Consider the following 124334-nt stretch of genomic DNA (forward strand, 5'->3'; position numbering starts at 1 on the left):
CGTATGTTAAAACTCATATCGAAACTCGAACTTCTGAAATTATGGACCAGAACTTTACTCGACTTTCCTCGAACTTGTTTTTTACACTTATGTCACCTCGTTCTCACTAACATTGCTTAGGCCTCATATTGACTTTAATGTACACCCTTCTTGGTGTATCGATGATGTACCATTTTTTTGGATCGCATCATAATACTTATCTATCTGAGTCCTTAGGTGACCCCTTAGGTATCACACCTCGAAATGGTAGGTTCATTCTAAAAATAGAAAGACCGTTTATAAGAGCGCGCGCCTAGAGCTTCCAATTCCATAGCAGCCCAGCCGCAGCTCCACGAGCACATCACTCTAGGAAACTTCGCCCATGGCACCAAATTCTCTGCCCGGAGGTTTAAATCTCCAATTTACTCGCGCACTTCCTTCAATCCTGATTCACGCCGCTGTATCATTCCCCATTCGTGCTTTCTTCGCTCGGGTAATTTTTTATTTTATTTTTTAATTCTGTTTTTGCTTGTTAAACCCTATTCATCAATTGGTTGTTCACTTCTACGGCGCTACTTTAATCCTGGTCTCCTCCTGGTTTTGCTGCATTACTGCCTAATTGATTGTTCATTTTTCCCCCATGTGGATTGCTTGATTGCTGTTTGTTTCCACGGGTTTTCCTTCTTGGCACTTCTGGGCGCGCATTAGGAAATATTTGTATAATTGGTAGCGAAACTGTTTCATATTGGAGCAGGGAAGAGGTTTCGGAATTTTTGGGGTATCTGATTCTATATTGTAACAACCAAGGGTGCCTTGGCGGTGGTATGTACTCGTAGGCATGTCTCTTGGACGATACCTTCCAAGGGCTTGGGTTCTTCTCTTATCGAAATCGTGATACCCTTAAATCATGTATTCATGGATGCTTGAAAGGTCTTTGTGAGAGGTTTAGTCTCTTGCTAGATTCAATGCCTCTATGTGGACTTCACTCTCCAGGGTGTTGTGCAATTATCCATTACGTTTTGTTCTTTTGGATTGGATCATTTTTTGATTGGTTAGCGCACAATATCTGCTAGCGGTAGGCTTTGGCTGTTACAAATAGTATCAGAGTCAGACATAGGGTGGTGTGCCAACATGAACGTTGGGTCCCCAAGGAGTGGATTGTGAGATCCCATAACGAGTTTTAAAACAGTGATGCGGATGGGAAAATGTAATGGGCCAAAGAGGACAATATCTACTAGTAGTGGGCTTGGATTGTTAGACTTGCCTTCTCCGCATTTTCAGCCTCTTGGCCAAGGTGTTCCCTGGACAAGACTCGATGGTTTCTGCAATTGTAAGTAGTGTCGAGATGACGGCGTTAACTTTTTTGCTCTAGTTTTACGTTTGCCATGATTCATTTCTTCTCTATTCTAGAGTTGGAAGAAATACTTTGTGCCTGCAGATCACCATTCGATTCTTTTGTCTCAGTTAGTATTAATAAGAGGGATCTTTGCCTTGACAAACTGTCCTGTCCCTTTCTTTTACTCGAATTGTGTTTGAATTCACCTTTTGAATTTAATTTTGTAGGGAAATATTTGAGGAGTACATTGCACAACTGAAAGAACGCACAAAAGAAACCGAAACTAAGCGAAAGGAGGAAAAGGTAGTCAGGTACTTTGTATTAGAATCTTTTAGTTTATGCACAATGCCATTGAGTTTATCGTATATATTGTGTATTAGTTTCTGAAAACTAAGGGGGAGGGGGTGGTCAAACACTTACAAGGTGTTACTTGAAATAGCAACCCCAAAAACCTCTCCTTTTGGGCCCCAATTGTTGGGATTTGGAAGGGGAAAAAAAACAGAATGACTGGACAATTCTCATATATCTAGAGGTGGAAGATTATCTCATCTCCAAGCAACACTATCCAACCTTCCTATCCTACTTACTCCTTCAAATGCCAACAAAGGGTGCTGACATGATTGAAAGACATTTCCAGAACTTCCATTGCGAGGTCCTACGTTGGTTGGAAAGGGAAACGAAACATTGTTTATAAGGGTGTGGAAACTTCTCCCTAGTATATGTGTTTTAAAACCTTGAGGGGAAGCTTAAAAGGGAAAGTCTGAAGAGGACAATATTTGCTAGCGGTGGACTTGAACTGTTACAAATTGTATCAGAGCCAGACACCGGGCGGTGTGCCAGCGAGGACGCTGGGTCCCCAAGGGGGGTTAGCTGTGAGGTCTCACATCGGTTGGAGAGGAGAACGAAGCATTCCTTATAAGGGTGTTGAAATCTATCCCTAGTAGACGAATTTTAAAACCTTGAGAGGAAGCCCAAAAAGAACAACACATGTTAGCGGTGAGCTTGGACTTGGGCTTGAGCTTGGGCTGTTACATCCATTGAGTAGGTAATACCTATGATATCTGTAAGCATCTTGTCAAACGGGATAAAGTTCTCCTTGCCATTGAAAAGAGTGGATTGGGCCTCTATAGCATTAAAGACGAAAACCATGCTCTCTTAACCAAGTGGATGTGACGCTACCAAAAAGGAGAAAAGGGCTCTTTGGCGATTAGCTATTGATGCAAAATGGCTCAAAGCCCCTTAATAACCTCCCTGGAAGTAATCTCTCTACACACTTCTCACGGCCTATGAAAGAATACATTGAATCACCGAGCCTTAATTCATGGTTCTGTTTCTAACATAGTGGGAAATGGAGCCACAACCGATTCTTGAAAGACGATGAAGTATCTAAATTAGCTGAATTAAGACTCCCATTATCAAATATTCCTTTAGACTTCCGACTAGCCATTCGGGTTTGGCCTCATGAGGCCAACGAGCTTTTTACTTTCCTCTGCCAAATCCTTTCTCAAAAGCCTTAATCATTCAGCCGTGACCAAACCCCTTCTCTTTACTAGGGCCATTAACTCTCGTGATAGTGCTCCTCTACCCTACATGGCTGTTTTAGATCCCACGATCCTACATTGGTTGGGAGGAGAACGAAACACCCTTTATAAGGGTGTCGAAACCTTTCTCTAGCAGATGAGTTTTAAACCCTTGAGGCGAAGCTCAAAAGGGAAAGTCCAAAGAGGACAATATATGCTAGCGGTGGGCCGGAGCCATTAGACTCTCTCTCCAAGTTGGTGTATCCTTTCCCAAAACAGTATGGAGGCGTGTACCCGTATGTGCTTTTTCCAAAAACAGAACAAATTTGAGCTTTACTCATTACGAGAAATGCAAACTTTTAGATCTTTTAGAAATATCAGCCACAAAATCTCATGTGGTATAAACACTGTAGAGATCTAACTGTATTTGCAACTGTGGGAAATGAGTAGAGAAGCCCGTGAAGATTTAATATGAATGGCTGACTTTTGCACATTGGCAAAGAGGCAGATATCATAGAGAGTTGACCACATATGATCCTTTCATATCTCCCTCTTAAGTGCCTCTTATTGCTTCTACTTTTTCTCTCTCTCCTCCTTTCCCACAAGATTTTATTATGTCATTCAAACAAAGTAATGGTCCATAGCTCTCTCCCACACACATTTATTATGAAAACTTCAATTCTTGAAATTTTTGACCTGGCTATTGAATAGAATAGTTTACAAAGTTGGTTTACAAAGGCCAAATGCACGCCTTGGTTTCTATTGTGCAAGTCATCATAGTTGTGCGAGAAATATCTACAAGAACTAGTCTAAAATTGAGTTATTTTTAATTAAGATATGGAAGAACACTGAGTCAACTAGATTTGGTGGTTTGAATTAAACTGTTTCTGGGTGATTTAGATTGTAAGGTTTTGTTGATGTCATAGAACTTACCGAATCAAGACATTACTTATCTTCTTAAAGACGGGATATTTGGATTTCTTTATCTGTAATGAATTCGCGAGTGGTGGCTATGTTCTTGACCTCCTCCACTACATCCTCAAGAAGAGAAATGATTATTAGGGAAATCCAAATCATTTTTAGAGGACCTACCCACATAAGAATCATTGAAACACCACTATGGTTTGCAACTTTTGGATGCCTATAAGAGAGGCATGCTTATTTGTAATCATTATCATTGTGCTTTCTTTGTTTTGTTTCCTACATTTGATGCAACTTGTTAATTCCCTTTCCAACCCAACTCCCCACCACAAAAGGAAACACATCGCTTAGTTTTAAAGAGACGAGAGGTAGAGATTTGAATCTTCAACCGTTTGAGGAGTATGAATAATTGATTCAGTTAACTTATGGTTCGTTCGTCATAAAAGGTCCAAAAACATTTGAGCTAATAGATTAGAACTATTAATTCTTCAATATATTTCGAGCACACGTTACTTTGATAACATGGGATCCAAGTAATGTACTTATGAATCATTTCATTATATTCTTTACACTCTTAAGCTTTGAGGTCCCGCTCTAACTCTAATCAAGTAGATACTTTTTATAATGCCTCAGGTTTAGGATTTAGATAATTTCTATATGTTCCTGACAAATCTAAATCGTTCCAATGGATTAGTACAGCCAAGCGTGGTCCGACACATAGTCACGAGAATAGTCATAAATGCATTCTTTTATACTTCTCCTAATTATTTCTTTCGACAGGTTTATATTTAACTTTAAGCATAGATATTCAATGATAATAACTTTTTTTATGAGGGGAAAAAACTCATGAGTATAAAATCCATGCTGGTTACTTTTGGCTTGAAGTTCCAATTTTGCCCTTCCACAATCCCTTTATATTCATTTCCACAGTCCTTCCTCTTCCCCATCTCTCTCATATGGCTTCCAAACTCTTAACCTCCATCTTCACATTTCTCTTCCTTTTCTTCTCCTTTGTCTCCTCGGCAACCACCATCGGCGCTCGGCCTGTGCCTGTTCCAGGCTTTTCAAATGCTTTTCCCGGGACTTCTCGAGACGGGGTACGTAAATTTATCAGCAATTGCTCTTGTTAATATGTAGTTCTATAAAGAACGAAAATTGTAGTAAATAATGTGTGCTTTTTTTCCTTCTTTTTGGGAAGTTGAAGGTTGTGGATGATGCTTTGGAAGAGGAGAGTTGTGAAGAAATTGGAGAAGAATATTGCTTGATGAGGAAAACTCTTGCAGCCCATGCTGATTATATCTACACAGATAGCCAGAGGAAGCCATGAGATTATTTACATAAAAGGAAGAGATTCTTCTGTAAGTTTGGGAAATTATATTAGTGTAATTATGTTTAATTAGTGACTAACTGTTAACTTCGATATAATCCAGGTTAAAGAAACTAGATTTACTAAGTTTCTTCGGGCCACGATATCATAATTATGTATTATGATTTGATTAGCCTAAGGTAATCATTTCTAAATATTCACATTACGTATCATGGATCGAAAATCTTTCGGTATGTTGAGAGGACATTAATATTCGATCATATAATCAGATTTATATCGCTCGTGAACGAGAGGGTAACTCTCTTTGTTCTTCTGTTTACCTCCTTTTGGTGTAAGAAATAAATAGGTAGTTTGGAAGTTGTTGCATTTAAAAGCTATTCTCTTTTTTTTCTTTTTTCAAAAAATTGTTTTCTTTTTAGTTAGAATATAAAAAAATCTCAAAAAAATTACAAGTTTTTTTAATTTTTGTTCGCTTTTAAGACATACTTGAAGAATATATCATTAGTTTTAATTTTGACGATTCGAACATAATTTAATAGATATCATTAAACTAGAAGCAAGTTCATAAGCATCTCACATCTACGAGAACTCGGCGACCTCTATTTCTTTTGATACTTTGGCGGAACAGCCCGCTGTCTCGACAGTCGACTACAGCGATGCTGCGTCGACATTGAGGTGGTCGGAGAGATGAGGGAAACGGTTGCTTGAATTTGAATGCACACAAGGTGTTTGTAATTATGCCTAAGAAAATTTTGGTAATATAATTTAGAGAAATTTATAATTAATTCTCATGGAATGTTCTCAATAAATAGCGTTTATGAAATGAAATTTAAAAAACATTAAATTAAATTGGAGATCAGTTTGAGTGTGAAATGTGAACAAAGGGCTTAGGGTTTTATCGATTTGTTTAAATAGTCAAGCACATTTAATTTGAAGTTAAAGTCTTCTTGCCTTAAATATTTGATTTCATTTTGTAACGTACTTTGTCCATTAGGTCGGAATTATTTTTATTATTTATTATTATTATTTTATTTTTTTTTAAGTTGAACAACTTTTGTTCTTTTATTTATTTATTTATTCCACCATGAACACATATGCATATACAATAAATAAATAAATAAATATATATATATATATATATATATATATATATATATATATATATATATATATTTTATTTTATTTTCCTATTGTTAGTTTAAAATTTTGATTTTTTAATCGATATATATTATGATTAGAGTTACCCACCTAGCAGGACGGTGATAGGGAAACTTTTTGGTCTCTATCCCGCCACCTATTTCATTTTCTATCCCTACAAAATTTTCTATTTATTATTCATTAAAGAATATTTTTTTGGTTTAATTTTCAATATTTAAAAAATTATAATAAATATATATTTCATAAACAAACATGTTACAAACCATCATATAATACGTCGTGAAAATAGTGAAATTTTAATTAACATCTCCTATAACCTTATTTTCATTTCACACTACTAATTCACATGTTTAATTTAATAAATTATATTGATATATTAAATTAACGATAATTTACATGAATTCTTTTATTCGAGGACGATGGTTCAAAATCTCCATTTTTGCATTTATTATATTAAAATAAACAATAATAATAATTTAATATTTCTATGTCACTTAAAAGTTTGCATAATAAAAAAAATATATATATATATATATATTAAATTAAACTATAGTGTAATCTTTTAAATTTGTGTCTATTTGATATTTTAATTAAGCGTCTGAATTTTTATTTTATATTTAATATTTAATGGATTAATAATTTTTTTTTTTTTTTTCTTTTAAGACAGAATTAAAGTTTAGGATTTAGATGAAATGAATTAGTAATTGACTTTCCAAATTGTCCGAAGGTTTGTTATAATTTGATAAGGATTAACATGATCCACGTTGGCTCCAAATTCAACGTTTCCAATAAATTAGGAAACCAAGAGCGAGGTTAAAAAGAGTGGCAAAATTGTAATTCGGAAGTAAAATGAGGGCACTTAGTTACGTTCATAATATGCCACACGGCATGCGTGCTTCTTCTATATATGGAACTTCTTCGCCACTGAAATGAGAGTTGGAAACCTCTGAATCTCACATCTCCCTCAACTGAATTCCATCTCCTTCTCTTTCTCTCTCCCGAACCCTAATTCTATCAAATTTCTGCTTCGAGTCCTCCATTTTGAGTGGCTTCAATGGCGAATCAGTTCGGCAGTTTAGTGGAATCCATAAAATCCAAGGTGAAGGCGCTGAAGAAGTCGAAGAAGCCGTATATAAAGATGGACAAAAGCTCCAGCGTCAAGGTTGAGATCCGTAGCCGAAAAGCTCGATTGTTGATCGATAAAACTATGAAGGTTGCCGATCGTCCTGGCAAGCGCACTGTTTCTTAGTCTTGATTATCATCTCTGTTTCTTACCGACACTCAGGTTTTTTTATGCTCTCTCGCTATTTTTCTCTGTGATCTTCGCGTAGTTGCAATCGCGGATTGTTCTTGTTTGTGATGATTTAGTTTTGGTTTGATCGTGTAGCTACCGATTCTGTGTTTCTCTCATAGATTCAGATATGGAACCGTTTCGGATTAATAGCTCCGAAACTAAACTTGTAACTAATTACGAATCGATGAAATTACGAATTTCCGAGTTTCTGAGTTTCTTTCTTCGATTTTTCTCGATCTTCCTTTTCGAATTCCTAATCACGCAACAGACGTCTTCTCTGTTTGCGATTAGTTTCATCTCTTTGAAATAGATTGATTTGATTGAAAACTACATGAAAACGGAATCAAATCAGTTTTGAGTCGCTGGGGAAAAACAAATCTCGACGGGAAACGGACCACATAATTGAAGAAGCGCAATAAAGACTGATATGGAAATGCGTGCCTACGCTTAGGACGGCAAGAGATTGTGATCATTGATTGAACGGCCCACCCTACTCCGCCATTGTCAATTCTTCCTCATCTGAAATTGATACAGATTATTGTATTGTGCATTATTCATGGATGATAAAAGTCAATTGAATCCTATTCATTTTTCAATTACTATTTTAATTGATTAACTTACAAAAAGTATGTGATTCTGTCGGTTATTGAAATTGAAATTTAGTGATGCTTCTATCATGTGCATCAAGAACAGACCTGTATTTTAAAATAGGCTATGTCCCTCCCAACTTTGTTCTATGTTTAAAATATATTTCAACTTACTTTTGAATTCCTTGATAGTGTTCGATTCATGGGATAGTAATTTATATTTGTGATTTTAATCATTTAACTATATTTGAAAATTTATTTTTAAATAATAGTTTACAATTTTACAAAACCAACGAAATTCAAGTCAAAACTCTAAAATAAAATATTTGAAAATAATGAAAAGCTGTGTTCTTTTTTGAAAAAAGACGTGGACCTTATTTATTGATCTGAAATAAATAAAATGAATAAAAATAAAGCGCAGATTTTAGTTTGAACCGCAACTAAGATCATTTAAAAGGGGAAGAAAAAAATTAAATTTAAATTGCGACGGTTGAAAGCTAAGTTTTGATTATTCATATTTCTTTTGTCAATAGTCTCAATATTGCATATCAAATATTTCAATTTTTTTTTTTTTTTTTTTTTATTAGAAAATAAAATATGAAGAATTTGATTAGGTTATATTTGACTTGGAATTTGGACCCTTATTATATGGGTTGAAGATGAGAAATTGCGAAATAATATATATATATACATATACACACATATATATATACACACATATACATATATATATATATCATTAAGTTGACATAAAAAAAACAAAACTCATAAAAATTAGATTGACTTAGAGAAGCAATATTAAGAAAAAATAAATTTATTTGTCTTAATAAATTCTTAAAATGTGAATTTAATGAACTTTTAATTTTAGGGTAAATGGGTTGGTAAATTTTATAAAAAAAGAAAATAATTCAAAGATTTATTGGACAAAAAAAATGTTGAAAGTTAATATTTGATTACACTTTTAAAATTAATTAGAAGTGTATTAAAAGACAAAATCCTAAAACTAAAAACTTCTCATTCAAGCTTTAAGAAGAATGTAAGGTCAAAGTTGACCAAAATCGAATGGGCCCGACATGAAAAGCCCAATGGAAATGAAAGAGTAGCCCATTGGGCCTAAGGGCTCTGAGTTGCCTGGTTTTCCCATACACTCTTAAAATCACTTCTATCCAAATAATAATAATAATAATAATAATGGATTTTATTAAAAAAAAATTAATTCTCTCTCTCTTTCTACTTGGAAGAAATGAATCTCAATAAAATATACATAATATTTATAATAAAAAATAAAAATAAATAAATAAATAAAAAGAAAAAAGAGGAGACATGTGGTCAGCATTAGAATTTGACATCCTAAATTCCCAAATTGCTATTTTTTTTTCTATTAATTTATTGATTTATTGAGCACTTTTTTTATAGAACAAATCAGACCAACTTCCATTTTTTTGTCTGCTGAATCACTTAAACAAATCACATCACAAACTCAATATAAGCAAATCATGGCAAGACAGTTTTGGGTGAACCAAAATTTTCAATTAAATTATAAATTTTTTTTTTTAAAAAAAAAAAAATCTAAAGTTTTAGGCATTATTTGGATGAAAGTTAGTGGCTCTCGTGATCTTGTTCTAAAAATTACTCAGATTTGTTTCCAATTCACAAATGGTTCCCATTGCATTGATCGTTACAAAAAGGGAAAGAAATGAAGATGGAAAAGAACAAAAAAAAAACAGGGAAACAAAGCCCATCTCTTCAGCAGATCCATTTCCCACGCATTTTTTCAGAAAGTGATGCAAAAATAAACCCACTTATCTCATCTCATCTCATCCCTATCCCTCCTCCTTCGCCTTCAAACCACCTGTTAAAGAACCAGAATAAGAACAATCCAGTTCAAAAATGCTAAAAAACAAGCCCAGTGATTACCCAAAAACAGTGACAGTAGCTTAACTGGTTCTTCTGCAATCTATTTCCTGATAGAGAAGCTTGAAGGAACCCAAAATGGTCTGTACAGGCCGATCTTTCCTGCATCAACAGCAACAAACAATGTCAATACTTGTGCATTTGTCTTGGTGATGGCTGATGGATTTATAAATAAGGAATACATCACTTCTAGAGACAGGAGAGCTTATGCTCAAAGTGGACAATATCGTACCATCTTGAATAAAGACAGTGTAAAAGAGTCAAGTACCTCGAAGTGGCTAGTTTGAGAGAAGCCCAAGAAGCTTTCCATTGAGGCTTGATGGGTGAACTTATTCTGAAGATTTGAAAGAAGCTAACTTTGATGAGTACCCAATTGGTCAAAATGTATAATCGTTGTAGAACAAAGCTAAAAATGGGCTAAAAGAGATTGTTTTGGAGACTTACAGCAGTGTAGTTGAGAGCAGGAGAGCTAGCAGTGTCGTCTAGGAACGAAGAAGAAGGCTCCCCCTGGCATTGATGTTCTTGAATTCTCTGTTTTTTGCCCTTTCTCTTCCCCAATGTAGCTGATTTTGATGCTTCTTGGGAGCAAGCTTCGTCTTCTATGAAATGTGGAGGCCCAGAAGATGCATCAGAAACCATGGAAAGATCCTCTTCCTCTTCCTCTTCTTCAGAACCTTTAACTTTCCAATATTCCTCTCCGCCAACAATGTGATCTAAGCAGCCTTGTGAACGAAAAGACTGCTCCAAATACAAAGTCCAACCAGACTCACACCCACTACTGCACTCAGAACCCAACAAATTCATATTCCCCAACCCTTTTCTCTCAGACAAATTATCAAACAGGTTGTGTGCAATGCAAATTCAAGAAGAAAACAGAGCCCAGATCAGAATGGGAACCCAAAAAAAAAACAGAGAACATGAACTTTCCGCAAACGATTTCAACAAGCAACCAATGATCTATTTACATCTCTCAAGATTTTCGCCAAAGTTGTGTAAAATTGAACTCAAATCCCAAAACAAAAAACTGGGTTATGTCCAGACCCTCCAAGTTGAATGTGTGTGGGGAAGTGAAATGAATGAATCAAAATGAAAAGTGGCAGATGGGTGTGGTGGGTTTATAGCGTTAGATGATCGCATGTAGCAGAGAGAGAGCCAGAAGGCCTTGTTCACATGCAAGACAGCGAGGCATTGGTACCCTATTAAACCAAAACCAAGAACACGTCCATATCTCCTTCCACAGTACAATGGTGATACTGTTTGGTGTAATGAAGTTGGTTGAGTTAAGAAGATACCTGGAAACATGTGCTCCTCGCCTCAAAATTGTATGAGAGAAGGGATTATTTTGGTTTCAGTGTACAGAAATAGAAAGGGTTTGGGATTTTGTTTTCTTTTTTGCACTTCTTTTGTTTGTTCTCGTCGTAGAATCGAACGGAATGCCCAATTTTTTCAACATCATTTGAAGATGTTGGAGATCTCATTGTAATAGGGAAAATTTCAAGTCCCTTCGTCATCTTCCGACTAAAACGTCCCGATTCAATTAAGGAAGATGGTAGGTCAACGTGAAGTTTATGGTGCAAATAGGATATCCCGACCCCATATGCTCAGTATCATGGTTGTGCTGTGATCTTGACACGCTCACGACCAGCTTTGTAAGAAACCCTGACTCATATATTTTTTGTCTAGCATTGTGGTTTCGTTGAACTTCATGCGAGGTTTGTCTTCACCAACGGAACATAACTGATACAAAATTCAAGTTTGTTTGATCGTATACGCCTGCACGGGCATGTTCCATCTTCTGCGACCAACCCGAGTTGGCTCTACACTAGGCCAAGCCATCCAGCTCGACATTTCCTCTATTTGGGACCAATGTCTCTCAATACAATGTCATATCTCAAATCATCTACATTACAATTAATGTGTTTCACATGTCTTGACGTCGTCTCAAGTTGCAAGGTGTCATCGACTATCATAGCTCACTCGGTCATGCCATTGAGAACGAGTCCAATTGTCATTCATAATATCGGGACATCTCAAACATCTATCCATTCGAGTTCTATAAAGGCATTGGACCCTCCCATGTCCATTATGTATCATTTATGGACTCCGTACCGAATAGCGAGTATATGATTCAACCTCCCGACACATGAGCTAGGCTCAATGTTGCATGACACTATTCTTGAAATATCAATTCTAAAGAAAGTCACTTGAAACACTCGTCTCGCAACAACGAGAGTCACTGTGACACAAATATGTGACACAGAGTAGCTCGCTTATGTCATAGGGGTGGTGGAGAGCTAACACAAAACTAACGAGGCTAAAGAACTCGATTAGGGTTAAGTATTAAAAGAGTATCACATGCACTCACATTCTCTCAATCTCTATTTAAAACATGAAAGAACACACACACACTCATCTCTACCCTTTTCAAGAAATACGCTCACACATACATGTGGGCACGTGTGCATTTCTTTTCCATTTCCGAATTCCCCAAATATTCACACACATGCTCCCACGTGCACACGGTTTTCAACCTTATTTTCCCTTTTTTTTTTTTTTTTTTTTTTTAATTTTCTCCCAAATCCTCTTATTACATTTTCCTTTTTTTAAAATAATATATATTAATCGACACTTGTAGAACATGGGTCCTATTTCCAATGTTTCCCTCGTCGAACAGGGAAATAAAACATCATTGGTATAAAAACTTCTCTCTAGTAGACGCGTTTTAAACCTTTGAGAGAAACTCAAAGAGTAGTATGTGCTAGCAGTAGGCTTGAGCTGTTACATAAAATCTTCGTCCTGTCTCGTACTAAGTTTATGAAAAATGGGTTAAACGTTATATTATATTATTCTTTTTTTTGCTCGAGATATTAAAAAAGTGGCCTAACTACTCTCACCAAAACTTATCCATAGACCAATGCATTACATTAATAATATTAAAAACAAAGCCTATTTAGGGTTAAAACAACTCAAGAGGGCTTAGCCATAGATTAAGACCATATTGCTATAAATAATTACTTAGCATAAGATCATTAAATAGAGGTCACGTGCAATCTCTCTCTCTTGGATCCCTCATTATTGATAGACCCACGAACAAGCTCATGCAACCCGCTTGAATTTAAAGTTCGATTTCAAAATATACACCTTTTATTGTAGGGACGGATAATTGATCTGAATTATTATAAAGTTTTATGTCATTTAATGCACGTAATTTTTCTAAATTTTTTCATAAAAAGAAATTAATTATAACCTAAGTTTAGATAATATTGATAACTTAGGTTTAATTTGAATAATTTTTATAAATTTATTAATAAAGTGGAAATTGAAATTTTGAGTAATAATTGAAATTTCCATATATACCTTAAAGTTTAAATCTTTGAACGAGGGATACAGGGAACCTAATGCCAGCAGGATAGCGGTGGACACCTGTCACGAAATTAAATGGTCGACCTGCGGGGACCACAGAAATTTGCATAAAATAAAATATTAAGAAATAATCCTAGTCATCTTTGTCGTGTAGTGTAACTGGCTGTAACCGGTACGTTGTACGGACGATAGTACAAAGGCGTCATGCACCGACGGTTCATCAAGTGATCGCCTCCGCTTACGTGTTTTTTTTTTCTTTTAATTATTTATTATAAATTAAAAAAATTATCAATTTTTATTTTGTTTGCGAATTGGGAAATTCTTGGCCCATTTGGAATGTGGATCTGAGCCCATTTGGAATTGGACCTTGTAATTTACGGCCCATGTCCAATTAAACGCAAATATTGGGCTTAAATTCTAGAAGTTGGACCATACATTTAAGGCTACGGGCCCAAATTCGAAGAGTTTGCTCATGGGCCAGGCCCAAATACAATTATATATTAAATTAAATCTTTAGACCTTTTGATGTGAACTTCTAATTATTATTATTGTGTTGGCCGTTTCAAAATAAATAAAGGGCATAATAGATTTGCTTGATAGGTCATGGTATCATAAAATTAATTAATTTAAAAATTCTTATAATATATATATTATTTTTTTTATTTTTTTATTATTTTTTTTAATGAGTGCTCTCGTTCAGATATGTTTTCAATTTATTTACGTGCTTCTCATTTACTCGGACAAATAATTAAATTTTGTCTGTTTTTTATTTTTTATGTTTTTAAAATCTTAGCCCAACTTTTACTTTTTTTATTTCATTAAACAAAATTGACTTAATTTGACTTGGAAGTCAATTTTTTTTAATTTAAAAAATTATACAAAAAAGACCATTAATGAACAAGGTTTCATTTTAAAATTACCAAAAGTTACCTAACATTGCACCCATTTTTTTACTATAATTAAATAATTCAATAGATTATTGTAAACTTACCAATCACATTAATAATTACAATACACGAAATATCTTTTTCCTATTAAATAAGTAAATAATGTTTCCTTAAAATATTTATGCATCTTTTTTAAATCTACTTTTTTAAAATTAAAAAATAATTATTATTTTGGACAATCACATCAATAATTACAAATAAATAAATAAATAAATAAATATATATATATATATATATATATTTATGCGGGCAGGTTGGAAAGTACAATCTCGTCCCTATCCTATTTATCTAATTACAAAAAAATGTTCTCCACTTCCTCTCCATTCTACGTATAAACAATGAATATTTTTTGGGTTCGATCTCCACAATATAAATAGATATTTCTAATTGAATCTTGACCTATTATCTAAATTAAATAAATAAATAAAGTTAATATTGTATATAATATCTTTGTATATTGAGCTTCAACTTAGGTTTCCTTTTAGTGGGTGTCAATGTCAATTCATATAATAAAAAATATATTGACATATTATATAAAGATTACAAATGACTCGACACCAAAGAGAAGAAAATCTTCTTTTTTATTATAGACCCTTTTTGTCCTTTTCAATTATCTTTCAAAATAAAATTCATATTATTTCAATCACATTCAAATTAATTCAAATAATATTTTTAATTTTTAATTTAGACCGACGATTTAGCATACCATATTTAAAATTAGACGATATGTTAACTTACATAGTTCAAAGGTTAAATTAGTAATTCAACAATTTATGAATATAAGATCGTTAATAACCCTTGACCAATAGAAACAGGGTGTGGTGGTGATATGGCAAAATAGAGAAAAATTAACGTACGGTGCCACATCAGCGCCACATAATTTCTTTGTTAATCAACCAACGATTAATTATGTTAGTAAAAAAGTAACTAAATTAATTGGACATACGTTAAAAAAAAAAAAAAAGAATTTGGATAATAAATTCAAATCTTGGGGTAAAATGAAAGGAAGAAACATAGAATAAGGTTCTAATTGTTGTCGTTCCCTTGGAGCTACGAATTGATATGACTCGTCTTGCTCCTCCTTACTTTTTTACCCCATCAAATCAAATCAAATCTTTGCCTCAAAAGCCACCTCACTTCCTTTTTCCTTTTTTTTATTTCTTTATTTGTCTATTGTTCTTTACAGTACCGTACACGTGTACATTTCTCATTGGGCCAGTCTATCTGTCTCCCACACCCCCTCCACTCCGTTTCTTTCCCTCCAAAAATAATTTCAACTTACTGCTTACGTGGCATCCCACCTCATGCCTACGCCACTCCCTCCTCCTATTTAGTTAATTAATTTCAAATAATTATAAACTGAATTTTTTAAATTAATTTTATGAAATTATTTTATAGAATCAAAATTGATTTTTTTTTTTTTTGGACGCTTTCATCCAACACCTCCCCTCGAACAATGTATGTCTCCTCTTAATTGAGGCTCGACTCCTTTGGAGTCTTTTCTAGTCATTTTTTTACTATGCCTTCGAGGCTCACAATACTTTGTTCGTCATTTGAGGATTTTGTCAATCTATTGACATGGTTAAGTTTAGAGCATGACTCTAATACCATGTTAGACGAACACGACTCTCCACAATGATATGATATTGTCTACTTTAAGCATAAGCTCTCATAACATTGATGGGCTAACTCAAAAGGCCTCATCCCAATGGAGACAGAATTTGTTAATTATAAATCCATGATCATTTCCTATATTAGCCGATGTAAGACTTTTATCATTCAACAAATGAGTTTTCTTTCTATCGACTAATTTTTAATTATTATAGTTTAATCACTTATAGAACGAGACTCAATCACTAAAAAAAAAATATTTTTATTATTATTATTATATTTTGAAAAAACTCGGGAACAAATATAAATAAAATGGGATAACTAATACAGATTCCACGTGGACCAATAAAGAAAGAGGAGGGTAAAACTGTAATACAAAAAGTAATGATAGCTCCCAAAGGCCAATGGGTCTCTCATGAGAATCTAATCCAAAGGTTGTTCTTGCATGGGGATCATGAAATTGGAGTAGCGAATAATTGATAAATTATTGACTTTTTAGCCTTCACTGATAATATTCCCATTTTACCCCCCGAATACAAAAAAATCAGAAATATGGTATTTTTTTTTTATAATAAATAAGTAACAAAAAGAAAACAACAACAAAAAATTTCCTTTCCCTTGTTGAGATCATCGTCTGTGCAATCTCAACCGTTCAATTTCAATGGTCAACGACAAGGGAATGAGAGAGGGAAATAAAAAGGATCTTTCTCCCTCTTACAAGATTATACGAAATAGGGTTTATCTACTGCTCCTGTACATCCGGTGCAGAGGAACGAAGCCTCTTTGTCGGCGGCTCCACTGCTGCTTCTGTATCACAGCTACCGCATGCAGCCGCTTCTAGCACGCCGACTGGACTAGTTGGCGCCGGTTGCTCGACTCCTCGACTCCGCTGTTTTGGGAGGTCTGCTGGACACGTGTCGATTATGTACTCCTCCATCAGTTGGTAACAGCTTCTCACCATTTCCTTTCCCAATAAATTTGTTTTAAAATTAAAATGACAGCAAAATATTTTGACTCCAAACCCTACGTTCCTTCCTTTTTATTTCTCACGCTTTCCAATTTCCCACCAAAGTAAATAAATAAATAGTAATTTCTTATAAAATAAGTTACTATAATTCGAGCTAAAATAAATAAATAATGGTATAAAAATTTAAATGTGCTGAACTATGTTAATTAAATTATTATCCTTCTAAATTATGCTTTTAAAAATTACGAACCTCAATAATTATAAAAAAAATGCATGTTCTTAAAAGATAAATTATAAAAATACCTTTAAAAATTTTCATTAAAAAAAAATATCAAAATTAATATTTCAGCTTTAAAATGAATATTAATATTTTTTAAATAACTTTATTCTATTAATCTAAATAAGGATGAAATTTAATTTGAAATTAAGTCGTGGAGTTTAGCCTAATTAATTTAAATAAAACAAACTCAAAATCCAAAATGTTGGTGAATAAAAAAAGAAAAAGAAAATGATAAAGAATATCTTGAGAAAAAATCCGTAATTTAATTAAAATAAATTTCCAAAAAAGGGTTTTTCTGTATTTATACATTAACCCCTACAGAATTATGAAATCCCTTTTCCAACCCACAGATATTGAATTAATACTTACGACTCTGTTTGCCGCAAGGAAATGGGTACAAACCGCCGGAGAATCAACCCGCTCACCAGCGGCGGTGAGAACGGCGGCGGCGGCTATGGTACACGGCGGAAACCCCAAGAAATCGATCACTGAAAATCAATCCAAATTCATTTTTTAAGAACACAAAATCAAAGAAGACGACAAAAGTAATCGAATATGATAACAGAATCGGTTTCAGATTTTTATCGAATGTACCGCGTGTAGTGCTGAGAATGAGATCGGAAGAAGTAGAGAAGAGGAGGCAACGAGAGACGTCACCGTCGCCTTCGCCGCCGTCTGCGGCGGAAGAAGGAGGAAGATCGGAAATGAAGTGGTGGAGAAAATCGAAAGGCGTGACGGCGCGTAATCTCCAGTTGAGAATAGACAGGACACGAAGCTCCATTCTCTGAACCGTTTTGGGATCGAAGACGTACTTAGGCTCAAAGATTTGGAGGTCCAAAAGCAGTGGGACCAGAGGCTCCTCCATTTTCGCCGCTAAAGACAAACACGCCACCGCGAGAAGCTGAAACGGCCATCCATTCCGCCGCTGCAAATAACAAGAAAAATAAAATCCCTAAACTATCCGCCTCAAAATTCCGATCAGATTCTTGAACAATCGACGACATTAACAAGGGGAAAATCGAAAAAGATTCTTAACTGGAAGGAAATTAGCGGAGAGGAAGCGATCGAAGTAATTAACGGAGAGAATCGCAGTGACTGGTTTGAAATTGTAGTGCGCGTGGACCTACAAAACCCTAGACGATCGATAAAAACAAGAAAATCAATGCGAAGAACAGCGATGTAAAAGAGGAGTGACCTGTACCTTCAAGATCCAGTTAATGGAGTCTTGGCGAGCAATAACGTCGATCGACCGGTCACGGCACCGTCGAACGTAGTCGCGGCGGGGCATATGGTCGAGCTCCGATTGAAGAAGGCTGAAAATGGCGGAGTCATCGGAGATCAGGGAGTCCGCGGCGGTGGAACAGAGCAAGTCGGCAGAGACATGGCGTGCAGGGCCAGAGGAGGAGGAAGAAGCGGGGGATTGGTCAGGAGAGAGAGACATTGTGGACTGGAGAGATCAGCGGAGAGGAAAGGCCGGCGGTGGCGACGGCATTGAGGAGGAGGAGGAAGGAGACGGCGGTGGGATTTTTGTGAGGGATGACCATGGCTTTATGGGTTTGGATGGAACTTAGTCAATAGTCTGCACTCAGTGAGTGTGTCGCTTCTCTCTCTTAGTTTAATTTAATTTAATTTAATTTAATTTGTGTTATTATTATTAAATATTATTAAATTTTAATGAAATAGTGAGTGAGAAAATGAGAGTATTTGTGGGGGTATTTTTGCAAAGAGTGAAAGTAGATTGTGTAGCTGAGTTGTCACTTGCTCATTGGAGCGATTTTAAATTTCTTTATTATTATTTAATTTTACCTTTCCATAAATTTTAAATTTAAATTTTAAATTTCTCTATTTTCAGTTTAAAGGTTTAATAAATCAATTTATATATTTTATTAGTGATTTTATAGCCATTATCAACTAAAAAATACTTAAATAATATGATTAAATTCATTCACTAATAAAAGTTCAAGATTTAAAAAAAAAATGCTATTGGGGGATAATATTAAAATAATATAGGGAATTAAAAAATTAATGAAAAAAGTATTTAAAGGTGAAATTTAATGCAAAAGAGAATGAAAATGGTTTGAAATGGGAAAAACATTGGAAATGATTTGTGGGCATTATAGGTAAATAGGAAATATCCATGTTTGGTTGATGACTTTAAATGTTTTTGGAGACATTATGTTTTGAGGCCAAATTGGTAAATAGCCCTTCATTTTTTTTTTTTTTTTAAGATTTTTGTTGGTTTTGTATATTTGGATTTCAATTTTTGTTTTTGTTTATAAACCCGTTTTAGGTTGCTGTTCATGTAAATGAATTGTATACGAAAGCTTGAAATAATTGATAGTTACTATATATATATATACCAACAAAATGTACGTTCATTTATGTGAGTCAATTGTAGAACAAAACTTTCTTAGTAAGTAAAATGTTTGCACTTGTGAAGTCATGTATCGGTCGGAGAAGTTAACGAAACATTACTTATAAACGTGTGGAAACCTCTCCCTTGTAACGAAGTATTTTGAAAGATTCCTTATAAGGGTATGAAAGTCATTGGTTGGAAAGGGGACAAATACGTTTTAAAATTGTGAGGCTGATGACGGTATGTAATGGGCAAAAACAAACAATATCTATTGACGGTGGGTTAACGATGGTTAGAATGTCGGGACATGTCAAATGAGATTATATGACATACTAAGGAAGGGAGTAGAATTCTTTGCTTCTCGTATCGAGATTGAACGACGAAAACTTCTCTCACGAATGCCGCCCACTGACTCGACCAGTCGAGCTAGGGTTGTTCATCAATCACAGCAGCCACAATGTCGTTGAGCTGAGCTGCAATGAGAAATAAAAGACTTTTGATGTAAGAAATTGAGACAACATGGTCATCTGCTAATCAGGCGTTAACAACAGGTTTAGTGTGGATTGGAGCATGAGCAGAAATGATAAAGATACTCATTGAAGAAGTGGGGGCACAAACAGGGCCCAGCAGCAGAGAAAATCCGTGTACGATCTTTGACCGAAAGCTGTTGAGGTTGCAGAACTGAAGCAACCCGAGACCAGCAGAAGCCTAGAGTTTAATTCTCTGTAGGATGAGATGAATAGGGCCTGACAATTTTTACGTTAAAATGTTTCTGCTAAGGAGAGTTTTACATATCTTTATAAACAATCGATCTTCTTCCCAATTGATGTGGAATCTCACAATCGACCCCCTTTTCGGGCCCCAGCGTTCTCGCTGACATTCATTCTCTTCTCCAATCGATGTGGGACCGAGCGTCCTCGCTGACACACTGCCTCGATGGGGTTCAGCCTTCTCGTTGACACATCACCCAGTGTCTGGTTCTGATACCATTTGTAACGACCCAAGCCCACCGCTAACAAATATTGTCCTCTTTAGACTTTTTCGTTCAGGATTTCCCTCAATGTTTTTATAATGCTTGGGGAGAGGTTTCCATACACTCTTATAAAGAATGCTTTGTTCTCCTCCCTAGCCACCCCCTTCGGGGCCAGAGTCATCGTTGGCACTCGTGACACTCGTTCTCTTCTCCAATCGATGTGGGACCTCCAATCCACCCCCTTTCGGGACACAGTGTCCTTGATGGCACACTGCCTTGTATCCAACCCATTCGGGGCTCAAAAAGCTTTCAAGTCCTCCTTGGCAAGTTTGTTTTGGAACTGTCATTTAGGACAGACATGTCATTAGAAATTGGTTCATATTCTTAATGTTTGACCTTGTCGTGTTTGGTTTTCTTGCAAATATTTCACTCAAAGTGAATCCATTTATAAAGTAATGATGCATAACATAAAAGATGGTCCCATGCAATTATTTGCACTTTGATGGTAGCTCACATTCTACGGTTGTTGGAGTAGCTCAGAATTTATAGTCAACTGCTATACATAATTTGCAATAAGCATCAACAGCTGTAGTAGATAATGGCAGTGTGTGCAGTATGAAGTTATTCACTGTTCTATTTCAGCACCCTAAGTAAAGGGCAGTTTTAATGGTCTATACCAGCTCGTCTTGGCTTTGACTGACACATCGCCCGATGCCCGGCTCTGATACCATTTGTAACAGCCCAAGCCCACCACTAGCAGTTATTGTTCTATTTGGACTTTCCGTTTCAGGCTTCTTCTCAAGATTTCTAAAACACGTCTGTTAGGGAGAGGCTTTCACACCCTTATAGAGAATGTTTCGTTCTTCTCTCCAATCCACACCCTTCGAGACCCAGCATTCTCGCTACCACTGTTCCCTTATCCAATCGATGTGGGACCCCCAATCCACTCCCTTTGTTGCCCAGTGTCCTTCCTGCACATTGCCTCGTGTCCACCACCTTCACGACTTAGTCTTCTTCTTGACACATCGCCTAGTGTTTAGCTTTGATACCGTTTGTAACAACCCAAGCCCACCGCTAGTAGATTTTTTTCTCTTTGTGTTTTCCCTCTCAAGCTTTCCCTCAAAGTTTGTAAAACACGTATGCTAAGAAGAGGTTTCCACACTCTTATAGAGAATGTTTCGTTCTTCTCCCCAATCCACCCCCTTCGAGACCCAACATTCTCGCTACCACTGTTCTCTTATCCAATCGATGTGGGACCCCCAATCCACTCCCTTTGTTGCCCAGTGTCCTTCCTGCACATTGCCTCGTGTCCACCACCTTCAGGACTCTGTGTTCTTCCTGACACATTGCCCGGTGTCTAGCTCCGATACCATTTGTAACAGCCGAAGCCCACCGCTAATCGATATTATTCTTTATGTGTTTTCCCTTTCAAACTTTCCCTCCCACCCTTATAAAAAATGTTTCGTTCTTCTCTCCAATTGATGTGGGATCTCACGCTTGACCATCAGCCAACCAACGCCCCTGCCAAGTGCAGATGTGGGTATCACTCCCATATCTTGAAGCTGCAATGAATGTTCCTGTAGACTACGAACAGCGGAAAGAAATAGCATCAATATGGTAGCTTGTTCTAAGCCAGTGAAGTATTGAATTTAAAACGTCTCTTTGGGTCGTGAGGAAGATAGATCCATCATCGAGATATAGCTGGTCTCCTTCAACTAAGGAACAAAGAAATGTGTTGGAAATACATTGACCCCAATGACAGCTTCTCGAGCAAAGCAAGGACACGTGAAAACTCCTTCCTAGTAAATGCGTTTTAAAATCGAGAGACTGTCATATACGTAACGGTTCAAAGTGAACAACATATGCTAATGGTGGGCGTGGGCCATTACAATGGTTTCAGAGCATACACTGGGTAGTGTGCAGTTATCAGCTCCCAAGGGTGTGGATTGTGAGATCCCATGTTACTTGGAGAGGGGAACGAAATATTCGAGTATAGAAAACTCTCCACAGTAAACGTGTTTTAAAATCGTGATGCTAAATTACCGATTCAATCCCTTACCCAAGTGGATGTGCAATGTGTTGGATGATGGAAGTCCCACATCGACTAATTTAGGGAATGATCATGAGTTTATAAGTGAGGAATGATAACTCCATTGGTGTGAGGCCTTTTGGGGAAGCCCAAAGCTATTGTTGATAGTGTGTTCAATCTAACACAATGAATGGTTGGTTTTCCAATACCAAATTTGTTATGGATAATTATTTAGATAAAATAGACAAAAAGAAAAAGCGTACGCACGTGCGGCCTGCCTTCCCGGAAGCTTCTTGGCCTTTTTCCTGCTACCTTTCTCTGAATGTTTTTTAAGGATTTTATCTACAAGCCAGTAAAGCAGCCCACGTGGCACAACACTTAATTTCTTTTTAATTATTATTTTTATTTGATATTTTTCGTATTAACATTATATACAAAGTACCGACCAAATAATTGTAATTAAAAGGTACGCATCCAAATCTTAAATTTTTAGAGGTATTAACGTGTCAAAGTAAAGGTATTAACTGAGTCACCGAGGACGAGGAGTGCGATTGTGCAATGGGTCGTTTGCTAGCCTATGAGAAGGAGTGCGAGTCTACGACTACGTGTCTGCCGTATGCAAACCTACAACGAGGAGCATTGTGGAAGGAAGGAAGGAAGGAAGAACGAAGAAGATGAAGAATTGAGCACGAGCGGTGAGGCGAGTATACTCGAGTAAAAACTGGAATAACGAATAAGTACTGGTGTGGACTGCGAGCGGCGAATAAGTATTGACCTGCCCATCATCATGTCAGATAGCTAGGATATTGGAGTAATCATGTTGGCCCATGAAGATTGTGTTGTACTGTTCGGTAATGGGTTAAGGGGGCCTGACAACTCGTTCTTTCTTTTTTTACTCAACCCGAATTGGATCGGGTCCTAAAAAATCAACCCAACTCAACCCGAAAATTCAATCTAGTCCTACCCAATTCTTGTAATTCGGGTTGAGTTGATTTGGGTTCTCGGGTTCAATGTACACCTCTACTAAATCATTATACAATAAAGTACATTAATTAGAGAACGCTCTATGGATAATTTATGAAATATTTATTTAGAATAATATTTTTAGGAAAAAATAATAATTGGTCAAAACGACTGAGTGCAAGATCCTATATCCTCGTAAGCGTTCCCCACGCGGCTCTTAGTTTATGACTTTCTTTGAATAAAATAAAATAAAATAAAATACATTTACTTAATATTAATAGAAAAAATCTTGACCGTCGATCGTCATCATCGTCAACAACTGATGTTATTACGTGTCAAAATCGTGGGCCCCTGGTAAACTCCTTAATTAAAACTAATCGAGAAACGAAAAACGGATTAGATAATAAGCCTTCCCGGATTAGCGGCAAACAAACATAACCTTCTCTGTTTGTCGGTAATCTCAAACTCTGTCTTCGGATTATATATTACAAATCCTTCAGATCCCAATCTTCTTCTCTGTACTTCGCAGACCTTCGCTGTCGTCTCCATTGACTCCTCCATCTATCTTCAGTTTTTCCTTCATTTTTTTGTTTTTGTTTTTGTGAATTCCGGCCGGATTCGTCGACGTTGTTCGGCGATCGGGATTGATTGTGTTGAGAGGGAGATATCTTGTTGATTTGAAGAGGAAGTAGAAGAGATGAGTTATTATAATCAAGGCCAGGCTCCGATTGGAGTGCCTCCGCCTCAAGGTATTTTGCTGTTTTTTGTTATGATTTTGGTGTTTTTAGTGTTGGATCGAAGGGATTGTGGTGTGCGATTGTAGATCTGTGTATGTTTTGTGTTGATTAAGAGTATTGATGGTTGTTTTAGGTTATCCGCCGGAAGGTTATCCGAAGGATGCTTATCCGCCGCCCGGATATCCACCGCAGGGATATCCGCCCCCAGGATATCCGCCGCAGGGCTATCCTCCTCCCGGTGCTTATCCGCCGCAGGGATATCCTCCGCCTTACGCTCCTCAGTACGGTCAACCTCCTCCTCCTCAACAACAAAGTAGCAACTCTGGTTGCTTGCAAGGCTGGTAAGTCGCTCTCTCTTGATTTCTCCATTTTTACCTGTTCAAGGCGGTTGAAATCGGATCTCAATCATTCCGATGATATGGTATCGGAAACTGAATTCAGAACGAGCCAATTGCATCGTCTGGTAATGCGTTCAGCCTCGGTTTCATCGCCCTAATGAAATCCCCAAATTGACCCCCAGTTAGCCTCTATATTACAGTCTTTTTTAATATCTATTTTATTTTAATCTGGGAAGCTTAAGAAATTATAATGTTTATCATTTTAATTATTGCAAACGGCACAAATCATACTGTATAAGATCATTGCAATTAATCCAATTTTTTAGCATACAATGATATTAGCCCTTTTCTAATGGTTTCCAGATCAATGTTGAAATGTCTGTCCTCTCAATTTTGGAAAACAAATAGATTATCCTAAAGAATTTAGTATTAATTGTAAAATTCTTTGATTTTCGGGGTGGATCTTAGTGGATGGATCAAATTGTGAACGATCAACCTTCTGGGAGAATAATTTGTTCTTATGTGTATTAAACATCATCATTAGTCTAAATCTAATCTTTTGTCATTTATTTTAAAATACTCAAAATGCTTCCAAAATTTATTTAGAAATTTGTTAGATGAAGACCTCAAACAGTGTAGCTATTTATGATGGTGTTTAAGTCCTAATTTTCGTTACAAGTAGCTATCACACTATTCCAAAACTCAATTTTATTAGGGGTAAGTCATCGGTTAGGACTAAGGGTCGTTAAATTTGTATGGAATTAGTATCAATTTGGGATGAGTTTGATACTAAAATTGAGTATGATATGAACTGTGTGTGCAGTTTGGCTGCGCTGTGCTGTTGCTGCCTGCTCGACGCCTGCTTCTGAAGAGACCCCATGTGCAGTGTGTGGCGGGCGGGCTTCAAATTCAAGAACTATCTCTCTCTCTCTCTCTCTCTCTCAGTAAAGCTTTTCCCTAAGAGAAAAAAAGATTGAAACTGGGCGTTCAATTTGTGAAGTTTTTAATTTGTTGCGTTTATTGATTGTAATAGTCTAGTGCTTGTTCCTCCCTCGTTCCCCCCATTTTTCTTACATAAATAACACCCTTATCTCTCTCTAGTTTTTTTTTTTTTTTTTTTTTTTTTCTCTCTTGTAAAACTAAAAAGTAACCCTTAATTGGAAATAAAAAAAATTGATTAATAGTATTTGCTTTTTTTTTTTTTTTTTTTTTTTTTTTTTTTTTTGTTTTTTTTTTTGTTTTAATTGCTAAAGGGTCGGTTTGTTTGATAGATTTTGTTGGATTTTCAAGCACATATATTAATATTCTTATTTGTTTCGCAATATTTCATTTTAAAAAAATAATATTATTATCTATGAATCATTAAACGGGTGATTTATGGCAGTAAAAATATAACATTATTAAATAATAATATATTATTTAGATTTCCTAAATTTTAATTAGTATATTTATTACTAATCATGTTTAATATAATTTATTATTAATAATTATTAATATTCTAATTAATTATACTTGTTTATTATTTTTGGTAATTTATCAAAATTTTATTATTAAGAAAATCAGGTTTTATACAAATCTTTTAATTCCTCCAATTGTATTATAATTTTTTTTGTTTGTAAATTCAAGAATTTATTAACCGAAATAAATACAAAATTTAAAGTTTAGGAATTAAATTTATAATTTAATAAATTATAATTTTGATCTATTAAATTTTAGAATATTGTCCATAGCCTAATCCTGCTTCAAAAAAGTTTATAATAGTCTCTGAAATTTCTAATTTGTATTATTCTATTTTTCGTACTTTGTAGAAAAGCTTTAATAATATTAAATTTATATCTAATATACACGTGATTATTAGCTCATCGATGTTATTTTTAAACAACACAGTTATAATATTATTTAAAATTAAAGATAATTTAATTTTCGATTAAGGTGGGTGAGTGGTTGTAATATTTTTTAAAAGACTCAAATAGACACAAAATTTTAATAATATATATATAATTAATTAATTTAATTTAATTTAATTCTATTATTTAAATTAATAAATATAAACTTATTATTATTAATTTTTTAAAAAGCCATTTAATTACATAGATAAAGAATTTAAATAATTTTTTTTCAGAATCCATCAGATCTGATCTGTTATTATTATTTTTTATTTTTAGAATTTGTCAATAATTTGTTAAATTACAAAGATTAAAAAAAAAAAAAAAAAAAAAAAAAAACGAATAGGGTTTGAAGAATAAAATTACCATTTCGGGCGGCAGCTGAATCCGTGTCTAATAACATTGATTTTCCTGGAAGAATATTAAGGAGGCTCTCAGGAAAATATATAAATTTGTATGAATCTCGACGAGCGATAGAAGAAGAGACGGCGGATTTTTTTCTACCTATGCGCCAAATTTGAACGGAATTTTGAATGTTCGAGGCTTGGAAAACCTAACTCATGCTATTGTTCCCTTTGCGTTACTGAGGTATCTCATCTTTCTCCTTGGAATTTCAATTTTGTTGTTGCAATTTTATCGTTTCCAATTTCCGTAACTGTTACAAGCATGTTGAAGTGGAAACAATAGGGTTCGGTAAATTTAACATTACCCGCTCATCCGATCGAATGGCTTTGCTTTGAAGAATAGGGTTTGCCCTTACTTCCTTGTTCGAATTCAATTTTATCGTTTTTGATTTGGATATTGTAATGCTTGGAGACGGAGGTTAGAACTTGACATTGGGAATTATCTAATAGATTGAATTGGGGAGTTTGGGTTCCGGCAGATTGGATTATCCGGGCTGCGAAGGAAGTGGTGGTCTTTGTTCGCTATGAATTAGGTTATTTGACCATTCAATGGCTTAAACTAGTTCTTTTTCCATTGTAGTTTCTACTCTGGCGGGGATTTCAACTCCTAACAATCTTTTAGTTTTTTTGTGTTTATAATTGAGACTTTTGTCATATTTTGGGTGGTTTCTTGTTTCAGTTCGTGTTATATTCAACTTTGATGTGAAGTACTTAGTTTAGCTTTCTCCCTGTTTGTCTTTGAGTACGAAAATAAATCTGTTCCTTTCTGATGTGAAAGAACCTAGCTGGCCTTGGGGGTGATCCTTCTTTCTGCAACTTTTGATGGGTGCTCCGAAGCAGAAATGGACTAACGAAGAAGAAGCAGCCCTGAAGGCTGGAGTTGTTAAGCATGGAGCAGGAAAGTGGCGAACGATACTTAAGGATCCTGAATTCAGCAGTGTACTGTATCTTCGTTCAAATGTTGATCTCAAGGTAAATAATGATGTTTTAGTAGTCTTTAGCTCACTATTTCACAACTCTTTTATGTGAACTTTTGGTAGTTCTTCATATTCGTTGGAAGAGGAATTGTTTTGCCAAGCAATTTATCTTGAAAGATAGATTGATTCATGTCGTTAATATTTTATAAAGGACAAGTGGAGGAATATGAGTGTGATGGCTAATGGTTGGGGATCCCGAGAGAAGGCCAGGTTGGCTCTTAAGAGATTACATGCTCCTAAAAAAGATGAGAACATTTTGGCTAGAAGTGTTGCTGTCCAAAGTGAAGACGAATTGCCAGAAGCTAAATCTGTTTCTCTTTCCTCGGATATCAAGCTGATAGCTGGTCCAAAGCGATCTAATGTAAGGTTGGTCAAATCTTTCATCACTCTTCTTTCCTTTTTTTTTTTTTTTTTTTTCTTATTTGTCGTTTCTGTGAACAGATTCTTCGTATTTTTCGTATTTGATCTTTCTCGAATTTTTTTTGTTTTCCGTTGCTTTTTTGAGTTCTTCAACATTGTCATTGTGGGATTCAAACATTTGATCTTTAGGACAATGCAATAATCAATTCAGCTATGCAAAGGATAGTAGATATTACTATAGAGTCCTGATTTTGGTAAAGTCGTAGAGCATGGGATTTGGTTATTGAACATTTTGTTGAATGATCCAATCTTAAGTGATGGATCTGTCATGGACATAGCCCGATCCGGCAGACCATTGGTTCAAGCTGGGTCTATCCTGATTTAGATATTTTTAGCAGTCAGATTGGTAACCGAAATTCTAATTATATACATTAGGTTCCGAGATAAAGCTCCTTCGGCATATATTGTGATGAGTGTTAAGTATCATGTGCTTAAACATCACAATCATGAATCCTGATCCTTTTCAATCTTCTATAGAAGGATCAGAACTAATCGTGCACGGTCAGTATGTTACAAGTTAAGCGAGGCTTGAAATCTGTTGTAGTTGGAACTTAGAAGCTTACATATGAATTGGGGTTAAATTATTAGCTGATTTGAAGAAGAAATCTAGAAATATTTTGATAGAAAATGAAAATCATATTTATAGAGATGTAACACTAGAGGAATGGGATAAAATACCACCCAATCAATAGCCTCAAGGCCAAGGGTTGCAAAATGGATTTCAAATTGGCATGAACTGTAGCAAGATAGTAATTAGGGAGAGCTCATTTTGAAGGGATGAATGTCAATAAATGTAGATCTACAAGTTTCACTTTCAACATTGTGAAACTGCCTCCTATTCCTCTCATTTCACAATGAAAGGCCTGTGGAACATATCACGAGAGACCAAAACTTCTAAACAGAAAATTGTAGATTGTTTAAGTTAAGCTGCACTCAAAAAGGTTGATCAATGTTATTGCTTTTACACTTTATTTGGCAATCGCTTGTTTCTTTTAAATGGTAAAATAACAAAATTCGAGAGATTTATCTTCTCCCTTGTTTTCCAGGAAAAAACGTTGAGCATGCTTTTTAGCCGTTCAATTAGATTTTCTAATCACATTTTTAACATTTTCAAATTACTGGGTTATTTAAGCTTTAGGGACTTCATCACGTTTTTACCTCTAGAATAATATGGGGTTTTTCAAATTGGCTCTAGTTTTGAATCATTATCACGAAACTGTCCCCGGTCTCTGTCATGGTTTTTTTAAGTGTGAAATGGAATTTAAAAAAAAAAACAAAAGATCTATGGCTGCTAGCTGCAAGAAGCAATCTAATTTTCCTGGCGCATTTATTTCTTTTGTATTCTGAATAAATGTATCTTATGCCCACTTTTGAACAGAAAAGAAGAAGAGGAGGAAGAAGAAGAAGATGATGATGAAGAAGAAGAAACGGAAGCAGAAAGAACAGAAAGAGATGCAAGATATGATTGTCATAGGTGGGAAAAAAGGTCAAATTCCATAACATTTTAGTTCAAAGTAGCCAAAACCTAGAACATAGACAAGAAAACCAATGATTTCCTGGTAGGAAATGCAACTATTCATTTTGATAAAGGTGGAATATATATATTTAAGCATCTGAAACATGCATTGTTGTGATATACATTTGGTAGCCAACAGAGGTTTAATTTGTTTGTTTTTTTTTAAAATTTATTTTACAGGTTAGACAATCTCATAATTGAGGCAATTACTACCTTGAGGGAACCTGGTGGCTCTAATAAGACAAAGATTACCTCATATATAGAGGTAGTCTTCCTTTCACCAAATTAAGACATTTAACTTAAGTCGAATCTCTTCCTTCATTTTCTCATCAATGCGAGGAGAAAATGAAAGGAGATGGTTGTTGGTGAAATCAATTGATTTCGATCTCTTACATATTTAGACTTCGTTTCTTTATTAAATAAATCGGTATAAGCTATATGGATTTATATTCATGATGCTAGTGCTCATCTTCTGAAAACAAGGGGCAAAAACGGTTTCTGATTGGTAACTATTAATTTTTGGATTGATAGGAGAGTTTTATTGATTATTCTGAATCCTTGGTGACTGATTCAAGTGCTCATCAATGAGTAGTTAGTTCTCAATAATCGACTGATTCAAGTGACATTCAACATTTGTCAGAAACTTTGGTACAATTTGTAGTTATGTTTTGAATCACCTGTGGCTTTTGATGTTATAATATTTATATCCTTCTTTTCAAGATCTTCACCCTTCTCTTTTTCTGATTACACTTTTTCTATGTCCATTCGAAAAGTTAGTTGCAACTCCTTACTTTGTGCAGGGGCTTCCCCTTTGGATGTGAAATCATATTTTCATAATTATTCTTCCTGAAATTGAACTGTATTTGTCTTTGCTATTGTTGAGTTCTTTTTTTTTTTCCTTCCATCAATAGGATCAATACTGGGCACCACCAGACTTCAAGAGGTTGTTATCATCAAAATTGAAGTTCTTAACAGCTAGTGGTAAACTGGTCAAGGTAAGCAAATCTGATTTTCATTGTTGATTTCGTAAAAGAACAAAAAAAATGAGAAAACTCTTTTAAGTTGGATTCCCTCGAGCTATTTATTCTTTTCTATTGTTGTTTACTTAAAATAATAATCATAGTGTATTGTTCCTAGTGGAATGGTTTGGTTGCTGCATTATGCTCCTATATTAGCGATATCTGTGATGATATATTTCAACTTTTGAGACAAGTGAAATATAATAATATTGTGAAATAATTTGCTGAGAAATCCACTATTGTTCTCTGGAGAAGGACAATCATATTTAATTCTGGGAAGATGATTGGATTGCCGGCTTTCCTTTCTTTCCTCTTTTTCCTTGGTTGTATGACGTTATCTATGTCAAGCTTGCTGCCATCACGTCCCTCCCAGCCCTCTTCAAGATCCTCCTAGGTATTAGCTTAGCACAAATGTTAATCTCAATTGCCTGCTTGACTACTTCTGATGGGCTGAGCCTTAAGGAGTCAATTCTTTCTTATGTTGTACTATTGATAGACTAAAAAATATCACCTCTCCTCAACGTTTTGAGCGTTAAATTTAGTTTCGTTTTGTCCAGGTTAAACGAAAATATAGGCTTCCTCCAGTGATGCCTTCGTCAGAGACAAGGAGCTCTATGTTATTCTTGGATGACCAGCAAAGAGCTTCTTTAAGAGCGGACAAGGACGAAATGTGTATTCTTGCTAAAGCTCAAATTGATCTTGAATTAGCCAAGATGAGAACCATGACTTCCCAAGAGGCAGCGGCAGCTGCTGCGCATGCAGTTGCAGAAGCAGAAGCAGCTATAGCAGAAGCTGAAGAGGCAGCAAGGGAAGCCGAGGCGGCCGAGGCTGATGCAGAAGCAGCACAATCATTTGCTGAAGCCGCAATGAAGACACTGAAAGGAAGAAATCTTCCAAAGATGGTAAACTGTATTATTATTTATTTATACTGCTGAAATTACTCGAGTATCTATTTCTTTGTTTCTTAATTCCATTGGGTTTATGAGTCAATAAGTTTGATCCGTTTATCAGTATTATACAGAGGGATGTGGCAATTACTAGAATCCACATTACCTTTACTAATTGAGGCAATCTTAGAAACAAATTAGGTTCTTTATTAGCGAATAATTTCCTTGCTACAACTACAAATACCATATATGGGAATATTAGAGGTTAAGGATTCTGATTCAATCGAAGTGGTATTATCTCGAGAGTTCGGAAATTTAATTGAATTGAGGCAAATATAGTAAAATGTTGAGAAGTAATTCAAGGAACCTGAAGACTTTTTTGTTTTGAATACGCAGTTGTGGAGTATGGAGACGTGAATCTCCAACCTTAAGGGAAGAAGTACATGTCAATTACTACTACTGAACTATGCTTTATATATGTGCATTTCATCTCCTTGTATGCTCATCCCTGCTAACAAACTCCTTGGCTAATGATCTTATTATACCCTTAGTTTCCTAATGGTATTTCCTGACAATTTTCGTCTGGGATTCTTTCAACCAGCATTGTTGTCATTCAAGCCTTACTTTTGCTTTAACATTCTGATGTGGTTAACGAATATCTGAAAAACTTATATGTGCATTTCTTTTGATACACGTCAGCAGATGATTCGGGTTTGATGGAAAGCAAAAACTGACTTGGAGAAGTTGTGGAGCTGTACTTAAAGGGATTGACATGTTTCACGCTCGCTATCGATTAAGCATTATAGCAACCTTTCCCCCACCATTTTCAATCGGGTTTTGGGCAACTCGAGCAACAGGGTCATGTCTGACTAGAAGACTGGATATCAAAACAAGGAGGAACGTTCTGTGGGTTTAGATAGTTGCATGTAAAAATGTGTATTGCTTTTAGTGTAGGATACCTGTGGTCTTTTATCTATGCTCTCTGATGTTAATGAATTACTGCCATTGTTCATTTCAATTGGTCTGATACTTCTGGAGTTGTATTAATGTAAACAATTAAAAAGGACAGGAAAATAAATGGGATTTAAACAAAAAAAGACCAAAATTTTATCCACACCTTATAGTTTAGGATACCTCCCGACAAGAACTAACGTTTATTCTCTTGATATGCCCGTAATAGTTCAAACAAAATGATGTTCGTCGAATACCGTTTTACCTGATCTATAAGTCTAGTCAACATTTTGAAATTTTGACGTGATAAGATGAATAATTATATGGATTAATCTTTGATTTATGTTTGCATATGTGAAATGTTAGAATACTTTGAAATCTTAAATGCGTCACACAATTTCAACTTAAGCGTCCAAAGTCTCCATTTATATTCCTTAATGAATTTTATGAATTTTTTTTAGGCTTTTTATCCCTAAACTCGAAGGTATCATAGCGTAGAAATGTGAATTTTAAAAAAATATTGATTAGATCAAAGATTTAAACTTATTACATTTTTTTAAATGCAAAAATTTAAGAAACCTATTTTAGTGGTTAAAATAGCAATAAAGTGCCATAATTAGAAGAAGAATTGGTATAAAATAAGTAACTGCCAGCTAGCATCTTGACCTTAAGCTCATAATAGCATGTGCCGGTCAGTCTAGTTACAAGAAAGATTTGTCAGTGGAGTTGCAACAAGACAGGCTGTAAGTACTATAATAAAATGATTTATACTTTACTAACAAATATATTAATTTATCTAGGTTAACATCAGGGGCATTTGGTCTAGTGGTATGATTCTCGCTTTGGGTGCGAGAGGTCCCGAGTTCGATTCTCGGAATGCCCCATTATTTTTCTTTAATTTCTTAATTTTAATAATACTTGAGGTTATGAAGTCAATTGAATCATACATTATCTACCTCTTTTCTAGTACAATTCAATCATACACCATCATTTCAGCTTTTTGAAGGAAAAGGATGGGAAAAGATAATGGAACTTTTTCTTTTTACAGTTACAGTATAAACGATGGCAGTTGCAATTGATGGTGAACAAGATAGAAAGAGAGGAAGAGATTGAAAAAGAAAAATAAAGCAAATAAAAATTTATTACTTTTAAGTTAAAATTAGAAAATTAGAAATAAACGCAACAGGCCAACTATTATTTTACCTTTAAGCTTACCAACCTCCATTGAAAAAAACAGCTCCTCCACCAACCACGCATCGGTCAATTGTACTACAAATCCAACATCATCAAGGCATTACTATAATTACAATTAAACAAACTTGATGAAACTAAAATAAACTATAGGGCATTTGGTCTAGTGGTATGATTCTCGCTTAGGGTGCGAGAGGTCCCGAGTTCAATTCTCGGAATGCCCCTATTGTATTCTTTTTTCATTACCTTATTCATAAGGTATATATATATATAGATCATGAGGACAGTATATATAGATCATGAGGAAAATATAAACCTAAATTTCCTAAATAAAATTCTAGAAACCTTTAGATATAGTTCAAGAGAAATAGAGCATATGATTCTTGCTTAGGGTGCAAGAGGTCCCGAGTTCAATTATCAGAATGCCCCTATTGTTTTTTTTCATTACCTTATTCATAAGGTATATATAGATCATGAGGAAAACATAAACAACCTAAATAAAATTCTAGAAACCTTTAAATATAATTCTCGAGAAATAGGGCATTTGGTCTAGTGGTATGATTCTTGCTTAGGGTGCAAGAGGTCCTGAGTTCAATTCTCGAAATGCTCCTATTATGTTTTTCCTAGATCAAGATATAAACTACCTAAATAAAATTCTAGAAACCTTTAGAATCTAATTCAAGAAGAAATAGGGCAGTCTAGGGGTATAATTCTTGCTAACGATGTGAGAGGGTCCTTTGTTCAATTCTCTTAAGAGCTCCCTATTTTCAATTCTCATTATATTATTAACAAGGAGTATATATATATATATATATTATAGATCATCTAAAACATATAAGCAACCTAAATAAAATTCAGATGACCTTCAAATATAAATCATACCAAATAATGGAGGATGAATGCTTGAATGTGTAGCAAGCCATGCCCAACATCAAGAGGATATCATCTGAATTAAAATAAAGAACAATAAATAAATTGTGTATAATCAAATAGAAATGATTCTATGCAGAATGCCCCTTCACTTTTTACCATTAACAAATTTGGTAGATCTTCAATTCCTAAGTTAGCATAAGAAAAAAAACAATCAATTTGATATGGGAGATTTTGAGTTCAATTGTTTTAGATGCCTTATGTGGCATGAGATTGTTGACTTTCTATTCATAATTTTCATTTAACCCAAAAACTTAGTGTGTTATACCAACAAGCTTACCAATCACCATTAAAAAAACTCCAACATCAGGGCATTTGGTCTAGTGGTATGATTCTCGCTTAGGGTGCGAGAGGTCCCGAGTTCAATTCTCGGAATGCCCCTGTTACATTTCTTAATTCAAATTCCATTGTATTATTCATAAGGTATATATATTTTATAGATAGATCATGAGAAACATAGAAGCAACTAAATAAAATGTCAGTAATCTTCAGATATAAATCATACCAAATAATGGAGGATGAATGCTTGAATACTAGCCAGCCATGCCATGTTCCCACTTGGAAGCACATCTATAATATATATTTATATATTTTTGACAAAAATATTTAACATTTCATAGCGACAAGGGCATGTGCCCGGCCATGAAATCCTGCATTTGATATTGGAAAATATAAGACAGCTGATCTAAGGTAGATTTTCAATTTTGTAAGAAAACAACAATCAATTTGGTAAGGGAGGTCCTGAGTTCCATTGTTTTGGATGCCGTATGGCCTTTCTATTCATAATTTTAATTTAACCCACAAATTTATTGTATTTTACCAATAAGCTTACCAACCACCATTAAAAAATAACTTCATCAACAACACATTAATAAACTAAACTGTAGCATGATTCCAACATTAAGAAGACTTAATATTAATTACGATAATTGAAATTTAAAAAACTAAGATCCTTGATTTGGGAAGCCAGAGGTCCTGAGTTCAATTTCCAGAACGACCCATTTTCTTTTACCATTTTCAAAATTTAAGCTTCCAAATGCCATTTAATTATTTGTTACATCTTTATATTTTATTGCTCAAATATTGCTAAAAGAAGAATGTAACAAAGCAACCTAAATAAAAGAGTAGGAGTGTATATGCATACCAGACATGAAGAGTGCATGCTTGAATGCCAGCCAATCAGCATCCCACCAGCTATAAACAAGGATCCTAACCTAGTTCATCAAACATTCAAGAGCAACTTAGATAAAAGTACGACCAGGTCTACATCTTCATATGTCTTACTAAAATTGAACTCCTGTATTTGATATAGGAAAAGATAGGGCAGCTGATCTAGGGGTAGATTCTCGATTTTGAAGGCAGCGTAAGAAAAAAGAATCAATTTTGTATGGGAGGTTATGAGTTCAATTGTTTAGGATATTTCGACTTTCTATTCATAATTTTCATTTCAACTAAAAACTTCTTGTGATCAAACAATTAGCTTACAAACAAGCAACTTCACCAACTACACATTAATAAACTGTACCAACTTACAATAAATTCGATTTAATGAATGCAATGTATTCAACCAGGGCATTTGGTCTAGTGGTATGATTCTCGCTTTGGGTGCGAGAGGTCCCGAGTTCGATTCTCGGAATGCCCCCTTTTTTCATTTAACATTTTCAAAATTTAAGCTTCCAAATGCCATTTAATTATTCGTTACCCCATTATATTTTATTGTTCAAGAGAAGAAGGAAAGCAAACAACCTAATTAAACTACTAAGAGTGTATATGCATACCAGAGAAGAATGATGCATGCTTTAGTGCAACCAACCAGAATCCCACCTTGAAGTTCATTTATAATCTATCATGCATATTTATAATTATGATAAGAAACTTTGATCGTTAGTTTCAAAGAGACAGGCACAAGATAATTCATAAATCAAGGCAGTTAATCCAGGATCCTAACTTAGTTCATCAATCATTCAAAAGCAACTTTGTTAAGTGCAATGAAGTCTACATCTTCATGTCCTAATTAAAAATTGAAACCTTGTTTTTGATATGGGAAAAGAAAAGCTGGTAAATTCTCAATTTCGTAAAAGTAACCCACTTGGTATGGGAGGTTTTGAGTTCAATTTTTTCCTATGCTTTATGTGGCATGACATTGTTGACTTTCTATTCATAATTTTCATTCCAACCTGATAAGCTTACCAACAGCAATTGAAAAAGAAACTTCACAAACTACACATCAATCAATTGTACCGTGGATCAACCATCAAGAAGATGCAATCTAATTTACAAATAAATTTAATTTAATGAATGTATTATACTCAACCAGGGCATTTGGTCTAGTGGTATGATTCTCGCTTAGGGTGCGAGAGGTCCCGAGTTCAATTCTCGGAATGCCCCTATTGTTTTTTTCCAATACCTTATTCATAAGGTATATATAGATCATGAGGAAACCTTTAGGTATAGTTCAAGAGAAATAGGGCATTTGGTCTAGTGGTATGATTCTTGCTTAGGGTGTGAGAGGTCTTGAGTTCAATTCTTTGTGTTTCTCCCCTATTTATTTTTTCGATTATACTTCGATGCATCGTGAGGAAGATATAAAAATAAAATTCTAGAAACCTTTAGATATGTCAAGAGAAATAGGGTCTTTGGTCTAGTGGTATGATTCTTGCTAAGATGCGAGAGGGTCCTTTGTTCAATTCTATGAAGGGGGTCCTATTGCTCTATAACTATTTTCAATTTTCATTATATTATTAACAAGGTATATATATATTTTATAGATCATGAGAAACATATAAGCAACCTAAATAAAATTCAGGTGACCTTCAAATATAAATCATACCAAATAATGGAGGATGAATGCTTGAATATGTAGCAAGCCATGCCCAACATCAAGAGGATATCATCTGAATTAAAATAAAGAACAATAAATAAATTATGTATAATCAAATAGAAATAATTCTGTGCAGAATGCCCCTTCACTTTTACCACTAACAAATTTGGTAGATTTTCAATTCCTAAGTTAGCATAAGAAAAAAACAATCAATTTGATATGGGAGATTTTGAGTTTAATTGTTTTAGATGCCTAATGTGGCATGAGATTGTTGACTTTCTATTCATAATTTTCATTTAACCAAAAACTTAGTGTGTTCTACCAACAAGCTTACCAATCACCATTAAAAAAACTCCAACATCAGGGCATTTGGTCTAGTGGTATGATTCTCGCTTAGGGTGCGAGAGGCCCCGAGTTCAATTCTCGGAATGCCCCCATTACAATTTTCTATTTCCAATTCCGTTATAATATTCATAAGGTATATATATTTTATAGATCATGAGAAACACAGAAGCAACTAAATAAAATGTCAGTAATCTTTAGATATAAATCATACCAAATAATGGAGGATGAATGCTTGAATACTAGCCAGCCATGCCATGTTCCCACTTGGAAGCACATCTATAATATATATTTATATATTTCTGACAAAAATATTTAACATTTCATAGCGACAAGGGCATGTGCCCAGCCATGAAATCCTGCATTTGATATTGGAAAATATAAGACAGCTGATCTAAGGTAGATTTTCAATTTCGTAAGAAAACAACAATCAATTTGGTAAGGGAGGTCCTGAGTTCCATTGTTTTGGATGCCGTATGGACTTTCTATTCATAATTTTCATTTAACTCAAAAATTTATTGTATTTTACCAATAAGCTTACCAACCACCATTAAAAAATAACTTCACCAACAACACATTAATAAACTGTACCATGATTCCAACATTAAGAAGACGTAATATTAATTACAATAATTGAAATTTAAAAAACATTTGGTCTAGAGGTAAGATTCTTGCTTTGGGAAGCGAGAGGTTCCTGAGTCCAATTCTCGGAACAATCCCATTTTCTTTTACCATTTTCAAAATGTAAGCTTGCAAATGTAATTTAATTATTCTTGAGCTCTTTCTATTTTATTGCTCAAAATAAGAATGTAAGAAAACAACCTAAATAAAAGACTAGGAGTGTATGTGCATACCAAACATGAAGGGTGGGTGCATGCTTGAATGCAGCCAATCAGAATCCCACCAGCTATCAAGGATCCTAACCTAGTTCATCAAACATTCAAGAGCAACTTTGCTAAAAATACGACCAGGCGTACATGATATAGGAAAAGATAGGTCAGCTGATCTAGGGGTAGATTCTCGATTTTGAAGGCAGTATAAGAAAAAAGAATCAATTTTGTATGGGAGGCTATGAGTTCAATTGTGTAGGATATTTTGACTTTCTATTCATAATTTTCATTTCAACTTAAAACTTCTTGTAATCGAACAATTAGCGTACAAACAACCAACTTCACCAACTACACATTAATAAATTGTACCATGGTTCCAACATCAAGAAGATGCAATATAACATGCGATAAATTCGATTTAATGAATGAAATATATTCAATTAGGGCATTTGGTCTAGTGGTATGATTCTCGCTTTGGGTGCGAGAGGTCCCGAGTTCGATTCTCGGAATGCCCCCTCTTTTCTTTTACCAGACATGAATGATGCATGCTTGAATGTAGCCAATCAATCCCACCTGGAACATCTATATTCATTCTATCATATGCATATTTCATAATTATGATAACAAACTTTGATCATTAGTTTCAAAAAGACAAGCACAAGACAATTCATAAACCAAGGCAGCTAATCAAGGATCCTAACTTAGTTCATCAATCATTCAAAAGCTACTTTGCTAAGTGCAATCAGGTCTACATCTTCATGTCCTAATTAAAAATTGAAACATGGTTTTTGATATCTGAAAAGAAAAGCAGTTGATTTGGTGGTAAGTTCTCAATTTCGTAGTTAGCATAAGGAAAAAAGTAACCCATTTGAATTTTTTTCTTATGCTTTTTTATGTGGCATGAGATTGTTGACTTTCTATTCATAATTTCCATTCCAACTAAAAACTTCTGGTTATCTACCAATAAGCTTACCAACCACAATTGAAAAAGAAACTTCACCAATTACACATTAATCAATTGTACCGTGGCTCAACAATCAGGAAGATGCAATATAACTTCCAATAAATTTGATTTAATGAATGTAACATAATCAACCAGGGCATTTGGTCTAGTGGTACGATTCTCGCTTTGGGTGCGAGAGGTCCCGAGTTTGATTCTCGGAATGCCCCCTTTTTGCTTTTACCATTTTCAACATTTAAGCTTCCAAATGCCATTAAATTATTCTTTACCCCTTTATATTTTATTGTTCAAGACAAGAAAGTAAGCAAACAACCTAAATAAAAGGAGTGTATATGCATACGAGACATGAATGATGCATGCTTGAATGTAGCCAATCAATCCCAATCCCACCTGGAAATTCATCTATATTCATTCTACCATAAGCAAATTTCAGAATTATGATAAGAAACTTTGATCATTAGTTTCAAAAAGACAAGCACAAGACAATTCATAAATCAAGGCAGCTAAACAAGGATCCTAACTTAGTTCATCAATCATTTAGAAGCAACTTTGCTAGGTGCAATCAGGTTCACATGTTCATGTCTTAATTAAAAATTGAAATCCTGTATTTTGATATAGGAAAAGATAAGGCTGTTGATGTGGTGGTAGATTATCAATTTCGTAGTTAGCATAAGAAAAAAAGTAATCAATTTTGTATGGGAGGTTCTGAGTTCAATTTTCTTTGGATGCCTCATGTGACATGAGATTGTTGACTTTCTATTCATAATTTTCATTTCAACGAAAAACTTCTTGTAAACTACCAATAAGCTTGCCAACCACCATTGAAAAATCAAATTCACCAACTACAGATTAATCAATTATACCGTGGTTCCAACATCAAGAAGATGCAATGTTAGTTACAATAAAAATTATTTAACGAAGTTATTATAGTCATCTAGGGCATTTGGTCTAGTGGTATGATTCTCGCTTCGGGTGTGAGAGGTCCCGAGTTCAATTCTCGGAATGCCCCTTTTTGCTCTTATCATTTTCAAATTTAAGCGTCCAGTTGTCGTTTAGTTATTCATTGACTCTCTATATTTTATTGTTTAAGAGAAGAACAGAAGCAAACAACCAAATTAAGAGACTAAGAGTGCATATGCATACCAGATATGAAGGGTGCATGCTTGAACGGAGCCAACTAGAATCCCACCTGGAAGTTCATCTATATTCAATCATGCATACCTTATAATTACGAGAAGAAACCTTGGTCATTAATTTCAAAGAGACAAGCACAAGATGATTCATAAATATCATAAATTATTTCAGGGATCCTAACTTATTTCATCAACCATTCAAAAGAAACTTTGCAAAGTACACCAAATCACTGACAACCATACAACACGAGGATCACTTCTACATCTTCATACGTCTTACTTAAAAATTGAAATCCTGTATTTGATACAGGAAACGATGAGGCAGTTGATCTGGTGGTAAATTCTCGAGTTCATATTTAGCAAAAGAGAAAAAAAATCAATTTGGTATAGGAGGTTCTGAGTTCAATTTTTTTTTTATGCCTTATGTGGCATGAGCTGTTGACTATCTATTCTTAATTACCATTTCAACCAAAAACTTCTTGTTATCTACCCATAAGTTTAGCAACCACCAACTACACATTAGTCAATTGTACCAAGGTTCCAGCATCAAGAAGTTATAATCTATTACAATGAAAAATATCAGATGATTTTCTTGCATTCAAACTATTTGATTTAGTGGCATGACTTTAGGTGCGAGATGTTCCGAATTCTATTCTCAAAATCCCCCCTCCCCCCACCATTTTCAAGGTTAAACTTCCAAATTCCGTTCCATTATTCATTAGATCTATTAGATCGTCATATTTTATACTTCAAAATATGAATGTAGTTAAACCTAAACAAAAAGACAAGGAGTCTATATATAGAGAGAGAACAAATGATGGAGGATGAATGCTTGAATAAGCAATCAGCTTGGAATCTCACCTGGAAGCACATCTATCGTGTGTAATTACATATTTCTGATAAAGATCTTTAGACATGCACAAGATAATTTGGAATGGTTGATGAAATAAATCATTGATGTGCAATCCTCAAAAAAAAAAAAAAAAAAAAGGTCAATGAGGTGTATACAACAGCACAAGACCAGATCTAAATCTCAATAAGTCTCAATTAAAAATTGATATATGATAAAGGAAAAAGGCATTTGATCTAGTGGCAGTCTCACAATTTGGGAATGGAGGTTCTGTGTTCATTTCTTAGAATGCCTCATGTGCTTGTTGACTTTCTATACACAATTTTCATTTTAAAACAAGTTCGACAATGGTGCAATGGATACATTATTCGAACTACAATAAAAAAGAATTAATTTGGTATACTCATATAGGGCATTTGGTCTAGTGGTATGATTCTTGCTTCGGGTGCGAGAGGTCCCGAGTTCGATTCTCGGAATGCCCCAAACTTTTTTTCACTGCCATTTCTAAATCTTAACTTCCAAGTTCCAGTCAACTTACATAAGATCTTTTAAACTAAGTCCAAGAGAAGAATCTTAAGTGCGCAACCTAGAAAATAAAAGACCAGGAGTCTATATGCAAAGATGCCAAATAATGGAAATGTAAGATCTTTATACTAAGTCCAAGAGAAGAATGTTAAGTAGATATAACATAAATAAAAAAATAAAAAAACAGGAGTGTAAATAGATACCAATAGTGGAGGATGAGTGCAAGAATAAGCAGCTGGCCAGCGTTCCACCTGGAAGCTCATCTATAGATCATGTTTAATGCATATTTCTGATAAGGTATTTGATGGTAAGTTTCAAATGACAAGCACAAGAAAATAAAAAATTAAGGGAGGTAGCTTGCAACCTACCTCATTTCATCAACCACTCAAAAGCAAATTTACTATGTACACAGTCATTGATGTGTTTACTGCCAAAGATAGGCCAACCACTGCAGAAAAAAAAGAACCATCAACTACACATTAGCTAAGTGCATCACAGATCCAACGTCAAGATGATATAACTTCAATTACAAAATAGAATATGGTCTAGTTATATGATTCTCAGTTTGGGTGTGAGAGTCTAAAATTCAATTCTCAAAATGCCCCAATTTCTTGAGAAATTATTGAATTGTATTTAGTGGTTATTAGGGGCATGCATATTTTTGAATTTATCCGATGATTATTAAAACCGTCATTTTTTCTTTTTTTCCAATTTCTCAGTGTTCGGTTACTTGGGTTCTAAAAAAAAAAAGAAAGTGAGTAGACAACCTCAATACTACCAATATTTATGATAAGCAGCATTCCACATGCAAGGTCTCCAAGATTGTTCATGATTTGGTCATGGGAAAACAGAGTTATCATAATGAACTTCAGCATATTACTGCAGATATTGAACTTTAGCTTTAGTCAGTCTAAAAACCACGGCAGAACCAATGATTCCCATCTATCTTTATTCCAGGTTATGCTTATGCCTTTTTCTTCTCCTTTCTTTTTCGGTAAACTTTTTCATTAGGGGAAGATCCTCTTGCGCTCTGAAAGTTATCATTCGTACACTAAATTCCTATTACAAAAACACTCCTTGGTGTGGATTTATGTAAGGGTTGGTTTAGCACGTATTCTTCCAGGGGAAATGAGAAAAAGATTCTGTTCCTCTTCATCACTATTTTTAGAACTAAATCAGTGCTTTTTTTTAGTACAACTAGAGTATGTGAATTTGAACCTCCTACCTTAAATGAAGGAGTACATGCCAATTACCATTGAGTTATGCTCCCTTTGACGAACTTCATGAAAAACACTCATATGGAGCAAAAATCCCAGGTTTTAAATTATACACACTATTTCTGGATTATAACTCAAACCACCTTTTTAAGATGTATCTCGCATCTATAATTCTACCACTACCACACATAGGGCAAGCACTAGATAATAATAAATCAAAGTAGGTAGCTTGAATCTTACTTATTCCATCTATCATGCAAAAGCAACTCATCTGAGCAAACTTTCCATTTGGTCTATTAGTTTAATTCTTCCTTTGGGTGCAAGAGATTCTGAATTGAGAAGCCTTCAAGTTGAAGTGTTTTTGACTTCTCTAAGATAAACATTCAACCATGAAAGATGGAGATACCAGCTAGAATCCAACCTAGCTCACCCAACATGCATAACTTTAGGTTTTACTTATCTTCAATAAAATGTTGCAACAAAGCAAGTAATGGTAGTAAAATCAAAGGTTTAGTTGATACGTTCCCCTATTATGGAAAATCAACATGTTTGGGTACCCTGCCCCTTAGATGCATCACTTGTATCAGTTTGCTAGAACCTTTGATTTTACTATCATTACTAGCTTCTTGTACAGAATATTCCTTTTGTAAAAATCTGATTATGATTCTAAAATAAATGTATTTCTAGAAGTCAGGCTGGACATTTGATCTACAGGTATCAGTTTGCTATGGGTGCAAGAGATCCCCAAGTTCAATTCTTGAAATGTCCCTTCTTTAGCTTCAGTTTCAACCAACCATTAGTACTACATTTTACAGTTAAAGAGAATGATTTTAACTTTCCAAACTAAAAACAAGATGGGTACATTCTTGCGTTTATATCAAATCCTCAAAAGCGGGTGCATAAAAAAACCACTAGTATCCTACCAGAAAGGTTAAAGATAACATACAGAGTTCATGTCTGACAAGATTATTAAAAAATCCAAGCAAAACGCCCCAACAGAGTTCATGTCTGACATGATGAGTTAAAAAGCAAGCCCCTTACTGCTTAGTAATATACATCAAAAGAAATAGTCAACTGCAATTTACTTACAAGAATAGGCATCAAAGAAGCAGCTGCACCTTGTATCCTGGTTGAAAGCTTGTCCACCATGTACACATTTTACTTCAAATTGGACACAACTTGTCCGCCATGTTAGAGCTCAGCAAACTAGAATTAGTAACATTCCTTGAAATTTCTTTCACCAAGCTGTATGAACATGCATCACATCAGCCAGATTTTTACAGTTAATTCAACGTCAGCAATTCAGCTTTGACATTCCCCTCTTACAAGCAAAGATCAACACAGGAAGAAAACTGAAACAACAAGATTCTTGAAAGAGGAAGAGAAAACTGGAAATCACAACCACTAAAATGCTGAACAATCTTGATAAGAGATTCAAAATATAAATGTTTTTAAAAAAATGAAAACTCACTATTTCATTGAAGAAACAGACAGCTTAAACAAAAAGAAAAGTACAAAAAAGAGGAGCACGTACAAAAGACATAAAAAATTAGATATTACAAAAGAGCAAAGAGGCTCTGATTTACAATAATGGTTTGAAACAGACGGCTGGTCCCTAATGATATAACTCTTGCTCAAGGGTTAGAGGATCTGAGTTCAATGTTTGGAACACCTACTATAACAATTTTGTAGCGATTATTCCTTCTTGAGTTACATTTTAAAGGCTTTCAATCATGTGATATGACTCTTTCTCAAGGGTTTAATTGACAATATGTATTCAATACTGTAATTTTGTCCATATGGAAAGAAGTTTCTCGTGGTACAAAATCCATATAAACTTGCGCTTCAAAATCAAATACCACAACCAGCATAGACCTAGTCGTCAACAGGCAAGCTACAAAACTAAAGACCTTTGTAGTCTAATGACTCAAAACATAGATACTTATCAAAAGACATTAGCTATCTCACAAGATTCCACTCCAGGACTGTACTGTAATGCTAAAGAATATGTTGAAAGCATACACCATCACGTGATCTTAAAGTTAAAAGAAAATATGCCATACATGACTATGTTCAAGAATCAACAAACGTGAAAATACAGTATTAATCACTTCGTAAAATCACATAACAGAGGTTCAGTAAGCGATCACTTGTTTATTTAGTGTATCATCATTCTTAATCCCCACAAACACATACAAAACATCATTTAAACGTTCGTTATTCGACATCTCATTCATCCTACAGCCGCAAAAACGAAACTACGAGATACAGCAATTAGCACACAAACTACAACTTCTTCAGAAACAAAGTAACCTAATCAACAACCAGTCTGTATACAAGAATCACACAAACACACAGCCATATAAACCACTACCTGCCACACTCTACCTGACGCTGAATTAATAAATACGGCAACGAAGCTCATGCGAAGTAAAAAAACAAAAAACAAAAAAAGCAACCACACATATCGACATGAACACGGATAGCTTAAGCAACTTCACCTGGTTTTTCTAGCAACCTTCAGAAATCACTGGTGGTACTGCCTGCGTGCTGGCCGGAAGCTTGCATGCGCCTATCTGAAAGAAACTACACGCGCCTCGCTTTCTTTGAGCTTATAATGGGAAATGCCTTCCCGCATTTTCTCGGCAAACCAAACGACCAGGAGAAAACTGTGGTGTGCGGACAAAGCTTGTCTTGATTCCAGTGCTACGTTCGTGGGCTTGTTATATCTCAGGCCCATCTCAATATCATATTCGGCCCATTTTTTGGGCCCAACCTCGGCCCAATTTATTGTAATCACAATAAAACATACCTTAGATTCTATTATTGTTTCTTTGCGTGTAATTAGCGTATTTATCTACCAAACTATGCTCAAATTTATAGATGTTATTCTTTAATTCATTAGGATAAAATATTTTTAAACGTACGTATTTCGCACTATTAGGAGTAAACTCATACTTGGACGGTCAACGTACACGTGAGATAAATTACAGCTCACCTTCTACTGAGCCCTTATAAACATACACGTTTTTTTTTTTCAATTCAAAATACTCGTACCCTAATCTTTCTTGAATGACGAATAGGCATATGCTAGATTTAATTTGTAAATCTTCTCATATACTCAATGTGGAGAATCGTTAGTCATATTATTCCGAACATTTAATAATTTGGCTCACAAATCGATAAGGGGACAAATATGTTCGATAAAAAGAAACATAGTAAAGGGTAAGACGGTGTTAGTCGCAACATGAGAATGACACGTGTTGGAGAAGATATAGGTGACATCTAGCACGTTTCATTATACCAATCACGGGTAGAAATGGTGTTTAAAAGCTTAATTTTTAAAAACAATAAAAAACAAAAACTCAAATCGTTATCCAACATGACGTGATGATCGTCTTTTTTTTATGGTATTAGTCAACGCAGAATCCCATACCATTCTTTATAATTTTACGGTAGAATCATTTATTGTCCATTTAATAAAACAAAATAAAAAAAAAACATATAATTTAAGATTTTAATTCATATTTGTTCAAATGTTTCATGTCATTAAAAAAAAAAGATACGTTTAAATTTAAACGAACACGACTCTCCACAATTGACTCCTTTGGAGTCTTAGTCATTTTTTACTGCATTCGAGGAGACATGATCATTCCCTAAATTAGCCGATGTGGGACTTTCATCATCCAACACCTCCCCTCGAACAAAGTGAGCCTCCCCTTAATTGAGGCTCGACTCGACTCCTTTGGAGTCTTAGTCATTTTTTACTGCATTCGAGGAGACATGATCATTCCCTAAATTAGCCGATGTGGGACTTTCATCATCCAACACCTCCCCTCGAACAAAGTGAGCCTCCCCTTAATTGAGGCTCGACTCGACTCCTTTGGAGTCTTAGTCATTTTTTACTGCCTTCCTCCCCTTAATTGAGGCTCGACTCGACTCCTTTGGAGTCTTAGTCATTTTTTACTGCCTTCGAGGAGGCTTGGAGGCTTGACTCCTTTTTCTTTTGGAGTTCTTTGTTCGATATTTGAGAATTTACCAATCTATTGGTACGAGGCTTGACTCCTTTTTCTTTTGGAGTTCTTTGTTCGATATTTGAGAATTTACCAATCTATTGGTACGAGGCTTGACTCCTTTTTCTTTTGGAGTACTCCTTTTTCTTTTGGAGTTCTTTGTTCGATATTTGAGAATTTACCAATCTATTGGTACGAGGCTTGACTCCTTTTTCTTTTGGAGTTCTTTGTTCGATATTTGAGAATTTACCAATCTATTGGTACGAGGCTTGACTCCTTTTTCTTTTGGAGTTCTTTGTTCGATATTTGAGAATTTACCAATCTATTGGTACGACTAAGTTTAGAGCATGACTCTGATACCATGTTAAACGAACACGACTCTCCACAATGGTATGATATTGTTCACTTTGAGCATAAGCTCTCCGCTTTGCTTTGGGCTTCCCCAAAATGCCTCATCCCAATGGAGTTAGTATTCTTCACTTATAAACCCATGACCATTCACTAAATTAGCCGATGTGGGACTTTCATCATCCAACATAAATGACTAAAAATAAAATATATTAAAATTATAGGGACTAAATTCGAATAACGAAAAGTACGAGGACTAAATCAGAAAGAACCAAATATTTTAATACCATATATATACATACCCTGTTTGAAAGAAGTCTACATTACATATATGGCAAGGTGAATTGCCTTCGTTCCTATCTGTATTGCAGAAAAGAATTGGATAAAGAAGAACCAAATCAGACGCAACCAAACAAAGCTGTGGTCGGTCAAGTAGGGTTAAAGCCCCCTTTCTAGTAGGGTTTGAGTTTTAAGCCTGCAGGAAGCCCTTCTGCTCAAGGTAACTCATTACTTTCTCTGCCATCTCACATGGGGAGCCTCCATTGTTCTTCAGTACTATCTGAAACCCAACAAGTTCAAAAGGGGCTCCCAATCAGCTTCCTAAACAATGAATCATTTATAACACAAGCCGTTATATTCATTAGTCTTCTTCTAAGCCCACCACGAGTAGATATTATCCGTTTTGGCCCGTTACGCGTCACTATTAGCTTTACAGTTTTAAAACGCGTCTACTAGGGAGAGGTTTACACACCCTTGTAAGAAATGTATCGTTCCCCTCTCCAACCGATGTAGGATCTCGCAATCCACCCCCTTGGAGCCCAGCGTCCTCGCTGGCACACCCCAAATGTTTAGCTATGATATCATTTGTAACAATCTAAGCCCACTGCAAGTAGATATTGTTCACTTCTTACAATTTTAAAATGCATCTACTAGGGAGTGGTTTCCACACCCTTATAAGGAATGTTTCGTTCCCCTCTCCAATTGATGTGCGATCTCATAATCCACCTCTCTTGGGGCCCAGCAAGGACGCTGACACACCGCCCAGTGTCTAGCTCTAATATCATTTGTAACAGTCCAAGCCCACCGTACTATCTGCTTTGATCCGTTACGTATCACTATTAGCCTTACGGTTTTAAAACGCGTCTACTAGGGAGAGGTTTCCACACTCTTGTAAGAAATGTATCGTTCCCCTCTCCAATCGATGTAGTATCTCACAATCCACTCCCCCTTGGAGCCCAGCGTCCTCGGTGGCACACCCCCCAGTGTTTAGCAATGATATCATTTGTAACAACTCAAGCCCACCGCAAGTAGATATTGTTCACTTCTTACAATTTTAAAACACGTCTACTAGGGAGTGGTTTCCACACCCATATAAGGAATGTTTCGTTCCCCTCTCCAACCGATGTGGGATCTCACAATCTACCCCCTTGGAGTCCAGCGTTCTCGCTGACACACTGTCCGGTGTCTGACTCTAATATCATTTGTAACAGCCCAAGCCCACCGTTAGTAGATATTGTCCGCTTTGACGCGTTACATATCACTATTAGCCTTACGGTTTTAAAACACATCTACTAGGGAGAGGTTTCCACATCCTTGTAAGAAATGTATCATTCCCCTCTCCAACTGATGTAGGATCTCACAATCCACCCCCCCTTGGAGCCCAGCGTCCTCGGTGGCACACCCCCCAGTGTTTAGCAATGATATCATTTGTAACAACCCAAGCCCACCGCAAGTAGATATTGTTCACTTCTTACAATTTTAAAACACGTCTACTAGGGAGTGGTTTCCACACCCATATAAGGAATGTTTCGTTCCCCTCTCCAACCGATGTGGGATCTCACAATCTACCCCCTTGGAGTCCAGCGTTCTCGCTGACACACTGTCCGGTGTCTGACTCTAATATCATTTGTAACAGCCCAAGCCCACCGTTAGTAGATATTGTCCGCTTTGACGCGTTACATATCACTATTAGCCTTACGGTTTTAAAACACATCTACTAGGGAGAGGTTTCCACATCCTTGTAAGAAATGTATCATTCCCCTCTCCAACTGATGTAGGATCTCACAATCCACCCCCCCTTGGAGCCCAGCGTCCTCGGTGGCACACCCCCCAGTGTTTAGCAATGATATCATTTGTAACAACCCAAGCCCACCGCAAGTAGATATTGTTCACTTCTTACAATTTTAAAACACGTCTACTAGGGAGTGGTTTCCACACCCATATAAGGAATGTTTCGTTCCCCTCTCCAACCGATGTGGGATCTCACAATCTACCCCTTTGGAGTCCAGCATTCTCGCTGACACACTGTCCGGTGTCTGACTCTAATATCATTTGTAACAGCCCAAGCCCACCGTTAGTAGATATTGTCCGCTTTGACCCGTTACATATCACTATTAGCCTTACGATTTTAAAACACGTCTACTAGGGAGAGGTTTCCACATCCTTGTAAGAAATGTATCATTCCCCTCTCCAACTGATGTAGGATCTCACAATCCACCCCCCCTTAGAGCCCAGCGTCCTCGGTGGCACACCCCCTAGTGTTTAGCTATGATATCATTTGTAACAACCCAAGCTCAACGCAAGTAGATATTGTTCACTTCTTACAATTTTAAAACACGTATACTAGGGAGTGGTTTCCACACCCTTATAAGGAATGTTTCGTTCCCCTCTCCAACCGATATGGAATCTCCTCAATGCAGTAGAAGCATTAATCTTTTGCAAGAATGTTTAAAAGATATGATCCATTTTCCTCTATAATTTGGAATTACCTCACAGTTCAATGGTACTTCATACGGATCATCAATACCGGTAAAGCCTGCAAAATATGAGATTTCGTTCAGTCGATCGACAAGTTATGAACTTCGAGCCAATATTTAAGATCATCAGTTAAATCTAAGGAAGATGATAACAAGTTTCAGTGACCTTTGATCTTCCCCGCCCGTGCAAGCTTATACAGTCCTTTTGCATCTCTTGCTTCACAAACTTCAAGAGAAACATCCATGAACACCTATATATTTTTGGCACATTTTTGTCATGCAAGGTAAAATAGAAGCCTGCTCAAAATCCATGGTATGCATAAATGAAGAACAACCTCAATAAAATATCCATCAGGCAAAATGGCACGACAAGCATCTCGATCCCTTCGATATGGAGATATCAAACTAGCAATGCAAATAACTCCGGCATTGGCAAACAGTTTCGCAACCTCACCTAATTTACAGAAGAGATATACTTAGCAATCATGAACAGCCCAATCCAAACCGTTATAAATAAACCGAACTTCCCAAGCAAGACTCACCGATCCTCCTTATGTTCTCGGCACGATCTTCCGCTTTAAAACCAAGGTCGCGGTTCAAGCCATGCCTGACATTATCCCCATCAAGGATATAAGCCAACTTCCCCATTTTGTATAAGATTTGATTCAAGGCACAGGCCACACAGCTCTTCCCTGCAAGTTAGCTAAGCATATTTAGACAAATTGGGTCAGCTCCAAAGAGTTCCAAACCCAACTTAGCCAACATTTTTGCTATCCTTTTCACATAAATCTTTTAAAAGATGACCAGAAAAATCAAACTCAAACATCTCATGGTTAGGTTTGATCAATTATCCAAGTTTACAACAAAAGAATCGTGTCGGTTAACCGATGCATACACGAACTCGACCAATTTCATTTGAAGATTATCTAAACAACAGGTTAATTGATCATAGCTAAGGCTAAATTGGCAAACCTGAGCCACTAAGACCAGTGATCCATATGACACATCCTTTCTGTTCTAGTAGGCTCTGTCTTTCAATCTTTCCAACAGAACATTCATGCCATTTGATGTTAGTAGAATTTCCAACGGTGGACAACACGCCAAGATTTTTGCCTGATTGATAAGCATTTTGTTAATCTGGACAGCTTAAACTCAGACCATGAAGAACAACATTCGACACCACTAATATCAAAATAAATCAAAATAGAAGCAATACCAGAGTTCCTAGCATGTCCATTGCCCAAGGTAGCATCGAAATCAGTCTCACAATCACTCTTAACCAAACCATCGACCTTCCGATTGACAATCGCCGCCCTCGAACCCGTCTTCTCAACCTCATCCAGCAAAGCCACTGTCGATCTAAGCCTAATCCTATTGGGAAACCTCGCAAACCCAATCGCCGGCGGCGAAAAGGACTGGCGGTGAAGCGACGGCGCTACGAAACGCGGCAACGAAATTCCCCCAATCGCAACCATATCTCACGCACATCTCAATAGGAAAACACTATCGAATCAATAATAAATAGAGAAACGAAAAAATAAGAACCAAGTGAGGAAATCGAGGGAAATGGGAAGCCATTATTGGTCGAATGGCGGAGACTCTATCCTGTTCTTTTCCGCCATAACAATTAATGACCGGTGAAGAAAAAAAATAGAATCACGAGCCCTTTTGGCAACGACCCCTCGTTTTGAACCTTTGATTTTGATTATCCTTCTTCCCGGAAATTTATGAACTGTAGAAGAAGAATGCGGAGCCGGAGCGTGCGGAACAGCGAGCCGTCCGGCGAAGAAGAAGCGAACGACGCCGTTTAAGACCCGACGGTGTAATAACGCAATAAGTTGTCGTTGGAAGGACCCGACACGACGACGAAAATTTAAAAATTATTTAATTACAATATATATATATATATATATATATATATATAATCTGAGTCTTGACACTCTGGCTGCCCTAAAAAGTATTTATTTAATTTTTTTTAAATATTTATAGGAATATTACGAATTGCTATTTAATTTGGTTCGCACGTATTTTTTAGGAATAATAAACATTATGATAAAATTCCATTTTCAAAAATTTAAAATATTTATTTTAGTTTTTAATTATTTTAATTAATTTTATTTTGGGCTACGTTACTCGGTATAGGTCGTGGTTCGAGTATCTTGATTTAAATAATTTTAGATAACAAAAAAATAAGGAAGTAAAAAATAAATATGAACTTATCCACTAAATATTATATAAAATAAAATAAAATAAAAAAAATTCATCGGTTAGACTAAAGTGGAACCACTTTATTGACCATTTAAAGAATAATTTTAATATGGCAAGTATTTAAAATAAAATTATTGTTTTTATTATTATTAAAAATGCTTTTTAGAATAAAGAAAAAAAGTTTAAATTTGATTCTCTTTGATTTTGTGTCATTAATATTTTTACTTTAATTGAGTCACGTCACATGAATAATTATATTTAAATTATTTAAATTATCTAATTTATTGTATAAAAAATATCATTATTCTTGTGACATCGAGTAAAAGAGAGATACATGAATGAACTAAGATCATATTCAAATGAGAACAATCTATGTGATATGACTAATAAAATACTAAAAGTTAGTACCTATACCAACAAGATGCATAGTTTGTTCGTAATTTAATTAAAGGAACTTCAAAATTAAACGTGAGTTGCTTGAAACAATTTTATATTGGATGATCAGTGTTAGACGAACACAACTCTCCACATGGTAAGTATGATATTGTCCACTTTAAGCATAAAAGTCTCATGGCTTTGCTTTGGGCTTCCCCAAAAGGAAGCAGACTAATGGATAGAGTATTCTTTGATTATAAACCCATGATCATTCCATAAATTAGTCGATGTGGGACTTTCATCATCCAACACCTCTCCTCGAACAAAGTACGTCTCCCCTTAATCGAGGCTCGACTCTTTTTTCTTTTTGGAGTCGTAGTCATTTTTTACTATGCCTTCGTGGAGGCTCGACTCCTTTTCTTTTGGAGTGCTTTGTTCGACATTTGAGGATTTACCAATCTATCGACACAACTAAGTTTAGGGTATGACTCTAATACCATGTTAGACGAATACGACTCTCCACAATGGTATGATATTGTCCACTTTGAGCATAAGCTCTCATGGCTTTACTTTTGGGCTTCTACAAAGAGTAAAGCCATGATCATTCCCTAAATTAGTCGAGGTCTCTATATTAGCCGAGGTGGGACTTCCATCATCCAACAACCAGAACCTACCTGAGAAAACAAAACATGTATAGAAATAAGTAACCTGACTATATAAAATTAAAAATTAAAAATAAATAAATAAATAAAATAAAATTATTGCACCGACTCCATGTCGACATGTCAATCACAGCCTTCAAACGCCCGCCATCAATGGAGCTCACAGTCCCAATTCCCCGAATCCCCCAAAATTTCTCCCCAATTCACAGAGCCCTAACTAAATTCCACGTCACTTCCTCATCCTCATCCAAAAGCCCTAATTTCCAATTACCGCTTCCATCAAAATCGCTCAAACCTCCGAAAGCCCTAATCGCTCCAAGAGGCGAAGAATTTCCGACGATGGCGGAGATCCTGGCGGCCGGCGAGGCCCAGAATATAAGCCTCCGGCTGCAAACGTTAGGGCCGTTTTTCCGAATAACGGCGAAAAGTTTGGAATCGCAGCGAGAGATTGGGAAGGCCGAGGGGTTGATACGAGTGTGGTTGCGAGGGAGGATTCTTCACCTGGATTCAATTCGATTGAAGCGAGAGAGCTTGGGAATGGAGAAATCGATCTTTGGACTCGGATTGTTCATCGGCGCTGTTGCGATTCGGTATGGGTATGATTGTGGTTGCAGGACGGCGGAGTTATTGGCCATCAATGACTCCGATCTTTACCATTCTAAGGTTGTTTTCTTCTCTATCATTTTTCACCTCTTTTTTTCTGGATAGAATTTGTAAAACATAATTAAAATTGATATTACAGTTTGTTATATAAAATTGATATTTTGAGACGAAACTAATATTAAAGTTCAAAAATATATTTTTTTAAATAAAATTCTAAAGGATTGGGGCAGATTATAATATTTTTTAAATCTATTTCTAATTTTTTTTCAAAAATAAGTTACTCATTATCTAATTATTTATTTAAATTTTTTTAGTAATAAATTTTTATTTTCAATTTATTTTTAAATTATTTAATTAAAATTTGTAGGATGAAAATTTACATTTTTAATAATAAAAAATTATTTCTAATCTAGTTAGAGAAATTAATCTACCGCAACTTAATTCATAAAATTTTCATTAATTTGAACCCAATTCTTTGTATGATGTTTTCGGATCATCCAGTCTTTTAAATGTTATATTTTATATATTTTGAATGAAAAGAAATATATTGAGGTTTAACATTGGTCACGTGTTTGGCAGCTCGTTAGATTCTACACAAGGATCGGGTTCAAGAGTGTGTATGAAGTGAGTGGTTCGAAGGTAGGAGACATTGGGGACATGTTGGTGTGGGGAGGGGTTGGGACTAGAATGGATGCTCCCATTGAAGCCCTTCTACTTAAATGGTGTTCACGGTTCAAATCCCGGTCATCTTAACCCACAAAACGTCCACCAACGATGTACAACGTATCGTATACTTAGTTCGAGCTTATATAGAGAAAAATGTATTTATATGTTAATTTAATATATTTATTTAATGTAAATGATGCAAGTTAATTAAAATATTTTTTTCAGATTAAATATTTATATGACTTGCCTTTACCTATATTAGTTAATTTTTATATAATTTTAACAAAAAGAAATTAGTATTTAAAATATTTAAAGAATTATTATTAAAATTTTATTAATCTAACATTTATATTGAAAAAAGGGTTGAATTAAATAATAATTATATAATTTGAATATAACTTATGAGAGTCAAATTTCCATATAATTATTAATTACATCCTTGATTAATAAATAATAAGTTTTATTTTATTTATTTATTTTTTTCTGGAAGTTTGACACGTCACTTCACTTCCCCGCGAGATGAAGCCCTAACTTCCCACCCCCTGTTTTAGTGTTTTTCACTTCCATTTTTTTTTTCTTTGACACAGAGAACAAGACGGCGCGAAGCAAATGTCGCGTCGTGAAATTCGGGAATCCGACTCCAATCGCCATCGTTCCAGATTCGATGGAGAATCCAGGTACCTTACTTCTCTTTGTCTGATTGTATTTCCATTTCTCTAAGTTCATTGACTTTTGTTCGGTTTCAATGGATTGTCTTTGTGTTAGCTTCCATTAAGGTTCCGGAATTTCCATAATTTTGCCCCAGTATGCTAGAGTGTCGGCGTGCGTGAAATTTGTTGATGATGTTTGCTTTGATGTTGTCGTATTTCAAGCTTCAAGTTACGTAGAACATGTGTTTTGATTGTTACGAAAGAAATGACTCGACAGTTGCTTTTGCAATGCGCAGTCTAGTAGTGCTTATGTCTATTAGTTCTAGTTTCAAATTACTTCATGGTTATTGATGGCTACTCAGTACCGCGCCATTGCTATCAGCCCTGCATTATGCCAATTCAATTTCCTCTAGTTCCAAAACGCTCTAAACAAATATTAATTTTCACTTTTTTGCTTAGTCAAAAGTGAGGGATGTGAAGAGAAATGCATTACCATATTTGGATATTGCAGCAATAAGATGGATTCATTCTTTTCCTTCCAATTGAATCAAAACAATACTTAAGATAGAACAAGTGATTAATGTGTTTCAAGTATCGTGTTATACTTAATCATGGAACTCTGGCATGACATGAATATGTGGCTTATTGTTACTAGTCCCAAGAGGTCAAGGAGGGACAGGAAAACATTAGAGGAGAAGTTATCTAGAAACTCTAGTTCTCATGTTGAAGATAATAAAGATCGGGATCTGAAACATGGGCTTCAACATGAGGGGCAAGATATGATACCCCATGAGTGTTCATCAGCACTTGATTCTAAGCCAGAATATGGGGTTAGCAAAGGAGCAAACAGGAACAGTGATAGGAGGGATAGAAGGACTAAACATTCAATGAATCCCACTGAAGTACCACGATCAAGATCTTATTTTCAGGTTTGTACTAAATTAAAGATTGTTTTTCAATTAATTTTGATAATTTCTTCCTTAGTTTTTGAAAAATTAACATTAGTCTAGTTTGTTTGTCCTAAATTTCATGGTTTTATTGGCAGCATCTTAAGGCTCAGCATTGAACCATTTTTTAGTCTGTCATCTCAATAGCTGTAATTGCTATTATTCATTGCTTCTTTTCATATGAGCTGCTGAAGGGGGACTGCTGCAAAATATGGGCATAAAAATTACCTGACTTGGTCTTCTTCGAGATATCGTTGTACCTTCCTGGATATAAATGAACTATTGTGGGGATTTCCTTTGAATTTCATGAAATTCATGATCTACATTATATTTCATTCAAACATGTTGGATGCAATACAAGTGGTCATAGACCGCAGCCAATGTCTTCTTGAAGTGAAATGAGGTAATTTTTTTGAGAGATTGTTTAAAGTAGGCATCTCAGCCAGAGCATTCCCTTCCTTGATAAAATAAAGCCGTAGGATATGTTGTAACATGCTTTTTGTTGGGTCAACAAATGGATACATATATTTTTTGAGATCTTTTATTTTGATAGCTATGGAATTTCATCATCCACATTACTAAAACTAAATAGCTTATCTCAGTAATAATTCTCTTTTCTCTGTATTTCTCTCTCCTTCTGCTTTTCCCATTCTTTGCTGCAATTTAGATTCCCCAACATTTTGCTGGGCTGATGTTATTGGAATCTTGTTCAGCCCTGTGCTTTCAAGTGCATCCATGTATATTACTTAGGCTTGCCTGTGCATGTCTTGTAACAGCATGTCAAACGTGGTAATGATGGGCAAGTTGGTCAAAGCTTTGGTCGGAGTGCAACTAGGGGTTGAGTTTCTTACTTCCTTTTAAGCCCCAATTCCAACTCTTTTTCAAGTTCTCTTCCTTATTTTTTCTCTTCTTACACGCCATGAGTACAGGTACACAAAGGACACGATGTTTAGTCTACTCTTTGTAACATTACTGATCAAAGCTATTGCACATGTATTATTATTGTTGTTGTTGTTGTTATTGTTATTTCGACTCTCATAAATGTTATTCTAAATATTTGGAGCAACTAAAAGATACTATTGTTTTTGTAGTTTATGTAGTCGTGCATGGGAAACTTTAGAATATCTCTTCAACCTTTCCATTCTTGTTTCTCTTCTCATGATTTAGTATCTGGGTTTGCCTTCTTTTTAGAGCGTGGTTGGTGGAAGGACTCAAGGGAGAAGGAGAAGGATAACGATAGGGCATCTGGGAAGGGAACAGCTTATAATTCACAGCAAAGAAATGAGATGCCACAAGCCGTGAGAGACGATAGCCACCGTGATGAGTCTTCAAAACTGGAGGATTCAAGTGTACTTGCTAGATACTAGGTGGTGTGCCAACGAGGACGCTGTCCGGGGTGGATTGTGAGATCCCACATCGATTAGAGAATTGAATGAAACATTCCTTAAGAACGTGGAAACCTCTCCTAATAGACGCGTTTTAAAACCTTGAGGAAAAGTCTGAAACGAAAATTTCAAAGAAGACAATATATGTAATGAATATTATATTTATTTATTTAAAGAAAATATTTTATAGCAATTTCGTTTTCAAGCACCCTTACAAATGGCCTCGTAGTGTCCTCGTTGGACCATTTTCCCATTCATTGTCACCATTTTCCCAAGAATTTTTTTTACTTTCCAATAATATAATCTCAGCCATACAAATAGTGTAGATTTCAAAAATTCTATCAGAAAGATCCCACAAGAAAAACTAAATATTTTTTATAAGAGCATAGAAACCTATCTCTATGGTAGACGGTTTTAAAAACTTTGAGGGAAAGTGGTGAAGGGAAAGCAAAAAATGGACAATATCTACTGACTTCACACACGTTTAAAAATTAATAGATATATTTAAAATAGACGAAAAACAAGATTTTCTATTTAAAGAAGTACAATAATTGTTGGCTAGTTTATATATTTTTTTTTATGTGGAAATTTATATAGAATTTATTGGTGTGTTGGCACGAAAAGTCGATGATCATCGATCTATAAATTAGAAACAGATAGGAAAAAGTTGTGAGGAAAGCATGCAAAAGGAGTGTGATAAAGTGAGTGAAAGCAAGAGCCCGTAAGAAATATTGTGAGCGGAAGAATTGAGAGTAGAGATGTTTATGAGGCGGGGCTGGAACGGAGAAGTCTTTCCCATTTCCATTTTTGTCCCTTATTTCATTTTCGATTGTGTCAGAGTTGCTTTGTATTTTTTAAATTATTATTTCTTAAAGTATTTAAGAATATTATTGAAATATTTAAAAGTCCACCAGGTGATGCTGGTGGTCCATGGTAATTATTGGAGTTGTTGGTTAGTCTTGTTTTTTTCTATGGAAATTTACCAAAGTTATAGGAGCAATTTATCAAAGGAACACTATCTCCATTGGTACGAGATTTGTTTGGAAAACCAAAATCAAAGATATGAGAGGTTATATTAAAAGTGAAAAATATCATACCATTGTGGAGCATCGTGGCTTCTAACATGACTTAAAAAAAACACCCAAACATAAAAAAAACGGTGAAATTGTAATTTTTACTACAAACGATGAGAGGGGTGAATTGTCTCCTGCTTGCAAATGCATGCCCTACTTCTTCTGTGAATGAAGCTCCGCCGTGTGGGATCGGAGCTTCTACAATAATAATCTCCCTGTCTTTTTTATTTCTGCAAAAAAAAATGTCTCTTTGATCACTCCCTCATCTTTACGAGTCTACGTGATCAATCTTGTTGTATTCTTTTCTATGTCACAATGAACGATCTTTGTCGTTGCAAGAACAGTGAAAAATTGGATTAATTTTACTGTAACTCGTCAACCTAGCATACGTTTTGGGGGCTCGTGATTATGACTCTAGGACTTATTAGAAGGTAATTTTCGTAACGACCCTTGTCAAGGATTTGACGTCTTATCGTCCCGACATTCCTACACATCCCACGTAACATGATCAGGTTACTTACTTCTCACTTTTAAGAGCGAAGAGTGAAGACTATCCTCGTAGATTAACATAAGTCTTAGGAAAATTTTCAAGAGGTCACTCAGCTATTCTCACAGACCAACACGAGTCATTTCAACATGTTTTGTCTTCACTCACATGCATCTTATGAAATTTTTCAAGAGGTCACTCAATATAGAATTACTCAAAGCAAAATACGCTTAATTATGAAGTTCTTATAATTGAACCACTGGACAAAAAAAGATGTACCTTGTTGGTATGTGCAGTGACTTTCAATTCTTTTAACTCACACGATTGCTCTCATTCGGATGTGGTCTCGGTTTAATTTTTTTCTAGCGTTAAAAAATGACAATGAAAATTTACAATTTAAAAGAAAATATTTTGATAGATATTTCATTTTCAAACGCCCTTCCAAACGGCCACGTATTTTCCTTGCTGGACCATTTCGCCCTTTCATTGTCATCACGGTTGTCGGACGTGTATAGTTGAACGAACTGGTTAAACCCCATGAAAACTTTTACTTTCCAATGAAATAATCTTAGCCACACAAATAGTATAGATTTCAAAAGACGTGCTTGCTCGTTTAAATAAATACCTTTTGGAAGTTAACGGGAGGTATGAGAATTAAAATTTTTATTTATAAAAAAGAAGTATATATTTAAAAAAAAAAATTAAAATTATAGGTCGATCGCAATGTATAAGTAAAATAAATACCTAAAAAAAGCACAAATATTTAAATTTAAGTCTTTCTACCAATCATACTTTATATAATTTAAAATAAAACATAAATAACAATTGGCCTATTAGCTCAGTTGGTTAGAGCGTCGTGCTAATAACGCGAAGGTCGCAGGTTCGAAACCTGCATGGGCCATTTTTCTCTTTCTCTCACTAGAATACTTCACCTACCACGTGATATTACCGACCGTGGGCCATTTTTCTCTCTCTCTCTAGAATACTTCACCTACCACGTGATATTACCGACCGTGGTATTTATTGGCGTTGGTGGCTTCTCTATATTTTAATCGATTAAAATACAATTTTATAAAAAGATGTGCTTATTAAAAAAAATAAAAATAATGTTATTAATGGCGATAAATTGATGAGATATTAAGGAGATTCTCTATAAATAAAGAGATGCTTTTGTTGCAACGGTGGGCGATCTTGCTGGTGGCTGCTTTTGCAGAGTCCGCCGCCGTCGACGCCGCCGTCGATGAAGTGAGTCAACTAGTTTCCGTTGGAGGGAATGATTTTCATTCCCCAAGAAAGATGATGAACGTTGTCCAACGCCGCTCGGATTATTTTATAATTGGTCTATTAATTTGACATCCGAGTAAAGAATATGATGACTAAGAAAAGCTTAAAAGAGTTAGAAAATCAATGCCTATACTAACAAGGTGCACCTCTTTTTTCGGTTGCTCAATCATATGAATTCCGTGGCTAAACATATTTGTATGGATAGATTTCACTCTTAGAAGTGAGAAGTAAGTAATGTGACCATGTCGCAAGAAAATGTCGGGAGTACATAGGTGTCGTGTCTTACTTGAAAGTTTATTTTGTTAATCAAATTTGTAAATACTCACCCCAAAATTAGATATGTAACCACCCAAACCGATCACGGACAAATATTATCCTATTTGGGTTTTCATTTTTTGTGTCCTCTTTGGACTTTTCCTCTCAGACTATCCCTCAAGATTTTAAAACCCGTCTTATGGGGAGAAATTTTCACACCTTTATAAAGACGTTGACGGGCTTTGATACCATTTGTAATAACACAAACCCACCGCTAACATATATTGTCATTTTCGAACTTCTCCTCAAAATTTTAAAACGCGTATGTTAGAGAGAGGTTTTCAATATTCGTTCATAAAAAACAATAATATATATTTTAAAAGATAGGCATTAATAATTTAAAATATAGGCATTACATTTATTGGTTGTGATGGCTTCTCTATATTTTTCTGAAATTAATGGCGATAAATTGACGAGATATTAAGGATATTTTGAAGTTATATCTTTCCGTTTGCTTTTTTCATCGCAATTTAATTAATTAAATATGAAATAAAAGTAGCCGTTGATCTCTATAAATAGAAAGAGTTCAAGGGATAATGGGCAACAAAGAGAGAGAAAATGGAGTGGAAAAGAGGTGCTTTAATTGCCATGGTGGGGCTGTTGCTGATGCCGGCTTTTGCAGACTCCGCCGCCGTCCATGGCGGCGAAGTGATTCAGCTAGTTTCCGACGGAGTGAATGATTTCCCAAGGAAGATGATGAACGCTGCCCTTGGTTGCCCTAGAATCCTTATGGAGTGCGAAGTGGATTCCGACTGCCTTCCTGGTTGCGTATGCCGGCCCAACGGCTTCTGTGGTTAAACCACCGCCGTGTCGGAAGAACCTCCGCCGTGTCGGATCATCTTCCTCCATGTCTATGTGTGTGTGTCTTTTCTATTTATGTGAACAATAAAAGTCTATTTGTCACTTTGATCACTCTCTTGTTTATGAGTGTTATGTGATCAATTTGTGCATGACAACCACATGTAATCTTTTCCATTTCACAATAAACCTATCTCGTTTCATTACCGTAATTCATCCGTTAAACTCTACAATTTAATATCTCTTACGTTCATACGAGGAATGTTGAATAATTGATATGTGAGATCCCACATCGAGAGAGGGACGAGTGTCAGTGAAGACACTGGACTCAAAGGTGGATGAATTGTGAGATCCCACATCGATTGGAGAGAGAAATGAGTGTCAACGAGGACACTGGGCCTCAAAAGAGATGGATTGTGAGATCCCACATCGGTTGGGGAGGAGAACGAAACATTTTTTATAAGGGTGTGGAAACTTCTCCCTAGCAGACATGTTTTAAAGCTGTGAGGCTGAGGGTGATATGTAACGAGTCAAAGCGAACAATATCTACTAGTGGTGTGCTTGAACTATTACATGATATAACTAAACAATGAAATCTCGTGTCGGTTGAAGAGAGGAATGAAACATTTAAGGGTCTGAAAACCTCTCCCACGAGACGCGTTTTAAAATTGTGAGACTGACAGCGATACATAACGAGTAAAAAAGAACAATATCTGTAAATGATATCACAGCCAACCACTAAACAGTGTCTCGTACTAATCTCAAAATTAGGTGTTGATGATAAGGCTATACATTATCTAAATGAATTTTTAATGAAAAAATAACCGTGACTAAATTTATATCTATTTAATTTTCAAACGCTCTTCCAAAAGGTCACGTGTTATTCAATGAATTCATTAAATTTGAAGAAAGTTTCTAATGATATAATCTCAGCCACACGAATAGACGCGCTGATTCAATTAAAATATTAAAATAAAAGAATTAGAATTATATATATATATATATATAATTAAAAAATGTTTTGTTCTAGCAAGGTGTTATTTTATAAAAATAAATAAATAAAACACCTCATTCATATATTAAACAATTGAAGATATAATAATGGAAAGAAACAAAATGATTTCTATAATAAAATTTTTAAATAAACAAAAAAATAAATAATTAAAAGCTCAAAAATCGAAATCAAATTGATCTTATTTGATTTTTTTTTTCTTTTAAAATATTTGCAAGTTGATCTCATCCTATCGATCTAATAAATAAATATATATAATATTGGTTAAAATACACATGATATATTCTATATTTTATATATAAATGTATATTTTAAATTATATTAGTCGAGTGTATACCAAATAAAAAAATCATCGAAAAATTCACAAAAAAAAAGAAAAAAAAAAATTTTAAAACACGTCTGTTACAGAGAAGTTTTCACACCAAATCAGAAATTGTGTTTGTTTTTTTTAGGACTACGGCCATCGACTTTAGTGTTTGTTTTTTTAGGACTACAGCCATCGACTTTATCTCCATTTTTTAATCTTATCTTCTTGGAGTAAGAACAAGTTTGAACGTGGAATATTTTTCTATACAATTATCTTAATTGAATTTTAGTAAATTTATATTTGTGGTCCAAAAATTTCGACAATACGACAATTTATAATTTAGATTTAAAAATAATACAATCATGTTTACGATATTTATGAAATAATTTGATTTCAAATCTTCGTTAATCAATCTTAAATTATTTAAGGATGACGTTGACATGAAAAACTTCAAAATAAAAACAACCATAATGAAAATATTAATAGTGATTAAAAAAAAAAAAAAAAAGAGTTTGCAACCTAACCGATCAGGTCATTTTTTTAATTATTAAAAAAAATCTACTTATCAATAATACATATGGCATTAATATTAAAATTTGTAATAATCTACAAATCTCGGAAGTATCGAAAATTTGTAATCCACGTTCCACCATGTTCCTTCTATATATATATATATATATATTCAAGTAGTAATTTAGTTTGAAAATTCCATTCAGTATTGTTACTCGTTCAAATTTATACGTGTATCATATATAATATACATCATAAGTCTTGTGATAAGAAATTAAATTTCCGTTTAAATACGTTTATGAAAGAATCGAATGAAAAAGAAATATAACGAATTGTGAATTGTTAATGAAATGATAAATAATTAAAGAGGTCAACGAGCATTTTTAGGGTTTTGGGGATAGAGGGACATGAACCCTCACGGTTTTTAAACTGGATTTTCCTCTCATTATAAATTTCATTTTTGTCGGTATTGACATGTAGAATGAAACCAACTACTTTCCGACACTCGATGGTCTTTTTATCAGCTTTTTGTTTGTTTGGCAAACGAAGCATGAAGAGGCTTGATTTGCTTTCTTAAGTGGATCAGCTGACCCGAGTGCATGCCTAAGCCCTTTGCATATGTTTTCAGCTTGATATGAACTCGAGCCTGAGATTATCATGGATGTTTTTTTTTTACACGACTCTTTGCCTTAGAATAATTCAAACCCTACCCCACATAAAACCAAACAAAGTAGTTGAAAAACATAAAACCAAACAAGCAACTAGGATCACATGTTACTCATGCCCATTACAATAAAAGCTTAATTAATTTCCTATTTTAAAAATTATCGAATAATAAATTTAGTCAAATATTTTGAAATTTAGAGACGAAAAATGGTGTATAAATACCTAACGAACTAACATAGAATTAGAGAACGAGCTCATAAAAAATGGAGATCAAGATCAAGAACACGGGTTTCGTGGTGGTGGTGATGATGGTGACGATGATTATGATGGCTACTCTGGCCGACTCCGCGGTGGCGGAGGGCGGCGGCTTCCGGAGTAAGATTTTACTGAAAAGTGAAGGAAGTAGTGAATGTCCAACTTATCTGAGTTGTGAAACTCATGAGGACTGTCCGTTCAACTGTGCTTGTTACACCGCCGGCCACTGTGGAGATTTCGTTGCCTGAAATTACTATGTTTCTTTGTCTTTTCGGTTATGTGTTCTGTTTTTTTTTGGCAAAATAAATCTCTGTCTCTATATCATTTGTCTCTCATGAGACTCATGATTATAATCTGTTTATGTAACAAAGCTTGTGTTGGTGCATAAATGGAAGGAGGGTCGTGTTTATTTGTGTTTCTTAACTCAACCCCACCGCTCGTAAAAAAATTCAAGCTCACGTAGATGTTTTTTTTTTATTTGGGTTTTTACTGTCGGGCTTCCCCACAAAATCTAGATCTCAGATCGATTGAAGAGAGGACGCTGGTCCCAGAAAGGGTGAATTGTGAGATCCCATATCGGTTAGAGAGGGAAACGAAACATCGTTTTATATCTGTGGAAACATCTCCGTAGCATACACATGTTATAAACTAAGCTGAAGTAGAACAATATGTGCTAGCTGTAGGCTCGAGTGTAGCTGTTACAAGAATGTTATAAATTTAATTTTCACGAATTAAAAATAAAAAATCAAATGATGACGAACACTCATTCGTTTAAGTCAATCTCACCCATTATTTTCTTTATTTGTTAGGAACATATCGTTTTCATTTAATTATTGTACCCAATTGTTATTATAATCGTCTGATAACGATTTCATTTTTTTAGAAAAATGACTCGTTGAAATTATTAAACATGTTAGTCTTCGACCACGAGGAATATTGATTTTGAAACTTAGAATTTAAGATTCATAACTTTGAGAGATCGGACATTAAATCCTTTCCTCCAATACTACAACTCAAAATTTGTGGAATTACGTATAAAAAATTTAATTAGATTTTGATAAGCAAGTCACAATCGGGACGGTAGATACTGCTCTTCCATCAACATTTTGGCAAAACGCTTTGGCTTCTTTTCCTGGAGCCGACGTCTGTATGCTTACGTCTTCCATTACAATATTACTACAACGAGTCTGAGAACAATTCAAAATGACTGTCGTTTCATTTGTTGATATTCCATGAATTTCACGATACGTCACGTCCATCACTTTTATACCCATTTCCTGAAAACAAACCAACACACAAATTATAGATTCTATTTAACATCATACGTAAAAAAAAATAGACAAAATTTCATTTGATATATACCTTAATTTTTCTCGTGTTGGCAAGAGTTGAATACTGTTGATCAATAACGATCGGCAATTGGGTATCAATTAGCGTTATTTTTTCGTATATGACGTTTCTTACATATCCATGTCCACCCTGTAGTTACGTTAAGAAAACCCGTCATTTTTTGGTAATATATATTTAAAAAAATTGCATATGAATAAATTAAAAACTACTTATAATTAACCTTTGTAGTCTTGATTCTCAATCCATTTTGAGTGCCCTTTAAGGTGCAATTGCTTACATTGATGTTTTCAATTACGTTATATCCTCCATCTTCTCCTAAGCTTCTAATGCTATAGAAATTAAGATGATAATTATAAATTAATACAAAAACAATGAAATTATAATACGGAAAATGTCGTTTTCGTACCTTATACCGTAACCAGGTCCACATGTAACACCGACGATATTGATATTAGAAGAACCGTTGAATAGAGAAATACATTCGTCGCCTACAATAAAATTAGAAAGCCATTATGAAATCCTAAGTCAGTTTGAAAATGAAGTAATACAAATTTGATACCTGTTTCGATTAAGGAGTTTTGAATAAAAACATTGTTTGATCTAGAAATGTTGAATCCATATGTGTTAGGGATGTTTTCGGGAGCAATGATGTGAACGTTTGAGATAATGACATCATTGCAAGCATTTATGGAGATATGATTTTTGACACTATTGATGTGCTTAGTTTCTTGTAGTCGGAGTCCGGTGCAATTTTGGAAAAATAATGCCTGTAAAACCATATAATATAATTAATATTCACGTTATCAGTTTAACGATCAAACCCTAGAATTAGATCGTTAAAAACTTACCGTTGGAGGTGTGCAGTTTGAATGGCAATCTTTCCACCAAGAAGAACTCTGGCCATCGAATTGACCTGCTCCATTGATATTGAGACCCGCTATGTCCAAGAATTGAATCCAGTTTTCTTCGGTATGGCTACGCCATGCAGCCACGCTCGGAGCCATTATAGTTCCTCTAACCTATGAAACAACAACAGTGTATCAGTTCAAGCTCACTACTAGTAACTATCGTCTGTTTTGACTCGTTATGTATCGTTGTCAACTTTGCAGTTTTAAAACACGTCTACTAAAGAGAGGTTTCTACACTCTTGTAAGGAATGCTTCGTTCCTCTCTCCAACCGATGTGGAATCTTACAATTAAGAAGGCAATTTTAGTAGCAATAGTTACCTCAAAATGTACTCGTTTAGGGTTACAAGGACCCTCGAATTTGAGAGGCTTCAACAGGTAAGTTTTTCCAATTGGTACACGCAATGTTGGGATGCCTGTCGTTGCCCGACACACGTCTTTCCATGCTTTCAAAAAAGCCTTATCACCACAAAAAGAGATCGAGAAAGACTAATAAGAAAAGACGGAACTATACGTACATAAACAAAACTTGAATCAAAGCAATTACTTGTGAATCATCGATTTTTCCATTTCCAACCGCTCCATAATCAAGAACATTGAAATCAGATGAAGCTAATACAATCCACGAACTTAAAATGACAGTGGAAAACATAAAAACTAAAGCAGAAAGTAGCTTCATCATTTCTAATCTGACGATACGAAAGCAAGAACGAGAGAAGATTTGAGGACCCCAAAATGTCTGGTATGAATGGAGATATCGAGTCGAGTTTATAAACAAAGCATTAGGGGTAAAATGGGAAATTAATTAATTATTTTATAAAGGGAAAAAACCCATATTTTGGAAGTATGGAAATTATAGGCTTAAAGAAAGCAAATGTTGGGGACATTTTATTTTAGGTGACAAATTAATGGGTCTTATAATTTTAGTATGTTCATAAATCTTTTGATGGAAACACTTAATTTTTTTAGAAATTAATAGTTTTGGTGTATTAAATATGAATCAATTTGCTCCAAATTTGGATTTGATTATCTTTTTTGGTAAGTTAATCAAGAATAATAATCCTCTAGTTGATTATTTATATGAAAAAAAATATCGTTCGTAACAGCTAATTTTTTCGCCCATTGTAATTTCTTTGAGATTATTGGTGATCGATTTTCGAGGAGATAAAAGTGATTGCTCGTAACATGTTGTTCTATATGTTCTTCGTTCTTAAAAATTGTTCTAGACAAATAATAAATATGGTTATTTATACCCGAGGAAATGAGGTAACAATAGCCTGTAAAATCTAGATTTTGGATCCGAAAAAAATAGTAATTTTCATTTCTCGAGTCAAACAATGTAAGACAGATAATTTTTTTTCACTGTTACAAATTGTATTAGAGTCAAATTTTCTCCTTAGATGGTTACAAATGGTATATATATTGAGCATTGTGTCAGTGAGCACGTTGGCCCCTAGCGTGTAGATTGTGAGATCCCACGTTGGTTGAAGAGGGGAATGAAACATTTCTCACAAGGGTGTGGAAACCTCTCTCTAAAAAACACGTTTTAAAACTGTGAGACTGACAACGATACGTAACAAACCAAAACAGATAATATCTGCTAGTGATGGGCATAGACCGTTACAAATGATATCACACAACCAATCATTTTGGAATGCACGTGAGTGAGAATAAAACATACTGTAACAAAACAACTTTATTGATTTATAGATCGTAAGATTTTTACTACATAAACTGATCAGTTAAACAGAGAGCAACCGACCGATGAGAGATTTATTGTAATTATAGAGAACTTAAGAAAAGGAAAGCCAAAACACACAGCTAGTAGTAGGAGTCGGGATCGGGGTCGGGGTCGGGGTCGGAGGCATATGAAATGGATGGATATTTTCAGGTGCAGGTTCCTTGCATGCAAACGCAGTATGAAGGGCAGTCGCAGTCAGAATCGCATCGTCTTAGTACAAGACCACACCTATGGATTGGGATTGGAAACTCATTTTTCATCATCTTGCTTCCAAACTCACTTTCCATTTCATTTCCACCGTCGCTCACGAGCTCGATCGCGTTCGTGCAGGCCGCCGAGGCTAAACCTGCCATAACCACTATCATCAGTATCGCCACAAAAGCAACTCTCTTGCTCTCCATGTTTCCAATGATGGCTTTCATTGATCTTGGTTCTTCTATTTATAGCGGGGGAGAGGGAGGGTGCATGTTTCAACAATTATGGGTGAGAACTTTAAAAGAATTTATTAACTCGAACGTGTTACTCTTTGAGTTGTGTTTAGTCTATGAAGGAGAACCTCATTTAAGATCGGACGTAAAAGTGTAATGGTACGTGAGTTCATTTAAGATAGTTGTGATTATGTCAAAATCATGACGAAATTGCGTTGGGGCCTTTAATATACAACGTTGTAGAAATAAATTACATTAATACGTAAGTTTTAGTGGCTCAATAACGTACCCTACCATATACGTAATCTAAGAATTAATAAGCCATTAACCCTTTATTTAGTAAATGAACCCTAGCGGGCCGGCCTATGGCATATAAATGAAGCCTTTGTGTGCCATAAGTTAGAGAATAAATAAGTCTCGAGTCATTTAAGAGCCGCGGGCCTATACTTGAAAAGAGAACTTAGATTAGTATAGGTAGCGGTTGTGGATGGGGAACAAAACATTTCATTACTGATAAAGGTGTGGAAACCTCTTCCTAACAGACACGTTTTAAAATCATGAGACTGACAGCAATATATAACGAGTCAAAGCGGACAATATCTACTAACAGTGGGCTTGAACTATTACCGATATGGGGTGAAGAAGTAAGGAGAAATTTACTACATACAAACTTTAAACAACCATGATTTATCTTGAATGTGTGAAACGAGAAGTGCATTATTAGATCCAATATGAAAGTGTCAAATTTGAGCAAAAATACTTTTAATGTTGGCTCGTTACAATATTATCTTAGATCTTTAGTAACTATTTCGATGTATGAGTTGTTTGCTCGTCCTTCAGATTTATACAAAAATTGAGACCTGAGATGTGACAGTGTTCATGTGAGATACCACGTTGATTGAAGAGAGGAACGAGTACTAACAGGGATGCTGGCCTCGAAGTGGTGGATTGTGAGATGTCATATCAATTGGACGGTTACCGTTTCAGGTCTTATTTGCATTCCGAATCACAAAACACGAAACAAATTTTATTTATGCACATTGTTCAAGCTAATGAACACAAAGAGAGTGATGTTGATGATGACATAGATTCATTTATATGTACAGAAGCAGCAAAGCTTAGAGAGCTTTACCATTAGCCACAATATCCATGCTCGAGACAGATACACTCAGCTAAGCAATCAGAGTCCTTTTTGCATTCCATGAGGATTTTGGGACATACCCTTTCTTCATGATTAAGCACTCCCCATTTCATGATCTTTCTTGGGACTCCATGATTGATGTCTCGACCATCGAAGACGAGGTCCATCGAGTCGTCGTCGATGGCATAGGCAGCCGACAATGTCGCTACCAGCATCATTGCGATTAGAGCCACCGCGACAATCTTCATGCTACCCATTTCAGGTCTTTTTGTTAGTACCTCTTGGCTGTTTAGGTGCCATTTATAGAAGAGAAAGAGGAGATTTTGCTCCCAATTTGACGTTGAAACTTGAATGATAAGAATGTGTATTGCATCTGGCTGGCAATGCCCATTTGTGTCATCTCGTTTTGCCACATGAGTATTGTGTGCATGGAAGCATTGTTCCAAGTGGTTGGTTGGCTTCAACTCTTGAACAAGACTATAATATATATTTTAGGGTTCAAAATTATATCGTCTTAAAATTTTAAATTTTTTACTTTCCTACATGAAGGAGAGGTACTATCGGGTCGGATGAATTCAATAATAGACGTCTGTTGGCATTCTAGCCTTCCTTCTCCTTTCAGGGCCTACCCAAAAGAGAATCCAGTGTTTCTTGGTCGTGAATATCTAAATAGGACGAACTGCCCCGTGGTTTGCTTCAGAACAAAACAATTAGAATTAGGCTCGTTGAATTGAAATGTGTATTATCCATATAAGGGATCTTTCAATGGAGAAGATCTGTCGACCTCGTTATTGTAACATACCAACACAAACGAGATCACCCAACATAAAAACAGACCAATATAAGTTCTTCCAATATGTTTTGTTCTCACTCACGCATCTTAGAAAATTCCAAAGAGGTCGCCCAACATAAAATTGCTCAAAGCAAAACACGCTGAACCATAGAATTCTTATGATTGAGTCACTAAGAAGGGAATGTGCACATTGTTGGTATAGACAGTGACTTTCAATTCTTTTATTAGGTTTCAGACCTTATTCGCTCGCCTTATCTTCTTCAACTTGGCCTCCTCGGTGATACCTCGTCTCATCTCGGTATCCTGTAAGAAAAATGGTGCAACACCCAATAGAAGATTTCGTAACTACCACCGTTGGAACCAATGAAGCGAATGATTGACCCATCATATCATCCGAAGAAACGGAAAATACCAAAAAGTTCGAATTCACAACTAATAACATTGATTCAATTGACATTGACATAATAAGAATATTTCGTCTATTAAGGAGGATTCCCCAAATACCTAAAATAGAGATGATCATAGAAAATGTGAAACATTTGATAAGATCAGTTTCGGAAACTCCAGAACGTCAAGAACCCTACGTCGAACCGTTCAATGTACCATTGTCAAATTCAAACAAGATGGCTGCCACTAATTTTCATGTTTGAGCTGAACTCACCTTTGACGACTTTTTTTAAAAAAAAAAAAAAAAAAAAAAAACATCTTATTGGCATTGAAAATGGCTGTTCACATCATTTCATGGAGACCCACCACTTTAATTTACACATTGTTCTTCACCAAACCAATACAATCAAACAAATTAAAACAAAAAAATAACATAAAAATAATAACGTTTTACAAATCATTAATTTTCTGAATAATCCTTCCCACTTAGCCATTTTTCTAGCGAGGAGGGTTACCATTATTTGAAACCTGGCCAGCATACGATGATCCAAACGCACCCTTACTAACGCTACGGGAATGCATTAACTCGTGCCCCGACCGTTGGTCCAAGTACTCGAACCTCGGTGGCTGAAAATCCGATCGTGTTCGTCGGTGAGACGACTCGTCGTTGGTCAAGAGATGGTAGCTTCGGCTCGAACCTACGGATTGGCTTCTATAGTCGTGGCGTGGCTTTTGCTTCTTCATTGCATGGAATAGATAAGGAATTAAGCCCTCCATATCTTTCTTTCTTTCTTTCTAATTCTTTGAGCAAGAGCTTGTTTGGTTTATACACAAAAGTCATAACAAAAGGTGATTTTATACTAGAATTATGGAAGTGGGTTGGAAGATGATGATGTGAAATTTCGTTTCTACCCTTATCTTTTGTGGAGGAAGCTTCTTTGCAATGAGTTTGGTTGAGGGGTTTTGAGGGAATTCAAATGCTATTGGAGTGGCTAATTGGATAATGTTCTAGCTATGGCCTCTCATGGTGGAGGTATCAACTATGGGAGGCGCCTTCCATTTCAACGCAAAGACTAAGTAATGGCCAACTTCGTCTACAAGTGATCGCCTTTAGCCATATCCACAATAGTTCTTCATCCTATCTAGAATGATTTCGGGTCCACGATTGTAATGATCCAACAACACTACTAATGGATATTGTCTGTTTTAGTCAATTACGCCATCAACTTCACGATTTTAAAATGATCTGCTTTAGAAAAAGGTTTCCACACCCTTTTAAGGAATGTCTTCGTTCTTCTCTCCAACCGATATGGGATCTCACAGTCTATCCCTTAAGGGTCCAACGCCCTCGCTGGCACACCGCTTGGTGTCTGGCTCTGATATAACTGTAACAGTTCACGCCCACTGCTAATAGATATTGTCCATTTTAGTTCGTTACGTACCGTCATCAGCCTCACAGTTTTAAAACACATCTACTCGAGAGAAGTTTCCACACCCTTATAAGAAATGTTTTGTTCTCCTCTCCAACCGACATGAGATCTCACAGTCTATCCCTTAGGGGCCTAGTTCCTTCGTTGGTGTCGCTTGGTGTCTGGCTTTGATATAATTGTAACAGTTCACGCCCATTGCTAATAAATATTGTCCACTTTAGTCCGTTACGTATCGTCATCAGGCTCACAATTTTAAAACACGTCTACTAAAGAGATGTTCTTATATGAATTTTAAAAGCGTAGACATAAAAATGGACATGGAAGGAGGCAAAAGGATAATTGTCTACTCAACCTTAATTTTCTCGAAAGGGAGACAGCAAATTTGATTATGTTGTCTGTCCCATCATCTACCATTAGCATAAAAATCTAATCTTTCCTTTTTTGACCTTGTCACACCCTTAATTTTAGTCATTTTATATTTAAATCTAGATTAATGAATTAAGTGTTTTGGTCTTTTGAATTGGTCATGAGAATCTTTTCATTAAATAAAAGTCAATTATGTCGCGGTGCCTCGTGAGATTCGACTTCTTCATCAATAATCGACACGATGGTGATCTCAAATGACGTGACGATGACTATAATACTTATTTCAACTAAGTCAAAAAAGATATTTTTTATAATTTAAATTGAACGACAAAAAGAACCAAAAAATTCATATATGCAAGCTGGAGTAGCTCAGTTGGTTAGAGCATGTGGCTGTTAACCACAAGGTCGAAGGTTCAACCCCTTCCTCTAGCGTGAATTGCAAATTTTTAATTTCTTGATCATATCGTCATAATCCTATATATATATATATATATATATATATATATATTTTGTCGTGTAGGTTAAGTATAATTAAATAAAGAAGACAATATCGCCGCCATTGACGGCAAAGTTAAATTAACCTTATCTTCTCACATGGAGGACATTTTCAGCTATAAATAAATACAGGGCTTTACTGGTTGTGGGAAGAAGAGAGAGATGGAGATGAACAAGAAGGTTGCTTTGGTGGTTATGGTGGTTCTGGCGGCGGTTATGGCTCAATCCGCCGCAGTGGATGAGGCGATTCAGCTGCCGTCGGAGGGCGGAGCAGGTTGTTACGACACACCGCCGCCTCCGAGAGTATGTCCGGTTATGATATTGCCGTGTAAAACTGACTCTGAGTGCTCTCCATGTTACTGTGTTAATGGCTCCTGCGTTTGATGAGCAAAAACAAAAGGAAGAAGGAAAAGATTGTCATTAAGCACTGGTTGTGTTGTTTGTTCTTTTCCTTTTTTTTCTATGTTCTATGCACAATAAAAAAAAACTTCCCTTTTCATCCCTTTTTGTCTTGCAAAATTAATCTCGGTGTTCTTGTGATTACGTGAGATTCTACGTCAGTTAGAGAAGAGAGCGAAGTATTTTTTTTATAAGGGTATGGAAATATCTCATTGGTATGCGCGTTTTGTAATTGTGGAGCTGACTATTAGCTAAAATAGATAATAACAGCTAGCTACAGATTTAATGACCCATCTCACTAGTATACGCGTTTTGTAATTGTGGAGTTGACTACAAGCTAAAACAAACAATAACAGCTAGCTAAAGATTCAATGACCCATCTCACTAGTATACGCGTTTTGTAATTGTGGAGCTGACTACAAGCTAAAACAGACAATAACAGCTAGCTACAGATTCAACGACCCATCTCACTGGTATACGCGTTTTGTAACTGTGGAGCTGACTACAAGCTAAAACAGACAATAACAGCTAGCTACCGATTCAATGACCCATCTCACTAGTATCCGCGTTTTGTAACTGTGGAGCTCACTACAAGCTAAAACAGACAATAACAGCTAGCTACAGATTCAATGACCCATCTCACTAGTATACGCGTTTTGTAACTGTGGAGCTCACTACAAGCTAAAACAGACAATAACAGCTAGCTACAGATTCAATGACTCGAATAATATGAATTACCTAATCCAAACAATAAGTGTTGTGTTGTGTTGGGTTGGGTTTTTTTCGGTTTGAATTTGGATGACTTTTTTGAAAATCGAAAAATTTGGTACCGTTTGGTTCACCGGGTTGAACCTATTTGATCTAGTCAACTTGACCATCTAGAAAATAGGATTTACAACTCAATCAAACTCAACCCTACAGTATTTTTTAAATTGATATGAATATATTTGACATTTGTAATAGAGGTTAGTGATGTACTGTGACTTGAAAATATATGATATTAGAGTCTTCTGAGATTTTAGTTATTAACGTGACATGTATTATGAATAATATGGGTTTTTAAAATAATTAAAAAATTGAACAATGGAACGATACAACCCAACTAAAAAATAAAAGGTTAGGTTAGGTTAGATTATAAACCCTACTCGAGTCATTTGTGTTACCGACCTACAATTCTACGTAGGTTTGTGATGAATAAGTTAAGTGGCCAATAAAGTCGTGAACTTGATAAGGGTGAGGACGGGATTAGAGACTTTTTGTTATGTTGAAAGCATGAATATTCATTAATGGCTGCTGGTCTGTGCTATAAATACAAGGCTTGGGAGAGGGAAATAGAGATAGAGATCATATGGAGATGAAAAACAAGGTTGGTTTGGTGGCTATGGTGGTTGTGATGGTGGTTATGGCTCAATCCGCCGCCACCATCGCCGCCGTGGATGAGCCCATTCAGGTCCCAACCAACGGCGGAGGAAGTGATTCCAATACACCCAGGGTGTGCCCTGCTACGATTCTGCCATGCAAAACTGACTCTGAGTGCTCTCCATGCAACTGTGTCAATGGCTCCTGCGTTTGATAAAGAATATGAACAACATGTTGCTTTCTTTGTTTTATGCAAAATAAATTGAAGCTTCCATTTATTTCCTTCCTTTCTCTCCGGCACAAGCTCAACGCTAGCACATATTATCCTCTTTCAGCATTTCCTTTAAATTTTTAAAACGCGTCAGACTAAAAACAATGTTTTGTTCTCCTCTCCGATCGACGTGGGATCTCACAGGTTCTTGAATGCTTTTAATTTGCACTTCTACGAGTTGGGTCAAGCTGTTTCGTTGAGTTTGGTTGAATCCCGACCATTTTTAAACGCAATCTAACGGTTCAAGGAATAGAACTTTTAATTCAAACAATTTTTATCAAATAATAAACTCAACCCAATTATAAATTTATTTAAATTTTTGTATTTATAAAACTTTAACTCAATTTGAATAAGTTCATAATCAAATTAGGTTGATCTGATGTTTTATGTTACTGGTCCGATTCTTACCTATATTTCTCATTTTACGTTTTTTTTTTTTAATGTTTCCATAATTTTATATTTCTAATTTCCCAAAAACATAAATGAAATAATTTGATTAATTTCAATATAAATATAAAAATATATAGAAGCCAAGTCAATATTGGTTGGTAGACAAACACCGACAATTTTGAACCATTAGCAGACATTATTGACTTTAGGAATTTTTAAAGGCGTTTTTTTCAACTATTCAAAACTGGAATAAAGCAAACAGACGTTCACTTGAAGTCGGGTGCAAGATGCCCACGTAGCAATATTCACTAAAGAAAGTATTTATGAAACCACGCTTTTGTGCATCCTCACGAATGAAACTAATTCTCGAGAAGGGGAGTAATAAAATGAATCCTTGAGAAAAAATTTCACTAAAATGGAGATGAACTGAAATAACGTCCGATCTTATTTCTATTGAGTGGAAAAAGAATATAAGAAGTTCGTTTTGTTCATCTGTGCATCTATGTGATGGGTAAATCCTCGTGAAAAAGAGTTATATTTCTCTGTGCATCTCTACAATTATATATATATATATATATATATATATATATATATATATATATATATATTTTGTCTGTTTTGGTATGTTATGTATTGTCATCAACCTCATAGTTTTAAAACGGCTCTCTTAAAAAGATGTTTTCACATTCTTATAACGAATGTTTCGTTCTCTGTAACAAATGTGGGAACACACAGTATATATACAGTGGTTCACTCGTTGACTTTATGTATAATTTGTTAGTCGATTATAATATATATATAATCAAAATATTGTTTGACATTTAATTCCATCTAAATTGATAGTGAAAAAAAAAAGGTCAAACTCAAAATATAAAATATAAAATATAAAATATAAAGATAAAATTTATATTTGAGAATTAAGTTTTTTATTTTCCCCTCTTATTACCCATAGGTTGACATACTCAAATAATTTATATTTAAAGTTGACTTTGTTATAATTTTAATATTTGAATACAAGAATAAGATTATTATTTATTATAATTATTTGTTTGACATTTATAATGGAAATTAAATGCATTTTTTTATGAATTGACTTTTCTTTTTCAAAAAAATATTTTTAAAAATGAAAATTTCAAATTACAAGTGAAATTATTGAATTTAATTAAAACCATGAATTTATTTTTTATCTTGAGCCATAAAATTGAAAAACGGATATTCCATAATATATTTCTGTCTATCTGACATTAATTTAATTCAATAAAAATTCTCGAATATTTTATTTAGAAATATGAATCTGAGTTTTTCAATTTATTTATTGATCGATCATATTGACTTTCTTATTATTTTATGTGACGAACAAAAAAAAAACTATAGGTCAAAATTTTAAATATAAAAATTAAATTCATTAATCAACGTGAAAAAGCTAGTCCTTTGATTAATGTATGATTAATTTGGAATTCGATTCATTTTATAAAAAATTATCATTCGAGTTTCATCGGGCAGCTGTGGGTAACAATATTCTTATAGCGTTTATCTTTGCAATTGGGGCAAATGTTTCCTCGTAATCTATATCGTAAGTTTGAACATGTCCCTTAGCTACCAACCCTGATATCTACTTACGAAGTGAAGGAGAGAAGCTACCAACCCTGATATCTACTTACGAAGTGAAGGAGAGAAGCTGTGAAACCAATAAGCAGAGCGACGGATTTGCTTTTACAGCAAGAATATCTCTGTGATACGTCCGAAAAGTCTCAAGATCCCTTTCTACTTTTGACATTGATCGAAACTTAATATTTTAACAATCAGTTGTCTACGGGTATCTTTACAGTGATATGATATATTGTCCACTTTTGATATAAGTTCTCGTAACTAAAAGATCTCGTATCAATGAAAATCATAGTACTCATATGTATACAGTTTGGTTGCAGTCCGAATATAATACCGTTCGTAACAGCCCAAAGTTACCACTAACAGATATTGTCCGTTTTAGCCCGTTACATATAATCATCAGCCTCACGAGTTTAAAATGCATCTCTTAGGGAGAGACTTCCACACCCTTATAAGAAATACTTCGTTCCTCTCTCCAGTCGACGTGGGATCTCTCACAATTTTTTGAACGTTCTTTTAAAAAAAAATCAGACATCAAAAACATATTTTTTTTCAAACTCGATTAAAGTCGAAGAAGAGCATGAAATAGTTATCAATCGACTATGAACACAACATTTTATCCGAGCTCAAGATCGAACTAAATAAGTCGAGCTTGAAACATAGCTTCGATTTCTTTCACAAAAAGGTTACATTTCAAAAGCTGTTTCTCCTACGACAAGAAATAACAACGTTAAACTATGTCTATTGTGATGCATTATTGTCTTGTTTCATGAGCTTCAAGTTAAGTCCAATGTCCATTCCATTGTAAGCAATTGGTGCATACATCCATAGATCATCAGAGCTCAACAGCTGCAAACATTGGATTCAACACAAAATCAAGCCTTGAAAATTATGGAATTAATAATGGTTTGTTCATTCAAAAATTACCTTGATTTGAAGCTGCAAGAACTTCACATACTCAACTGCGTCTTCAAGCATTGTACTGATATCAACCTGCACAAACCGAGATATTGATGATCGTGTGATAAACACCGAGATCGTATATGTTCGCGTGAGATCGGCCTACCTTCGTGCCGTTCGGGACGAGGCTTTGTAACATTCTCAACCTTTCATTGATTCTTTCTCTCCTTTTCTGAAGGAAAATTGAAAGGAGTTGCATATTAGATCCGAGTTCGAGAGTTCAAGTATGGCAACGGGAGTTCGGGAGTTCAACAATGGTTAGAGGGTTACCCTTGCATAGAGGCTTTGAGGGTCTGTGGCTGAGCCTCTACTGGCTCTTGGCTTTCCACTTGAGCTCAGGGTTGAGCTGGAAGTGATCCCACCATTACAGTCATCCTCTGAGCTGAAGCTGCTTGTGCACAGCCCATTTGGACTAACAATGTGATCCTCCTCTTCATTGCAGCTACCCGAAGTAATCTTCGAGCTCTTCCGTGCCCTCGTGTTCCTCGTACTCGTCTTCGTCTTTTCCACCTTCATTATCAAATCACAAAGCGCAATGTCATTAGTGTTGAGGATCGTTGTGAGGGAGTCCCACATTGACTAATTTAAGAAATACATCTTGATTGGTACGAGAGCTTATGCTCAAAGTGGACAATATCATATCATTGTCGAGAGTCGTGATTCCTAACCATTAGAACCAAAGAAATAAATGAACTCGAATTATCAATCTTACATTATACGAACTCAGGGATCGTTTCCTCGAGTTGGTGTCAACTAGTGTCGGTGTCGGTGCAACTTTATCGTCCTTTGTAGCTTGTTCCACCGTGATCTCAGCTCTCTTTTCGGGCTGTGAGCTTCCAGCAGGGAATTGTTGCAGCCTGCATTGCCTTGTTTTTCGACTCGAACCGCTATCGTCCAATCGATCGCCATTCCGAACATCCTCCATCGAGAAATCCAAGGACAAAGAGGCACCATTATTAGGCAACCAAAGAGGGTGAGAATCATTCTCATTCAAGGTGTAATAAGGATTACTATAGTAAGAAGGTTCATCCATGGGTGCCATGGCCAAACAAGCAGACGGGACGGCCGAGCTCGAACCGGGATTGAGCTCGTTTGGAAGACAATAGTTGTTGAGCAAATTAGCCATGAAATCAGACTCCTCAGCTGTGTAAGCTCCAGTGAGAGATATCCATTCCCTTTCTGAAATGGGTCCTATAGGTTCCATTGGGGTTACCAAAAACAAGAAAAAGGAGACCTTTTTATGGTTCTTTGATGCTTGAGAAGATGGGATTACAAATTGTTGAAGCTCATTTATAAACAAAAATGAAGTTGACTTATGTTCTTAGTTTAATACCCTAAAGAGGGACAAAGGGCCCAAAGACAACTCAAAAGCTTAACCAACTGTCATGGATGGATTAAAAAATGCAGCCTTTTTCAGTTTCCATTAACCGTCCAAGTCCACTGGTAATAGATATTGTATGTGTTGGCTCGTTATGTATCGTTGTCACACCAGAGGTAACTATACCCTTATAAGAAATGTTTTGTTCATCTCTCCAACTGACGTGAGATCGCATAATCCACCCCCTTGGAGATCTAGCGTTCTTGAGTCTGGCTCTGATACCATTTTTAACCGCTCAAACCCACCGGTAGTAAATATTGTCTGCTTTGATATGTTACGTATCGCAGTTAGCCTCACGATTTTTAAAACGCGTCTATTAGGGAGAGGTAACCACACTCTTATAAGGAATGTTTCGTTTCTCTCTCCAACTAATGTGGGATCTCATAATCCACCTCCTTGGGGCTCAGCGTCTTTGCTGATACACCACCCAGTGTCTGACTCTGATATCATTTGTAACAACCAAAACCCACTATTAGTAGATATTGTCCGCTTTGACATGTTACGTATCGCAGTCAGCCTCACGGTTTTTAAAATGCGTCTATTAAGGAGAGGTAACCACACCCTTATAAGAAATATTTCGTTCCCCTCTCAAAGTCCAACTGGTGTGAGATCTTACAATCCACCTCCTTGGGGCTCAGAGTCCTTGCTGACACATTACCCAATGTCTGGCTTTGATACCATTCGTAACAACCAAAACCGACTGTTAGAAGATATTGTCTACTTTGACGTATTACGTATCGCAATCAGCCTCACGGTTTTTAAAACGCGTCTACTAGGGAGAGATAACCACACATTTATAAAGAATGTTTCGTTCCTCCTCCCCAACCGACGTAAGATCTCACAATGTATCTCTTTCTTTCTTTTTCCTTACTGTGTCACGAGTTTTCGTCCCAAACTGGGTTTGGGTTCTTCGGGAATGCGAGAAAATTGAAGTATGTGCTAATAATCGACGGGTTCGGGTTTTTACGGTTGTCGATTTCATGTTGATTAGCTTCATTTAGTCATAGACTTTGGGAAGACTAAAAAACTACAATAATTTTGTGGGATGTAGTGATAATGACACTCATAAATATATTCTCAAAGAGTGGAATGGTTGATTTGAAAATGAAAGATGCCCTTTGGAAATGCTTTTTGGCCTCATGGGTCGAAAACGACACAATTAAGCGTTTAATTCACTTATTAATTTATTAGATCTCGTGTTAATTTAAATAATACTTTAAAATAAATTTTACTGGTTTGTTTTCATAATCCATTCATTTAAGAGCCAGCGTTCTTGCTGGCATGTCATCTAATGTTTGGCTACAATGTCCTTACTGGCACACTGCTCGATGTCTAACTCTGATAATATTGTAACAGTTCAAGCTTACCGTTAACTGATATTATCTGTTTTTTTAGATTTTGTAAATATAGCTAATAATTGGATTTCTTTTTATAAAATAAATAGTTGAAATTTTATTATTATTATTAATAATTGATGAAATAATCGTGTTTAATTTTGAAAAAAGAAAAAGAAAATTGTAAGAATTATGTGCATGCCATCACGATGGTTGGAGATAGAATTTCAACTGCCTTGTTGGAAAGAGCTGGCAGCTCAAAACGCGTTAATTTACTTCCTATATTATTATATTATATTATATTATATATATTTTTTTAATTAAAAAAATTATGCCTTTTCATTAATTTTCATAATATAAATAATACTTTCTTTGTTAAATAAATAATTTTTTAAATTCTTTTTTTAGTTGTTTATATTTTAATTCATAAATTATGTACTAAAAAAAATTGTGTGGAGGACACAATCCCCCAGGATAATTAGGATAATTAAGAATTATTATTTTATTAGTTAAAATTATGCTATATATTTAAGACCAATCTATTTTTATGAAGTTATTTTATTTTCTTTCATAAATAAATAATATAGTAATTAATCATGGTTGGAACTTAATGGAATAAAAATTCAAAAGTGAAAAATTAAAAATAAAAAAAAACCTAAAATTTTTATGACGCAATAATTAATTTTATATAAAATGGGAATAGAAAAAAAAAAAGGATATGCTGAATTTTTTATAGGGGAATGAGGAGAGGAAGGAATTAAATAACATTTTTTAATTATTAGAAAAAAAAGAAAAAAAAAAAACTATAGCTAGAGCATGAGGCAATGGATCTCTTTTAATAATATTAAAGTTTGATTATTTTATTTTATTTTATTTTATTTTATTTATTAATGTACGTGTGAACAAAATATGCTAATATTGGCTCGAGTATTTTTGTAATAAAGGTTGTTATATGTGACGTATATGTAAAACACAAAGCTTTGATTGAGTTGTTATAAATGGTGTCGTCTATTTCCAGTGGGTTTGAGTCGTTACAAATGGTATTAGAGTTAGACTATGGGCGGTTTGCCAACGAAGACGTTGGCCCCCAAGGGGGTGGATTATGAGATTCCACGTCGGTTGGAGAAGGAAATGGAGATAAGTTATGGGCCAAAACAATTAAAGAGGTGGATTGTTAGATCTCATATCGGTTTGAGAGAGGAATGAGATAGGTTACGGGTTAAAACGGACAATAATGATTAAAAAAAACTTATAATTTAAATATCGCTAACGATAAAGTGAAGCTTATTCTTAATACACTTATCATAGTTCTGTATTGATATTATTCATAACGACCATATTATAAGCCAACTCAACACACACAACATTATAATGCATTGTACACTACTCAACATTATGATTTATTCTCAGAAGAGCTACGATATTTAAGTGTTTTTTTTTTTTTTGTTTAGTCTTTATTATTTTAAATTTGTGTGTTCATATAACTCGAGAACTCTAATCAAACCATAAGGGTTGGGTTGAGTTAGTTTCTTTTTTCGATTTGGGTTAGGTCGAATTTTTGGAAAACCGAAAATTCATGTTGGTTTGTCCGTTGACAATTTTTTGGTCGGGTCAACTGGACCAACCCAAGAATAGAGTTATAACTCAATCCTACCATACTTCTAAATTTTGTATGAAAATTAAAAATATTTGACGTTTGTAATCGATATTAATGTAATATATATTGTGGATAAGTAAAATTTTAAAAATAATTAAGAAAAAACCGAACCACGGAACCCAATAAAATTTGAAAATAGAGAGTTGTGTTGAGATATGAACTCGGCTCGAGGGTCGGTCGGGTTATGAACCCAATCAATGGGGTTAGTCCAAAAGATTTTCTCATATAAATATCTATCATCCTCAAATTCAAAAAATCAAATTTTGGAAACTGCTTCCCTCTTCGTTTCTCTTTCTCTCTCACTCAACAAATCTCCAAGTATTCAGAGAAAAACCCTAATTCTCCATCTCATCGGTCCTCCGCCAAGGAGTTTGCGCCATGACAGCCATCCCTCCTCCTCCTCCTGCTGGTCGGGAGCTTTCAAATCCTCCGTCTGATGGCGTTTCCAATCTCCGGTTCTCCAACCACAGTGACCACCTACTTGTTTCCTCTTGGGACAAGGTAAAGTACTTGTAACTCCCTACATCACTTCTCCTCATTTCTCACCTCATTTTACTCTTCTGTATTCTTAGACTGTGCGCTTGTACGACGCCAGCGCCAACGTGCTCCGCGGTGAGTTCGTACACGGTGGTCCTGTGCTCGACTGTTGTTTCCACGACGATTCTTCGGGATTCAGTGTGAGTGTTGACAACACTGTCAGGAGGTGAGTGGTTCTGTATTCTTTTTTCTTTTTTTGTCTTCTTACTTAGGAAATCTTGCTGATTCGACTGTGCAGAATTTTTATGCTAGGAGCTTGGGAATTTTGGAAACAAGTTTAACTTTTTTCTGAAATGTTTCAGGCTTGTTTTCAATCATAATAAGGAGGATATATTAGGGAAGCATGATGCACCTGTGCGGTGCGTTGAGTATTCTTACGCGGCAGGTATATTTTTTTGTTGATGGCTTGGTTTTTAATTGAGTGTTCTGAGTGTTTTATCTCTGAAGAAGATAGGAGCCCTGCTTAATTAGCCATTTAGAAATTTTACACGAGAGTTGTGCTTGTAGATTTGGTATAGTACCAAAATAGTAGGAGAGGGCCAAATTAAAACTTGTAATGAATAGGAACAAAACTTAACTCGCTCTACGCTTATTTATTGTCAATTCACAGTAAAATTTGAGTTGGAAGATCGAATTAGATTTTGAAGGGCAGGTTGCATATCTTTGAACTGTTAAAATGTTGTCAGTGTAGTTCTCAAACTTTTAATGTGATCAATTATTCCTCGAGCATGTTGTGTTTACTTAGTAACTTGTTAGTAGTTGAAATTGATGAAATTAAGCTCAGGTACTATATTGTAACTTACTAATAGTTGGGGTAATCTTTTTTGGAAAAAAAAAAAAAAAATCTAAAATAGGAGGGGATAACACATTACCCCATGATTTTTAATTAGTTGAGATATTCCAAGACATGGTTGCTACAAGAAACCCAGGGAGAATCACATTACGACCTCTACTTTTATACCTGCTAGAATTTTATTGAGATGAGAGCATATGGATTGGTTAGTAATTTAATAAGTTTCAATGTACTAAACATTTCTTGTACGTAAGCCCACAGAAGATTTAAAAAATCATCAGTTTATGCTAGTTGATGAATCCTTTTCTATCTTATTCATAAGGGAGTGAATGGAAAGGGAAAATTGTTTTATCAATGGAAAACCAAATGATATTTTCTTTTACCTTACTACATTGGTTCTAATTCACTTTATTCGGATGAACTTTTTGGAGGAACCCTTAGTGTCTTTTTTTCTTCCCTTGTGAAACATGGTTACTATAAAATTATTGCAGGTACTAGCATCTTAAAGGGATTTGTGATGTCCATTGTTGTTTCTGGATGATAGAATTATGTACTCATAGAATATAGAGTTAGAATATGAGGTGACCTATTACATATGTTTTTTTTTTTTTTTTTTTTTTCTTCTTTTCTGTTTGAACTCAATGAATTAAAAATGAAATGGTGAAATAGTTATCTCTCATGCACTGGAATCTCTGTGGTGCCAAACTTCTTTTCAAGGAAATATGTGCTATGTCACTGCATTTTAGATATGAGCTCTATTATTTTTATCTTAATATGGGAAATTTGACAACGTAGGTCAATGGTTTTCCAGGGCAATTAATTACTGGCAGTTGGGATAAAACACTGAAGTGTTGGGATCCCAGAGGTGCAAGTGGTCAGGAACATACGCTGGTTGGAACATATCCTCAGCCTGAGCGTGTTTATTCACTCTCTCTTGTGGGGAACCGTTTAGTTGTAGCAACTGCTGGAAGGCATGTTAATGTCTATGACTTGAGAAATATGTCTCAACCCGAGCAAAGAAGAGAATCCTCATTGAAATATCAGACTCGATGTGTGCGGTGTTATCCAAATGGAACAGGTGTTAATCTGACCTTTAAATTGAAATCATTGATTCATGAACCATCTTTCTTCTTGTTAAATGACAATGTAATTCTCTGTGCTGTTCATATGTATGGAATATATATATATTCTTTTTATAGGATATGTATGGAATTTTGGTTGAACCCTGCCAGTACACACTTTGTTCCTTTACTCTTCCTAGTGAAACAGGTTTTGAAGTTCGTTTATTTGAATTCCGAGGGTAGCAACTAGGACCTATTCTTAGTATGGAAATGCTTCATTCATGTGGCTTCTTTCTACTGTGATTTCTATGAATAAAATTAACTAAAAATACGCTGCAAGTAAGCACCATCATGGCTTTGGTACTGCAATTACTTATAGATTGATAATTTTTCTTCTAAATGCAGGTTATGCTCTTAGTTCTGTTGAAGGACGAGTAGCTATGGAATTTTTTGATCCCTCAGAGGCTAGTCAAGCCAAAAAGTAGGTGTTGTTGGTAATTAAACAATAACAAGAAATACGTAAATACCTTTTATTCTTTTGTATTCATTCCTTTCACTGCAATAGGTTAAATTCTTTATATCCTCTAACAAACATTCGTTAGGAAAAAAAAAAAAAAGATACACTGTTTTAGGCCAGCTCAAAAAGTTACTCAAGAGTGACAGATAGAAGAAAATGGTTCACCCCAGATTATCTATTCGTGATTGTATATGTTAACTCTGAACATATCACAACACCAACCCGACAACCACCACCCCCAATCCCCCATTCTGAGTCTGGTTATATTCTGCATTTTAGACACAATGGCAATATGCTTTCTTTTTAATATGATGCTATTTATTCTTTATTGATAGTCTGAGTTGTAATTCCCTGTATGTGAATTTGTCTTTTTATAGGTACGCATTCAAATGTCACAGAAAATCAGAGGCTGGAAGGGACATAGTCTATCCGGTCAATGCCATTGCATTCCATCCTATGTGAGTTTATGGTTTATATTGAGTAGTGATTTAGCTCGAGTGAGAACATAGATAGGCTGAAAAGGAGGGATTGACTATATTATCTTTATAATTCAAAATAATGCATCTGTTTTATGAGAAGCTTTAAACAAAAAAAAAAAAAAAAAAAAAAAAAGAATCAATGGATGGGTTTTAAACAATGCTCAGGTTACCATATTGATTTGTTTGGCATCTGTTTACTGATATTTCCATGCTGCAGCTATGGTACTTTTGCAACTGGAGGTTGTGATGGGTACGTGAATGTTTGGGATGGGAACAACAAGAAGAGGCTATATCAGGCAAGTTTTTCAGCCATGAGCTAATACTCTTGTTTCTGTCCACAACTAGTACGATTTTTAAAACACACTATTTTTTTTACCCCATCTTTCAGTATTCAAAATACCCAACAAGTATTGCAGCTCTGTCATTTAGTAGAGATGGACGCCTATTAGCTGTAGCATCAAGTTACACATTTGAAGAGGGAGATAAACCGTATGTTCTCTCTCTTTCTTTGACACTGTCACACACTGATGCATCGACAACTTTCTCATCGTTCCTTCTTTGTGTTGTTTTATTTTGTAGCCACGAGCCAGATGCCATATATGTCCGCAGTGTAAATGAAATAGAAGTTAAGCCAAAGCCTAAAGTATACCCCAATCCTCCAACATGATTAATTTCACGGAAGTCTCCCCTGTGATCCATGGCCCTCCATTGTCTCTTGCTAGAGTTACTTGATGGTGGTTTAGAGCCAAGGTCCCGATTGACTTGCAGATTGCACCCTTAGCATACACAAAAGAGACCACGAGACAGGCCTTTTCTTTTTTTTTTTTTTTTTTTTTTTTTTTTATGTATTTTCTCTCTTTCAAAACATCTGTTTTGTGTTCTTGGCGAGGTGAGAGAGAGACAGAGCCTTGGATTTTGGGATGGACCCATCAGTAGTATGCTAGTGTGTACAGATGATGTGCTTCTATAAACTTTCCTCAATTATTGTCAAGGATACGGATAACACTTATATTATTCATATATTTTTTGCCCTTCCAACGAGTTATCCTGATTTACCCTAAATGCTTTGGACAACACAACTTGAGTTTGCTCAAGAACCAAAGATGTTGGTTAAACTTCAGACCACAGATATCGAAAAAGAAGAGCAAAATTTCATGGTTGCGTAAATGAGTGGTTTGATCACATCACTTGAAGATGAACTAGATTATAGTTCAAACCTTGTTGGAAATGAGTGGTTCACAAATTGAATCGTATTTGATTCTAATTTCAATTCCATAATTGAAAAAGTCTGATCTAATGCTTACGACAATATATGCCCTCTTTTGCTATTGGCTCAAGGTTGAAATTCTATCCCACCACTAAATTTAAAAGAGAATATGAAGAAAGTTTAGGCTACCCATGAATGATTCAGCTTTGTAGTGTTTAGTCTTGCTATCATTATTTGCTTTCTTTTTTTTACAGATACAAAGTCAGAAAGTGGAGGGTTTGAGTTGGGTGAAGATCCAAGCAGGAATGGGGCCAAGAAGCTTTTCAAGCATGCAAGGACATCATACAATAGCAATAATTGGGCAACATCCAAAAGGTCAGCTTAGATTTTCTTTGCATGGTGTGTCTCATATCTCCTCATTTCTATGGTTTAAACATTCTGACACATATAAAGTGACATCTTTTGGGTCTCAATTAATTTGCAACCCCACTTTGTTATTACAAATCGCCCTTTCCCTACCGTAAAAAGCGAACAAACAAACAGTATAGTATAATCACTTTCCTTTTCTCCGTCCCAAATTTGCCTTATACCATTCCCGAAGATATTTCAAACAAACATCTGTTGCCAAGAAGCTCCCTCCTCTCCTTTCCGTCCTGTGCTTTCACTTTCCCAGGAAACAATCTAATTCAATTTCATAATGATCAGAGGTTTTTCTATCATCATGGAGTCCTTGAAGTTTCCCCCATCTTGGTGGGCATTCCAAAAATCAAACTAGCTTCAATATGTTATAAAAACTTCTTGGATCTACTTATTCCTTTTAGACCAAACTTACTAACATGCAAGTTGAGCTTAAATTACCCATAGTTTGAGTGATTAGAAAAGGTAAAATAGGAATAGAGTCGTAAGTGTCTAGTTCACTAATTAGTAATTGGAACCTTGAAACTTGTTTTTGATTCAATCCGTGATTGGAATTAGTTTTTAATATAACGAGAGTGCAGCCATTGATGGTATGCCTTTAATATTATTGATTAGATCATGTGATTCTTCTGGATTATGTAGTGAACATACCACACAGCCAATGGCTGTCATGATTCAAAATGAAGTTGTGGGTTCAGAAATTTGTGTTTAATATGCAGGCAAAGACATTATTAGTACTGTAAATACCAATTTTGTTGCAGCCTTGGGAATTAGTGGCCATGTGCCTTTTGTTATGAAATCGAAGTTTCAAACATATAATATATATATATAATGTATGAAACAGTACTGACTTTGATGAAGAAAATTAAAGAAGATTTTTTTTGGATTTCAGTCTCCCAATTGATCTGAGATTGTTACCTTGTCTCCCATGAATTTGCCTCATTTTCACTGATTTTGCAGTGCCAGACAATGAACAACAGCTAGTAGATGTGATTCCCCTTGAAATAAGGGATTGATCTTTTCTGATATCAATTCATGCTGTTATTTCTTTGATATGCATTTAGAATGGTGAAGAACGTATTGAATCATGTTTTATGAACTACAGGTTTGGAAGAACATACACAATGTATTCTTTTTGATACACCTGATTAAGCCGTTGACTCTCTGGATCTCTCTATCTCATTAAACACTTTTGGCAGCACAAGTTCAACCAAAATCTCATCTTTTTCAGTTTGAACAGAGAGAGAAAGAGAGAGCTTCAAAGGCTGCAGGAATCTTTAGAGTTTAATATTAGTTTTAGAGATAACAATGTTGGCAGAGTCAGCACCATGTGCTTAACCTTTAAATCTCTTGGGCTCCTCAATGAGTTAGCTATGTTACTAAGTGACGTCTTCCCTGTCAACCTCTCTCTCTTTTTTGATACTTCAATAAAATACCCTATCTCTTCTCTTCTCCATAGACAGGTAAAAGTTATTCAAAAAGATAAACGATATTATTTTATAAGTATGGATGCAATACGCTCGGGTCAATAGTGACTATCTAATAAGAGTTGAACTAGCTATCAGTATATAAACCATCTTTGTTTTAGATTGAAAAAATCGTACAATTTTTTGAACTATGTGTTGTGGCTTGAATCTGTAATTTATCCTATTTACGAGAAGAGCCGTTGATTAATCCAATTTTCTCTCATTTTTGTATCTATAATAGTGTGAAATGCATTTTATCCGTCTTGTTCTTGCCTGTTTAGCTTCTTTAGCCAACCTCTCCGGTTTCCCTCATACCAAGAGGTCTTGTTTATCCAACTCTAATAATCACACTGTTTTTTAGTTGAAAGGTTTTTTTTTTTTCATAAAGGTTTAGATTGAGACATGATATGATGTAAAAACGCATATTTGAAGAATTTTGAATTCTTAAGTATAATCTATGATAATTGAACTACGATCATAATAAAAATGAGTTCATACTCGTTGCTTTCAGAACTATAAACCAAGATAATAACCATTGAAAACGTGCATGACTCAATCTGTTTTTTTTTTTTTTTGTTTGTTTTTCGTGAGGATTTTGTTGAAGAAGAACAATGAATTAATCAACTCAAAGCTAGTGTTCAACCACAACTTTGTCGAGAAAATTGCAGAGAAAAGGAAAATGGATGGATTTAGGTTGAGACAATCAACAAGACACAAACCAACATGTTTTATTACCTCACCTTCCTCGAAACAACATTTGTGTCCTTTCCTTTGTTCTCTGTTGGGCTCTGAAATGGAAAATTGTTCTGCTTATGCTCACACCTCACTGTGCCTTTCCCCTTTTCAACAACTCTCTGTTCTCCAGCCTCCATGTTCATCACTTCCAACAAATTCTTAACAACTTTTGCATTTCATTAGTGGTAAGAATGGTCAGATTTCAAGATTTTGTAACCATTTGAAACGTCATTTTACTTAACAACCCCATCGTTAGCATATATTGTCCTCTTCGGTTTTTCTCTTCTGGGTTTTCGCTCAAAGTTTTAAAACGCGTATAGTATAGAGAGGGTATAGCCCTACTCCGATCAATGTCTTGTACAGTTCAGTGACTGACTTTAATACCATTTGTAACCGTCAAAACCACCACAAGCAAATATTGTCCGCATTATTGTGAGATCCCATGTCGGTTGTAGAAGGGAACGAAACATTCCTTATAAGGGTATAGAAACCTCTCCCTAGTAGACACGTTTTAAAATCATGAGACTAACAACCATACATAACAAGCCAAAACAGACAATATTTACTAGTGGTGGATTTTGACGGTTACATTTTAGGAGCGGAGGAGTTGTCTTGCTTGCTTGAAAACAGATTCATTACTTACTTCTTTTGAAAGCTTTCATCTTTTTCAAAAGGCTTTAGTTTTGTGGCTAAGAAAAAACTCATAATTTATTATTCACAAATTGCCATATTTGCATCTCTACTTACTTTATCTTGGGTTGTGTTGTGATTTACACGGGGAGTGGCTTATGGGGAGGCTGTCTTTCTGCTCTCCTTGATTTGTAGCCAATTTGTTCATGTGGGTTCATTGAGTTACAGGCTATACATAATTAAAAACTCGATCTTGATGATTCTTGACCAAATATTTTAACTAGATTTTCCACATCACTGATATATTCTGGTAGATTCCTTAGATTTTGAGTGCAATTTTCATACAGATTTGGGTGTTGGTTGGGTAGTTGATGTCTGATTCATCGATAGTGTTAAAACATATTTGTTTTTGTGATACTTGTTGTCTACGGTTTTGTTGGCTCAATTAAAGTGATACCCAGATGCTGTTTAAGCATGATAGCATAGAATAGCATATGTTGGGGTTTGCGAATTGAAGCTTTAAAAAAAGGGGTTTTAAAAGAGGAGAAAACACTGAGATGGGGCTGTGATTTGGAGTCAGATTTGGTAATTTTTTAGTGTTTTGAAGTCTGTTGGCTATGTCTCCACAGCTGACTTGCTGACCCGGGCTCCGTGGGCTTTGCCGCCGACCAAGGAAACAGCCACTTTCTTGGCCTTTTTTCCCATTTAAAACACTCTTTTTCTTCTTAAAATACTTCATAAACGCATCTCTCTCTCTCTCTCTCTCTCTCTCTCTCTCTTACTAAGCTTCTGCTTTGGTTTTTTCTTTGAAGTCCTGTTTTTCTCTGTTTTGTGGCTTTGTGAATGGTTGTTCTTCGTGTTCTTGGTGCTTGTTTGAAGTTGTGAGGTGATTTTTGTTGTAATTTTGGTGTTGGGTTTAAGATTTGAAGCTCGTTGCTTGTTTGTGAAGATGAAGTTCATGAAACTTGGATCAAAACCTGATTCGTTTCAGACTGATGGGAACAATGTTAGGTGAGTGATATGTTTTGGCTTCTTGCATTTCATGTTGTGGCAATGTTGTTGTGATGATCTCTTGGGTTTTTGCATTCAGCTCCGCCGCCGGGAACCGCCGCTGCCCGGCGGTGAGTTGGGGTTATGGTTGAAAGAAGTGGGGGAAATGGGTTCTTGATTGAGTTGTTTTCATTTAGATGTAAATGATTCATAAAAGGGTTCCATTGATTTTAAACTGAGTTTTGTTTATGTTTTCAGGTATGTTGTAAGTGAATTGGCTACAGATATCACTGTTATCGTTGGGGATGTCAAGTTTTACCTCCATAAGGTATGCTGATTATTCACTGTTGTTTTGATGTTTTTAGACTGTAAAGTTGAGTTTTCCGTTCTGGGCTTTCCCTGGAGGCTTTAAAATGCGTATGCTATGGAGAGGTTTTTACACTCTTATAAAGTACTTCGTTCCCCTCTCTAACCGATGTGGGATCTCACAATCTACCATCTTTAGGGCCCTCGTTCTTCTCTCTAATCGATGTGGGACCCCCAAATCCACTCCCTTTGGGACACAGTGTCCTTGCTGGCACACCGCCTAATGTCCACTCCCCTTCATGGCTCAGCCTCCTTGCTAGCACATCACCTGGTGTTTGGCTTTGATACCAGATATTGTCCTCTTTAGGCTTTCCCTTCCGGACTTCCTCTCAAGGTTTTAAAACATGTATGCTAGGGAAAGGTTTTCACACTCTTATAAATAATGTTTTGTTCCCCTCTCCAACTGATGTGGGACCTCACAATCCACCCCCTTCAAGGCCCAGCATCTTCACTTGCACTCATTCCCCTCTCCAATTGATGTGGGACCCCTGGGGCCTAGTATCCTCGCTGGAACACTAACTGATGTCCACCCCATTCGGAGCTCAGCCTCCTTGCAGGCACATCATCCAGTGTCTAGCTTTGATACCATTTGTTACAGTCCAAGCCCACCGTTAGCATATATTGTCCTCTTTGGGTTTTTCCTTCCGGTTTCCCTTCAAGGTTTTAAAACGCGTATGCTAGGAAGAGGTTTTCACACTCTTATACAGAATGTTTTGTTCCTCTCTCCAACTGATGTAGGACCTCAAAATCCACCCCTTTAGAGGCCCAGCATCCTCGCTTGCATTCGTTCCCCTCTCCAACCGATGTGGGACCCCCTCAATCCCTCCCTTCGGGCCTAGCATCCTCGCTGGAACACTACTTGATGTCCACCCCCTTTCGGAGCTCAGTCTCCATGCAGGCACATCATCCAGTGTCTAACTCTGATACCATTTGTTACAGCCAAAGCCCACCACTAGCATATATTATCCTCTTTGGGCTCCCTTCCGGGTTTCCCTCAAGATTTTAAAACGCGTATCCTAGAGAGAGGTTTTCACACTCTTATAAAGAAACTCTTATAAAGAAACAAACACGGGAAATTGTAACACACCTATTAAGATGTAATCTTTCTTTTGAAAGTTTGCTTTTTGGCACATAGACATGTATGATACTGCATAGTTATTGGTGCTGTATAAGTTGTTGAGCTGATAAATTGGTAATACTGCTTGTTTGCAGTTTCCCCTTCTGTCAAAGAGTGCTCACTTACAGAAGCTGGTCACAGCGGGCGCTGGGGAGCCGAACGATGAAGTATATATTCCCGAGATCCCGGGCGGTTCTGCAGCATTTGAGATATGTGCCAAATTTTGTTACGGCATGACTGTTACTCTTAATGCCTATAACGTAGTTGCAGCTCGTTGTGCTGCCGAATACCTCGGAATGCACGAGACAATCGAAAAGGGAAACCTCGCCTACAAAATCGACATTTTCCTTAGTTCGAGCATCTTTCGTAGCTGGAAGGATTCAATCATTGTTCTTCAGACAACAAAGGCATTGATGCCATTATCTGAGGAACTGAAGTTAGTAAGCAATTGCTTAGAATCTATTGCAGTGAAGGCCTCCGCTGATGTTTCTAATGTTGACTGGTCTTATACATACAACCGAAACAAACTACTCGACGAAAACGATAACAATCCCAACTGGAATGGCGTGAGAAATCGTAGCGTGCCGAAGGATTGGTGGGTCGAGGATCTTTGTGAGCTAGAAATCGATGTGTATAAGCGTGTCATAGCGAGTATCAAAAGTAAAGGAATCGTCCTTAATGATGTGATTGGAGAAGCCTTGAAAGCTTACGCGTACCGATACCTTCCCGGGTTTACCAAAAGCGTGCTTCGATGTGGGGATCTGCTGAAGTATCAATCAGCAGTGGCAACAATTGTGTGGCTGTTACCTTCTGAGAAAGGCAGTGTCTCGAGTAGCTTCTTGTCGAAATTGCTGAAGGCTTCCATTTTCTTAGCTTCTGGAGACGAGACCAAAGACGAGCTCGTTCGACTAATGGGACAGCAGCTAGAAGAGGCTACAGTGAGTGATCTTCTGCTACGAGCACCGGAAGGTGAAGCTACGACGTATGATGTCGATGCTGTGCAGAAAATGGTGGAGATATTTCTTTTGCAAGATCATAATACCGAGATTGAGTCGCTTGAAGAGGGAAATGAGCTCGAGGAGCCAAGAGGGGCACGGATTTTATCAGATGCTACTAAGTTGATGGTGGCGAAATTGATCGATGGTTACCTCGCTGAAATTGCGAAGGATCGTAACTTACCATCAGTAAAGTTCATTGATCTCGCAGAAATGGTATCTGGCATCGCTCGGCCTTCGCACGATGGGCTCTATCGAGCTATAGACATGTATCTGAAGGTATCAGCTCCTTAACTTAGCCTGATATTGTTCAAGTTTTCGACTTTGCATTTGTTACGACATAGTCATAGACGCATCATACTTTATGTTTAATTTTTGACACGACTTAACCGTTCCCCCTTGCTCAAACCGTATGCACTCGATACAGGAACATCCAGGGATCAGCAAGAGTGACAAGAAGAGAATCTGCAAACTGATAGACTGCAAGAAGCTATCTGCTGATGCCTGCATTCATGCAGTACAAAACGAACGGCTCCCTCTACGTATGGTTGTGCAGGTATTATTTTTCGAGCAAGTCAGGGCGTCGGCATCATCAGGCAGCAGCACTCCCGACCTACCTAAAGGGATCAAGGATCTAACGAGCGGGTCACACGGCAGCTCAAGATCTGCCACGACGAACCCTGAGGAAGACTGGGATGCAGTAGCCATGGCTGAGGAGCTGAAGGCCCTCAAAGGGGAGCTGGCTTCCTTAAGGGTTGCTAATGGTAGAGGAGGTAGTGAGAGGAATGGAGTTGGTAAAAATGGTATTGACAAAGCAGCTCTTAGTAAAATGAAGGGCATGCTGAAGTCAAAGAAGCTTTTCACTAAGCTATGGTCAAGTAAAGGAGGAGGATATGGCGAAAACAGCAGCTCGGATTCGTCGGAGAGCCTCGGGTCTGCTAATCAGGAGGAAGCGAAGTCAACGCCTTCGAGGAACAGAAGGTACTCAGTTTCTTAGAAGTTCCATTTTTGGTGGTTTAGATTCAAACAGGTCTGTGTTTCAAATGAGTGACCCTTAAGCAAGAACGAAGTATATATATATATATATAGGTTAAGAGTCCGTAGTAGCAGTAGTGTATATCAATTATTACTATTTAAGGGCAGACCTCACCAAAACAAAACCAGAAGAAAAAAAAAAAGATAAATTTCAAACATCAAATGTCTTTGTTATTTTGTTGCTTATATGGTGAAATCCCATCAAAGATGGATGAGAATCGTTATCTAATAATAAACGTTGTCTTTGCATTCATTTTGGAAGTGTTCAGATGAGTTGTTTTTATTTTTTTATTTGTCCCTTCCGTTCTTGGTCTTTTGTCCCTCCCGACCCCCCGAACTGCTCAGATCCCTTAGTGAATAGAAAGTTAGATCTACACTCGATCTCATCAAAATCGACCTATATATCCTTCATATCTATCATTTGGATGAGAAGTTTGGTTTCAAAGCCCGATTGAAACAAGAGAAGCACACACAATCAAATAACCTTTAATTATATATATAAAATAAAATAATATATATAAAAATTGATTTTGCTAATCACATTCTTTACTATTGCTAAATTTAACAATTATATGATTTCATTACAATTTAGTTTTTTTTTTTTATTATTTTGAATATTCTAATAGACTTCAACCTATTATATTAAGTTTTTAACAACATTCAGTTCAAAATATTTTGAAAATCAGAATAAATTAAGACACTTGAAAATTTGAAGACTAAAATAAATAGAACCCAAAGTATAGGGCCAATTAAGACACTTGAAAATCATATTAAACCCTCTTTTACTTCATATATTTCTAAATCCTAAGCTCATAAACGATATGAACGCATAAGAGGCATCAAACATAAAACATAACTTAGAAACTGAATAACAGAAGGAATAATTGTCAAAATAATATCAAGAGGAAGCTCAATTAAGAAGCGTTAAATTTAGTCCAGAACCAAGTGTCAAAATCGTCGTCTAACAATCATTTCATATTCGATACCGAGTAAACAAGAGAGAAAACATTGCTAAACATTGAAAAATCTTCTTCAATAAATTCAACCCAACCTCTCTTCCAGAGATGTTAGCTTCTTAGCGGTACTGCACAAAAGAGAGAGTTTGAAGTTTAGAGAATGCAAAAGATAAATGCGTGTCTCATCAAATAATCATAGGGAGCACAAAAACCACTTGCCTTAATGAACCCAATTTCCTTGGCATTGCTACGGAAGCATTGTCTGCAGCACATAAGTCCATACTTTCTGATCAATCCATGGGGATTTCCGCACACACGACTGAAATGAGGATTGAAAGAATGGAATTATTGACATCCATCTTTCTCCAAAGCCAATTATAATACAACATCAACCACTACGACATACACTAAGGATAATACAGTGTTCAGTTACTAATGGCTAGACTAGATAACTTATGGGTAATTGCCAGGCATGATCTACACTTATTGGGGTTATAGCCTTAAAGGTTTTCAGTCCACAGCTCCAAAAATAAGAAGATCAGACTTCTTTTCATATACAAGTATAGTTTTTACTCATACTAGGGGCATCGATGAGGAACAGTTCATCATCAAGATAGACTTCGAAATTCAAATAACTCAACAAAACAGAAACCCATCCATCACAGAACATCGGTTATAACTTTCCACCCGAAACTATACCTAAAACGATATATGATACGGTCTTAACGACTCTTACAAAGCAGTAACAACAGGAAACTCCCAAATCAGCCCAAAATCTAAGCATCTCATAATCTCATCCAAGTTGGGAAAATCCTGAGGACAACAGCTAAAAGTCATGTTGAAATTAAAAAGAAAAAAGAAAAAAAAGAGAAAAGCTATCCGAACGCTTAGGCGTCTGATTATCTAATCGATCCTTTAGCAAGAAAAGTAATGCATATACGTACTCAGCCACACAATATTCTTCAGGTTTCATTACAAACCCCGCAACAACAAACTTTAGCAATAGAAACAAGCTTAAACATAATTTACTCAGTAGATGAACTTCCAACTCGTTCAAATGAACCAGACAAAAACAGAAAACGAAACTACTGTTCCAGATCCTTCTTCCATCAATTTTCTTGGAAACCAGAGGAGTGAGAAGATATTTGCTTACCAGGTGCGAGAACCAGGGCCATAGCTCTTCGGATGAGAGTTCCACACATTGGAGTGCCCCATGATTGTGAGGTATTGAAGCGCTTCGGAAATCACAACGTGAAGCAGAGATTTTGCGGGGAAGAAGAAGTCGGCAAAAAGGATTGCTTTTATATGAGAAATAAACCCTAATTGTGGTGGCGTTTTTACGATTTTAGTCCCATAAAAAAAATACCCGACCCGATTGAAGGAGACGGTTTATGGTCCAGCCCATTATAATATTTTACATAATTACCTGCCAAATAATTTAAAAATAAAAAATATATATGTATATATAATTATACCGTAAGCAAAAATATATATTTTAAAATTAATAATAAATGTAAGCTTGTTCGTCGAGCTCATGAACCGAACAATCCATAAAATTTCATTTATTTGAACCATAGCTCAACCCAAATCGCACGAGTTGGGTTGAGTTGTGTTGATCGTGTTTTCGGATCATTTGATTATTTTTAACGTACTTAATTGAAAGTATAAAAATTTGAACTTTCATCAAACAATTCTTGTTTAAAAATATGAAATTTATACCTGATCCCGGAAAATTAAGTCGCGATCTTTTTCTCTTTAAAAAAAAAAAAAAAAAAATCTTAGTACAACAAAGTTTTAAGAAGATATTTACTAAGAACACACCGCCCGTCATCGAATGAATGCAAGATAAACCATATCGTTGAAATGCAACAATGATGGGTCGAGACATGTGACATGCAGCACCAATGAAATGTTCGATAAATCATTGTATAGAACTACGGAGACTGCATCAAAGATGCACTTGCTAGTATTAGTACATTTGAGAATTTTTAATTGGCTAGTTGTAAATACACCCAGACTGTGGAACAAAAGATTATCCCGAACCTACACCGAGGTATTGATAGTGATCCTCAAATATCGCAGAACAGAACAAAGGCACAGGGAACGGAATGGGTTACCTACTCTTAACGATCGCAACAAGGAACGGAACGTGTTACCTACTCTTAACAGTTAAAGCGAACCCTTTCATTCCGAATTCTCGAGCCAAGAGAAAAATTAATCCATAGAAGAAAGGAGGAAAGAAAAAAGAAGGAAAAAAAAAAAACATGTTTGGAATTGTAAATAAATAAATAAATAAATAAAGAGAAAAAAACATGTCTTGGACCAAAAATATAAAATAGAGGGCGCACGTGCGGAATGGAATTGCGATGCGATTGGCCGAGGAGACACACATTCGCAAGAACTCCCTTCGAAGGTCGCTGTTTTGATTTTGGTCTCCAATCTGCAAATCGCCAAAATCAATCCCACCATAAACAATTCAAAGAAACGGCAAAAAGTTGCGAATCTAGATTCAGAAGACGGCGGCGCTAAATCATAGAGCGTTGATCCCAATTAGGCAACACTTCGGTCAATTTTTGTAAGTATCTGAATTGTTTGCTTGCTAATTAGGGTTTTCACTTCCTGTTCCAATTTGGAGTTGTAATTGAATGCTTCATGTTTGCGACACTTCTTTGCATCATTGATTGCTTTAGGATTTTGGTTTTTATTGTTCCGACAATGATAAGAAAAAACCCTTGTCGGGGTACGATTTTCCTGCAATCGATGTTTTGTTTCGAAATGAAATGTAATATGGTTTGTTTCGAGCTGTTCTTCAGTTTGGGGTTTGTTCCTCGTGATTTCAAAGTTCAGCAATCGATAATCAAATGTTTTGAAACTTAAGCTGTGAATTTAGGGTTTCTGGCTTTCTGATGAATCATTTCTTGCACTTTCAGTCTACCGATTTGTGGGGGATTCTGAGGGCTTTGTCTCAAATTCAGCCATTGCTGAAATTGCGGCCCTGAAAATGGTTCCCAGGAAAGACAGTTCTCGTATAGACACATCTGAGCTGAAAGCTATGATCTATCGAAAGCTTGGACATCAGAGATCGGAGAAATACTTTGATCAGCTCAAAAAACTGTTGAGTTTAAAGATTAACAAAAGAGAATTCGACAAGTTTTGCATTCAGATTATTGGGAGGGAGATCATACCTCTTCATAATCGGTTTATCAAAGCAATTCTTCAAAATGCATGTGTGGCTAAAACTCCCCCTGTTCTTAGCAGTACTAGGAAAGTAGATAGCAATCTCAGTGTAAAGGTTGTGAATGGGTATCAGAGGAGTTGTCTTCAATCACTTCATGGGGATGCATTTCTTTCCTCCCCTCGAAAGGGAAGGTCTCCGGTCAGTAGAGACCGTAAGATTCGAGATCGTCCGAGTCCTCTAGGACCATGTGGAAAGCCCCAGAATATTGCACTTGAAGAACTTGCTTTCAAGGCACAAGAACAGCAAAGTGCAACAGAGTTGCATTCTCTTGGCAGCCGTCCTCCGGTGGATATGGCATCCGTAGAAGATGGAGAAGAGGTTGAGCAGGTAGCTGGAAGTCCAGGAGTTCAGAGTAGAAGCCCGGTTACCGCTCCGCTTGGAATATCCATGAACTTTGTTGGGTCTGGTAAAACTCTGTCTAATATATCTGTAGGAAGAAGAAACTGTCATGTAACAACATGTCAAAACGACGGCGAGCTACCCGACACGAGGTTGCTAAGGACTCATTTGAAGCAAAAGTTGGAAATGGAGCAGATTGATATATCTGTTGATGGTGTAAACCTTCTTAACAATGCACTGGATGTTTACTTAAAGAGGTTGATTGAACCATGTTTGAGTTTCTCTCGGTCGAGGTGCGAGCGACCGAGATTTACAGACAATCAACCAATAACTGGCTCGAGAATCGCATTGAAGGAACAATATAGGCACAGAGCTCAACGATTGAATGCATCGTTGTTGGACTTTCGTGTTGCAATGCAACTGAATCCTGAAGTTCTTGGGAGAGACTGGACGTCACAGCTCGAGAAGATCAGTTTACGAGCTTTGGAAGAGTGAAGTGGCCGAGTTGATCGGATCTAAATGAGAAAGAGTATAGTAGGATGGATATAGGTAAAAGGTGATCATATATTGTGAATAATTTGATGGGGTTCGGTGTGTTTGAAAGTTGGTTGCTAATTTTTGCGATTCTTGTGAGGAGGAGGATAGGTTTTGAGATCGATTTGGAGCCTTGAATCGAGTTGGTTTAGGTTACATGTAGATAAAGGCTCCAATGATTATTGTCCTGAGGAATGTGTTTATGATATAATAAAAGCATTCAACTTCTGATACTCTTGGGTTCATGTTCTTGTCTGAGATTTCATGAGTGTTCTTCCTATCTGTTCCTCTTTTCATCATACCTTTTCAAAAAAAATGATTTAAAAAAAAGGGTTTTTCCTCAAGATGCAGATTTCTCGAGGCTCGACCATGTATGTCATGTCGAAAACGGTAACGGTCTCTGTAGACTTTTTCCTTTCGGGCTTTCCCTCTTGTAACGGCCCAAGCCCACCACTAGTAGATATTGTCTTCTTTGAGTTATCCATTTCAGGCTTCTCGATTTTTAAAACGCATTTGTGAGAGGAGGTTTTAACAATCTACCATCTTTGGGCCCAGTGTCATCGTTGACATTCGTTCCCTTCTCCAATATGTGGGAACTGCCAATTCTTCACCTCCTTCAGGATTCAACATCCTTACTAGCACACCATCTCGTGTCCACTTCCTTCGAGGCTCAGCCTCCTCGCTGGCACATTGTCCGGTGTCTAGCTCTGATACCTATTGTAACGTCTCAAGCCTACCGCTATATGATATTGTCCACTTTGAACTTTCTCTCAAGGTTTTTAAATGCGTCTACTAGGAGAGGTTTACACTCGTTATAAAGAATACTTCGTTCTCCTCTCTAACGAATATGAAATTTCACAATCCTTACCGGGGAGAGTTTACACACCCTTCTAAATAATGATTTGTTCTATTCCATATGGGATCCCACAAAATCGAACAGAGAACAGTTCTACTCCCCAACCGACAGAGACGAGTGCTGCGCCGAGGGAAAAACACCAACCTTCTTCGTCTTCCTAAAAGAATCCGGCGAACGGAAGTACGGCGGAAAGGGCTGAGCTTGCTTCGAGAGCCTTGCAACCTTTCAACTGAGAAAAATGGCGCAAATGCAACAACCCAGAAAGCCCACAGCTTCTACAGAAGACGTCGATCATCTTTTAAAGGTGAAAATTTTGCGGTTTTCCGGTCACGTTCACCACGCTGGGTTTTCACAGCACAATTGTACCGATGAACAGGTGGAAGTAAAATTTGTTTTCTTTTCCTACTCTCTCGAGTACGATATTACGGATACTCGCCATCTTGTTCATTTGTTTAATTTTCGGCATTTTTTTTAGGAATAAAGCTCTTTGGCTAAGGGAGAGTGTCAAATTTATTTTCAAAACTGCGAGTGGGTGTGAATTCTGGCCAAAAATTGGGAAAGACCGTCTGTTTTAGGGGTCATGATTTTTGTGCCACGTGTCAGGGCAAGTCGACACGTCGGCTGGAGGTCTTTTCGACTCGTCGTTCTGTTGTATTTAAATAGAAATTTGGCCACTACACTTCCTAGCCCTTTGGTTTCTTCCTACAATTGAAAATGTCCATATTTTTAGATAAAAAGAGAAACCAAAATAACTTATCAGTGAAAATGTAGATTACATATTTCTGTTTCTTCGGGTTTCATTCAATCTTTTATAATATATTTAGTTTAAGTTAAGTGTTTATTTTAAAAAGGTATAAATTGATTTAGCGCTCAAGGCGAGATGACTCATTTATCATCACGATAATAGGTGTCAAGTGGAACTGCAGTGATGTATGGGCGAGATGAGTCATTTATCATCACGATAATAGGTGTCAAGTGAGAGTGCAGTGATGTATGCAGCTGAGACATCCTAACAGACCAGTGGACTTGAACCCTATTCCTACATGACCGGATTAGGCACTTGCCTAATATTTTCATTATTCAACTCTTGACGACAAGAAAAAACTTAGCTTGAAGACGAGGCAAATTGCAGCAGACAAGGCAAGAGGCAAGAGGCAAATCCATTCATGGTTGTACATCCACCAATTAATAGAACATATTCATGAATAGAGCTTGAAGAGCAAACAAAGTCAATTGGGACATACAGAAACTTAGCTGTTTTGCAAACATGAGTTTTAGCAGGTAGCAACACATTGCAGCAGAAGTATAGAAAGGCAGAGTGAATGAGATGAGATGAAAGTACAAATTTGATAATATTATGTCCTATAAACACCCACCTTGGTTGAATAAGAAAGAACCCATCCCTCACTCATGCAGTTTGAGGAGACTTTGTCACTTTTGAAGATGGGGAAAACAGGAGAAAACATCAGATTTGGGGTGCTTTGCTTCAGCATGCTCCCTACATTTCACCTCTGAGGTTGTGCAAATGAATGTTTGCATGCACACCTTGCACTGCACCATCCAAAAATCACTTCATTCATCAGTTTTGATAACAATAAGGAACCTATTACCTACTTATAAACTTTGAAACATTCTATAGCATAGTTGAAGAGGCACATGCACGTCAAGATGTACCGGAAGGAAGCAAGCAGAAGTTAAATTTTCAAAGTGTAAACAGAAAACAAAGAAGATTCCCACCGCTAGCAGATCAAACTACTTTTTGCACAAAAACAAAGACCATACCAACGTTCAGAGTCAACGATTTAGGTAGGAGTGAGAGGGAGAAAGAGATCTACAACCTTTTCTACTCCCTACTGCCAAGATACATCTTTTATATCTTTCTCCATTTAGTAACCAACCTCCAAGGAATTTATAATAACAGATAAAATGTAACACCGAAATGAAAATAAAATAAAATAAAATAAAATAAATCGGTCCAAGCCCATAGAGGGGCAAATGTGTCATTTTGCCCCTCCATAGGGTTCAACTAATAGAGGCCACCAAAAAGAAAGGGAAGACTAGGAGAGGGTTTGGGAGAATCGAGGAGCCGCCGTGAAGACTTCGTCCAGAATCGAGGTGAGTTCTTGAATGTTGACTAACCTTTACAAATCGGGATCTAATGTTTGAATACGTTCATCTAGGGAAGCTGACTTCGTGAAGGAACTTGGCAGAAATCCGAAAATCGTCCGAGAATGGTAAACGAACTTCTGTAGCTCAAATGTCGTTCTATGTTGAGGCTAAAATCACGAAAAAAAAATACCAAGACGTAGCCCTCAACACGTTCTAGAACTTAGTCGAAGGAACCGTATCGATCTGAGCTCTGGATCAAAAGATATGAAAATCAAAAAATGGTGGATCGGAAAAGGGCTACGGATTGCAGGAGAGAGAGAGAGAGAGGAAAAAAGAAGAAGAGGCGGCGGGCGGCGACACGCGTCGACTGTTGGCTGGAGCGACGCAGCTCCAGGGAACGGTGACGCATGTCACCCACAGAAACCAGGCCGAACCGCAGCGAATCAGACCACTGGCCGACCTGACCTGACCCGCAACTGCGTGAAGCGATCCGCGCATGGCCGTCGCGCGTGCAGCCTGCGACTGACGTCCTTTCCCGCGCGTGGTTGGCGCGTGAGAGGCTCGTTTTTCGTCCGTTTACCTTCTGTTTGTCCCGATTCCTATTTAATAATAATTTTATGTGAATAGGGACCTAATCGAGGATAATCAGTGTTTTTGGGACACCTAACGAGCATAGAGACACTAGCGAAGGGGCACGCGTCAACCAAGTAGGTCACCACACGGAACTTGAGAAGAATACTTGTAGGAATCACCTTGATATGCATGCATGCTAGACTAGTTTCCTTAGTTGCTTAGACTTTTCCATGTTATGAGCTTAGGTTGCAAAGTACATGATCTACAACAAGTTAAACATGTTTTATGCTTCCGCTTTGTGTGTAATTGTTTATACATGCTGAGAGGAGGATGGGAGAATTGTTTATGCATGCCGAGAGGAGGATGGGAGAATTGTGATGTAACGGCCCAGATCCACTGCTAGCATATATTGTCCTCTTTGGGCTTTCCCTTTCGGGCTTTCCCTCAAGGCTTTAAAACGCGTCTACTAAGGGAAGGTTTCCACACCCTTATAAATGGTGGTTTGTTCTCCTCCCCAACCAATGTGGGACATCACAATCCACCCCCCTTCGGGGCCCAGTGTCCTCGCTGGCACTCTTTCCTTCCTTCAGTCGATGTGGGACCGCCCCCAAATCCACCCCCCCTTAAGGGCCCAGCATCCTTACAGGCACACCGCCTCGTGTTTACCCCCTTCGGAGAACAGCGAGAAGGCTGGCACATCGTCCGGTGTTTGGCTCTAATATCATTTGTAACGGCCCAGATCCACCACTAGCAGATATTGTCCTCTTTGGGCTTTCCCTTCCGGGCTTCCCCTCAATGCTTTAAAACGCGTCTGCTAGGGGAAGGTTTCCACACCCTTATAAATGGTGGTTTGTTCTCCTTCCCAACCAATGTGGGACATCACATGTGAACTCTGCGTTCCGGGTGTTGATGGATGTTATCACCCTGTTGAGCATAATTGACTATTTTTGCATAAACTATATAATGTATATGATTCTTGATGCTTCCTTCCTCTTGGTAATGTTTAGGAGACGGTATAATATTTAGGAAACGTTTTAGGAATAAGCCTAGGGATCCAGGATTAGAGTGGCCAATCACTGAGCTTAGATCGATCCCTCCCCTAGGAGTTTAGCAGATCACCACGGTAAATGTAGTACCTTAGGGATGTTCATAGGTTGCTAGTTGTCTGAATGGTGTCTATAGTTTCATTATGGACTTAGGAGGTATTCAGCACACCCCTAAGTAAGATACCATGTAGGCTCAGTTAGCCATGTAGAGGTATCGCCTCGTAGAGAGACACCGGTCAGTTCAGCTTAGCATAAGGAACCCCTAGGTACCAAACGAGAGGACGGAGAACAATAGAAGTCCCAAGGGGAAACCCCCAAAGGTCTACCCCATGAGACCTTCACGGTGGTTACCCCATGAGACCTTCACCAAGATATCACTAATCTCCCTTGACTTGTGAAGCACAGCACATGAACACATAAATTTCGAACATGTCATGTCTAATGTAATTAATTATCAGCAAGAAAGATAGATATCCTAATTCAGATTCATACAAAGCTAGATTTGACTTGAAGTATAATGCTTGACCCTCTCCTAAATGTGTTGATAAGTTCTTGGTAATTAACAATGGGGGAAGGAAGATCTCCACTCAATTTATTCATAAAACTCAAACCGCGGTAATAAACTTGGATAATGATAGACGACATGAGTTTTTCAAGGGGTTTGATAACGATCCAGTTTCTAGTTTCCAGTTTTTCAAGGGTCTTAGGTTAACCCTGTAACTGTTAGCCTGTAAGCATGACCACCAAAGGAGTCGATGCACATATCTCCTCTAACGAGTCACGCTACAACGATAATTCAGCCCAAGACGGAGTTCGAGACAATGGGATATAAATTGTCAAGGCACAAAAGGTAAATGCTGTGATCTTTCAATTAGGAGATCTACTAGCTGTAACTTATGGAGTTACTTTCCATGTTTAAACACCACTCTTCCCATGATAATGGCGGGCATCCCTTCAAAAACAACACAAGTAGGCCCTCTAGCTACGCTTAATAAATGCCTATTTCGTACTCTTTGGCTCAAAAGGAACCATAGAACCTTCAAGAACAAAGCAAAATCCATTGATTGGTTTATACACTTCTTTATTCTTTTTGGCTCTCTAATACTATTAACAGTGTTATGGCCTAGTTTATGGTTTTCTAGGGAGAAAATGGTTAAACTAAATCCAGTCATGATGTAATTCAATTTTCTACTAGCGAAAAGTGTCTTAGGGACCCGATCCCAACATAAATGCTTAAATCAAATGAGCTTACGTTGCAATTCCCAAAGTTATTATGAACAAACCCTTTCTCTCGTTCACAGCCCAATGAAGAATAAAATTGAACTAGAAAGTGAATAGATCAAGTGGATAATCGGATGAGATTACCTGAATGGTCATAGCTTTTTTGTTAGAATCGAGCTGGCTTCCTACACAAAATCAGATCAATAACGACATCAAAATTCAATAAACCCAAATAAGACCTAAAAAATTAGGAAATCCGACGAAATCAATAGAAAAATCGAAAGGAAAACGAGGATCCAATAGAAGTTAGTGAAGAGCAGGAAAAAGAGGATGAAGAGAGTACCCTTGGCGCCTTTTTGTTTCTCTAAGTTTCTCTCACGAGCCATCTTAGCCTTCTGACCGTTGCCTCCTCCCATGGCGGAATCGATTGAGGAAATAGGGAGCCGATGAGGCGACGATTTTGCTGAAAGGAAACAGAGGAGACCGCTGATAAAGGGTTTTTCGACTGCTAACGCGGTATGCACTCACCACTCGGGAGATGAATCTATACAATAAAACTTCGCTTTTTTTTTTTTTTTTTTTTTTCAACTTCCAAAATTGTAAATTTAATTGAAATTTTAAATATTTTTAAATTTAAAATCTAGAAAAATATATAAATTTTAAAATTATTATTTAATACCCAATTAATTTCTTTTTTTTTCAAGGATGAGAATGAGATATACAGACTTAAATCCTCAATTTAAAGAAAGTAGACCTAACAGTTTCGATTAAGGAAAGTAGACCTAACCGTTTCGATTAAGGAAAGTAGACCTAACAGTTTCGATAAAACCAACCTATTTGAAAGGAGTCGCTCTGCCTTAATCACTATGGACATAACCTGGAAAACATGGGACGCTGGGTCCGAGTTTGGTGAGGCGAGGCCAATCCCATGGCTAAGATAGTCGCTCCAAAAGTCACGCAACAGCTTCCGACTTTGCCTGTGAATCACTGAAAGCAAACTTAACAGTTTCAATAAAACCAACCTCTTTTAAAGGAGTCGCTCTACCTTAATCACTATGGACATAACCTGGAAAACGTGGGACACTGGGTCGGGGTTTGGTGAGGCAAGGTCGATCCCATGGCTAAGATAGTCGCTCCAAAGGTCGCGCAACAGCTTCCAACTCCACCTGTGAATCACTGAAAGCAGACCTAATAGTTTCGATAAAACCAACATCTTTTAAAAGAGTCACTCTTCTTAATCACTATGGACATAACCTAAAAAACGTGGGACGCTGGGTCGGGGTTTGGTGAGGCGAGGCCAATCCCACAACTAAGATAGTCGCTCTAGAGGTCGCACAACAGCTTCTAGCTCCACCCACGAATCCGAGGTGATCGAGTACAAGAGCAAAATCTTTCTTTCATTTTCTTGACTGTGCCAGTGAAGATTGCTTCCAGTGATCGAGAAATCCAAAATTAAAAAAACCATTGATCTCTTTTACAAAATATATACATATTTAACTTTTTTTTTTTTTTTTTTTTTTTTTATAATTTAAATAAAGATAAATTATATTAAAAGTATATATTTTGTTAGGTTAATAACTTCTAAAAATATTTAAATATTTATTGTAAAAATTAAAAAGAGAATTGAAATATAAATAGGTCCAAGAAAAAAGAGGACCCGCCTGATCGCATCGGCGACTCAGAATCTACGGTTAGTGAAGAATTCTCAGTTACCGCCCAAAGGAACTCCGGAGCTGGACGGCAAATTCACCCCTTCTGCGACCGACCGAGCTCGTCGTCCTTCAAATCCTTCTTCTTGTCGAGTATGCTCTCCTTCCTCTGCTGTGTTCATGTGCTTTTCTAGGGTTTATACTCCTAGGGCTGAAAAATAGTACTTGCTGTACGTTTTGTTTAGTTTCTTTGTCGATGAATTGAAATGGAGATTTGATTGTGGTCACAAGATATGGCTGAACGACAACCACTCGACCAGCAGAATCAAATCGATCCACAGTTGCAATCCTCGCAGTCTCCAAGAGAAGATATGGTTTCATATGTGATGGCCTTGGAAGCTGCTCTGCTTCCCTGCTTGCCTGCGAGAGAACTACAAGCAATCGACCGTTCTCCTCACCCTTCTCATCAAAGTCAGTTACTAATCCCTCCCCTTAAACTTTTGTGCATTCCTGATTTAATGTTACACTAAGCTGGTAAGATAATAGCATAATGTGACCTCAAGTTTCTTCATAATCATAATAGCATCTTATAATGGATACCCTTTGCAAGTTCTCTGTTTGATCTGCAGAGACAAACAGCTATATACAATCAGTAAAGCAACTTTCCTGAGTAAATCCTCATTAAATTTGGTTCATCATGTTCTGTTTCATATGCTGGAGGTCTACTGCTGTATCTGGAGATTTTGGTGCATTAAAATTATGTGGACGTGTGGTTCTCTATGAATTTGTTTGATTGAAATATGTGAAGTGGAAGTGACATTTAGATCTAGGAAGTAGCATGAATGTCTGTAATCTACGACTCACAAATGGCTCGACATAGGACCGGGGGGATGCTTGGCGTTGAACTGATATTGTCTGTGGTTAGGGGTTTGTAAACAGTGAAGAAAATGACACCCTGGTTTGTTTTTGCTTCAGTTGACGTGGAGAGACATGCTAGGGATTTTATGGAGGCAGCTAAAAAGCTTCAATTATACTTCATTGGTTTACAACGGGAGGATCAGCCAACCAAAGTGGAAACACTAAGAAAGGTAAATAATCAATCAAGCACCTTATGATAATACTATTCTTTTTTGTAATATATGTTTGTATGGTTGGATGATGAAAGTCTCACATCGACTAATTTAGGGAATGATCATGGGTTTATAAACAAAGAATACACTCTTCATTGGTGTGAGGCCTTTTGGGGAAGCCCAAAGCAAAGCCATGAGAGCTTATACTCAAAGTGGACAATATCATACCATTATGGAGAGTCGTGTTCGTCTAACATGTATTACTTTTCATCAGGAGATTTCTGCCATTGAGGAGGAATTAAAGTTAAAGGATGACATAATCAAGAAGCAGGAGAGGCTCATTGAAGGGTGGAAGAAGGATTTGAAAGACCAGTTAGACAAACACAACAATGAGTTAGAGAAGGTTTAGTAGAATAGGCTTTCGATCCCAATGCTCTATTGCTTAGTTTTTTTGTAGATCATGTCAATTTCATACATTCACAACTAATCAATGGTGGGGTATTGTTTGCCATAGACGTTTTTATGTAGACACTTAAATGCATTCACCAAATAACATAGACCTACTCCTCCTACTCCTCCTTCACATGATCAAATTGTGCTTGTTTTTGTCGAATATCAATCAAATATGAAATAGTTATTAAACGAGACTAATAGTCGAAAGCAGTGGACATTGTAATGGCAGAATAGCAATATGCTATCATAACTTAAGGCAGTGGACATTTCATATTGAAGGCATAATGTAAAAAACACTTGATATGTGTATATATAGGGCAAGCAATGTACATTTTTTTTATTCGGTGGAGGTGTGATTACACTTTGTTCAGAACTTCCTTTGCTCCTCTTCAGCTTTGATCCAGGCAGCCTACATAGCATGAAGAAACAATAAGCAAAAACAGCTTCATCAACTGTAATTTGATAAACATGATAGTGTATTCAAATCAAAACATCACATATATAGAAAACTTGTGAACATTATGAACCTTGTCTCGTTCAAGTTTGGAGAGATGAGGTCGCATGGAATCTCCCAAACTTAAGCCTCCCCAGGCTGAGCGTAGGTCTTTCTCCCTAGCTTCACGACGTGATAGAGAACTTTTGTTCTGATTTTCAGATTCATGGGAAGACATCAGCTTCTCTCTTTCGAGTCTTGATTTATGTTTAACCAGAATCTCACCTAAGCCCCCACCTCCTCCTCCTGCACCATTGATCACTGGATGCATATTGTTTTCTCTTCTCTTTAAATTCTCTGGTTTACATCTCATTTTCTCTTCCTCTAATCTTGAAACATGCTTTACTAGAAGTTCGTCCAAGCTCTGGCAATCAGATGTACGGTTGTTAATCACTTGTTTCTTGTTTTGTCTTTGCTTATCATAGTTACTTTCAGCTAACACGGCCTGCATCTTTTCCCTTTCCAGCCTGTGAACCGGCTTTACTAAGATCTTATCTAGGCTGTCTTCCATTTCCCATCCCATCTTCAAAGAAGACTTCAGCATGTTAAGATTTTCCTTTCCCTCTTGTACTTCTTTTTTCTCAACTCTTCTTCTGCTTCTCGCTTCTTGTACTTCTTTTTCAAACCGCGAGACATGTTTCACAAGATACTTATCGAGGCTAGGAACTGCTGAAACAACTTCTTTGTGACTAACAAACGTTTTCCTTGCCTGCAACTTGTTGCTAAGGGTCTTGAATTCTTCTCCACCCTTGCATTCAGTCTCTTTAACTTCATTCTCTAGTGCTGAAGGTGGATTTATCAGCATAGTTTCCAAGTTGGAAACAACTTTCTCATCCTCAACACTGCTCACCAATTCCTTTGCTTCGTTACTTCTGCTATTCTTTGCTTCAAGCACTTCTCTTTCCAATTTAGTCACGTGCTTTACCAAGAATTTATCTAGGCTGGGAAGTTCTGACTTTAGTTGCTTCCTTCCATTGTGCAAATTAGAGGAAGCTGCAGAAGACATCCTTCGAGGAATGTTAAGAGCTGAAATAGAGGACTGAACTGCAGAGGAACCTGCACCATGAAGAAGCTTCCCACTTTCTACCTCTGCCAAGGCAGCACTTAAACCACAAGTTGCAACTATGGTGGCGAGGGAGGAAAGTTCATCTTCTTTCAAACGCCTAAGCCTTTCATACATCAAGTCCTCAATCTTGGTCTCCTTCTCAAAAGTTTTATGTCTCATATGTAAATCCAGCATCTTCCAATCGAAATTACGGGAGCTGAAATCGGACTTTCGAGCCGCTTTATCAAGTTCCAAGTCATTCACTGATTCACATTCGGAAGAAGAAGGCTCAGATGGGTCTACATGAGTATTATCATCACAGTCTGGGTTCTGAGAGATCTTTCGTAAAAGTTCTTTAAAGTCGTCCTCTCTAAAAGAAGAGCAATTTGCAAGCCTAACCAATGCTATTTTTACTGCTGCAGCCACTTCCTTATCAACCTCAAATTCTGTCTCAAAAGACGCTGTAATGGTGAGAGTTGTAGACCCACCACCACCAGAAGACGAGCTTTCCATTTTGTAAGTCTTCTGTGGACAATTGGGCGTATCATACATGATCACTCCCATAGCCGCAGCTACTTTGAAAGCTTCGGCAGCAGTCTTCTCAGCTCTGTACATCTGATCTTCAGCTTCTTTACATTGAATTCTGGAGAACAAATAATAATTCAAAAGATGAGAAATTAAATGTGATTCAGCATGACTCTACAATAATATGATACTATCAACTTTGGGAGGGAGTTCCACAATGATATGATACTTTGAGATGTATTTCTCGCTTAAAACCATAATCATTTTCTAAATTAGCCAATGTGGTACTCTCTCCCAACAATCCTCAACAATACTCCCCTCGAACAAAGTATACTATAGAGCCTCTCCCGAGGCCTATGGAGCCCTCAAACAACCTTCTCTTAATCGAGGCTCGACTCCTTCTTTGGAGTTCTCGAACAAAGTACACCCTTTGTTCGACACTCTTTTGCCTACACCTTCAAGGCTCACAACTTTTTTGTTCGACATTTGAGGATTCCATGATACCATGTTAGGAATCACGACTCTCTACAATGGTATGATATTGTCCACTTTGAGCATAAGCTCTCATGGCTTTACTTTTGGGCTTCCCCAAAAGGCCTCCTACCAATGGAGATGTATTCCTTACTTATAAACTCATGACCATTCCCTAAATTAGCCGATTCCCTCCCAACAATTTTGAACAAACAATCCCTCGGAGGTTAAGAAAAAGAGTATATGGCACACCTAGCCGCTCGGAGTATTCTACACCAAGAGGTTTCAACCAAGGCTGCTTTTCGAGCTTCCATTGCTTTATGTGCTGCCTCTCTTGCTGCCATCTTTTCCTTCAATACTCTGGAATAATGCGGATTAGAATCGCCTAGTGTCTCATCTAGTGATAAATTCAGGCCATCTACTTCCTGCCGTAAACAGATTACCAGTTTAGTTGGGTAAAGAAACATAACATGAACTGTAATGCAATTCAGAATGGACAAACATATTAAACCTGCAGCATTTTGATCTTCCTCTTCAAGTAAGAGTCCACTTTTTTGCGTGGGAACCAATTGATAGGGGAAACCTTCCTGTGAGAAGGCTTCTTGATTTGCGATGTAAATTTGTTAAGACCGTGCATTTTTGATTGGCTTGTCTCTTTCAAAAATTTACTCTGTGATCAGTGTGTAAAGAAAATAGGTTAACATACACAGCAAAGAAGCTATCACATATTTCGAATCGAAGTTCTGTTGTTCATGGCCTCAATCCAATTCGATGCAATAAACCGATCAAACTGTAAAACAATCATGTAGTAGATTCAATACAATCCGATTCAGTTCTACACTCGTCGAAAATGGACTCTAAAATCGAAATCAGAAACAACCAACATTGCTTAGAAACAGTCGAAATGAACTCTTCCACTTTTCAATTCTAGATACGATTCAGTTGCAAGGAAAAAAACAGAATAAAAAAAATACTAAAAGAATTCAGATCAAGAAACAGAAACAGAAATAGTAGAAACGCAAATTTCTCTGAAGAAGAAGATTTACCCTTCCACTTTTCGAACTTGCAGAAACAGACTCGCCGGTGTCGTCGTCCTTCTTACTCTCCGAATCGATTCCATTGAACTCGTTACCTCGATGTTCCGATGCTGAAACTTCGTCCAAGTTCAAGCGAGCCGAATCCATGGCGGATCTTCTCAGAAATCCGGATGGAAGACAATCAAGCTTTCAGAAATCAAACAGATCTGATGCAACAGATTCAGTATTCGAATCAATTGCGATAAATCAATGTATTTCGGAAAGAAATATCGTATTAATTTCACTTTCTTGCGCTGAAAGTTTCCCGCTGAATCAAAGAGAGAAAAACTGTGTTTAATTTTCTCTTTCTACGAAAATGGAAAGTAGCCGTTACGCCTTAAAAGGGCGCCTCTTTATAAAGTCCCAACGGTCCTTTAAAAAGTTCAAATTATCCTCTTCAAAGAATTTATGATTTTGGTCCGATTTTTCGCGTTAATAATAAATTAAACAAATATATTTTTTCAAGAAATATCTGAAAATTAAACAATAAATAATTTTTTTTTTTAAAAAAAAACAACGGTTTTTGTATTAAAATTCAAATAATTATCGATTAAAATAATAATTATTTAGTAATAAATCCAAAATAAATGGTCATATAATTTGGAAGAATTTAAAATAAAAAAAGAAAAAGAAAAAGAGATTTAAATCATATTTTATATTTTAAAAAATTATAAAATACATTTTTAAACTTTAAAAAAATATTTAATAAATCATAAACTCTTTCAATTTTATTTTATTAAGTTCTTGAAAATTTTAAAATATTAAAATTTAGTAAATCTATAAAATTTAAAATATTAAAAAAAAATTAAATTATTGTTGAATAAATTGGGGGATGAAGAGGATTACCTAATATTTCTATTAATGAACAGAATTTCCCTCGGCATGCGCGCGAGTACTCTGGTAGCTGAAGTTGTGCGGAAGCAGATCGAGTCGACTCGATTAGGTTCTTTCTTTTCTCTCAATTGATTGTTCTTATTTTACTTGTTTACTTCATAATTTCCTCCTTTTGGTTCTCGATCTGGTCTAAATTGACGCCCATCTTTGCTCAAACAAGCCGAAACCGGTTTTTGCATGACCTGATTGTCAGCTTTGAGTGTGAGGATTTTTGTGGGAGTGTGAGTGTGAGTGTGATCGATCTTGCTTTCGCTACAACAATTAGGTATCAAAACATTTTAGTCATGGTATTTAGCTATAAGAATTAGGTATCATAGTATTTAGGTTTTAGGTTGTGGCATTCCGCTGCAACAATTGGGTATCATAGTATTGAAGGTTGTGGCATTAGAGTACAACAAGTGGTATAGAGTATTTGAAGGTTGTAGCATTACGGTCCACAACAAGTGATATCAGAGCGATCTGGTTGGGTCATTTGGGTACAACAATGAGGTGTCATAGTATTTGTTGTCATGTCACTCCGCTACAATAATTGGGTATCAAGACATTTTGGTGAGGGGTGAAGAAAATTTCAGACGATCCAAGCAGATGGTCTATATTTCAGGTCAGTTTATGTATTTTTCTCGTCTTTATTGAATATAATGTGGTTCTGTTTTGGTTAAAGCCTCACTATATGAATGTCTGGTGAATTAAACTCAAGAATTTGGATGAAACTAAATGTTAGGAGGAGTTTGTTGGTTAGATACCATGCTGTAGGTAACCACTGAACCTAAGCATTTAATGTAAAGAATATGAATGTAAGACTCAATACAATAATCTATAACCTATCGACTTGAACTTTTGGATTTAGTCTTGTTTTAATATAGTATGTGCGAGATCTCACATCAATTGGAGAGGAGAACGAAACATTCTTTATAATGATATGGAAACCTCTCATTGACAGACGCGTTTTAAAAACCTTAAGGGGAAGTCTGAAAGGAAAAATCCAAAGAGAACAATATCTACTAGCGGTGGGGTTGGACCTTTACATATCGTATTAGAGCCAGACATTGAGTGACGTGCCAGCGAATAGACTAAGCCCCGAAGGGAGTGGACACGAGGCGGTGTGTCAGCAAGGACGCTGGCCCCTAAGGGGGTGGATTTGAGGGGGGTCCCACATCGATTGGAGAAGGAAACGAGTGTCAGTGAGGATGCTGGACTCCAAGGGAGGTGGATTATGAGATCCCACATCAGTTTGGGAGGAGAACGAAACATTCTTTATAAAGGTGTGGAAACCTCTCTCTAGCAAACGCGTTAAAAACCTTGAGAGGAAGCCCGAAAGGGAAAGTTTAAATAGGACAATATCTACTAGCGGTGAGCTTGGGCCGTTAAAATATGAGAGTCAGCTGATAGCTGATAGCAACATTGTTCAAAGTGGAATCTACACTGTGGGTCAAGTTTGCTTTATCATCATACAAATCAACCCAACCAAACGAAGAGCTATTATTTTCTCTTTAACGAAAATGGATCGGTTTCGAGAAAGTCAACCTCCTTTAAGGAGGAGCTGCTCTAGCCACCATAAGTTGACCCAGTGATTAATAAGAGTCAAAATGTAAATAATAAACAGTTGAAGTATTAGCAATCAAATATTGTATAGGTTCAGACAATTGTCTTTTAGGATTATTGGAGCTGCACAAACTGTAACAGTCCAAGTCAATTGCCGGTAGATATTGTTCTCTTTAGAGCTTACTCACTTTGGAGCTTACTTATTTTAAGTCGAGATTGCAAATTTATGGCGATGTACAACAGGAATTGTAGATTTTTTCCTCTCCTTCCATTTGAGATCGAACCAATTAGTTTAAATGTTATTAGAAAATCAACATTTTAGCAAGATTTCACCAGGCATTTGGATCATGGTGTTCTTAGGATGAGTTTTCTAGGACTGGAGAGAAACCAATTCTTTCATTATGTAAATTTATTTTAAACTGTCATTACTTAGTAGTTCTAAGAAATGGGTATCTTCTGCCATGTAATGTTTACATGTTGCATTGATGTATTGGTAATAAAAGATAGGGAGCGAGGGAAACTTCATTGGCCTGTTCATGCAGTTGTCTATTAGATTTTAATGATCAAGGGACATTTATCAGAGCATTCCTTTTTTTTGTTGTTTGAATCCTTATTTGTTAAGTTAAAGAAGTGCATCCATTTCGATACACTTCGTATATAATCTTTGTGAGATCCCACATCGGTTGGGGAGGGAACGAAATATTTCTTATAAGGGTTCGAAAACCTCCCCTAGGCCCTAGTAGATGCATTTTAAAATCGTGAAGCTGACGACAATACGTAATGGACCAAAGTGGACAATATCTACTAGTGGTGACCTTAGGCTGTTATAAATGGCATCAGAGTCAGACATCGGGCGGTGTGCCAACGAGAACATTGGACCCCCAAGGGGGGTGCATTGTGAGATCTCACATCGGTTGGAGAAGGGAATGAAGCATTCCTTATAAGGGTGTGGAAACCTCTCCCTAATAGATGCGTTTTAAAACCGTGAGGCTGACGACAATACTTAACGGGCTAAAGCAGACAATATCTACTAGCGGTGGCCTTGGGATATTACAAATGGTATTAGAGTCAGACACCAGGCAAAGTGTCAACGAGGAGGCTAAGCCTCGAAGGGGGTGGACACGAGGCAATGTGTCAGCAAAAACGATGGGCCCTGAAGGGGGTGGATTGGGGGGGTCCCATATTGATTAGAGAAGAAAACAAGTGTCAGCGAGAACGTTGGGCCATGAAAGGGGATGGATTGTGAGATCCCCATCGATTGGGAGGAGAATGAAACATTCTTTATAAGGATATCGAAACCTTTTCCTAGCAGACACATTTTAAAAAAACTTCGAGGAAAAGCCCAAAGAGGACAGTATCTACTAACGGTGGGCTTGGGCCATTGCAATCTTGTATTGTATCTACAGTGTATAACCTCCTGCTTTCGTTCAGGCGTGCTGTGCTCTTGTTCATTTGTAGACACCCTGTATTGCTCCATTTCTTCAATGATTATGTTTCTTTTCTGTAAGGTATGTATGTATCTATTACCATGCTTGCAGATTACGTTTCAATGATAATAGGGATATTGACCCATGGATATCAATTATCATTCTAGAACTCAGGCACCCATATCTGATAACAAGCAAACATTATAGCATACACAATTAACATTCAACATACACTTGTTTTTATCTCTACAGTCTTGGGAATTGGAATAATGTTAAATGAAGGATGAACTTATGAGAGTCTGATATGATCTGAGTAAAGAAAATTGATTGAGTGATGGGTGCCCGAAATGCTTGTTTGATCATATTCATATCTTCCACAGAAGTATGCCATTAGAAAGATACTCTTTTGAGCTATGAATATGTGTGATTTTTTTTTAGACGTGGAAACTGTTAGATGAACACGACTCTCCACAATAGTGTGATATTATCCACTTTGAACATAAGCTCTCATGGATTTGCTTTGGACTTTCCAAAATGCCTCATACCAATGGAGATAGTATTATTTGATTATAAACTCATGATCATTTTCTAAACTAGCAGATGTGAGACATTCATCCAACAGAATCCTCACCTTAGTAGAAGTATTTTAAAATTTTGAGAGGAAGCTCGAAATGAAAAATCTAAAGAGGACAATATCTGCTAGCGGTGGATTTGGACTATTATAAAATATGTTTGACCATCCACAATGGTTGGATGATATCTTTTGGAGTGCTAAACTATTAATATTTTGTTACCTTATCGATCGTCTGAATTGTTCCAATTTCAACTCTAAATTTTTAATTTCTTCAAAATCACTTCAAATCTAGATAAATGTTGCAATCTTACCCGTAAAATTTCGAAACACATCTAAAGTTTTTGCTCGATATATTGCTTTAAAAAAATCAAAAAATTATAAAATATTACACTGATACATGAATGGATACAAAAGAATGGAAGCATTCTTGGCATTTTGAAAGGTCAAAATAAATAAACAAATATGGTCACCAATACACAATTTATTATAAGGATGCATTGGTAATAACATAGCTTCATAAATGTGCATCAATTTTTAGGTGATGAACTCCCACACCCCTTTCCCTTGCCCTTCCTACCAAACCCTTTTAATTCCGAGATACCCGTCTCATAACAGACCGAAATTTAGTGACTTTACCATAATTCAACTGATTTCGATATCTATTTTCAATTAAGAGATTAAAAAATCAAATTCTTCAGTGAAATAAATGGGAATGGTCCCTTTTTTTATATATATATTTTTTATAATATTAATGAATTTTTCATTATTGGAATTAATTTGGTGAAAGTCATAAATAAACCTATGCAAAGTCACATTCATCCATTCATCTATCATATACTTTATTAGACCATTAAATTTCATTTTCAAATTGAAAACCATTGCCAACAACTTTTTTTAATTTAATTAATTTTTATTTTATTTTAATTTGGTCATTTTCTATAATGGGTCAATTCATTTTTTTTTTTATTTATTGAAATTGTTTAAATAAATAATAATAATTTTTCGATGTAATTTGAAATCATTATATACACATTTATGATTTAATTATAAATAAATAAATAAATAAATAGTTTTAATGGGAGATATTATTACAACTGTGTGCATAAGCTATTATGAATACGTAGATCTTAATATTTACAGGTAATTTATGTATTTACAAAAATAAATAAAAATAAAAATAAATAAAATAGAGACTTTAAACTCGTGCAACCTGTAATGATGGTGGTAAGCATTGGACATAACTTTTTTTGGCTGTAAATTTCATCCCCCCATGTGATTGCTTTAAACTTATTTACTGAATCAAATTCACGTTGGATCGTAACGTTAGGCCCCGAAAATGTAAATTTCTTCTTCATTTCAAATAAAATAACTGTAATAGCCTGTGGTCTGTGGCTTGAATCACTCGAAAAGCAAGTCGTTAAAACAATAGAAGAACGAAAAGGAAAAAAAATGATACGGAAACAAAAACCCTAATCTAAGCCTCTCGTGACCTTCGTAGCAAACATCGTCAACTGCTGAAACCCTAATCTTAATCTAAGCATCTCACGACCTTTGTAGTAAACACCGTCAGCCGCCTAAACCCTAATCTAAGTATCTCGTAACCCTTCGTATCAAACACTATCAGCCACCTAGAATACTAAAAGAATTTTGAAAAAGGTTGAGTGTACTCAGTGATTTGAGCAATCACGAGCAACGTGACATATGCTAATATGACTATAGTGAAACCTAACAACTTTACTGTTTCCTCGCTTTCATACCGATCCAGATCCACTCTAATCACTTTCGTATACACCGAGCACTATTTTCACAATCAATTTCAATATTTCCCGACATTTACGAGCATTTCAAAACGTTTAAAGCTTGAATGTTCATAGCATGGATCAGAAATGTGTTGATTGAAGGAGAAGCTATAGCTTTACTCAACAAAAGTAGGTGTAAAGAAGAACAAGTGGGGAGCAGATTTAAAGAACAAAAGGGTCAGAAACACTGACATTCCAAACACTAATTAGAAGGTCAAATTACAAGGAGCATCTCATTTCCAGACTTTGCTTCTTAAAGCTGTTCATCCTGCCCCTCCTAACTTTAACAAATCATTACAATAATACCACAAAAACTCCCACAAAATGGATCAAGGGACTCGGAAGTATCGACCGATACCGTTTCGGGTTCGATCGATACCGTGTAGGTGGATGTTTCCTAAACATTACTACCAACAAGGACAATTAGTAAAGATTAACACCGCATCGAATGTGAACCGAAAAAAAATGGACCTCCATTCGCTCCATCCCTAACTGGAAACCCGAGCTCCAACACCGTCGTTGGATTCTGCTAGTGAGTATAAAGATTCATTCAAGCTTGTTTGAAGCTTGAGAATATTTATCTCTATGTACAGATTAACAGAGGCATTGCATAACACTTGTAAATTATCTATAACACTCCCTAACTCTATATGCTTCCTATAATTAAGATATCAAATCACCTTTCAGTATAAACAACTGCTGCTCTAGTTAGAAATCTGGCTTCCATGTCATGTTGTCGTCGTCGTCGGGCTTTTCGAGTGCAGCTACTTTAGCTCGGTATGCTGCTAGCGCTATTGCACTTTTCGCCCTTTCGTCTTGAAGAACCTCACTGGCTTCACTGATAGAACATGGTCTCAAGTCAGCTGGGGGAATGAAACAGTCCATTGATAGGCCGGGGACGTTGAACGCAACCTCTTCGATTGTCCACGCTTCTTCCATCCTTGTTTTGGTATGACTCATGGCCATCTCGCCGAACCTGAAAAGGGTGACCACAGAACGACCAGAGTGTGCGATCATGATACCTTCAACGGGTCTGTAATCGTCGAGGAACGAATTGATTGAGGTTTCCCAGTAAACTGCATCACCGCCGTTGGATTGAATGCGGGAAAGATGTGAATCTTCCATGTACACCAGCAATCCTGTTTTCTGACTGAAGTAGCCGAACAAGACATGTCGAATGATCTCGGCTGGTCCTTCGCTTCTCGACTTCAGCGTTTGAGGGTCAGCACAAAGCTTAAGGATGAAGCAATCCTCACCATTTATTTTCTTCTCTCCAATGCATCTTGAATCAGCAAACATCCTGGCTATTGTTCTAGGATCAAGACCCTGCAAAAGACATAACATATCATCATCTCATACAAATATCAGCAGAGTGAAATGTAATCAAATCTCGACGTATAACCAAAACGTTACCTGAAGTGCACGGCGCAAAGGTCGAATCGGCCCTTTCGCAGTGTGAGCGCCAAGCCAGGGAGTGTGTCTCCAAACGAGTTTTCCATTGCAGCCAGCATGAACTTTGCTGCCTCCAACTGCAAGCTCAACATACCACATGTCTGGATTCATCTGCCAGAGCACAAAGCCACCCGACTCGGCTCGGGTCGAGGGATGTCTGCTCTTCATCACCTTCGTTGCAGTTTCAAACTCAGCAGCTACCATCCTAAGCTTCCCCATTGCATATGCATTTCTAATTGAGTTTTGAAGCTTCTGCCCACCAGATGCTGCTGTGTATTGCTGCAATATGTACTGAGCTGATGAAGTTTCCTGCAAATAATATCAAAATCATTCAAGATCAGCCCACTTCACTGCCTCTAGTTCTTGCAAGTACAATCTCAGACAGTCAAATGCCAAAACAGAACCAAACATTCATAAACAATTCCTTGAAGAAACGAAGCAGATCTCAGGATTAATTCAACAAAACCCATATGAAAAACAAGTAAAAGATCTGTTCCATTTCTCATTGCAAGCCTTCATTGAAGAAAAAACATGAAAAATTAAGATATGGGTCAGACAAATTCAGTATCCATTCAAGGTGTTCTTGCTCAAGAACTCCAAACAGAGAAGAAAAGAGAAGAGAAGCGAGATACTAACAATGGGGGTATCTTTTATACTCAGGTGAGGCAGAGGATCGGAGGTGCTAACATGAACAGGAGCAAGAGGAGCACCCATAACGCCAAGCAAAAGCCTCAAATCAGACCTCTTATTAGCCATGGAAGAAGCAATAGAAGGAGTTCGAGAGAGTTGCCCTTTCATCCACTGCCCTAATCCCGAACTGATCCTCTTCGAATCACCAATTTCGCCGCCGTCCGGATCGGGACCCTCAACGAGCGGCGTAAGAGCCTCACCCACCGGCCGAAAACTTCCGGATCGTCCAATGAACTGCTGCGGAATCCCACCATGATTCGCGTACTGGGTCTTCTTTCTACGCAACAGAATCGAGAAGGGCGAGGCAGTTCTCGCCGGACTTTTGGCGCGAGAACGCGACGGCGACAACCCACGAATAACCTCCTCTTTCAAAACAGAGAAGAAGCTGGGTTTCTTCTCCATTGAAGAGAAGGGAAAGGAAATGAAGAAGAATTAGAACAACCCAGAAGTTAAAACACAAAATCGATTTGGATTACGGGGTTTTGTTGAAGAATCACTGATGGGTAGTGAGTGAAGAGAAGAATTAGGCAAAATGTAAGGGAGAAAGTGGGAGAAATGAAGGGTTTTAGAGTGTAAGAAGTGGGGGGAAGTAGGGCAATGGCGGTGCAGGACCTCTGCAGCTTAGCTTTTCATAGCATGAGAGAGAGAGAGGAAAGTGAATTGTGGTTCTTGCTTTCTGCCATTGGAGCAGAGGAAGAAAGCAGTGGAAACACATTACAAATACCTTTTTCTTTTCTTTTCTAACATATTCAATAACTAATTACATGTCCCATGTCCACTGCATTCCAATATAAATTATAAACAAACAAACTAACTTTCACCAAATTTCTCCAACATAGGTCGAACCTTACGTCTATCGTTACGATGATAATTGATGTCTTATCCACTGCAATGCATCTCAAAACTTCTTCCTAACAAACACGTTTAAAATTTTTTGAAATAAAACTAAAAAGGACAATATCTACTATGTGGACTGGTATGTTTTGTAACTACTGGTAAATTTTAAAAAATTAAAGGTTAAATTTGTAATTTAATAAAATATATATATATATATATATACTTAAAATCTCAAACAATCTTATTACATACTCTTTTTTATTATTATTATTTTTGCACCAACTAGTCAATTTATTATAATTTTTTAAAAAAATGTAGTTGAAAAATTTTGGTAAGAATTTAAACTTTGAATCTAAAAAGGAAAAAGATTATACCTGATTTATGCTTTTATTGATTCCACAAAATGTTTTTATTTTTATTTTTGTTATTAGTTTAAAATAATAATAATAATAATAATCAATTAATTAATTAAGATATTTATAAAAAAATATTTAATTAGAAAATTTTATTCCAAGTTACAAAAATGTAATAAATGAAAAAATCACTCCAAATCTCTTATAATAAGAGAATGAGAATTATTATTATTATTATTATTATTTATTTATTTTTAGTGTTTACCACAAGCTATGAACATTATTTTAATTTCCATTAAAAAGAAAAAAAAAAGTAAAAAAGGAGATTTTTTATTTTTTATTTTTTATTTTTTTAGTTAAAATCTCTTATATGTGTCTAAAATGCAAAATTTAATTAATTTTTAATTAAAAATATAAATATTAAAATTTAATTTCATATATAAAATTAGATATGAGGCAGAAAATGTATGATATTGTCCACTTTGAATATAAGCTTTAGGCAGTTGAGAGATGAAATATTAAAAAAAGAAATGGAAGTGAGGAGCACGCGCGAAGGAGGAGAGTGGGGGAAAATGAGAATGGAAAAGGAGTGGATGAGTGGGGTAACACTAGGTATGGAACCAAACCCAAAGCCATTCCCACGTGACTCCGCACTCCCCATAATTCCAACCCTAATTTATATTTAAATTACAACATAAATCCAATTTCATTATTTTATTACTTCAATTCCTATGTTTCCTTATATATATATTCATTTAATTATTTCATTTTTTAAAAAATTTAAATATTATTTTATACCTTATACTTGCATTTTCTATAAACCTTAAAATTAGTATTTGTAGTTTTTTTTTTTATATAAATTGTTTAAATATGATAATTATTAAATTTATTATTTATTGGAAATTCATGATTTTGAATTTATTAAAAGTACCGGGACTAAAATTAAATAAGGGAAAGTATGAACGACTAAGTTTATAAATACTATTTCCATTTATGAGTTTCTCTGTTTGGTTATTTATTTTTTTAACAATGTTTTAAAATCTATGATGTGGAATCAAACTATGGAAGACTCTGAAATCAAATGATATGGAAATTACTGCAAAAGAAGTAAAATTCGGATTATCTTGTTGATCGAATGTCTCAAAACAATAACACTTGTTTGATATTCGAATCACTCCACAAGCAAGATTGATCATATCGAGCTTCAATGATTCTACATGCAACATAAACTATATATAATTGCAAAGAAACTTAGTGATGCTTCTCTTGCTGTATTTTTCAAGTCTATTTACAAATACCACGTAAATGACTTTATATAGTCTCGAAATGAAACTATTAAAGATTACACTCAAATTTTATAACATGAAACTTCATTGTTCTTCGATGTGACATGAATTGAAATATCTTTTGATAATTTCAACTGTATTTTCTTTTCTTGGTTCGTATCAAAATCTATGTCAAATTTTGAAAACTAACCAGAAACATGTTGAAGAAATAAAAATGTTAGTCTGGTTCGATAATTGTGTTTAATTTTTACTACGTAAGCGGTTTAATTTATAACCAAATTTTAAAAACAAAAATATGTTTTCTAAAA

At 36.2% G+C, this 124334-nt stretch overlaps 20 protein-coding genes, 1 long non-coding RNA gene and 13 other non-coding genes across 54 annotated transcripts; 23 read left to right on the forward strand and 11 right to left on the reverse strand.

Annotated features, from left to right (window-relative positions):
* Positions 1 to 293: 293 nt before the first annotated feature.
* Positions 294 to 5288, forward strand: LOC111810298 (phytosulfokines 3-like). The gene is made up of 3 exons (XM_087117695.1): positions 294 to 472; positions 1543 to 4853; positions 4961 to 5288. Exons 2-3 carry the CDS (start codon positions 4713 to 4715, stop codon positions 5081 to 5083), a joined length of 264 nt encoding a protein of 87 aa, XP_086973821.1. The 5' UTR covers positions 294 to 472; positions 1543 to 4712; the 3' UTR covers positions 5084 to 5288.
* A 1869-nt stretch (positions 5289 to 7157) lies between these two features.
* Positions 7158 to 7752, forward strand: LOC111810569 (uncharacterized). The gene has a single exon (XM_023697290.2). It carries the CDS (start codon positions 7296 to 7298, stop codon positions 7488 to 7490), a length of 195 nt encoding a protein of 64 aa, XP_023553058.1. The 5' UTR covers positions 7158 to 7295; the 3' UTR covers positions 7491 to 7752.
* Positions 7753 to 9760: 2008 nt separating this feature from the next.
* Positions 9761 to 11439, reverse strand: LOC111810322 (protein SOB FIVE-LIKE 5). The gene is made up of 4 exons (XM_023697022.2): positions 10481 to 11439; positions 10305 to 10370; positions 10065 to 10138; positions 9761 to 9974 (listed from the first exon to the last, which is right to left on the reverse strand). Exons 1-4 carry the CDS (start codon positions 10838 to 10840, stop codon positions 9935 to 9937), a joined length of 540 nt encoding a protein of 179 aa, XP_023552790.2. The 5' UTR covers positions 10841 to 11439; the 3' UTR covers positions 9761 to 9934.
* A 5061-nt stretch (positions 11440 to 16500) lies between these two features.
* Positions 16501 to 18831, reverse strand: LOC111810335 (cyclin-D2-1). Its single transcript, XM_023697044.2, has 5 exons — positions 18406 to 18831; positions 18241 to 18327; positions 17799 to 18129; positions 17574 to 17692; positions 16501 to 16921 (listed from the first exon to the last, which is right to left on the reverse strand). The coding sequence occupies exons 1-5, from the start codon at positions 18643 to 18645 to the stop codon at positions 16700 to 16702; spliced, it is 999 nt and encodes a 332-aa protein (XP_023552812.2). The 5' UTR covers positions 18646 to 18831; the 3' UTR covers positions 16501 to 16699.
* A 5100-nt stretch (positions 18832 to 23931) lies between these two features.
* LOC111809738 (protein CYSTEINE-RICH TRANSMEMBRANE MODULE 13) lies at positions 23932 to 25700 on the forward strand. Its single transcript, XM_023696138.2, has 3 exons — positions 23932 to 24274; positions 24396 to 24603; positions 25424 to 25700. Exons 1-3 carry the CDS (start codon positions 24223 to 24225, stop codon positions 25467 to 25469), a joined length of 306 nt encoding a protein of 101 aa, XP_023551906.2. The 5' UTR covers positions 23932 to 24222; the 3' UTR covers positions 25470 to 25700.
* Positions 25701 to 26860: 1160 nt separating this feature from the next.
* On the forward strand, positions 26861 to 32727 carry LOC111810920 (telomere repeat-binding factor 1). 3 transcript variants are annotated; one of them, XM_087117397.1, is made up of 8 exons: positions 26861 to 27074; positions 27669 to 27862; positions 28019 to 28233; positions 29666 to 29773; positions 29984 to 30068; positions 30715 to 30798; positions 31380 to 31724; positions 32409 to 32727. In XM_087117397.1, exons 2-8 carry the CDS (start codon positions 27713 to 27715, stop codon positions 32424 to 32426), a joined length of 1005 nt encoding a protein of 334 aa, XP_086973523.1. In that variant the 5' UTR covers positions 26861 to 27074; positions 27669 to 27712; the 3' UTR covers positions 32427 to 32727. The 3 variants fall into 3 exon arrangements, with proteins under 3 accessions (XP_086973523.1, XP_086973524.1, XP_086973525.1); XM_087117398.1 differs by having other exon boundaries at positions 26862 to 27074; positions 32412 to 32727; XM_087117399.1 differs by having other exon boundaries at positions 26863 to 27074; positions 29666 to 29761.
* Positions 32728 to 33471: 744 nt separating this feature from the next.
* TRNAP-UGG (transfer RNA proline (anticodon UGG)) lies at positions 33472 to 33543 on the forward strand. The gene has a single exon. It is a non-coding gene; the product is annotated as a tRNA-Pro (tRNA).
* Positions 33544 to 33783: 240 nt separating this feature from the next.
* Positions 33784 to 46131, reverse strand: LOC147789379 (uncharacterized). Of its 17 annotated transcripts, none has more exons than XR_015411691.1 (14): positions 45962 to 46131; positions 44550 to 44705; positions 42612 to 42691; positions 42447 to 42532; positions 38799 to 40956; positions 38159 to 38303; positions 37612 to 37675; positions 36560 to 36624; positions 35926 to 35995; positions 35287 to 35431; positions 35062 to 35161; positions 34881 to 34909; positions 34734 to 34797; positions 33784 to 33929 (listed from the first exon to the last, which is right to left on the reverse strand). It is a non-coding gene; the product is annotated as an uncharacterized LOC147789379 (long non-coding RNA). The 17 variants fall into 17 exon arrangements; XR_015411688.1 differs by lacking the exons at positions 34881 to 34909; positions 35062 to 35161 and adding an exon at positions 41730 to 41835 and having other exon boundaries at positions 38799 to 38868; positions 40879 to 40956; XR_015411696.1 differs by lacking the exons at positions 34881 to 34909; positions 35062 to 35161 and adding an exon at positions 41730 to 41835 and having other exon boundaries at positions 42447 to 42506.
* On the forward strand, positions 34004 to 34075 carry TRNAP-AGG (transfer RNA proline (anticodon AGG)). Its single transcript has one exon. It is a non-coding gene; the product is annotated as a tRNA-Pro (tRNA).
* Positions 34390 to 34461, forward strand: TRNAP-AGG (transfer RNA proline (anticodon AGG)). Its single transcript has one exon. It is a non-coding gene; the product is annotated as a tRNA-Pro (tRNA).
* On the forward strand, positions 35091 to 35162 carry TRNAP-AGG (transfer RNA proline (anticodon AGG)). Its single transcript has one exon. It is a non-coding gene; the product is annotated as a tRNA-Pro (tRNA).
* On the forward strand, positions 36352 to 36423 carry TRNAP-UGG (transfer RNA proline (anticodon UGG)). Its single transcript has one exon. It is a non-coding gene; the product is annotated as a tRNA-Pro (tRNA).
* TRNAP-AGG (transfer RNA proline (anticodon AGG)) lies at positions 37098 to 37169 on the forward strand. Its single transcript has one exon. It is a non-coding gene; the product is annotated as a tRNA-Pro (tRNA).
* Positions 37966 to 38037, forward strand: TRNAP-AGG (transfer RNA proline (anticodon AGG)). The gene has a single exon. It is a non-coding gene; the product is annotated as a tRNA-Pro (tRNA).
* Positions 39218 to 39289, forward strand: TRNAP-UGG (transfer RNA proline (anticodon UGG)). The gene has a single exon. It is a non-coding gene; the product is annotated as a tRNA-Pro (tRNA).
* TRNAP-UGG (transfer RNA proline (anticodon UGG)) lies at positions 39873 to 39944 on the forward strand. Its single transcript has one exon. It is a non-coding gene; the product is annotated as a tRNA-Pro (tRNA).
* Positions 40673 to 40744, forward strand: TRNAP-CGG (transfer RNA proline (anticodon CGG)). The gene has a single exon. It is a non-coding gene; the product is annotated as a tRNA-Pro (tRNA).
* Positions 42129 to 42200, forward strand: TRNAP-CGG (transfer RNA proline (anticodon CGG)). The gene has a single exon. It is a non-coding gene; the product is annotated as a tRNA-Pro (tRNA).
* Positions 46132 to 48078: 1947 nt separating the features above from the next.
* Positions 48079 to 52457, reverse strand: LOC111809734 (adenylyl-sulfate kinase 3). The gene is made up of 7 exons (XM_023696134.2): positions 51794 to 52457; positions 51550 to 51690; positions 51120 to 51269; positions 50913 to 51031; positions 50744 to 50828; positions 50590 to 50636; positions 48079 to 48380 (listed from the first exon to the last, which is right to left on the reverse strand). The coding sequence occupies exons 1-7, from the start codon at positions 52050 to 52052 to the stop codon at positions 48291 to 48293; spliced, it is 891 nt and encodes a 296-aa protein (XP_023551902.2). The 5' UTR covers positions 52053 to 52457; the 3' UTR covers positions 48079 to 48290.
* Positions 52458 to 53949: 1492 nt separating this feature from the next.
* On the forward strand, positions 53950 to 55322 carry LOC111785501 (uncharacterized). The gene is made up of 2 exons (XM_023665895.2): positions 53950 to 54485; positions 55005 to 55322. The coding sequence occupies exons 1-2, from the start codon at positions 53976 to 53978 to the stop codon at positions 55176 to 55178; spliced, it is 684 nt and encodes a 227-aa protein (XP_023521663.2). The 5' UTR covers positions 53950 to 53975; the 3' UTR covers positions 55179 to 55322.
* A 146-nt stretch (positions 55323 to 55468) lies between these two features.
* LOC111810370 (uncharacterized) lies at positions 55469 to 58278 on the forward strand. The gene is made up of 4 exons (XM_087117216.1): positions 55469 to 55768; positions 56397 to 56670; positions 57465 to 57525; positions 57880 to 58278. The coding sequence occupies exons 1-4, from the start codon at positions 55701 to 55703 to the stop codon at positions 58053 to 58055; spliced, it is 579 nt and encodes a 192-aa protein (XP_086973342.1). The 5' UTR covers positions 55469 to 55700; the 3' UTR covers positions 58056 to 58278.
* A 2182-nt stretch (positions 58279 to 60460) lies between these two features.
* Positions 60461 to 60534, forward strand: TRNAI-AAU (transfer RNA isoleucine (anticodon AAU)). The gene has a single exon. It is a non-coding gene; the product is annotated as a tRNA-Ile (tRNA).
* A 5289-nt stretch (positions 60535 to 65823) lies between these two features.
* On the reverse strand, positions 65824 to 70603 carry LOC111810371 (putative polygalacturonase At3g15720). Its single transcript, XM_087117570.1, has 10 exons — positions 70372 to 70603; positions 69058 to 69123; positions 67584 to 67648; positions 67358 to 67495; positions 66979 to 67149; positions 66690 to 66897; positions 66537 to 66618; positions 66351 to 66459; positions 66143 to 66259; positions 65824 to 66057 (listed from the first exon to the last, which is right to left on the reverse strand). Exons 1-10 carry the CDS (start codon positions 70601 to 70603, stop codon positions 65824 to 65826), a joined length of 1422 nt encoding a protein of 473 aa, XP_086973696.1.
* Positions 70604 to 71876: 1273 nt separating this feature from the next.
* Positions 71877 to 72358, reverse strand: LOC147789381 (beta-1,4-xylosidase). The gene has a single exon (XM_087117676.1). The coding sequence runs from the start codon at positions 72301 to 72303 to the stop codon at positions 72025 to 72027; it is 279 nt and encodes a 92-aa protein (XP_086973802.1). The 5' UTR covers positions 72304 to 72358; the 3' UTR covers positions 71877 to 72024.
* A 1322-nt stretch (positions 72359 to 73680) lies between these two features.
* TRNAN-GUU (transfer RNA asparagine (anticodon GUU)) lies at positions 73681 to 73754 on the forward strand. The gene has a single exon. It is a non-coding gene; the product is annotated as a tRNA-Asn (tRNA).
* A 4784-nt stretch (positions 73755 to 78538) lies between these two features.
* On the reverse strand, positions 78539 to 80008 carry LOC111810674 (uncharacterized). The gene is made up of 5 exons (XM_023697417.2): positions 79517 to 80008; positions 79075 to 79314; positions 78911 to 78976; positions 78772 to 78837; positions 78539 to 78693 (listed from the first exon to the last, which is right to left on the reverse strand). Exons 1-5 carry the CDS (start codon positions 80006 to 80008, stop codon positions 78586 to 78588), a joined length of 972 nt encoding a protein of 323 aa, XP_023553185.2. The 3' UTR covers positions 78539 to 78585.
* A 3414-nt stretch (positions 80009 to 83422) lies between these two features.
* On the forward strand, positions 83423 to 87591 carry LOC111809771 (mitotic checkpoint protein BUB3.2). The gene is made up of 9 exons (XM_023696195.2): positions 83423 to 83674; positions 83746 to 83876; positions 84013 to 84095; positions 85315 to 85581; positions 85970 to 86045; positions 86459 to 86539; positions 86778 to 86856; positions 86949 to 87049; positions 87140 to 87591. Exons 1-9 carry the CDS (start codon positions 83552 to 83554, stop codon positions 87225 to 87227), a joined length of 1029 nt encoding a protein of 342 aa, XP_023551963.1. The 5' UTR covers positions 83423 to 83551; the 3' UTR covers positions 87228 to 87591.
* Positions 87592 to 91024: 3433 nt separating this feature from the next.
* LOC111809809 (phototropic-responsive NPH3 family protein NPY2) lies at positions 91025 to 95771 on the forward strand. The gene is made up of 4 exons (XM_023696239.2): positions 91025 to 92026; positions 92264 to 92333; positions 93584 to 94762; positions 94911 to 95771. Exons 1-4 carry the CDS (start codon positions 91965 to 91967, stop codon positions 95478 to 95480), a joined length of 1881 nt encoding a protein of 626 aa, XP_023552007.2. The 5' UTR covers positions 91025 to 91964; the 3' UTR covers positions 95481 to 95771.
* Positions 95772 to 96402: 631 nt separating this feature from the next.
* Positions 96403 to 97789, reverse strand: LOC111809795 (small ribosomal subunit protein uS14z/uS14y/uS14x). The gene is made up of 3 exons (XM_023696223.2): positions 97628 to 97789; positions 96694 to 96793; positions 96403 to 96602 (listed from the first exon to the last, which is right to left on the reverse strand). The coding sequence occupies exons 1-3, from the start codon at positions 97687 to 97689 to the stop codon at positions 96594 to 96596; spliced, it is 171 nt and encodes a 56-aa protein (XP_023551991.1). The 5' UTR covers positions 97690 to 97789; the 3' UTR covers positions 96403 to 96593.
* A 1030-nt stretch (positions 97790 to 98819) lies between these two features.
* On the forward strand, positions 98820 to 100818 carry LOC111809727 (uncharacterized). Its single transcript, XM_023696124.2, has 2 exons — positions 98820 to 99049; positions 99405 to 100818. Exon 2 carries the CDS (start codon positions 99476 to 99478, stop codon positions 100544 to 100546), a length of 1071 nt encoding a protein of 356 aa, XP_023551892.2. The 5' UTR covers positions 98820 to 99049; positions 99405 to 99475; the 3' UTR covers positions 100547 to 100818.
* A 1808-nt stretch (positions 100819 to 102626) lies between these two features.
* LOC111809939 (uncharacterized protein At2g23090) lies at positions 102627 to 106931 on the reverse strand. The gene is made up of 3 exons (XM_023696416.2): positions 106734 to 106931; positions 106535 to 106575; positions 102627 to 102992 (listed from the first exon to the last, which is right to left on the reverse strand). The coding sequence occupies exons 1-3, from the start codon at positions 106804 to 106806 to the stop codon at positions 102873 to 102875; spliced, it is 234 nt and encodes a 77-aa protein (XP_023552184.2). The 5' UTR covers positions 106807 to 106931; the 3' UTR covers positions 102627 to 102872.
* A 1096-nt stretch (positions 106932 to 108027) lies between these two features.
* LOC111809938 (mediator of RNA polymerase II transcription subunit-like protein) lies at positions 108028 to 109681 on the forward strand. 3 transcript variants are annotated; one of them, XM_087117722.1, is made up of 4 exons: positions 108028 to 108192; positions 108331 to 108510; positions 109015 to 109127; positions 109387 to 109681. In XM_087117722.1, the coding sequence occupies exons 2-4, from the start codon at positions 108333 to 108335 to the stop codon at positions 109516 to 109518; spliced, it is 423 nt and encodes a 140-aa protein (XP_086973848.1). In that variant the 5' UTR covers positions 108028 to 108192; positions 108331 to 108332; the 3' UTR covers positions 109519 to 109681. The 3 variants fall into 3 exon arrangements, with proteins under 3 accessions (XP_086973848.1, XP_023552183.1, XP_023552182.1); XM_023696415.2 differs by having other exon boundaries at positions 108030 to 108192; positions 108285 to 108510; positions 109384 to 109681; XM_023696414.2 differs by having other exon boundaries at positions 108032 to 108192; positions 109384 to 109681.
* Positions 109682 to 109877: 196 nt separating this feature from the next.
* LOC111809934 (uncharacterized) lies at positions 109878 to 113477 on the reverse strand. The gene is made up of 5 exons (XM_023696411.2): positions 113143 to 113477; positions 112608 to 112766; positions 112349 to 112521; positions 110090 to 111743; positions 109878 to 109971 (listed from the first exon to the last, which is right to left on the reverse strand). Exons 1-5 carry the CDS (start codon positions 113278 to 113280, stop codon positions 109930 to 109932), a joined length of 2166 nt encoding a protein of 721 aa, XP_023552179.2. The 5' UTR covers positions 113281 to 113477; the 3' UTR covers positions 109878 to 109929.
* A 6092-nt stretch (positions 113478 to 119569) lies between these two features.
* LOC111809936 (uncharacterized) lies at positions 119570 to 122267 on the reverse strand. The gene is made up of 3 exons (XM_023696413.2): positions 121497 to 122267; positions 120822 to 121169; positions 119570 to 120734 (listed from the first exon to the last, which is right to left on the reverse strand). Exons 1-3 carry the CDS (start codon positions 121950 to 121952, stop codon positions 120117 to 120119), a joined length of 1422 nt encoding a protein of 473 aa, XP_023552181.1. The 5' UTR covers positions 121953 to 122267; the 3' UTR covers positions 119570 to 120116.
* Between the last annotated feature and the right edge of the window lie 2067 nt (positions 122268 to 124334).

Source organism: Cucurbita pepo, chromosome 14 (genome assembly GCF_057944985.1).
Source record: "Cucurbita pepo subsp. pepo isolate OVF chromosome 14, ASM5794498v1, whole genome shotgun sequence".
NCBI classification, from domain to species: Eukaryota; Viridiplantae; Streptophyta; class Magnoliopsida; order Cucurbitales; family Cucurbitaceae; genus Cucurbita; species Cucurbita pepo.

Bases quoted from the DNA above. Each gene is read 5' to 3' on its own strand.
- LOC111810298 (XM_087117695.1), top strand. From the start codon at position 4,713: ATGGCTTCCAAACTCTTAACCTCCATCTTCACATTTCTCTTCCTTTTC. The intron at 4,854-4,960 runs GTACGTAAATTT...GGGAAGTTGAAG, and splicing joins CCGGGACTTCTCGAGACGGG to GTTGTGGATGATGCTTTGGA.
- LOC111810569 (XM_023697290.2), top strand. From the start codon at position 7,296: ATGGCGAATCAGTTCGGCAGTTTAGTGGAATCCATAAAATCCAAGGTG.
- LOC111810322 (XM_023697022.2), bottom strand. From the start codon at position 10,840: ATGAATTTGTTGGGTTCTGAGTGCAGTAGTGGGTGTGAGTCTGGTTGG. The intron at 10,139-10,304 runs GTACTTGACTCT...CTGTTGATGCAG, and splicing joins CTCAAACTAGCCACTTCGAG to GAAAGATCGGCCTGTACAGA. The intron at 9,975-10,064 runs GTTAAGCTACTG...GTTCTTTAACAG, and splicing joins AATAGATTGCAGAAGAACCA to GTGGTTTGAAGGCGAAGGAG.
- LOC111810335 (XM_023697044.2), bottom strand. From the start codon at position 18,645: ATGTCTCTCTCTCCTGACCAATCCCCCGCTTCTTCCTCCTCCTCTGGC. The intron at 17,693-17,798 runs GTACATTCGATA...ATTGATTTTCAG, and splicing joins CATTCTCAGCACTACACGCG to TGATCGATTTCTTGGGGTTT. The intron at 16,922-17,573 runs GTAAGTATTAAT...TTATTGGGAAAG, and splicing joins TCCTTGCGGCAAACAGAGTC to GAAATGGTGAGAAGCTGTTA.
- LOC111809738 (XM_023696138.2), top strand. From the start codon at position 24,223: ATGAGTTATTATAATCAAGGCCAGGCTCCGATTGGAGTGCCTCCGCCT. The intron at 24,275-24,395 runs GTATTTTGCTGT...TGGTTGTTTTAG, and splicing joins TGGAGTGCCTCCGCCTCAAG to GTTATCCGCCGGAAGGTTAT. The intron at 24,604-25,423 runs GTAAGTCGCTCT...CTGTGTGTGCAG, and splicing joins TCTGGTTGCTTGCAAGGCTG to TTTGGCTGCGCTGTGCTGTT.
- LOC111810920 (XM_087117397.1), top strand. From the start codon at position 27,713: ATGGGTGCTCCGAAGCAGAAATGGACTAACGAAGAAGAAGCAGCCCTG. The intron at 27,863-28,018 runs GTAAATAATGAT...TATTTTATAAAG, and splicing joins GTTCAAATGTTGATCTCAAG to GACAAGTGGAGGAATATGAG. The intron at 28,234-29,665 runs GTTGGTCAAATC...ACTTTTGAACAG, and splicing joins CCAAAGCGATCTAATGTAAG to AAAAGAAGAAGAGGAGGAAG.
- LOC111809734 (XM_023696134.2), bottom strand. From the start codon at position 52,052: ATGGTTGCGATTGGGGGAATTTCGTTGCCGCGTTTCGTAGCGCCGTCG. The intron at 51,691-51,793 runs GTATTGCTTCTA...CTTATCAATCAG, and splicing joins TGGACATGCTAGGAACTCTG to GCAAAAATCTTGGCGTGTTG. The intron at 51,270-51,549 runs GTTTGCCAATTT...GCTAACTTGCAG, and splicing joins CACTGGTCTTAGTGGCTCAG to GGAAGAGCTGTGTGGCCTGT.
- LOC111785501 (XM_023665895.2), top strand. From the start codon at position 53,976: ATGGAGCTCACAGTCCCAATTCCCCGAATCCCCCAAAATTTCTCCCCA. The intron at 54,486-55,004 runs GTTGTTTTCTTC...CGTGTTTGGCAG, and splicing joins CCGATCTTTACCATTCTAAG to CTCGTTAGATTCTACACAAG.
- LOC111810370 (XM_087117216.1), top strand. From the start codon at position 55,701: ATGTCGCGTCGTGAAATTCGGGAATCCGACTCCAATCGCCATCGTTCC. The intron at 55,769-56,396 runs GTACCTTACTTC...TATTGTTACTAG, and splicing joins AGATTCGATGGAGAATCCAG to TCCCAAGAGGTCAAGGAGGG. The intron at 56,671-57,464 runs GTTTGTACTAAA...GTCTTGTAACAG, and splicing joins GATCAAGATCTTATTTTCAG to CATGTCAAACGTGGTAATGA.
- LOC111810371 (XM_087117570.1), bottom strand. From the start codon at position 70,603: ATGGGTAGCATGAAGATTGTCGCGGTGGCTCTAATCGCAATGATGCTG. The intron at 67,649-69,057 runs GTGAGTTTGGAA...GGATTGTATTAG, and splicing joins CGGTGGAAATGAAATGGAAA to CTTCATCTGATTTCAATGTT. The intron at 66,260-66,350 runs GTTAATTATAAG...ACGTAACTACAG, and splicing joins TGAGAATCAAGACTACAAAG to GGTGGACATGGATATGTAAG.
- LOC147789381 (XM_087117676.1), bottom strand. From the start codon at position 72,303: ATGGAGGGCTTAATTCCTTATCTATTCCATGCAATGAAGAAGCAAAAG.
- LOC111810674 (XM_023697417.2), bottom strand. From the start codon at position 80,008: ATGGAACCTATAGGACCCATTTCAGAAAGGGAATGGATATCTCTCACT. The intron at 79,315-79,516 runs GTAAGATTGATA...TTGATAATGAAG, and splicing joins GATCCCTGAGTTCGTATAAT to GTGGAAAAGACGAAGACGAG. The intron at 78,694-78,771 runs GTAATTTTTGAA...CAATGTTTGCAG, and splicing joins TCTTGCAGCTTCAAATCAAG to CTGTTGAGCTCTGATGATCT.
- LOC111809771 (XM_023696195.2), top strand. From the start codon at position 83,552: ATGACAGCCATCCCTCCTCCTCCTCCTGCTGGTCGGGAGCTTTCAAAT. The intron at 85,582-85,969 runs GTGTTAATCTGA...TTCTAAATGCAG, and splicing joins GTGTTATCCAAATGGAACAG to GTTATGCTCTTAGTTCTGTT. The intron at 87,050-87,139 runs GTATGTTCTCTC...TTTATTTTGTAG, and splicing joins TTTGAAGAGGGAGATAAACC to CCACGAGCCAGATGCCATAT.
- LOC111809809 (XM_023696239.2), top strand. From the start codon at position 91,965: ATGAAGTTCATGAAACTTGGATCAAAACCTGATTCGTTTCAGACTGAT. The intron at 92,334-93,583 runs GTATGCTGATTA...GCTTGTTTGCAG, and splicing joins TCAAGTTTTACCTCCATAAG to TTTCCCCTTCTGTCAAAGAG. The intron at 94,763-94,910 runs GTATCAGCTCCT...CACTCGATACAG, and splicing joins CTATAGACATGTATCTGAAG to GAACATCCAGGGATCAGCAA.
- LOC111809795 (XM_023696223.2), bottom strand. From the start codon at position 97,689: ATGGGGCACTCCAATGTGTGGAACTCTCATCCGAAGAGCTATGGCCCT. The intron at 96,794-97,627 runs GTAAGCAAATAT...TCCTCATTTCAG, and splicing joins GGCCCTGGTTCTCGCACCTG to TCGTGTGTGCGGAAATCCCC.
- LOC111809727 (XM_023696124.2), top strand. From the start codon at position 99,476: ATGGTTCCCAGGAAAGACAGTTCTCGTATAGACACATCTGAGCTGAAA.
- LOC111809939 (XM_023696416.2), bottom strand. From the start codon at position 106,806: ATGGGAGGAGGCAACGGTCAGAAGGCTAAGATGGCTCGTGAGAGAAAC. The intron at 106,576-106,733 runs GTACTCTCTTCA...GATTTTGTGTAG, and splicing joins GAAACAAAAAGGCGCCAAGG to GAAGCCAGCTCGATTCTAAC. The intron at 102,993-106,534 runs GTAATCTCATCC...TGGATGGTGCAG, and splicing joins AAAAAGCTATGACCATTCAG to TGCAAGGTGTGCATGCAAAC.
- LOC111809938 (XM_023696415.2), top strand. From the start codon at position 108,333: ATGGCTGAACGACAACCACTCGACCAGCAGAATCAAATCGATCCACAG. The intron at 108,511-109,014 runs GTCAGTTACTAA...TTTTTGCTTCAG, and splicing joins TCCTCACCCTTCTCATCAAA to TTGACGTGGAGAGACATGCT. The intron at 109,128-109,383 runs GTAAATAATCAA...ACTTTTCATCAG, and splicing joins AAGTGGAAACACTAAGAAAG to GAGATTTCTGCCATTGAGGA.
- LOC111809934 (XM_023696411.2), bottom strand. From the start codon at position 113,280: ATGGATTCGGCTCGCTTGAACTTGGACGAAGTTTCAGCATCGGAACAT. The intron at 112,522-112,607 runs GTTTAATATGTT...TGTTTACGGCAG, and splicing joins GGAAGATCAAAATGCTGCAG to GAAGTAGATGGCCTGAATTT. The intron at 111,744-112,348 runs GTGTGCCATATA...TTTGTTCTCCAG, and splicing joins AGAATACTCCGAGCGGCTAG to AATTCAATGTAAAGAAGCTG.
- LOC111809936 (XM_023696413.2), bottom strand. From the start codon at position 121,952: ATGGAGAAGAAACCCAGCTTCTTCTCTGTTTTGAAAGAGGAGGTTATT. The intron at 121,170-121,496 runs GTTAGTATCTCG...TATTATTTGCAG, and splicing joins GTATAAAAGATACCCCCATT to GAAACTTCATCAGCTCAGTA. The intron at 120,735-120,821 runs GTAACGTTTTGG...TGTCTTTTGCAG, and splicing joins CTTTGCGCCGTGCACTTCAG to GGTCTTGATCCTAGAACAAT.